General features: G+C 40.3%; 2 protein-coding genes and 1 long non-coding RNA gene across 7 annotated transcripts; 1 reads left to right on the top strand and 2 right to left on the bottom strand.

The window, feature by feature from the left end:
* Positions 1-44,985: 44,985 nt before the first annotated feature.
* LOC128803481 (uncharacterized) lies at positions 44,986-53,956 on the bottom strand. The gene is made up of 3 exons (XR_008435731.1): positions 53,893-53,956; positions 48,972-49,121; positions 44,986-45,647 (listed from the first exon to the last, which is right to left on the bottom strand). It is a non-coding gene; the product is annotated as an uncharacterized LOC128803481 (long non-coding RNA).
* A 473-nt stretch (positions 53,957-54,429) lies between these two features.
* On the top strand, positions 54,430-108,904 carry UBE3A (ubiquitin protein ligase E3A). Of its 5 annotated transcripts, XM_053969971.1 has the most exons (16): positions 54,430-54,622; positions 58,346-58,435; positions 64,102-64,169; positions 71,683-71,829; positions 72,423-72,541; positions 73,180-73,261; positions 75,899-75,943; positions 85,694-86,004; positions 89,089-90,344; positions 98,539-98,683; positions 102,266-102,471; positions 104,616-104,780; positions 105,168-105,323; positions 105,419-105,492; positions 105,982-106,125; positions 106,337-108,904. In XM_053969971.1, coding segments are annotated over exons 7-16 (2,580 nt in total). In that variant the 5' UTR covers positions 54,430-54,622; positions 58,346-58,435; positions 64,102-64,169; positions 71,683-71,829; positions 72,423-72,541; positions 73,180-73,261; positions 75,899-75,941; the 3' UTR covers positions 106,458-108,904. The 5 variants fall into 5 exon arrangements, with proteins under 5 accessions (XP_053825946.1, XP_053825941.1, XP_053825944.1 ...); XM_053969966.1 differs by lacking the exon at positions 73,180-73,261; XM_053969969.1 differs by lacking the exons at positions 58,346-58,435; positions 73,180-73,261.
* Positions 108,905-116,056: 7,152 nt separating this feature from the next.
* Positions 116,057-137,322, bottom strand: CNGA3 (cyclic nucleotide gated channel subunit alpha 3). Its single transcript, XM_053971862.1, has 6 exons — positions 137,222-137,322; positions 133,450-133,566; positions 131,823-132,002; positions 124,197-124,304; positions 123,195-123,301; positions 116,057-119,979 (listed from the first exon to the last, which is right to left on the bottom strand). Exons 1-6 carry the CDS (start codon positions 137,320-137,322, stop codon positions 118,574-118,576), a joined length of 2,019 nt encoding a protein of 672 aa, XP_053827837.1. The 3' UTR covers positions 116,057-118,573.
* Positions 137,323-144,179: the final 6,857 nt, after the last annotated feature.

Raw genomic sequence — 144,179 nt, 5'->3', positions numbered from 1 at the left:
TTTCCCACAGAGATAGTGTTGGGATGCACCCAGGGCTAGGGACTGGAGGCAGGAGGTAGCACTGCATCTGCTGAGACATCTGTCATCCCCTTGCCTTTAAACCTTGCACACCTGGGGAAAGGCACGTCCAACTGCACAGCCCAAAAGCAGGTGTATTCTCATTGCTTTACTCATCTGGAACATGGATAATGGTGTCACCTAGCACATGGGGCTGTGCCTTGAAAAGGAAGAGAGTTTGTTTGGCCACATGTGTTAACATAACCATCGGTTAGCATATTTTTTCATTTGTCATTTAATTTAAAAATTTGAGGGCTGTCCCTCATTATTTTTAATTGGTCCCTATTCCACAAAAATGCTCTATTTTACTATTGAAATTAGGAAATTAGGAGCACACTTTTATGGGCAACAAAGCCAGCAGACCAGGGGAGGGAGCGGTATAGAGATGACAATCAGAGCTCTGTCCCATCAGGTTGCAGAAGAGTATTCATGAAACAGGCCCTCTATAAAAGCTTCTCAGTTCTTTGCACTTTATTTTTCCTTTACAAATGTAACTCAAAATTAATTTTGATTTGCAGAATGAGGTCCATGAAGGAGTTGGTTTCACAGCTTTCCAGGCACATCTTGTAACATTATCACTCAAGTAAGAAAATGTACAGGGAAACCATGAGGCAGGTGAGCAGTGTCGGTGTGTGCTCTGACAATGAGTCTCTCTGTGATGCTGCATGATAAGTACTAATTACTAAATTTCTATTTCCATGTTACACGTTATGTCCTTCTGTTTTAGAGGGAGTCAAATCCAGGCTAATCATTCTGTTTATTTAGCAATGTTATAAACAATATCAAATACATTACAGATCAAAAGTGGCCAAACTCAAGACTATTTGTTGATGGAGAGAACTTTCATCTGCCAAGTGAGTCCATAAAAGAGCAAGGAAAGAGCAGCAAGACCATCTCCTTCAAAGGTGCTGAAGGCTGCAGTTATTTGTATTCTGAAACACAAAAAGCACAAACTCAAACGAATACATTTAACAGCCCTCTCTCTGTTGCAACCTTCTAGCTAGAAACAATACATCTAAAAATACATCTGCTGATGAGGTCAGTAGGTTTATCCCTGGTAAGAGGCGGAAGGGCAGGAACTATGCAAAATCAGGAAAAAAAGGCTACAGCAGTGGGAAAAGATCAATCTCTTTGTTTGTATTTTCAGCTTTCCTGACCAGCTCCAATGTGAGATCCCTTTCATGCTGTTGAAACTTTAAATTCAAATTATCACTGCTAAGAGTGCAGCATAATTTTTTTTTTAAGTGTTAAAAACTAATACAAACAACTACTTAATAAAAACCAACTTGCAGTACAATATTCCCCCATTCCACAACCCTGAGTAAAGGCATATATTTAGTGGTTTTGTGGCTGATGGTGGCTAATTTACTCATCACTAGACAGCAGTGTCCACTAGACTCTATGTGTATAGCTGAAGATGGTCAAACTGTACTCATAGAATCCTCTTCTCATTCTGTTAGGGGTTTTCTGAGAGTCTGATTCATATGTGGCACATAAGGTATTTCCCTGCTCTCACAGAACACTAGTGTGAAGAAGAAAATGAGGTAGCTTTTAATCCTGTGAGCACACTCTTCAAGCCAGAAGAACCACAACCAAGCTGCCAGGAACTTCCAGAAATAGCAAGAGGTGGCAGAGCTTTAAGGCAGTCAAGGATTATCCCAATGAGTGAATAAAAGACAAAAGTTTAAAACTGCAACTTTGAGGATAAGCAAAAGAGTTTCATGAAGAGCCTGACACAGGACTGCTAGGGCTACTGCAGAGGTGGAAAAAAGCTTTGGTCAGCCCAGTAGTTACAGACATTCACAGTGTAATGCCTTCCTGTGAAGAAGCACAAACCATTTTGAGCTTAAAAGCAATAGACAATTTTAAAAGACTCATGGGAAGAAGAAGGAAACAAAAGACAGAGAAAAAAATTTAAAATAAAAACCTTGGCTTTATACTAGTGCCACAGTCTGCTTGCTGCTAAGGCACAGCCTGCAAATGTGTGCCAGGCTTGCAAATCACACTAAAGCATCTGTGCCCAGGAACCAGTCCTGCTCCTAAGTCAGCATTTGCTCAGCTGATGTCCCAGAACAACAAGAGCTGACCTTACTGACACTGTGTGGTAGTCTGTTATTTTACAGTTTGTTCTTCTGTAGTAGGTTTTTAATATTCCTTGTTATAAGTTTGTAATGGTTCAGTCTATGTACCCCATTTGGCTTCCCTAATGGTTCAGTCCTGAATAGTTTACCCCCGGATTTTCCCGCCAAGCGTATGTCAATACACCTGTCAGTCTCCTTGTACCTCCCTTGTTCCCTTCTGGAATGTTCCCTGTTCTTCATCCCCTCCTCGAAGCAAGATTGGGGTGTAGGGCTTGCCCCTTCCCCTTGGTGGCTTCTATTGGATAGCCCTTACCCTGCACTCCTCCCCTAATGCCTTCCTATTGGTAAAAGGTTGTGTCCTCCCCTTATTCCTGCCCCTCCTTAAAAGCAGCTGTTTGGTTTCAGCTGCTGTCGCTTGTTCCTGGCTCCTGTGGGGGATGAAACTTCCTTGGTACTCAAACAAGTGACCTTTCTCTCATTCTTTTGCCTGGTTTCTCGTCCTGTGCTGCTGCTGTGTTCCCCACGCCACAGCCGTCTGCGGCAGGGAGCTGCGAGTCCCTGCACGCGTCGCCACCCGGGGAGCTCAGCAGAGATCCGGGGGCGGCCGCTCTCGTCACTGCGCACCGGGGTCGGGGAGTGAGCTGGCTGGGGAGCACCTTCCCTGTGACCGCAGCGCGCAGGTACAGCACTGCTGCTCTAAAAGAAATACAAGGGATCATTTGTGTCTCTAAAGCAACTCCACCAAATAAAAGAACCACAGCAGCCAAGGTGAGCCCTGCTGAATTCTGGGGTCCCCAGACAGAACCCTCTGCAACTTTGCGTCTGCTCCGTTGCAATGAGTGCTGAAGATGCCCTTGACTTCAGCTACAGCAGGATCAGGTTCTCTCTCGTGGGAAAAACAGAGGCATCCTAACAGAGAAAATCAGAGCTCATCAAATAGAATAAGGAATGCTTTAGAAGGATGATTTTTTGGGGGAAAACCCTATATTTCTATTATTGCTACTGGAATGCTTCGATGAGACATGGGTGGCTATGAAATTGCAACTCTTTCTCTGTAAGGACGGGGCTGGCAGGTTAAGATCCAGGTACTTTATAGTCAGAGTGGTTGCTCTGGTTTTTAAGCTCTCTGAATTTCTTTGGACGGCTGAGAAAAACTGACAAGGTTTATAAAATCCAGGTAGTTAAGAGGTAGTTCTGACATTGCTATTTGTGGGGAGTCAAACCAAGAGGTCACTCACACTGATTTCAGCCACGTTGCACTTGGGATAAATGGGACCCATGAGAATTTTGATCCAGTCACAACTGCAAAAACATTAAAAGCTCAGGGTCTCTTAGCCTTGGTACCTTCCCCATGTGAACACACTACTGTACTGCTTTCAATCCTGCACCTGTGCTTTGAGGCCCAGCAACATCTGGGCACTGCCTCAAGCTTGTCTTTCCAGGCTCACCCAGGGGTGCACTGGGCTGTGTCATATCCTGGCAAAGGGCTTCAGCAGCACTGCCCAGGTTCCAGGCACATCCTGCCAACCTCCACCACACCTTAGGGCCATCTCTTCCCGTAACATAGCCTTTGTAGGATTGGCTCAGAGATTATCCCTCCCGGTACCTTGTACATGCACCCCATACAATTAACACACCCCATACCCCATAACACACAACTCCTGCCAGAGCAAGGCTTTTGGCCTTTCTTTTTTTTTTCTTTTTTTTTTTCTTTTTTTCTTTTTTTTTTTTTTTTTTTTTTTTTGGAGTTATTCTCTTTACACCACACTAGAAATGCACAGATCCAACTCAAAGAAGAACTCCTTATATGCTGTGCCATCCTTGCTTTGCCTCACCACCCTGTTTCCTTGAAACAGAGGGAAATTCATCTCAGGAGAGAAGTGTGTTCGTTCTCCAGGTATTAGGAGCACGGCTGACCTTTGTAGGATGGAGGCTCTCTGATTTTGCTGTCTGTGTCTTTGAAATGGGCCCATGAGACATTTATATTCTTTTTCTTTCTACTATGAGATAACTGTGTCTGCTTTTGTCAAGTGATCAAGTTCCCTCACAGCACAAGCCAATTCTTAGGGAATAAAATCCCTTTTCCAAATAATCACATACGACATCAACAAAATAAAGCTTATTTAAAGCACACACTAGCAAATTGCTATTTACCCTTGGAATTGTTTTCACAGGCAGAAAGTAAATTTTATTTGAAGCAATCTTTATGGTAGATCAGGGGTACAAGGCTGTATTTGATAGAGGGAAAAAATCACACTGTGGAGCTATAAATGGTAAATGGAAGCCATGAACACAGAGGAAATCTTCTGCTTGATAAAACCAAAATTAAATAAGCAGTTTTAAAATATTTTTGGCATGTGTCTTATTCTAATCTTAATAGTTGGGTGTGTGTAATATATGGTATTATGGTTTAAGCCTAAGTATTATCAGCTGTTTAAAATAAACTGCAAAGTTCACCTCCCACAGATAGACCACCCTTTGTAGAGCAAAGAGTAAATGTGTACCAGGTTCTGCAAATTCCTTGTTAGATACAAAAACTCTCATCAAGGGTACATCATTAATCATACACAAAAGTATTTGCAGAACAGAGACCCCATTTGCTCCAGCTGCACTGCCCAAGATAGGTGGTGTTACAGCCAGGAAACAAATCACAAAGTCAGGGCATCCTCTTTCAGCTGGATCTGCTCAGTAAAAAGCTCTGCTTGGAAATGGCTGTAGTCCTGCCTAATTAGGCAGATTGGACCAGCTATGACATCCAGTGAGTCTTTTCAGGGAAAATGGATCTGGGGAGGAGTCGTGATTACACATTTCTGACATTGGCTGCTGCTGGAGGGAGAACAGCAGATGAGATGTACTGCTCCAGCAAGTGCTAAGTTCTTAATTTAGGCATTTTGGGGAAATTGTTGAAAAACATTCTAATTGGAAGGAACTTCTGCTTTTCCAGCATATAATTTTCCACATTTTTTAGCACTGAGACATTTGCATGAAAACAAGCTCTTTGTTTTTAAAATTCCACTGCACTTGTTGTTTATTCCCCACTGGAATTCATAATCCTGTGTTTGCACAAAGCACTATAATTGGTTGCTGTGGAAGTGTTTCTATCAAAAGGAAATGCTTATTAATAATCAAGAATGAGCAGTTGCATAATAGAGATTAGTAAAATAAGCACCATTCTAATAATGATGCTAATCTCCATGAAACCAATCTCTTCAAATGCTTTGAAATAAACATATGCCAATGATAAAAATCATCTTTAAACATGAACAGTAGCAAGAATCCCAGGAACAAGTACAGGTGGAGGTTGACTCTATCAATAAGAGTGGTGCATTTTGCAGCTGGCAAGTACAAAATTCCACCATGAACTGTATTGGGTTTGCATGGCCAGGTTTTGGTGTGGGGGTCTACTGGGGTGACTTCTGTCAGAAGCTGCTGAAAGCTTCCCCCATGTCCAGAAGAGCCAGTGGCAGCCAGCTCCAGGATGGACCCACCATTGGCTGAGGCTGAGCCCATCAGGAAGGATAGTAATGCCTATTTGATAATGCATTTAAAAAGGAAAAAAAAATATTGTGCAAATATAATTGGGACCAGAAGAGAGCAGAGTGAGAACATGTGAGGGGAGCAACTCTGCAGATACAAGGTCAGTGGAGAATGAGGGGAGGAGGTGCTCCAGGTGCCAGAGCTGAGATTCCTCTACAGGCCATGGTGCAGACCATGGTGAAGCAGCTGTGCCCCTGCAGCCTGTGAGATCCATGGGGGATGAAGAGACCCACATGCAGCCCATGGAGGGGACCTACCCTGGAGCAGGAGGATGCCTGAAAGAAGGCTGTGAACCCATAGGAAACCCATGCTGGAGCAGAGTTCTGGCAGGGACCTGTAAATCTGTGAAGAGAGGAGCCCATGCTGGGGGTTTCCTAGCAGGACTTGTGACCAGTCCTGTGGGGGACCCAGGCTGGAGCAGGCTGATCTTGAAGGACTGCACTGTGTGGAATAAACACGCACTGGAACAGTTTGGGGAGAACTGTTGTCTGTGGGATGGATTCACATTGGAGAAGTTCGTGAAGAGCTGTCTCCCATGGGAGGGAACCCACACTGGAGCAGGAGAAAGACTCCTCTCCCTGAGCAGTGGAAGAAACAACATGTGATGAACTGTCTGTAACCTCCACTTCCCATCTCCCTGCACTGCTGCGGGGGAGGAGGTAGAGCCTGGGAAGGAGGGATGGGTAGGAGGAAGATGTTTTTAAGATTTGTTTTACTTCTTATTATCCTCTTCTGATTTTGTTAGTAATAAATTTAATAAATATCCTCAAGCTGAGGTTGTTCTGGCCATGACAGTATTTGGTGAGTGATCTCTCATGGTCCTTGTTGGGGAAGATGAAACAGGAAAGCCTTATAAATATGATTGCCTGGCAAAATATTTTGAGACTATGGAAACTATAAGCGAGATTGGAATGAAAGCAAGCTTTGAGATATCAAGCCTTAGTTACTGAACAATTGGAAAACAATAGTATGGCCAGCTGAAGATGATCCCCTTCTGATTAAACAATACCCTCTGCTTGCAGACAGGTCCAAGGGTCAGAGCAGACCCTACTAGCTTGGCAGAAGGGGTCCAAAGAGTAGCTTTTAGGGTTTAAAATGTAACACAGTATGGTAATGTAATGATTCTTACAGGCTGTATCTTGGATTTGTATCTTGTACTAGATTGGTTAGTGAAAATTAGAATATTCAGCACAGAAGATGATTTATTGTATTGTAACAGGAACTTCCACCCTCTCGCTCTTTCTGGTCTCTCTTTCGAGCCTGCTCCGAGCTGTGGCTGGCAGCTCCAAACAGGGCCCCTGCACCCACGCCCTTTGCAATAAACTGCAAGTTCCAAGACGTGGCTTCAGCGATCTCTCGTCTCAGTCTGTCCCGACCGTCCTGCCCACCGTCATTCCTACAGTCCTTATCTCAACTCCTGATCCTTTTATTAATATTTTCTCTTCTCTGTCCAGTCATGGAGAGAATGAGAGAGCAGTTTTGGTGAGTGCCTGGAATTCAGCCAAGGGTCAACCCACTACACTGCCCCAGACTAAAATTATAACTCAGCTGGCAGTTAATTACTTCATATTGCCAATGCCTATATGAAGTATATATGCCTATATAAAATATATGCCTATATTTTGTTGGCCCAAAATACATGTAATAGTGAACTAATATAAACAACAATTTTCTCCATTATTAAAATTCTCAAGAGCAGGAGAGGTTTGCTGGTACTTTACATTATTTTTTATATTCTTACTGCAGATATAGAAGATTTTTTTATTCTTGTTCTTGAAACTCAGAAATCTGCCATGGGTATTCTGTTTTTAAATGTTCTGGAAATGAGTATGCAAAAGGCTTTTGACCAGGTGACAATCTTGAAGTCCATGAGATTCTGCTGTTATATTAATAATTCCCTGTTGGGTTGAAGCATCTTCCTTCTTAGCACAGGACTTCATAGTTTGCCCTTGTAAGACACATTCTTTCTTTCTCCAGCTCACCAATTTCATCTTTTCACCCAGACCCATTCTACTTCAATGGCAGTAGGAACAATCTTTGTTTTGGAGCAATGCACAAAGGTCTGAATGGTTATTTAGGGCTCCTGGTCCCTGGGTTTGCCTGCATTAGACCTCCAGAGGAGACATCTGCTGCCAGCCAAGTCACTTAAAATCAGGTTTAACACAAATCAGGATTTGAGAATAAAATGTTTACTTTAAATTGATAGGCAGTCATAGAATGACATTCTAAAGCCTAAAATAAGTTTCCTGAACAAGGGCATGTTTAACAATAGAGATCCACCTCCACAGCAGCTGGTGTCTACCCTTTTTTTTGTTCTAGGTCAAACAATAATCATGTTCGTTTTTTGCAGAGATTATTTCTGATTCCTCTTGCTCAATCATCCACCTGCCCTCTCTCTGGAAACATGGAGATCATTCCTTCATGCCAGCCCCAGCCAAGATGTTCAAAGCTTTCTTGTATTTTCCCTGTGAAACATCCCTTGTTGTTGCCTGTGTCTGGCACTAGACACCAGTTGGTGCTCCATGTCCAGTAAAGAGATGAAAAAGTCACTTTTTTTCCTTTCTTTTACTTCTACAGGTATCTTTACAAACTTCAACAGCCAAAGTCAAATCTCATGTTTTTTCCTTCAGACTGTGTGTCTGTTACAACATCTTGAGGAAACAATTATGAAACTTATGCATTATATTATGATAAGTATTAATAATTTGTCTTCTTCCTCTTTTCATAACTAGCTTTATTATGTGAGTTTTTATAATAGCAGTCATCCACAATTGCCATCATGGCTGGCTCTTGTCAGACCGAAGGTTATTTGTGTTTTATAGGTAAGGCACAGAGGTACTTCCACAGCAAACATCATTCTAAGACATGGAGATTAAAATATAGTCCTTAATGTGGACTCTAAATGACTTTATGCATGCATGACAAAGACAAAACTGAAATATTTATACAATTGCCTTTTGTTACAAGGTTTGCCAAAGCCTGCAATCTGCCCTTTTATAAAAAGATAGAACTGTGTCTTGTCTGCTGATAATGGCATCTTTGGCATGGACTGGACGTGATTATTTTTCTAGTTTGACAGATGGAGAGTTCAAGGTCTAGGTACCACTTCTCTGGGTGCAGTCTTTGTCACTAAATGAATTGCTCAGCGGTAATATGACCTGGACGGATTGGAAATATCCTTGGCCTGATCTCTTCATCAAACACATGTTATCAAACAATGAAGAAGTGTCTCTCTCAGTCAAATAAACTGCAATGATATAACCAACTAAATTCAAAGCCAGCTGATGTGAGTTAACTTAAACTTATTCAGTAAACAGACATGTAGCTGCAGCTACTCTTTGCCAATGATCTTCTCTGGCATTTATACACGAGTAACAGTCCTCAAACCCTGTGCAGACATGCAGGAAAATCATTTTAGCGTTCACATGAAATGAGAAATACTCACTTCAAACCAAAGAAATAAGACATTAGTATGCAAGCAAATGGATGGTATCTTGGAGGTGTACACGTTTTGATTTTTAAAAGGCTTTGAATAAGCTCCTCGCCAAAGACTGTTAAGCATCTGAGTTGTCAGGATACATGTGAGAACACACTCTTCTGAATCAGTGACTAGTGAGAAGATAGAACACAATGGACGCAGATGTGGTCCAAGTTCACATTGAAGCAAATTTCACAGCAGGATCTGGTGAGGATTTGAGAGACCTGTATTAAATAGCATATCCTTGTATGAACTGGAAAGGAAAAGGGGGATAAGTGAAGTGACAAGTTCACAGGGAGTGCAGAGTGATTCAGAGCAACCAGGCCCATCTGTGGGGAAAAGCTGGAGACAAGCTGATGCTGCAGAGCTGCAGAGGGATTACACAACATGGAGATAATGGCAGGCAAATTTCAATATATGCAACTGTAAAAAAATGCCCATGGGGAAAAAAACTCAAAACCTTAAACTATATCTAATGGAGTCTGAAAAAGGTATAATCAATCAGGAAAGAAATATTGAAACCATGTTACTTTTATGGGAGCAACTCCATGTTCAGCAGTGGTTAAAAAGGCACTGAAGGAATTACTAGTAAAAAAAAAAACTAGGCAATACTATCATGCCATTGTAAAAATCCCCAGAGTATATACTCATGGAATACTGAGTATCACTCTGGTCATGCCATTTCAAAAGGAATACAATATAGTTGGAAGCAGTGCTTTTGGGCAGCAGGATGGTATGTCTTCCAAATGAAACAATGATTAAAGAGACTAGGAGTTCACTTTGGAAATTATATGATTGAAAGGGTACATAGCACAGGGCTCCAAAGTCAACACACTGTTGCTAAAACAAATAGGGAAAGTTGTTCCCTACTTGCTGCTTTTCTGGGAAGAGTGGCATGGTCTGGTAGCAAGTATAAAACAAAGACTAGGAAGAACTTTTTCACCCAGCACATAATTGTATCACTGAACTCAGTGGCACAGGATAATGCAAAGTGAAGAATTTGTAATAATTTCAAAAGGGTATTAGAACAGTTCATGAAACACCACCAAAGACTATTAACATGATGGTCTGTCTGCAGCTACTTACTGAGGAAAACCCCTGAGCCAGAGTGAATCTGTAAAAGTCTGCCAGGTAATACCATATACATCCTCTCTACAGGAGTTTCATAGGAATACTGCACACCACATTTTGCTGAAAAAATATATAAAGGACAAAGCAATCCCAGGTCTGTTTCTCTCCAGCACCCACAGCCCTTGTACTACCCAAGCTGCCTTTGTGTGCTGTTCCCCAGAGCCTGCAGCACAGACACCAATTTCACACTCCCAAAGCATCACTCTGGTGGGTGGGCTTTAGCATGGCTTCTGCTTCCCTGGAAACTGCAAAAGGAAGATGGACTCTCACACCCCCACATAAGCAGAGCCACAGGAGTTCCCCAAGTGACTCAAGGAAAACCCAAGGCCGAGTACTACATAACGAGAACAGAAGGAGCCTGCTTTCACAGAGGGGATCAGCACTGAGCTGGGTTGGCACACACTGGTTTTGCACTGCTGGCAAATTGATCCTGAGGTCTCTCAGTTGAAAGCTGGGGAACCCAAGGGAACAAAATGAAAGCGTTTGTGATGAGAAGGATGCTGAGAAACAGAGAGGTGAAGGCTTTAGGCCATCCTGTGGGATGCTCTGCCTATGGGAAGTTCAGTTAAAGGCTGTGAAACTTTGGAAAAGTTCAGGGAGCTTTGGGGCCAGAGAAATCACTACCAGCAACTCCCCTCACCAGAAGTTTCTCTGCAAACCCTCTGTGTCTCTGATCACCAAATGAAGGATTTCTGCTTTGCTGCTTCAGCTTATCTGGGAGTCCTTGTCCCAGCCAATGCACTTACATTATTTTTAGCATACACAGTAAAATTCCATTTTGTTTCTGAAACATCCAGTTCTCCCAGACTTCACTACTGTGCTTTTGCTGAGGCCACACTGTTTTACAGGCTTCTAACCTCTGCAGTTTAGCAGAGTCAGATTTATCAGATACAATGATGGGTAAAACTGCAGAGTCCAAAAGAAATTATGAAAATCTCAGTTGAAATAAGATACTGCAGTTAACATAGGAATTCTTTTTTCCCAGCTTAAGCAATCCAGATAAGCACCTGAGCATTTAGGCTTTAGAGGCTGTAGAAGCCCGGCTTACCTTTAAGTCTGACAGTGCATAATCAAACTGAAAGAGGCAGATTTAGATTAGATATTAGAAAGAAATCCTTCACTTCAAGGATGGTGAGGCACTGGAACAGATTGCCCAGACAACTTGTGGTTGTCCCATCCCTGGAAGCATTAAATGTAGGCTGGATGGTGGGCTGAGCAGCCTGGTCTAGTGGAAGGTGTCCCTGCCCATGGCACGGGGTTGCAACAATATGATCTTTAAGGTTCCTTCCAAACAAACCATTCTACAGTTCTATGGTTCTGTGATCATTATGACTATGGGAGTAACTGAGTTACTGTAAGCCACACCTTCTACCTACGTGACACTACTGCAGAACTGTATGTGTGTGTTTTAGACACTCGTTGCTTAAAAGCTTAAAATGCATAAAGTTCATTAAAATAAAGAGAGCAGAAGTGCCTTGCCTTGCATTGCACTGAATCCCTTGCCCTAAGCTGTGCAGCCAGTCTGGGTTTATGGTGGATGTTTGAGGCAGGCAGGACCCCCAAACCTACAGCACTGAAATAAGGACACAGCAAAACACAGGTCCCCTGCTAAGGGCAGGGCCTCCAACCCACACTGCTCTCAGCCAGCTGCCTGGATGTGTGGCTTCTGCCTGCAGTGCTGAACAGCCTCACGTTCCAGCCAGGTGCTGCTCTCAGCTAAGCAGTGATGGTTGTCAGCTCCTCTGGCTCCCCTGGATCCTGTAGGACCCACTCCTGAGTGCAGCCCATTGAAGCAGTGGTCTGGATGTAGGGCACCTATGATCTCATCCTGTTCAGGAGCTTTAATAAATCCCAAAAGGCACCTGAGGGTATCTTGAGATGCCTAAACAATGTTGTTAGATCAATGAGTAAGGCTGGCTTGCTGTCTGTACAAGTAAGATAAAAGAATGTTGTCTATTACCATGCTAAACATTACCGATTGTTCTTTGTCCTAACATCTGAAATGCCCAACAGGAAAACCTGACAAATACAGGTTCACCCACCCGATTCCAGCTACCTCTGGTCTTGTCCTGGAAAATCAGCTTTCTGATGTCAGACACAAGTGATGTTGGAGGAGGAAAATTTTCAGGTGAGTCACTGAGATTCTGTGAAAACTAAGAAAGGAAAAAAAAAAAAAGTAACAGCAAATCCCTGCAAGAATAGGTTCAATGATCTTGTTTCTCAGGCTATTCATGGATGGTCATTAAAATCCCAGCTTGAGGCTCTGTTCCTCAGCCCCCTCCTGGAGGATCTCCTCTGATTTCTGGTTTTTGTGTAAGGAGTGTATATTTTGGTCAAGTATAGTGCTGACACAGTGGCACCCACCAGCTGCCCAAATTCTGGCATGGGCAGCTGGGCAAGCCAAGAGCCCTCGAGCTCTGCAGCTTCAGCTGGGGGTCTGGCACAGGTATGAAGAGTACCTAATATTGGTTAAAAAGAGAAAAAGTTATTCTGAATTGGTTCCCTGTTGTTTTTAATCACAAACAGCATATACCTTTCTTTTTGCTTTCCCTGCCTTATACTATTTTAAGGCCTATCCTACTTTAACTGTCACGATGGTCCCCTCTCTGGCTCAGCACAGTTCACAGCAAAACTCAAACTTTCAGTTTGTCACTGGAAATACAGAAATTAAAATCTCAAACATCCAACTGTGAAGTCACACAAAGGCTGGAGGCTTATGAAGTTTTTGGCAGAATGCTGTGCTGGCAGGATGTGGTGGGTTCACCTTGGCTGGCTGCCAGACACCCACCCAGACACTCTCACTCCCTCTCCTCAGCAAAATGGGGGGAGAAAATAAGATGGAAAAGCTCATGGGTTGAGTAAAAAGACCAAAAGCTGTGCAGGGAAGCAAAACAAAAAAATAAATGTATTCCCTATTTCCCCTCAGCAGGCACTTCCTAGGAAGCAGGGCCTCATTACATATAGCAATTGCTTGGGAATACAAACATCACAACCATGATGTCTCCTCATTCTTCCCTTTATCTCTGCTTTTATCACTGAGTACAACATCATGTAGTACTCAGTGATAAAAGGATATTCCTTTGGACATACCTCTCTCTCCGCCTCCTGCCCACTCCCAGCCTGGTCTTTTTTGGGGTGAGAGGATTGGCAAGACAGCCTTGATGCTGTGCAGTCACTGCTCAGCAGCAGGTAGAACACTGGTGTCTTCTCAGGACTGTTTTAGCCACAAATGCAAAGCCCAGCACCACAGAGGCTGGTGTGAAGAAAGCTAACTGCATCCCAGCCAGACCCTAAAAGACTCTAAATGTCTCTATAATGAAAGAAAAAGGGGAAAAAAACCCACCCAACAAAACAACCAAACAAACCAAAACCTGCCTCTTCTATAGACAAGCCTACTACAGACAGCTATAGTTTTACAACTGATACAACTTCTACACTTCCAGCACCAGGTAGTTCACTTGCAGCAAAGAAGAACAAGCTCCATAACTTGGATTTATACATCCTCTTTCAGGCATGCATGGAAGTTCAAAAAGATCTTTTATTTGTCTCTGGAATGATGGTTCTTCTAGGCTCATGTAACACATTCAAATCACAGGTGGATTATTTTCATGCAATTTCCGTATGCAACAAGAATTATGAGATGATGATTCTTTCATTTTGCAAAGGATGTTCAACTGGAGAAAGGATATGAAAAGGCTTAAACCCTACAGATTGTCTCTGATTCCTTTTTCACTCTGGAACCACGAGTCCCTGCAGAGCTGGATGAGCTTTAAAGGCCATTGGATGCTGGGCATTGGCTCTCAATGAGACCTCAGGAGCACTAACTCTGCTCTGCATGCTCAGACGTGATTTTGTACGGGGAAGCTGTAGGTGGGACAAAAGCCAGTAGCTTTCCATGGAAAGAGGGAAAAAGAAAATCTCTTTTTAGGTGAAGTAAGCACTGGGGAGTTTGGTCTTAGTGTAAACTTAGCAAAGTGTGGCTCTAGTTTCTAAATAGCAATGTCTAGCTGAAGCCAGGTGTGGTACCAACAAGAAGGGGGAAAAAAGGATGAACAGCGTGAGCAAGGCATGGTTTCACCTCACTTAGCACCATCATGCTGAGGCACAGCATGCCCAGGTCCCACTGCAGCCACCAGAGAGGCACTTCTGAAAGCCATTCAAATTTCATGTTGGCTGATTTCCCTTTGGGTTTGCCTGTCACTCTCCATCGATGATGGAAATGGTCCAGCAGGACAGCAGAGCTGCCCATGGAGTCTGTCTCACTCTGGCACTCTTAATTTTATGGGATGCATAGCTGGAGCCAATCCTCTGAGCATTTTTTCTCTTGGACCTAATTTTGTCTTGATGACTAACAAGTAAAAGCATAAGAGTCATAAATTATCGCTACTCTCCTTTGAACTTGGCTAATACTGGGCTCTGTGTGGAGCAAAGAAATTAAACATGGATAGGCAGAGGCAAAACAGTCACTCAAATTGAGGGCACTGCACCGAGGGCACACTGCATTGCTACAACATTCACACACACTGGAAGCTAATAATTAAAATTTGTCCTAATCATGTATCTTTTGTGGTCCTCTCAAAGCTGAATAAATGTTCATTCACTGCCTGGTAATAGCTGACAAAGTCTTGGATACTGGAACAAAGCACTCAGCCCTATGCAGTTGTATTCTGGAAAGCCATCTTCTTTTTTTTTTCCCTAATTATTATTAACACTGAACCATTAAGAATCATCATCATCATTTGCAAACTAAAGAAGTGGTAAATGTCTAGGTGCAAAATTTATTAGTCAAAAGCTATTGGCTGATGTGAGAGTGCTGTAATTCCTAATTTTTCACACAAAACCTCACTTCCAATAGGGAATTGTTGAAAATTGTTGATAAATCACTGCTATGATATATTTAAAGGCTGCTGGTGAACACTGCAAGACATAAATCACAGAAGGTGGCATTTTAAACTAGTAAATAAAAAGTAAATGAAAATATCATTACATAGATTTATAGAGTGCTTGACAACAAGGACCTCTGAGTGGTTTGGGTTTTTGCTTGATTTTTGGGGGGGGTTTTGGGTGGTTTTTTTTGTTTGTTTTTTTGAGAGCTCTAAATGGGAAACAACAAATACTTGAAGTCCACATTATGATCTTGTATTTGTAAGGCAGCATCCTGTCACCAAAACTTGACTTATCACCATCTCCAACTGAGAAGAATGGCATAATCTGGACCACAATGTGTATCAACAACCACCCTGCTCAATTGTAAAAGAGTCTGGACAACAAAATGCAAAGTGGTTTGGAGGGATGGGATCAGGCAGACCCATTCAGAAAGCTTAGAGTCTTGTCCTAAGCAAAGGAAAAATCTTACCCTTGTGTGGACAAAAGAAAATCCAAAAGCCAGTGAAAACCAAGCTGGAGATACTCTGTCTGGAAAGCACCGGGCTCAAGCTGTGGACACAAAAAACAAGCTGCAATTTGCCACTCTCACTGAGTAATGCCTCCATTATTTTTGGGTGTGCAGGGTGAGAATTACCTAATGTGGAATTTCCCCTCCTACCAGTAGAATGCAGATAGCACTCCACATACGCAGCGCTCAGGATGAGCTGTGCCTTTTTTGCACGTGCTGCAAACTGATGTAACAGCCCAAGGACCAGGTGCCCAAAGGCCACCATCTGGAACCTCCATTTCTGTTGCTGGTGTTAAATGCTGGAGAGACTCCCCTCTGCAGGCCCTCTCTGACACAACTCCTCCTAGGGCACGGGACTGTTGGGAGAGGAAGACACAAACCACATTTCCTTACCATCCCTCCATCTGCACACGTGACTGCAGGAGGAGTGCTTTCAGTCAGTGTGCAGTCAAAACCTAGCAAGGAAGACAGAAATTTCTGCTCTCTAAAGAGATGCAGGGCAGCTTTTTTGGATCATGTGCAATATTTACAGTTTCTTACACATCACAGAGTTCTGCTGGGGTTTATCCAAGCTGCAGAAGTAATTTCATGAACATCTTTGCCATATGAACTATTTAAGATGTTAAGAAATTAATTTGGAAAATTAAGTTTTTCTCTCTTAAAATTTGTTCTCAGGTCTGGTACTTCCCACATAAGGAAGATGATTCTCACAAGCAGGACCATCAGTAAGCCTCTTATGGAAGAGGAGTTACCTAGAACAGCTTAGCCTTTTGGTTCAGTAGTCCCATAAGCATTAGCCTAAGCCTAGGTTTTCTGCCATAAACATTCTTATCTGAGATATATGTGCATCTTGATACGTGTATTATGTTCTAGAGCCCAGAGTGACAGGGAAGGTTTTCCCCACTCTGTGGAAGAAGGTGGATTCCAGGCAAATTTGTTGCACTTGTGAAAGGGTCATACTCCCACTTTTTCTAATGCCATGCATTGAATTTAGCAGCTTTTGTGTTTCAAAATCAAATTCTTCACATGGAGTGGTGAATAACTGTATATGAGTGTGGATTCTCCTGGATGGGAGAACTAATGAATCCCACATTTTCAGTAAATCAACCCAGATTTTTACTGCACAGTCCTTTAACAGCATCAAGGAAGGATATAAGGCAGTAGAGCTCTGTCTTCAGTTCCATTTTCTTCATTTGGTTGAAATTATGCTGACAACATCTCCCTTTTCTTTAAATAAACACAGATAGGCCTTTTTATTAGCACCAAGTTTCTAGCTGAGGGAAAGGATGGGGGAAGTTAAATTGAGCTTAGAGAACGTTGTTTGCATAATTACTGAGATTATGCAGCTGTTACTATCTGCAGGTGTTAAGTGTTGGGCAAGACTTTTGTGTCACTTTGAAAAATTAAAACAAGTTTTTAGTAACAACCCTGTGCATTCTGAAGTATTTTAGGTAAGCTTCTGTTTCTGATTCTTTTGGTCCAGTTATGGATTCACATGTTTGTGAAACTGCGTATCACACACCAAAAATACTTCTTATACTGTGATGCCATGGTCACAGCAGGAGAGCAAGAGAGATTAACTCCCTCAGTCTGCCCATGAACAATGCATGACCTTTCTCTGCCTCTCCACATTTCTTTGTAAAATAGACTTTTAAACTATCACCTTGAGAAGCTGTGACCTTGTTGGACTTCTTAGCATGGACCACACAAGTTGTGGTCCATCCAAGTCCAGTGGGAGGCTCAGCAGGGCCATCAATTCATGTGTACATTACAGGTTTGCTATTAGCCTGGGCATTGAAGGAAACAAGCCTAATGTGATCAGAGGGTTTTCTTGTATGTCCATTTTTTTCTCAGCAGCTTCTGAACACTTTGGCCTGGACCAAATTTCCCTGAATTGTTCCCTGGCCTGAACAATTTCCCCTGGACCAAGCAGTAGCAGTCTCTGCTGCGCTTCATAGATATTTCATCAAGAAGGGTGGTAAAAAACAGGAGATAAGTCCTATTAATGAGCCTACAGAGGATAGCAGGAGGAGTACAGCCGGTTTTTGATTCACCTAGTAGCTTTGCCTTGATTTTTCTCAGTCTCCTTCACATCTCTAGCTTTTAAAGAAATGTGTGTATTGTGGAAGAAAGTTTCTTTGTGAACCCTGTAATTCACTTTTCCAAGCCTCTCTCTCAAAGGCATTTCTCCCATCATTAGTATGTTTTAGCTCTGCTTAGAGCCACCTATTAAAAGATGCTATCTTGTCTGCCCTGTGAGAGCAATCTCTGGGCTTCCCCTTCTGCCTGGTGTTTATAAACTCCTCCTGCAACTCCAGGTTAGATGTTGATGACTGCTGCCATCTGAAACACACTGCTGTTTCTGCCTTCTGTCTTGCTGAACACCCCTCAGTGGGAGTCCTTGGCTCTCCCAGAATGGTCCTCCCTAGGGATGGTCAGAAAGAAAACTGTTTTCACAACCAAAATGTAAATAACTGAAGAGATTTTATGGATATTTCCATGGAAATTACCAACTTTCAGACAAAATATGAGCTTTCCTCTGAAAGTTTGGCTGTATCACTGTGTTTCACAACAGCACTGATTCAGGAGCCTCATTTTCCTGCTACTGCTATGGTGTGAGCAGCTAGCTAAGATGATCCATCCCACAAGACAACCCAGCATCCCACATGAAGAAATCCTTGTTCCCTGACTCTGTGCTCTTTTTCTATAACCTACCTTTTGACAACAAAAATCTGCATCTTACTGTGAGGAGGTGGCATTTTTCATGAAATAGTATACTTCAGCAAAGCACAAACTTTCCATCAAGAACAGCTTATATACACATTTTTTACGCAGTTTGCTAGTCCAAAAACCTTTTCCTGGGGTCATCCTCAGGATGCACAGGAGCCTCAGGCCAGGCATGTGCTGACAGATTGTTTCCAGCTTAACCCACCAACAGAGGCTGCAGCAGGTCAGCCCACCTCCACTTGCTTTAACTGAGTTGGTATCTACAAAGTGGGGTTTTTTTTAAGATGCAGCAGTGGCCTTTTTTCATTGTATTTTGATTACGTTGTGAGTGAGATTCTTCCACCCAGGTGCCTAAATATGAGTTAGGGGTTAGTGCTACTGCCAGCCAGGGCCACTTGAGATGTCTTCAGCTGCCACTCCAGAAGGACTTGGGTTTCCCACTGGTTCCACTACCTGTGTTGAGAGGCCTGAATCAAGCCCTTGGACTGAGCAGAAGAAGAGCTGGATACCTGGTTTACAGCTGGGAGTCCATGTGCACACATCTAACTACATACTGCTGAGCTCTAGAACTGAGGCCCATACTATGTCTTTAGTCTGCTATTTAGACCAAATCTGCTCATGCCCATGCTTGCATTGCTCTATTTTGGGTGAACCAAACTCTTCCTGGTGCTGTCAGAGGAGCACACACTGCACCAGCATGATGTGGAGACACTGAGCTTCCCTTCTTCACTGACTCCAAGTCTGCGCTGCATTTAATTTACACCTCCGACACTGATAAATTCCTCTCCCAAACAAGGTGCTCTCCAGGGTCTTATCCATTCACTGCAGTGTTATTCAGTCACAGCAAAATCCAAGAAATGGAATATGTCTTCTCTAGCTCTGCCAGACAAGCATTTTGCATTTCATGAGGGCCAATTTATAATGGTTCTTGGCTGAGCCGAGAGCTGGCAAGTGAGGCAATCTGATTTCAGGCAGGGTAAGACTCAGATGATGAGGGAGTGCCTTATCACTCTACAGCCTTAGCAAAATACTCACCCACTGTCTGAGAAAAAGAGCTTTGAAGTGGTTCACCCAGGCAGCTGACTTGGCCTCCTCGCTCCCAGACACCGCTGGTCCCGCAATCCAGACAGGCACATGCAGGAGAGGAGTCACCCTGAACCCCAAAAGCACCTGAGGCATGATCTGCTCCTTCTGCCACATTGCAGAGACCCAGCTCTGGCCTCCTGCCTTGCTTTGGCTTCTTCCTTTTCATCAGTATCTCACAGGCATCTCCTCCTTGACCCCAAAATGATCTGCCTCCAACGTTTTCTGTAACAAACTCTTCCCAGTCCTGCCAAAGTTGATGGAAACTCCTCATGAGTTAGAGGGGAGGTCAGAGACCATGTCAGGAACCCGGCCCCATGGGTGAACACATTCATTACAGGGTCTGGGTACTCAAATTACCCTTTTGCTTAAACCAATTGAGGCTTAAACTATTGAGGCTTCATGAACAATGAAAACAGCAGCAGTGGTAGAGCCCACCCATGGCATGTTCTGCATATCTCATCTTCCATACAGAGTCACCTTCACCGCTGTTTCATAATGCTGGAAATCGGGTTTACTGTCAGGACATGCCAAGCAGATGAAGAACTATTTGGAGATGAAACTGAAGCAGCCCCATATGGAGAACTTTTGAACTAACAGGAAATCACTGGTAAGGCTCCTCAAGGAAATCACGTTTGGAGCAACCTCAGGGAGTGCCTTAGCAATAGCTTTCACTCAGAATACAGACACTTGCTTTCAGACATTGCTGACAGCTCAAACTTTTCCATCATGAGCTCTTTAAAGAAATGAAAAATGCCTGGTAAAGAAAATTTATAGGGCACAAGTGGGGCTCACACAGCACAACAGTCCACTTCTGCTCACCCCCCTCACAAGGAGGAACATTAAATGCCCAGACCCCATGTGGGCCTGCTAGGAGGGCCAGTACTGTGCAGCCAGTCCAATAAGCAGAGACCCAGAGAGCCCGGGTTGTTTATCCTGCAGAGGAGAGACAGAGAGGGATGCAATTGCTTTCCTAGAAATGCCTGCTGGGGGGCAGAGGAGCTCCTCACCTCAAAAGACAATGCTGGCACAAGTTTAAATGATTATGAATAATTCATTTTGGAAATTCAGATGAGAGGCAGGATCCAGCATCAGATTTTGTGTAGGACAGTGGGGAAAAGAGTCTAAACTTCTTCCTGACTGGAGTCTGCTGTGCTTATGAAAGCACAAGTGTGTCAGTGGGGTGAGCAGACAAGGGAGCTTAGTCTGGCAGGAAAATAAAGGATTTTGAAATGAAAAAAAATGAACACATTTTCAGGTGGAGAAGCACTTCTTCCAGGGATTTAGTAGCACCAGGAGTGCTCTGCACACAGGGGCCCTGAGATAAGCAGTGTGTAGCACGCAGTTTTGCCCTTTGCTGCTCTGTGCTGCATGCCCCTATCAGTGTCAGCATGCTCCAGGCTAACGATGTCCCAGCAGTAAGATGATTGCTTTTCTCTTGATGCACGCCTTCTCTCCTGTTTTAAAATGCAAAATCACCGATGATGAGATTTGCAACTATACCATTGTGGACATCTCTGATGTCCCACGTTGAACGCGCCCATTATCCCATTTACAGCCCCTTCATTAGGCCAGCAAGATCCCAGCTTCCCTCATCTCATCTGTGCAGTGCAGCATTTCTGCTCGTCTGTCACCCGGGTGTCTGAGCTTCCTTATCGTTGTATCTGCATATCTCTGCAGTGATACTTTGCTTGCGTGCCAGGAACAGCTCTGTCATACCGCATGGAAAACAAAGCCCTCCTAGAGCCTCTCTCCTGAAAAGTACTGAAGAGTAGCCCTAAAAATCTTTAAAAGAGAATTAGAATGTAAGTTGCTTCTAGTGTAAAATGCCTAGTTTCAAATTGCTCATGGCTAATTTATGTACTGAGGGAAAGATAGTTCAGCTCTTCCAATATTGAATATGAATTTTGTATCTATATAACATCATAAGGACATACATATTGAATAAATAAAGCGTGGGTAGGGCTAGTCATGATTTAATACCACAAAATTATGTCATGATTAAATCACTAAATTGTTAGTCATGATTAAATCCTACTAAACCCTGCAGTGCAGGAACATTAGTGAGAGCAGCTAAAGCTTTCCTCCTCCACCCTCAGAGGTTCCCATCCACCCCACGTTGCCCACCTTAAAGCTGTGTGCCAGGTAGGGCAGTGCCGGGCCAGGGGGCTGCTGCAGGCACAGCTCTCCTCCAGGTTTACAGCAAATTTCCATCCCATGCCATCTTTATAAAAATAAACTGCTCTCACTCTCATCCCTGAGTGGAAATGTTCCTCTGAGGCAGTGTATTTCATTTTTAAGTAATAGCCTGCAGTGGCTTTTTCCAAAGGCCCTTTACTGCCTGGAAGTGTTTTTATTTGGTAGGTGAACAGTGACATCTGCTGGGAAAAATCCCTGAGAGGTGGACTCTATTCTCGGGGCATCCAGCATCCCTGCACATCTCCATCCCCTATACCTCCTGCATCCCTCCCTCCCCTCCTTCCCTCCACCAGCAGGGGCAGACAGGGCTTTTCCACTGCCCACAGGGCTCATTACCATTCATTCCAGATAGGAACAATTAAGCCTATACAACAATTACCTGTCCGACTGTATTAAGGAGCAGTTGATAAAATTCACAAGGATTGAATCTATTTTCTTACTGCTTTTTCAAGTGCTGGAGGTTGGACATGTGTGTGGAGCATGGGGTCATGGCACACAGTGGCTGAGTGGCAGGAGCTTCTATCCACAAGTCTCTCTGGGCCCTGTGGTCCTTCATGTCTCTTCCACCTGTGCTTCTCTGACTCCCCCACTGCCTCTCCTTTTATTATATTATATTTACAACAGGACTTATCTAAAAGTGAAATTCCATGGCAGAATCGCCAGCAAAAACTGACAGTGAGGACTGAGTTACTCCAGGCACTGGGGTGTCTTTTCAGCCAGAGTGCAGCACATCTCTGACATCCTGTATAAATGGTACAATATTACCCTTTGCCTCCCATTAAAAAAAAAAAAAAATCTTTACATTATGAAAAATACAATCCAACACTCTGAGTGAAGCACTGGGTCTGCCATGCAGCAAGCTGTGCACTTTCCTGGCTTCTTTGAGGCATTAGAAATATACTTCTCAAAAACATTGAGACATCAAAATGCATAAAAGCAGGATTCAGACACCATATAGGGCCTTCATTGGGGCCAGCAGCCCTCTGAGTGTAAGGTGGTGGTTAAGTGATTTTGCAAGAGCTCTGTTTTCTAGTTTCCCCTTTAATTTCCCAAGGGCCCAAGGAAAGAGGTATGTGGCTACAAGCCCATCCAGAATGATGCTCCATCTCCATGCTGGTGTCCAGCTCCTTCCCATGCTGCTTGCCATAGGGTGTTGCTTGTGAGGCTCTGGCCTTGGGGAGGATGCAAGCAAAGCCCAAATTTTAAGTAGGAGTTTTCTGAGGAAGGTAGCTCTGAATGACTGCCCACTGCAGCCCAAATGCCTTCTGATTTGAAGATATCATCACATAACCTAATTTCTTGCTTTGTTCATCACAACCTGACCTATAGAAAGACACAGAAATGTCTCAAGAAAGGTGAGAAATATCCTCAGAGAAGCTACTGAGAAACATCTGCAGTGAGGAAAACACCACAAGGTGGGGTGAAGTGTTCAGAGCCAGGAGGAAACAGATGAGATGCAAGGGGAGAATTTGGGAGACTCTCTCCTCACCTTTGGGAGAGACAGAAAGATGAAGGGGAGAGACACTGGGGAAGAGAGATTGCGAAGGAAAGAAATACTGAAGCAGGGGCCAGTCTCAAAGCTCTTTTTCTATTTTCTTAATGTGGCAGGGGGATTTTTACCTGAAATTACACATGAAACTATAATTTTTAAGCTAGGGAAAAATAATAAACACATCTGACTTTCTGTTTGTGATCTGAAGAAGGAAGAAAAAATATTTTCAAAAGTAAAATCTTGCAAAAGATTCTTTGGAAAAAGAAACCTTCATTTCCATATTACTGCTCTGTGACTCTTCCCACATAGCTGAGCATTTTCATATGAATCACCAGTTTACTCAGAAGAGTCAACACTCAGCTCACAGCACTGAGAAGGAAAGCTGGGACAGCCAGAGCCACAGCCTTGCTTGATTTAGACCACAGAGCTGGAGATGACACAGCGGGTGTCAGGAAGCCCTTTCAGACTCATGCACTGATACAGGGGGAGATCTGATGGGAACCCACAAACAAAAGACAACAAAGCACTAAAGACAGCACCAGAAAATGCCTTTCTGCATAGGCAGGACTAACTTCTCTTGATGTGAGGCAATCAACATGCATCTGCTAGGCAAAAGCTGGAGTTTAAAGCAGGCAGAATGATTGCTAAACAAACCTCTACCAAGAAGGAGGCTGAGTAACTGAGCCCCAAAGAGCTGCACATATATGCATGTGTTTGGGTGTGCATTCAAATTTAGCATATTGGCAACAGCACTTCTGCAAAGCAGTCAAATTCTTGAAGTTAGCACCAAAAGAGTGAGGTTCAAAAAATAGGCTGAGGAGTCCTTCTTCTCTTTATGCCAATACAGTTTATACCTTCTTCATGGTTCCAAGCTTTTCCCATCAAGCTAGACAGGGTCAACTCTCCTGTTTCCTTTGATTCTATCAGCTTTATGAAGACTGAGAACTGTAAGCTGGTGACCAGAGAGTAAGAAATGGCAGGCCTTTACTCCTTCTTAATGCACTTAAGTTACTTAAGGAACTTCAGCAAAGGACCAGAGGGACACAAAAGCAATAAACAGCCTCCTCTGATCAGGGACAAGAGGCAAACCCAAAGCAACATCATGAGGAAAGTGAAGTTGAAGGGTAAAATGCTGCACCTCTGAAACATGGTGTGAAACAGGGATTAAATGTCTCTCCACTCTTCTGTCTTAATTAGCAGCTCCTGCTGAGGACACCCTGGCCAGCCTTTCCAGGCTGTGTTGTGAAAGAAAAAAACCTCTAAGGATTTATGTGAGGCAGCTATGCTATCTGCAGAATCCCAATTACATCTAACTTCCAGTACTGCTTCAGTATGTTTGAAGTCCAGAAAGTAGGACTAGAAGTAAATGTGCTGGGGTTGTAACAGACTTGCTCTCTACTCAAAATTTCAGAGCTACCTTACTGTTAGCAGGCACTCAGGAGACTGCCTGGTTGAAATGAGGCTCAAAACTCGTTTTAAATTTGTGAGCACTATCTGCATTGACTCCAAGTCTTCTTAGTTCACTGCACTAAGAATACCTTGTCCCTTGAGTATTGTCCCTAATAGTGGCTTAAATGTGAGTCCTGCCATGACACCTTCATTGTTCCCAAGGCATTGCATTCTCCCAGATCGCCAAAATAAACAATGCAAAAAAAGCCTTGAAAGTAGCAAAAAAAAAAAAAAAAAAAAAAAAAAGCTTCCCAGCAAACCCTTTCAGCTATCACAGACAGAGCATAGGCATGGTGCTTCTGCAATCTACCTCAGCACTGCCTCTCGGTGTACTGCACTCGGCACTGCAGTCTTTTTAAATACAGGCATGTAATCCTTCCCACAAGGAGAGGTTAGAAAATGAGATGAACTCTTACAGTGACTTACTCCTACTACAACAACTGCTGTTAGGAATGGTAAGCCTGCCTGAGAGACTGGAAAAAGTGAAAGAAGGCATGGTAAGGCATGAAGTCAAGCCTGGCTTTTGCACTAACAAATTAATTTTCTCCCTCTCCTCTCTTCTGCAGCCTCCCTTCATAAGGGAATAGTCTGACTGGGCCAGCTTTCTTCTCTTCTTCAAAGGGAAGTTCTTCTGCTTTCATCATCCAAGATTCTTTTTATTCCCCTTAAACTATAGCAACTTCAAAGAAGACTAAACATTTTTTATAAAAACAACCAACAAAAGACTGACTCCTGTTTTCTTTAGGCCAGGAGGATGGCATGGTTTCACCAGAGGACCAGGAAGAAGCAAAAGCATGGAGCAGTCCTCTCTGATCATGTTTCTGCATCGTGTTTCAGCTGCCTCCAAACAGTTCAACTGGTGGGTTTGACTTCCAGCGCTCGTGAGCAGATGGTGCTTAGGTGGAGAAGCATTCCTGTTGTAACAGCCTATAGGCTTTTCAACAGCTTTCATGCTGTGTGATGCAGCGTGGCGCAGAGCTGCACGGGGAAAACCACTACCAAGCTAAAGGCAAGAGCATATGTGTAAGTGTGAGTTGTGGCTATCTGTGTGCAATGAAACAACATGGGCTGTTAGCCTCTCTCTTCCTTCTCTCCCACTCGTGTCCGAGCACAGCCACATATGCTGTGTGTTCTCATGGCTTTCCAGCTCTGGAGGTATCATACCTGGATATAATTTAATACATATCCTTACCACAGCTGGGAAAGGAGTGAGAAACAACCAGCAGACATTCCTTAAGAATACTGTTCTTTTTTTTCACACTCAAGTAATGAAATACAAAATCACAATAACTAGAAATATACACGCTAAGAGCTTGCTACTTGTTAGCCGTGAGTGATTACTTCTAAAAAAAAACCTGCAAAAATCAAAAGGCAGGAAGATTATACTTCAAGTGCACTTTCAATGGGATAGAAATGGAAAATTCAGTCTATTTATTATATCATGCTTTTTGGTAATTAAGTCAACTACTTCACCTTCAGTAAAGCAATTCCTGTTTCTTTGACTACAGCTGATTCTGGGATAAACCCTTTAAAAAACTCTTAACCACGCACTGACAGTAGAAAAATAAATCCCATCTTTGAGTAAAATATAACAAATATATGTCACCTGTCATTCCCTTTTTCACCCTGGAGTTCCATAAGAGGAGTTACCTTGATAGGTCTATTCCTGTTTGGATATAACTCATTGCAAGCTCCATGACTTCTTATCAGTTTTGCAACTAATATGTCCCTTTTAATGACAGCGGGGGTGTTTTTACCGTGTCTTTCAAGAAATATTATTTTTATGAATCACAAAAGAAGTTATTGTCCATTTAAAAACCAAGAAAAACTTTTAAGATCTTTAAAAAATATATTGGCATTACAATACTTAGAGCCTGATCTTTTCTTGAGGAAGTAACACCAGACTCCGAGCCAACCAATTAACCTGACACTATGTTCAGGTATTTCTGCCTGGTGTAAACATTAAAACTTCTTTGCTAACATATTCAACATGTTTTAAAAACACATCTTTATCCTTTTTTAGACAATCCAGAAGAACAAGTGTATCACTTAAGCAGCAAAGAATACCAGGACATTCAGCAATGTTATTCATAATTGGCTCCCATGAGCTCCAGTTCTTCAAATGTGGAAATGAAGCTAGCCATGATACAGTTCATGGGTTTGGCTCAAGTAGAAACATGAGGGGTGTGACTTGTAGAAGTACATGTTGCTGACTCCTTCTATGCTCAGAGGATGCATTAGCACAGGTATAAAACAGAGGATATATGTGGAATCACAATGGCAAGGAAGAAGCAGCTGTTCTAATCATGCTTTTTTATTGTAAATTGTAATTATATCAGAGTGATAACAATATCCTAGGAAGCAGTGCAGCATTTTCAGGCCTGAATTCCTTTTTCACCTTAAGGCCTAGTCATTCAGCGTGGCACCAACTGGAAAGTATTGATGTGTGAAACACAAGAACTGTCTTTGCCATTAATTAAAAGAAGATTAGCAAGGATTATTGTAAAATGCAGGTGAACCCAATGGGAAGAAATGATGATGTTTAACATCAGTTCTGAAGGTTGAATGGTTTCTTTATTATAACTATACTATAATACGTTAATATACTATATAAAGGAAGGTACTAAAACTACATACCTACTTTTCTAACTACTATACCTAACTCACAACTTGTGACCTTGTTCTCGAGAGTCCAGACACAGGTGGATCTGATTGGCCCTCAGGCTCAAACAATCCTCACCAGAATCCAATCACACAATCACCCCAGGTAAACAATTCTCCAAGCACATTCCACATAGGAAAAACAAATAGCAGAAATAGAAATTGTTTTCTCTTTCTTTCTCTCTGTGCACCTCTATGAAAAATCCTACGAGAGAGAAATGTGCTTACCACAAAGGATGTTGCACTTAAGATTCACAGTGGAAAGGTTTATCCCTCTTCTGAATGGATCAGTTATTGAAGCTTAAGGAGAACTATTTCAGATTTTGTTTTGCAAGCTCCCAGAATAGTTTTTATTCAAGATGCATGTAACATGTTCTGAAAACTCCTTGGTTTTAATTAAAAGGAGACATTCCACCAGGACTGTAAAACTAGTCATCCTAAAATAACATCTCTGAAGTTTTGGTTCACTGAACCCAGACTCTGTTATATTCCCAAACTTTGTTTCTTCATCCCTTAAAGTAAAATAAATAATTTCTTTATATTTTCAAATTTGAAAACTGTTATGTTCTTTTGGGGAAAAGGAATTTTCACGTTTCCTGCACAGTGAATTAGAAGGACTCACTGTGAGCTTTCACAAATGCTGCTGGGCAGCAGCCTGCCATTTTTGACATGCTGCAGGAAGAGAAAATACTCAGATACACAACACTCCTCAGTCGAGGGGTGGAAACTAGGAAACATCTGCTTGCTGCTGTCCCTGATTACTGATACTGAGAGGAGCCGCTGAAAGGCATGTCAGGGCAGCTATCAGTCTTTGAGGGACACTTGGAACACTTGAGACAAGTGCTGGGGACAGCACAGTGATGCGCTCCTGGGTGGCAGCCCATAAGAAGTTGCACAGCTGGGGCTTCATAATTACTAGTTCAAACTATTATGGTATGTCTGTTCTCAAATAACACAAAGTTCCTTGTTAAGCCCTGGCCTTTGATGATCTTCTTCTCTGAGTAAGTAGCTTTTGCCCTCAGCTTTGGGTGACAGCAGGCTCCAGGAGCAGGTCCCACCGGGCAGTGTGAAAGTGGTGACACCAGCTTTGCATTTGTCTGCCCATCACCACCATCCAGCATGACCCCAGTCCATCCTTTACCTCCAAGTGCTCCTGCAGGCTTTTATGCCCCAGCTCAAGGCATGAATCTTGCACCTGCAATTTCCTGGCATTAAAGTGTTGTTGTCGTAGGTTAGAGAAGAGCCTTCAAATCACTTTAAAGGTAGGAAGCCCAGAAAGTCTCACTTCATCATTCTCATCACAGTATCAATGGCAGTAATAGCAGCAGCAACAACAGTCACAGAGGCAGAGGGCAGCACATGATGCCCAGCTGTGCCAAGGGCTGGCTCCAGCCTTGGCTGACTGTTTTATACAGCCCTTCATACTGCTGTGCCCTGGAGTAGCCAGGACACAATTAATCTCTCAGCAGTCACCTACTGGTAGAACTCAGCTCTGCTACTCAGTGTGTAGCAAACTCCTCTCCTCCCAAAATCAGGGTCACCGTGTTCAGAGTGCTTGGCAGGAAGGGTCCTTGGCATATGCTGCTCTCCTCACGGTTCCCAGTATCTGCAGCTGGTAATCAGTACTAAAAAACCCATGGCAGCAGGCAGGATAACCCAGCCAAGCAGTGTGGGAAAGCACAGAGCAGTTCTCAAACACATGCCCCGACCCTTATGAACCACAGGTGTAGCTCAGATGCCCAGTTAATGGTCACAACCTGCAGAGTCCTCTGATCCAATTCCTGCCAGGGAGCCTTAGACACACTTTTTGACTTTATAAGAATATACAAATCAAAAGCTATCAGAAAGGCGGGGCTGCCTCTGGACCACTGGCCAGAAGTCTGAGCTTGTGGGCTGGTAGGAAACTAAGCAGATTTTCTCTGGAACTACGCTTTCTAGCAGTCTAATGGTCCAGGAATTGCAAGCATTTGGCATTGCTAAAGTATATATCAAAAATAGCCAGGCATTGCCTATACCTCTCCACAGAACTGTATGTTCCAATGGAGAGAGTGCTCCAGAAGGGAATGCTCCAGAAGGAAAGGAAATAATCTGACATCTGTGGGAAGGAAAATAGATTTGAATTTGAAGGTCCAGAGAGGTAAGAGAAGCAGCACAGAAAGTTTTTCAGATATTCTGAACTGAACACCTTAAATTGTTAGGATGAAGTGCTGCGACAGTGCTCTTGATGTAAAATCTGTCAGCCTGTTCCCATATCAGTACAGTGCAGGAGGCTCAGAGGGAACAGCTTGAGCACCAACAAAGAAGAAAGGTTGAATATGCTGCTTGTGAAAAGCACCAGGACTGACACCTCAAAAAGTGAAAGGGCTTTACCTCTCTTTTCCACTACCACTGGTTACCACTGGTAACGCTGGGAGATATGTTGCACAGCTCACCCACCCTCATAAATAAAGAGAACTCTGTGGAACCCGTATACTGATAAGTCTGGAACCTAATAGCAGTAAGATTTTAAAAAGTCAGAGAAAAAGGTCTGAGAAAAAAGCAGTCCCTGCTGGTCTTTGAAGCTGCTAATTCCAATACGTGAGAATAATGAAGCTGGGCACAAATTTTCCAAAAACTGTTACATTCATCCCAAGACTCTCAAAGGCCAAACTACTCTTAAACATCACCCTAGAAAATGTTATTCATGTTGTCCCAAAGGAATGCCCAAAAAGCCAAACCAAACAGCTATCAAGCTAAAGGGAAGCACATGGACCAGTGCCATCTGCTGTCCAGTTACTCCCAGTTCCTCCATTGGTATTCTCATCTAAAAAGCCCAAATGTGATGGTTTGATGGCTTTCTTTTGTCACTCTTCAATCTTATGTATATCCTCCAACAATACACACATAAGTTAGTTTTAAATAATGTGTTGTATACTCATCCCATTATGACCCCATTATAACTGGCACTGAATCGTTGTTCTACAAACAGGTAAGCGCAGGAAGAAGCAGAAGCTCAAACAGTCCTTGGCACCCCATGACTTTTAAAAGTCCTAAAGTCTGAGTCACTACTACACCATGGCTTACCAGAGGAGCAAAAATGGAATGTCCAAGAGATGTCTGCTTTACCTGACACACTCTTAAAGTACCTAGCATCATTATAGCATAGAACTTCAGCTAGAGACTGAAAAAAAAGCTGCTGTTTAAAGGTTTTGTCTGGTCTCAAGAATTAATTCCAGAAGCAACCACCAAAGCCTACATCTTCTGTTGAAAGCTGGCAGGTTTTGAGCACCAAACACAACCAGCTCCTGGCTAAGGTGAAGCAGAGCAATGTCCTCATGGCCTCAAAGGGCAACTGAATTCTGGCACAAATTCTGTGCTGGAGAAATGTGGCTTAACAATGTAGGAAATAGAGCTGCTCCACCAAGAGGTGGTTATTTAATTATAGCGCTTTAAAAGAGATGCTTTATCTTTAATAAACAAAGCATGTACATGCAATTTCATCATTTAAAACATCAACTACCTGTGCAGTGCAAAAATATTGCTCTCAATTGCTTTTTTCAAACACAGCTCAGCTCCATGCATGTGGTTTGTCTGCTCTCCAGTGCATGAAACTACTCCCTGAATACCAAGATAAATATGCACAGGAGACAGGACCAAATTGCCTCAGGTCTTTCAGAGCAAAAGTTCCCAACAAGCTGTATTGTAACCAGCTGATATATGTACATAAATATACTGGCATTCTCCAACACTAAGTGAAATCTCTTAAGAGCTTCCTGGTGAATTTGTTGAGCTCCATGTGGAATTGCTTTCCCAATCCTCTATCAGTAACCACATCTCTAAACCAGAGATAGTGGAGACAGTAGGAAAGCATTGCTCACCCGTAAAAAGCAGAATATCTTTAAGCTATGACAAAACATATTACATTTATCCATTACTGGTGTTTCTACTTACCAGAGAGGTGCAGAGAGGCTGAGGCACAGAGGTTCAGTGAGTTACCAGGGTTTACCTACAGCTACAATTTCTAAGTAGTGATGTGGTGAGTGTTCAGAGGTGAGGAACAAACACATTTTACCTGAACCATAGCCCAGTGCCCAAGCTAGCACTCCCACCAGTCCTGTGTGTGCTCCACAAGGACTTATTGGGCACAGAGACATGGCTATGAAAACTGGAAGTCACTGCTCCATGGACCTGGAAGTCATTGTATCAGAAGACCTTAAGTCTAAAGGGATTATTTTGGTTTTAAAAACCCCCATAATTTATTTACCACATTAAAATCATACAGGTGTTTGAAAAAAGTTAGAATCTGAAGTCAGTTCGATTTTTTTTTCCACAACTCAAAATCTTCTCTCTTTTGACACTACAGCAAGGCACAGTGTGTGTTATGCTATTTTGGATCTACACATTTCAAGAAATGTTCATGTATTTTGACCAGACAACCCTCACTTAAAAGTATGAATAATAGTCCATTTCTCTCCTGTACTATTTTTGGATTTTCTTCCCTTCCCTACTGTAAAACAACAGACTGATTGACAAACAGACTTTTCCCTGGGAAATCAGATTAGAAAATATTTCACCAACTCTGTGCAGTTTAAAAATCCAAAGCAACCTTGGGGCTACCGTGCAAAATTTTCTGAATATCTGACAGCTGGGGCCAATCATAGCCCAAAATTAGGGAAAAGAACAGAAATTAGCAAGCAAAGAGCTGTCTTGGACACCCAAAGGGAAATACCAACTAGACACAGGCTGCCGAACCCTTATCCCAAAAAGTATTTGAACCCCTCAGTCTGATCAGCATTCCCAGCCACGATTTTCCTGCTGGAGTTATGCTTATAAGCCAGGTCAGACTTTTCCCATGAAAAAACAGGGAAGAAAAAAGACTGTTCTCAACCCTGCTTGGCAAAGATATAAGTGACTTTTCTTCTAATCAATTTAGTTTTGAGTGTCTGATAACACAAAGGATGAAATCTATGAAATCTTCATTAGAAGAAGGGCTCAAAACTGGTTGGCACAGCCCCAAGGTTTGCGCTGCAATCCAAAGGCAGAGGTAGACTGACCTCTCTTTGCTCACCTCCCTCTCTCCCTTCCTCCCTCACCTGGGAGCACAACAGAGGCAGAATTTATCCCATGTTAATCTCCTGGTTCTCACCAAAAGAATCAGTAGGCACAAGTATTTTGAATTAAGCAAATGAAGCAGAACACAGATTTGAAAACAAAGAAGTCAAGAAGCCCTGACTGCTCACGGGTGCAAGAAGGTACTTGGGTAAGTCAATCCTTGCCCTTTCACGGCTCTTTTTTTTTTTTTTTTTTTTTTTTTTTTTTTTTTTTTTTTTTTCTTCTTCTTTGAGAACTGATGTGGCAGATGTTAGGGAGACCCACAAACTGGAGTGACTTGGTTTGCAGGAATGTCTACTCTGAGAATCCCCTGGGGCTTGGAGAGGTAGGAGCCCAATTAGTTCAGAAGGCTCTCCATGCTTTACCTAATCCTGAAGTAGCTCCAGGCAACTGTGGGATATTATGGGCAGGTACAGACAAACCTGGACTTGTTCTACCTGCCAGAGTGCTGGGACAGGAAGGACAGGAGCATGGCATGGATGGCAGCTGCCAGATCACTGCATTGACCCCGTTGAACCCGAGCTCTGCTCCAAAAATACTTGGCTTTGCTCAGTACTAACACAGGTTTACAGCTTTCCAGAGCTAAGCCTGTAAATCCATATGGGGAGGGACACTTCATAGATTGACAAACTCAGGTCTCTGGCAGTTTGGGAATCCTTTTGCTGTCTTCTGTCTCACACTGCAGGTGCCTAGAAACTGAAATGGGTTTTGCACAATGCCTCAATTGTGAAGGTAGCCCCAGAAAATTATCAGCTGAGTAACAACAATACAGCACAACCAACATTTCACAGGAGTGTTTGTAGGGAACAGAGGTTTTAAGGCAAGTCCAAAAGAGCAGCTGTTTTCATCCTGTTACTGCTCAACTGTGGGGCTGTTGCGCATTTTCTATAGCATTATCTGAGCAGGGGCCAGGATATCCAGCAAGATTAATATAGCTTGTTTCTTGGCTTTTCTGAGCCACAGCTTAATGAAATAAATTGGAAGAGATTGAGCAGAGTTGGCTAAATGCCCAATACAAGCCTCATCGCCACTTGGGGAAGAGTAACAGGCATCAGTATGAGAGGCTACAGGTTTTTGCTGCCAAGGGTTTTATTATATTTCTCCTGATTTACAGGGTCAGGCTTGGGAGGTGCCTTACTCTGCAGCTCCATCTCTCGGCAAATATCAGGTACAAAACAGACTCCACAGGCTCTGCGTACTTCAGGCAGAGAGATGCATGATAAGTACTTTTCAATGCAAAATACTCCTCATTTCCTTAGCAATAACGGAGGGACATAACTCTCACCTAAAATAGAAGAGGGAATTCTCTCGTGCACTTCCTTCAGTGTTTGTTATGTTGCCCTGGAAACAGTCCTCAAGTCAGAAAATGGCACTTGAGAAAGAAGAAACAGGCATTTGTGGGAGGTTTTTTAGATTCTTCTTAAAATACATAATGACATTTTTTGAACCAATACTATTTTACAGTAATGAGAAAATATTTATCAATTCCTGAGTAAGCATTTTTATTTAAAAATAAAGTTTGTCATCTTCTTTTTTCACCTGCCAATATGCCTCTCTCATACCTGATGTAATAATGAAATATCCAGCTACACTGTTCTCCTTTTTTTTAGGTCAGTATGTCTCAGGGAGAAAAACAAAAAGCCCACAAATTTGCCATTAATTATTACTCTTTGCTGCCCCATGGCCTTCTGCAGCCTGTTTGACTGATGAGCTGATGGGCATCTGTGCTTCTGAGTGAACTTGAGTGATTTATCCTCCTTGATGAAGTGGTTTTGCCATAAGTACAGAATAGACAAACTAAGCTTTTTTAGACCCACTAATAAACCATGGTAATGCCTTGATCTGACCTGGATTAAAAGTATTTTAAATATGTACAATATTAGATGTAGAAGATTACTCAAGTTATCTTGTTATAAACTCAGGCTCTGGGAATGGAGAGGAATAAAATGTGTATACAAAGCAGTCTTGGACAGCCAAGTGCAAAAGATTTTTTGCTGAGGAAGTTTGAAAACGAGCAAAGAAATGGGAGAGTGAAGATGGTAGAAGGCAAAAAAATTAAGTAAATCAAGAGAGGAACTTGGGTGAGATACCAGTAAAGCAAGATGCCATCACAGATGAATGCAGCATTTTCAAACAGAAGATGGTGCTTTTTGAGAGGAAGAATATAAACTACATCTTCTGGATTCTAAATTTAACTGTGAAGAGTAAGAAAAACATTTGGGTGTCACTGGCATTTTGTCAGAGATGTCTCGTAGTGCTGAAAAGAGGAATAGTTAGGAAGGGAAAAGAATGGAACAGAGAAGCAATACTGAAAATACTTTTTATTACCCAAACTGAGCACATCATGATCAGTTCTGGACACCTTGAGAAGGACAAAAGAGACATGAAATGAGTTTAGAAATGACAATGAAAACAATTAGAGATATGAAAAGCTTCTAGATGAATAATAAAATCAAACCTGTTCACTTCTGAGAAGGAAAAAGATAAAGGTGTTCAAAATTAATGAATGGCACCAAAGAAAGTGGGTTCTGCTCATCATTTCCCAAAAATAAAGGAGCAGAAGGGCATCTGCTGAAAATGAAAGACAAAGGATGAAGAAAATCCTTTCCCACAGCAACTGTCTGATGCTATTCCTTTCCACCAGAGACAACTGAGACCAGGAGTTAATTTTTGCAAATTAAAAAGGAATGGAAATTTTCATCAGGAAAAAAAAAAAAGAGAATATGTCAAGTGCTAAAAGTAAAGATTGTAATTTTATTTTAATGGAGGCTATCTTCCAGTGTAGGCTGCAGGACATAAAGTGATCTTTGAGGGTGGCAAGAGCAAACTTTTTCCCGTCCAAGGAAATTCTGTTTAGCTATCATGCTCTAGAATTTCTCAGACCTTTCACTACCAAACCTGGCACTTTCCACTATCCCAGATAGGATGCTGGAGCAGATGCACAAGTTGTTGGTTATGGAGCAACAGGTCCTGTTCTACTGTACCAGCAAACAGGAAAAATCTGGAAGACACTAAATGTGGCCACAGGGAGACAAAAAGAGACAGAGTTTGCAGGAGTACAAAAATTAAAACCAGACCCACAGTTCAGTTCAGTTCCCAAACATCCAGACTTTGAGAGAATAATGCTCACACTTGGAACAGCAGGGGAAAACAGAGACAAGCTCTGGGCAAAATGGTCTTCAGGAGTGCCTTGATTTAGGGCAAATTTGGGAGGAAACTTCCAAAAGGGGCCCCTCTAGAAAGCAAATTTAAGCAGCCCTTTCCCTCATTGGTTTGGGAGATATAAACTTTTTTCAAGAGAAGTGGAAAAAACTGTTTATTTAACAAGCAAAGTACTCACAAACAGGAAAAAAAAAAAGAATAATATTAAATAATGGAACTTTTTGTTGTTCTGAAGGGATGGTCAATTCAGAGAGAGGGTCTTTCTTGTGGGATGAAGCTTGGCTCGCTCAGTTTTTCCAGGGCTCGAGTCTTTCTTTCTGGGGTTTGGGTCTGGTGTCCCAGCCGCAGTGCAGCTTGTGGGGCCCCCAGACCATAGTCCTGGTGTTCCCAGACTGAACAATAGTTGAACAGTTCCAAAAAACTTCTGGCCTCAGCTAACTAAAAAAAAAAAACTAACTAAGAGCAAAGGAGAGCTCTGTCCTGCTGTCCGTGCTGCAGACACCACATGAGAAGGAATGCAGGAGAGCCAAGTGCAGTTTCTGAACAAACTGCACGCTTCTCCTCCCGCCTTACCTCTCAGAACCAGTCCCAAAGGTGCAGAACTTAACATCCAGCATAAACAGAACACACAATTGGGATACAAGCATCATAAAGTCACCCTAAGACAAGGAGAGCTTAATAAACTGACACAAGCCGCTGTGTCAAGTGAAGACTGGAGGTGGTGTCTTTGCTCTAGAGAGGAACAAAGATACGCTGTGTTTTGCTAACTAGTCTCCCTTTGACCCCTGGCACTCACACATACTAACTTACACTCAATTAATTGACAGCTTTCCTGTGGTTTTGCTATAGTTGAAACAGACTGTAAGAACAGATACATTAATTTCTTTTTTTTTCTTAGTGACTTAGTGACTTGGCTAAAACTAAATGTTTTTGGTTTTGTTTTTTTTTTTTGGTTTTGTCTTTTTTATTTTTTTTTTTTTTAAGATATGAAATAGAAAAATAGGACCAATTTTGGCATAGCTGCCATATTCCACTTCTTTCAGCTCCGTGTTAAAATTTTCAGTAAGGCCCACTGTGCTGCTCTCAGGGATTACATGAACAAACAGGGATGTTTCACCACTTTTGGAGATTCTACCCAGGAGTCCCTCTCTCTCTGCTGCCTGTTCAGGAACTCAGGGTGGGCCAAACACCTAGCCTACAAACAAAGATTTGTGAGCAGAAAGAGATGGTGTAACACATACACAATACCCAGTATTTCAGAAATGTGCCACCCTCTTCCTTGTTTCAGCATGTTTTCAGAGATGTTCTATTTCTTCACAAGCAGAAGAGGTTCTGAAATGCAACTGCTACTACTTTGTGTATGTCAATGGCTGTTTCAAGCATCAGTTCTGCTCCACGGTTTTTATTGTTGTACTATTTTAACTTCACTTCTCTCACATGAACTTCTAATGCAGCAGCCTCCCCAGGTAGCATGGTGAATTATGCAGCCACCCTGCTATAAGAGGTGAACATAACATAAGCTTTTACATAACCAATGGGTAGCATTTTCCAAAAGTCCAGATGAAAAGACTCCCTTGACACCTCTATCCATGCATGTGCTTCTTTTGGCTTAGTGACTTGAAATTCCATGACATATAAAATCAGTTATTTGCAAGTAGTATTCCTTCCCCTTAAAGAGGGGACTAGAACATTACTTGCTAGAAGTTCTTCCTTCTATAAAGGACAAGCTGCTTTTTTTGAGGGCTGTGCACTCGCTCTGAGATTTTCCCCATTTCTGCATGAGAGTTCATCCTCCACTCTCAGCCAGAGGGGAGAGCCAGGCAGAGTAGCAAGGAAAACCAGCCAAGAACAGCCTGGGGAAATTCAGACACCCCTTTCCTTCAGTCCCTAGACACACACTGAAAGAAAGAAATAGGACTGAGAACACCATCAATCTGATCTGCTCTTTGATTTTTAATTTTTGTACAGAGGGACTGTTCCAGTACACAGATAATGATCAGAAAGATGATGAGGTTTTGCCATAATCAATATAAGCTTTGAACCAGTGCTTAGAATGGCTAGCATTTTAATACAGACAGAGATATTTTGCTCTCCAGCATCAGGCCAGAATATTAACCAGTAGAAATACTTGCTCACAGACCTTTCAGAATCAGGTTCTCAGTCTGCATAAAACTTCTCAAGTCAGAGATAGGTACAAGGATTTCAGTGTGGGGAAAAAAAATTGAAGCCAAAAGACTTTAAGCAGCTTAGAATGTATAAAAATTTTTGAACAGATGATGAACAACAATGAGACAGAAAATGCAATCTTGTCTACACAATTATCTACAGCTCAAACTCTTCTGAAGACTACAGCAGGGTAAAGTATAAATAGAAAACCAAAAAACTTAGTAAGTCTGGTACCTTCAGCCTCTTCACTGGCATCAGGTGCTCTCATATCGCCTGCTTCTGCATCCCTCTCCCTGTAAACCGATAATGTGCTTTCCTAGCTTTACTGAAGTCCAGTTGAGACAGGCAGCTTGAGTTAAAAACTTAACCCAGTGAAGAGCAAAGTGATTGTGGCAGAGAATGAGCATGTGTATGAAACCTGAAACAAAAAGCAAAGATCCCTTCTGCTGCTGCTCATCCTTAGGCCTGCCCTGCAGGCACTGCACCCATTGGACCTGGCCGTGGATGTACAGGTTACATAGGGCAGGGAGTGGGGTCAGGGGGGGAAGGGAACAACTTTCCTTCCTACTCAAACCTTTACAAGTAGCAACAGCTGGACAACTTTGCATCTGTGTCAATAAATCCAGCTTGGCAATTAGGAAACTGTGCATCTTGTTAACCAATACCTGAGTGAAACCCCTCTCATATGAAGGAAAGTAATTTACTTTGCCAAGTCAACTCAATTTGACTTTTCTAAAATAGAAAAATAGGCTAGCTAAGCCAGAATGTAAATTTACAGAGTGATTTGGAGAAATTAAATACTACTTTTGACAATCAGAAGGAAAATAAGAACAGGGAATTATAATGTACCAAGTAGAGCAGAATGTGAGCCACCCATGCTAATGCAGAATTCTTTCTCGTTTGTTTTCCAGAAGTGTCTTCAAAGATATTGAAATTTAGCCTTTACACCTCAGACTGGCAGCAAGAATGACAACAATAATAATAAATCACCATATTTCAAAATTAAGTGAAAAACTAGGTCTTTTAGGTTTTATTCACTATCTTAATAACTTTTACTTATTAAAACTCATAGAAATTTCAGAGAGATCACAGCGAGATTCACTGAACTTTTGAAAATCAGCAACCAGTCAACTCCTGTGACAATGCTTCAGCTTCATGAAAAAGTCTGACAAAAATAAAAAAATGTTCTTGCATTTTTTTTCAGTGTTAGTTGCTATCAATTCCACTTCTGAATCCAAACAAGCATGTGTGCACACATTCATGCATGGATATACAACTTACAACTTTTTCATAATGGTTTCCTTCCTCCCACAACAACAACAAAAAAATTGTGTTGTTTTACCAATGCAAAATATTAGTAAATGAATTGGTTCATTCCTGGTAAAGTGAAAATCATGAAAATCCTGTGGCCTCTCGCTCCTTCACCTTGCTGCACTTTTCAGACCCACTGTAGCAAGCCAGCCCCCAACAAAAGTTCAGAGCTTTATCACATCCCTAAACCAGGAAAAATCATCAGCCCTGTGGCTTTGAATGAGTGGGGCAGCCAGGGGAGATGGAGGGAACAGAGGAGAAACTGCTGTATCACTGTGGAACGCTTGGCACCCCATTGCAGGAAATGAGACAGCAAAGTCAGCTGCAGTCAAGCCTAATCCTCACTGGCAAGGGGGAGAGAAGCAAAGGGACAGATGAGGAGAAAACAGCAGGGATTTCCTCTTAGCAACAATGATATTTGAAAGCATACAGATATAAATTATTTTTGGGCTGTCTGGACACTTAGCAGGAGCTGGGGATTATGTGTGTGCAGGAGTTCAGAAGACTCCGCAAGAGCTTTGGGAGGATCCTAAACTGAGTGCAAAATGCGTAAATCTCTGGTGAGCTGTGAGAGAGAAGCTGCAGTGGTTTATTTTAGCTGAAACAGGCTTCCTGAGACCTCTGCTTACCACAGTGACCATCACCGTGGCAATGTTCAAGGCACCTGCTGTCTTTACCTCCTGCTTCTCTCCACAAAGGGTATAGCACAGGCACTTTTATTGTCAATGCTCATGATTATTTTGTCTGTAAACTCAATGCAAGGGTACCTAAATCCTCTTTTGTAAGTCTCTCAGCTCAAAAGAAATACAAATGATAGCAAAATACCCCAATTTAAGTTATCAGAAAGTCCTCTATCATTTCTACCTGTACTTTCTGGGGATCCAAGGCCCATTGGACCAAATGCGTGTGATCGATAGGACAGCCCAGCTCCGAAGTCTGTCAGCAAGCAGAACTGACAGGTTCTAACAGAGGAACCTAGAGCAGGGACCCTAAAACATCCACATATCACCTATTATACTGCAAAGATGTCTGACAGACACCACCAGCAGGAACTCTGCCCAGATGTGTTAAATAACTCCCTACTGATAAGGATTGCATCAGCTCTCCAGATACAGCTTATTCATGCCAGTGATTTTTTCCTGTCCTTGAAATTCTAAAATACACAGTGAAAGTGTTTTCCCTATTTTTTTTTTAAGCATTGTTAAAAATCAGATTGCCCCATATGTTTTACATTTTCAGATCATTTGCTGAATGGAGAATACCTTTGGGCAAAGTCTTTGTTTCCCTAAACTCAACTCAGCTGTGCTACCCATACAGATGAACAGTTTTCAGAAGTAAGGTACAGATAAGTCCAGCAGTAAGTACAGACCACTCTGCATTCTGTGGAATCTGTGGATTCTTTGCCATGTGGATGATGTCTTGCCTTGTGTCATTTTTCAGTTTCAGTATTCTTTGTCCTCAGTTTATGCACCATTTCCCTATTTTTCCAGCCCTTCTTGAACAATCTCAAAATTGGGATTAGGCAGCAGCTAAACTGGAAGACTGCTCTGACCACCCCTGCACACCTTGCTGCAAATAATCTCCTCTGTTGAAAAATCTCTCCCCATTGTGGGGGCAGATCACTTCTAGCAGTAGTTCCTGCAATGGGATTTTGTGAAGGGTCAGAGTATCCTTTGCTCTTCCACACAAAATCCTAGCTGGATCATGCCACTGTGCATCAAAAAAAAAAGGAGCAGGGTCAAAAGAGCACCCATCTCACGCTGCCCTCCTGGCTGAGAGAGGAGGCAGCCCTGTGTGTGGAGGGTGCTGGTCAGACAGAGTGAAGGAGGCAGGGATGGATCAGGCAGGCCTGCCAAAGGTGTCAGCCATGTCCAGCTGCCTCCCTTTATGTTAACTCTTGCTGCCTCAGAGGGCAGGGGAAAAACAAACCCCAGAAAGGAGCTGGCAATAACAAGGCTGTCCAAAAGGCCACCTTGGAGGAATGGGGCACTCTCCACCTCAGGCCCCTGCCTGCCACCCATACCCCTTCCCTACTACACTCTGCTCCTCACATTCTCCCCAGACCTGCCAAATGATCCTGTTTTACACATCTTCCTTGTCCATGAGCAGCCTTTCTGATGTCCACAGCCTCTCTGGCCTCAGAAAGGTCTCCTCAAAGTGACTGATGGTGTTGTCACATGCTCAATTTGCTCCCTTGCACCTGGAGCTCCCTTGTACCTTCTATGACTCTGGGACACTTCAGACTGAGCAGTGGCTGAAACTGAATAGCAATATTCCATCCAAGCACCATGTAAATGACACCTGAATTCAGACCTGGAGTGGATGGAGATCATCAGTCTGCAGGGTTTGATGGAGGCAGGGGGCAGATGAGGACCAGCAACTGCACCAGAATAAAGCAAAGATGATCAGGAGGATAAAATGGGGAACACGGGTTTGGATCCGTGTCTTGTCTTCCAGTCAAGACAATGAGGAAAACAACATTCAGAGGAGTGGAACTGGAAAACTGGGACTGGCTGAGTAGTGAAAGCGTGAAAGGGCAAAGCAGGGGCTGGTGTTCAGCAAGGCAGTAGGAAGAGTGATGCATAAATAAAACATGGTACAAGAAGCACAGAAGGCTGGGGAGAAGCAGGGATGCAGAGAAAGGCAAGCATGTGGCATCAGAAGAGAGCAAGAGGTGCAAAGCAGCATGCAAGGAAAAAGTAGAAAGATTAAAGACAAAGCTTTGGGAGCTAAGAGGCATCAAGGGTCTCCTTTTTTAAATTTTCTGTCCAGAAATGCCTATGAAAGTTTCTGACAAAGCATCTCAGATCTCCCAAAAGCCCCCAGGCAACCCACAAAGGGCAGCTGGCAGCTACTGTCTCCCAACTTCTTCATTGCATACCTACCACAGGGAAATTGTTCTGCAGGAAAATTGACATTTTTGTCCTGGCTGTTAGCATGACAACACATCAACAGTATGATCAATCTACATGTTTTCTTTGCTTTTTAGAAACCCAGGTTCACAATTGTGTTTCCATCTGCTGCAGCACATAGCATCATGTAACCCCTGTACAGAGACTCTGCATTAGGAGACATAATCTGCCAAGGACTCTGCTCCACTCTGCTCCGAGTTCACTTTGTTTTAGGAGAAGAGATTTAAAATGAAATATTTGGAGCCAGTGCAACACAAACGTGTTCCTGTCAAATGCAAGCACATGGAAGGAAAATATTTTGATTTCATTCTTCTGGAGGAAAAAAAATCATCACACTTCCAGAGTCACACTTCCAATCCCACTTCCCAGAGTGGCTTCTAGCTAAAAACAAAACTCATCAATGGACAATTTAATTTTCTTGAAATGGTACTTTCCCTCTATAAATTAATAAACTTACTTCATTTTTTTACCTCAAACTTTCTGTTGTTAATCTGTAAAGTACAGTAATGCTACCGCCTCAACATTTTGAGCTGTTATGAAAATAAAGCCATGGGAAGCACGCAGTTGCTACAGTAATTAGCATCATAGGAAAAAGCCAATAAGGAAACAAAGGACTTTGTCTCCAGAACAAGGTTTAAATCACACATGAACTGCGTGTTAACCATAAAATCCACATGAAACAATGAGGAGAAAATAAAAAATACTGAGGCAAAAAGCCTGCAAGAATAAATATAATATGCATTGGCATAATTAAAGGCTCTATGGCTCACACATATATTCCTCCTTTCTGACATTTCCTGAGAGATTTTTAAGTGACTTGGCAACCAGAAGAATGTTTTTATTAGTTAATGGTTTGTGTGTCAAACTCTATTTGATTTGCTTTAAATGAGTAATTTTGTCTCTTGCCTGCATACTTGAGGAAATTATGAAATTTTAAGTTATTTTTCCATTACAGTAGGTACCTCATAAATATATCTAAACTGTACTATGTACATATATTTTAAAAACACTTAGGATAAAACCTTTCCATTTTTGTTTCAACCTTTGTTCACAATCTATTTCTGTTGCTCTGAAAGGCTTTCTTTTTGCCACCTTTTCGTTCCACTCTATCTTCAAAAAGGAAGAAATGCTTCCTAATCCCAAGACATGATGGGTCTTGCTACGTTTGCAAACCGTCTTATGCTTGGGTGCTTAAGAGCATTTGGCTTTGTGCTTTGCATCTAACCAACAGCGCACCCAGGTGAGCTTCTATTGGGCAGGGACTTAATCCCTGTCATGTTTAATCACTACATTAAAAGATTTAAAGACTAATGTTAAAGGCCATTCAGTTTGGGCACCACAGACCTACAGGATGCAGTTGGGAAAAGCCACTTGGTTTATCCTGACAAAACCTGTTATAAATCTTTGAGAACAAAAGCCAGGAGAGCTGAGAAGGGAACTCCTTTTCTGTGACACCCCCTCAGTGTGTCTCAGACATCCACCTAGACACCCTGGGACTTCCTGCAAGTTTCACACATGAGGTGTTACTTGCACCATTTACTTAAATAGCTGTACTAAAAGGTTAGCTTTGGCCCACTTCTGTTCTGCATAACACCAATGAGAAAGTTATTAGGTCAGTACTGAAAAATTCCATCCCTAGTCAGTGCATAATTCTGCAGAGAGGATGATTCATCTGTTACCCAGTACAGAAAATGTGAGGGGGCCATTTTGCACTCCCTCAGGAGTCTGAACCCCAAATGTAAAATCTCCGGCTTGGATCCCACATTGTTGCAATGCAATTGCTAGCAGCAGTAGTCAGGGATGTTTCTTCCTGTCCAGTTGGCTGAGGTATTAGAAGCCCTCTTGGAGGTGTGGATTTTGCTACAATTCCCCAAGTGCTGTTACTCTGTGCTTAACTCAGATCTCAGGCAGCTGCACATTCAGGTTTGTCCCCTGGGGCCACATTATTCCAATGCTGCATAAACTCCACTGGCTTCCAAATCCAGTTCTCTGATCCAAATCCAGTACAAGGCATTTTCAGCCTAGTCATTCATCAGCTTGTGAACCCATGCTTACAGATCAACAGAGGCTGTCCAAAGCCTCTCACATTATTTTCCCAAATGGGTAAAAAATAGTATTGTAATAGCAGTACATACAGTACCTTTATAATTGCTTTATCTGCAGATAAAAATTTAGTTCTTCACAGACAGCCCTACAGCAATCACCACTATTTTCAGCTGCCAGAACCTGGCACAAATGTCCAGGGAACAACTCTCTTTCAATAATCAACTTCTGTCAGCACCCGCAGAGCAAAGACATCCCTCCCTGATGCTTTCCCTGCTGCCCTTTTATCTATGCTGCCTTGACTGAAAACATTTTCACAGCCACAAAGCTAACAATAACATACATCTTTTCAAACACCAAGTCATCCCCAAATGGTGAAAAAAAAAAAAAAAAAGAAATTGTAAAACAGTAGACTAGACAATGATGACCACTGATGTAGAATCTACATGATATAATGGTCTTATCAGTCAAGTCATTCCTTTTAAATACTCATTTAGATTGACAATGTGTCTATATGAACAATTAGCAATTTATTCCAATTATCCCCATTTCACTTTAACAGTATATGGATTCATTCAGACCCTTTGTTTAAAAAAAAAAAAAAAAATAAGCATCAGGATAAAAATAAAAATTTTCTTTCCCATAGATGTATGATATCCCAATACAGCTATGTTCTAATACTCCAAAGCAACCTTTTCAAATGTTAGCCTTTATCATACATTTTCCTTTTTTTTCCTGTATCAGGTTCCCCCCCATCCCCCACCAGATACAAAAATACAAGCAGAAAAGCTAGGGAAAACAAAATACTTTCTAGACCAACTACTACCAGCAAAAGACATTTGAAAATGAGACAAGTCATGATCTCTGTGCACAAGAGAATTATTTGCTCAAGTAGGGCAGGAAAGACCTTGTTTAATGTAAATGTAATATAAAAGACCTTGCAGTTCAAATACTTCATAATTCACATGACTTACATGTAGTCTGTGACATAAACACCATGAAAGGAGGTCTTCTCTTGTGCTAGATTTATATTTATTTATAATTTAAGGGAGTGGAAACTGAAATATGAGCACAAAGGAATTGTTAATGAGTGTCAGTCTGTGAGGTGGCCTCTCCAGTTCTCACTCACCATAAACGTGTGTCTGTGCAAGGAAGATAAGGCACACATGCCCTCTGCGTCTCTGATGACATCTCATGACGTCTTCTGTGGAGCAGCATGACAGGTCTTTTCTTCTTCTAAGGTGTCTTGGTTTAACCCCAGCCAGCAGCCAAACCCTACACAGCTACTCGCTCATTCCCCCACCAGCAGGACTGGGGAGAGAATCAGAAGTGTAAAAGCCAGAAACCTCACAGGCTGAGATAAAGACAGTTTAATAGGGAAAGCAAAAGCCATGCATGGAAACAAAACAAAAGGAGAAACTAGTTCAGTGCTTCCCACAGGCAGGCAGGTGTTCAGCAATCTCCAGGACAGCAGGGGTCCATCATGCACAATGGTGAATTGGGAAGACATGTGCCATCAATCCAAATGTCTTTCTGTTCCTTCTTCTTCCCTCCACTTCACATAGAGGGAAGGATGTTGTATGGTGTGGAATATGCCTTTGGTCAGTTTGGGTCATCTGTCACAACTATGTTTTTCCTAAATTTTCCATGGCCTCCCAGTCTTCACACCAGCCTGGCAGTAGGAAAAGCAGAAAAGACCTTGTGTAAGCTCTGCTCACCAATAACAAAAACATCTTAACATATTATAAAAAACGTATAACAAAAAACATATTAACAACTCTGTGTTTAGCACCAATTGAAAACATAGCCCCATATCAGCCACTGTGAAGAAAATTAACTCTACCCCAGACAAAACCAGTACATAAGGAAAGTTCAACGTGAAGAAGAAAGCCATTGTTCTATATGTATCCCATATTTGATGTATCCCATGTATTGTATTATAATGTTCTGTGAATCAGAACTTCACTTAGTGTTAAACTTCAGAGCTCATATCTAATCCCAAGTGTTTTGACACTAATTTTGATATTATTTTCATCTACTTTTAGTTCACAGATTTGGCATAATTTTTCTGAAAGACAATAAAAAAGGGAAAAAAAGAAAGATTACTTAGGCATGATAGCTAGTTATATCTTAATTAGTAACGAAGCATTATGACATGCTGTATGAAAATACTACTTCCAGCATTACAAGCATTATAGTAGTAGAAATAACACTACAACTTTAATTCCAGTTCATATATTATTGCAAGCACTTACTGTGCTATATAACTCTTAGCTGAGGACCCTACAGACAAGCTTTTGAAAAATCTGCAGCTTTGACAGGGAAATCAAGCCAGTATCCACTCTCAGGGAAAATATTTTCTTGCTTTTGAGTTCAGTAGAAGTATTTTTATGGATAAGAAAAAAAAAAAAAAGTAGTGAGGTGCTTCTTACTACATTTAGGGGCTCATTAATTTTGTTTAAGAGTGAAGAGCATAACATACTTGTAAGCATGGAATTAACCAAAATTGGAAACTGAAGGATATTCCTTCTGGAATGTAACATGCAAGTCTTAGTAACACCAGTTCAGTGTGGGTATATTAATAAAAGATAACCTTCCCATCCTACAGAATGCATCTTGCCACATTTCCATTCATTCTGAGGGACAGATTCTTTAGCAATTTTCAGCTGTTCACTCCAAGCTAGAGAGGGTCATCTGTGCTTTGAAGGAAATTTTTCCATTCCAACACAGGAGTTTGTGACTGAGTTTCAAAGATGCAATTCTAAGTGCTTTGCATCCAACAGCACACTAGTTGAAAATTAACTTTTCATTTTCGCCTCCTTTATGGTCAGTACAGGTAAGAAACCCTAAACAACAGATAAACATCCAGTCTTGTTCATACAGCAAATGAAAGGAACTGCAACCCAGCAGACCATGCTGAGATGTCCACTGTTATAGAACCTATATTTTTTAAGGGTTTTACCCCACCTTGCCTTGTGAGTGCTCATCCAGCTTTATTATGACTTTTAGTCTGCAATAACATCAATTTTGATAAATTTAGAAACATGAGATTATATTAATTGTCAATATCCTCTCTGCAATGGTGAGGGATACTTCTTAAATCAGATGTTGCTTGTGAAGAATCATAGAAGCATTCCTCCATTGCTTCCTTCTGCAAAAGTGGTGTCAGTTCAGCCTTTCAGGGCACAGAATCACATCTGCTCTGTGACTTTTAAAAATATTGCAAGGCTGTCACGGAACTTTTAGGCTTACAAAGGAAAACATGACAAGAAGTCACAATTAACATTCATTGTATCTCTTTGAATCTGATTCCCTTGTGCATAAAGAGCTCTATATTTCTTCTTCAATGTCTCCAAACAAAGTGAAGTAGCTGGTTTTATTTTTAAGTATCTGCAATAAATGACTACTGAAGGTTAGGAAAGAACTAGTACTAAAAAGCTTATCAGATCTTTAGTAACACAATAATTTACTCACAAGCTTGGTCTTTTCCATGTAAGTAAAATAAAGTCAGCATTTCATAGTTTACACAGATTAAAAACCAGCCTAGAAAATCAGCACCAAAAACTATATCATATCTTAGCAGACTTTCTGAGAGACCAGAGAAAGAGGATCCTGTTTTAAAGATATTTCTTTTTAGTTCAAATGAGTCCTGCATCCACACAGCTCCAGTCATCATATTTGAAAGAGAAAAGCAGTGGGAGCAGGGATTTCTGAAGCACCTTGGTAAAACTCCAAGGTCTATGTCCATCCCAAGGGTGAAACATTTCAGTGCTTATTCAGGGAAAAACTCACGCATATTTCAAACTGACTTTCATCTGTCACATAGGATTTTACCTTCTCAGTGAAAATAGTTGTATTTCTTTAGCATGCTAGAGAGAAGGTTTTATTTTCTAATCTTACAGAATTCAAAATTAAGAAAGCAAAACTGAAAGCAAAAGAATAAATGCAAACAAGACCCCTTACCATATATCTATGTTTGGGCAGTTGTTAGATCAATATGAATGGGATAAATGTTCAATGCTCTGCCAGGTCAAACACTTATTGAATGCTTTTGCTCTGTACAAAATAGCCTGGGTGATCTCTTCTGCAATATGGGTATTACCAGTCTAGACTAAGTTCCAGTTCTGGGGTTAGGAGGTGTGACAGGGTCACATGCCAAGTTCACATGGGTCAGATTCAGCCTCCAACACACTCTAGTGTGCTGGAGGAATAAAACTTTATCTGTATGGTGTCTCTCAATCCTATGCTTCTGTGGAGAGCTCAGCACTGGGGATACTGGTTGTCTCAGGACACGCTACTTTTAACCTTGGGGTTCAAACATAGTTCATGCCCTCTTTGATAATAAATTAACATTTTCATCCTCTTCTCCCCAGCTACACTCTTCAATGATCAATGCCTCCTAGATCCTTGTTCTTCTTCCTCCTCTTCTGATGTTCCTTGGAAGTAAGACAGGGAGCAAGACACAAAATACAGGAATTAAACTTCCACCTCATACTAAACCCAGGCAATTCACTGTGACAAGGCACATGAAGCAGCTTCAGCTCTCCATCTTCTTCCCCATCCCTCTTGTTTTCCTGAAAGGGGCAGCCACCCAAGCATCTGATGTTTATACACTGATGAAGAAATGCTGTGAGCTGTATATTCTACCTTTAGAGTAAGGTCATACTGCAGGGTAGGTCGTTATAGCCACAGGAGGTTGAACTTGGTGTGAGGCTATAGCTACTGTGATCTGCAGTGGCAACATCTAGAGTAAAATGAGTACTGCTGCTGAAGAAAGGAGGGGAGAGGCTTGTCTTTTAACATCCTCTTGCACCTAAGACAAGATATGTTGGAGCTGTGGCTGATGCTATTTCTTCTCAAGCTAAAGAAGGTTTCATCTTCATGCAGACACCCCTTGTGAATGCCCTTTTCAAATTAAAGCCTCCCGAGACAACAGTAATAGTAAAGCAGCTTATAAAATACTGGGTGGAAAAAGCTGAATATTGATGCTAATTACCTGAGCCTTCAGCTTTTCAATTATGTCATGATGACCTTTTAAAAATCATTTATTGACTGGAAAAAATATGGAGAGCTGGTTGAACCTGATTTCACCAAGGTGCCACTGCAGTGCTAATAACCAAACCATACTCTGTATTCAAGGAATGAGCTGTTTAAAGGGGAAAGTAATAATGACATTAAAATTCCAAAGAAGAAAAAAAAGTCATAAATTGAATTTGTCTGTGTAGGATAACCCAAGGATAAAGTGAGTTTCTGGCATGACACAAGTTCTCTTGGAAAAATAGAGTGCTTTGTCTCAAAAGCAACATTACAACTAGGCACTACATGGTCCCTTTTTTAGAGAAACACATGTTTGCACTGGGATTGCTTGTCAGATTTTTCTTTCTTTTTTTTTTTTTTTAGCCATGGCATGTTTATAAATGCAGTTGCCTGCATCCTTCCAAGCATTATTATTAAGCACATCACATTAATTGCACAAAGCCATTTTGCCCTGCTCAGCAAATCAGACTTCTATATATATATCTTGAGAAAAAAAATGCAGGCATGTGGTCAGAAAAACAGCTGTCAGTCAGGCTCCTCTTCTACAACCAAAACAATGCCTAGCCCAAACCTGCACAGCTATGTAATGTAAGGCAGCTTCAGCTGTGTTGAGTGCTGCAAAATATATCAAGGTGTCCCCACAAAATCTCTGAGTAAACAAAAGCATTGCTCCTAAGCACAGCTACTACTGCTCAAGACTTCTTTCTGAAAACAGGTATGTCAGGAACCAGGGCCAGACTGTGAATGCAGAAAACTATGTAATACAGCACAGCAACAAAGGCATAAAAACCCCACCAAAAACTGCAGAATGGCCAGAAAAGGAGCATTTCCAGTTCATATGCACAGGTGACCAATGGAAATTCAAAACCTGCAGCAAACCACAAACCTCTCACCCCCTGAAAAAGAATTGAAATGCCTGTGTTCTGTTCTGTCTACAAGAAGACTAGAGGACCTAAGTGCAAGGCTTGCAGAAAAATGGCACTTGGAGAAAAAGAGGTGCATGTGAGCTACTTCTCCTTTCACCCTATTTCCTTCCAGAGGCCACTGGGCTGGGCAAAGCATTCAGGGAAACAAGACTCTCCCTGACAAGCTTATTTCAGCAAATGAATTATGAAACCTCAGCTTACAGGGAGGAACTGAAACAACCTCACTTGATTGAGATAAGTCTTCAGAAACAGGAGCCACTTCAAGATGACATGAACCTTCACATCACAGCTTAACCAAATCATGTATTTGTGTGGAGAAGAGGGAGAACAAGCGTGCTTTTCAGGACTCAGAAGTATACATAGCCCTTCAGAAACGCCTGCATAAAAGGGATTTCTTGAATCTTCCAGTTGCCCAGACTAAGCCCTAACTCAAAACTTCAGTATTTCATTCCATCACTGATGACTTTTTCCTGTCCCATATCTTTTTATCTGCAAAGGGATGCTGAAGCATTTGGCTTGACTCGCAAAGTCTCTGTTCGCTTCAGTGCATCCCTGTCTCCTAAGGGGTTACACTTACAGAGCTTCACTATCTAATTTTCACTCACATAACTATTTGAAATGAATGCCAAAAAAAGTATTATCAAACCATTTATATTGGGGTTCTCAAATTAAATGAGAAACAGAACACACACAGCACTCTGTGTGTGTTTACAAAGACAGGAAACTGCTACAAAGTTCTGAAGTGAGATATCAACATTACTAAAATTAATATGCAGCAGACTTGGTTCACAATGGCATTTCTCCAGCATCATAAGTAAATTGTGGATGAGGCTTGGGATTCTATTTTTAAAGCCTTTTTCCTCCTGCTGGGAACCACTGCCTATTCCATACAACTTCTCTATAAGACATCATTCTTCACCTGTTCACTGCCAATGTGATTTGTCCCACATCTCAAAAGAGAAGGTGAGTCTTTCCACACCTGCATCCTTTTCAGAAAAGTCTCCTTCCCCTACCTCTGCATCTAGCCAGTGCAATAAATAACCACCAGCATCCACAGCAGCTCTGTGTTTCCATCCTGCACATTTCCTCCATCCGTTATCATCTGCCCCTTCCTCATAATTGCATTGGTTTCTTCAGAAGAAAACATGTGACACATCTAAACTATATTACCTCAAAGCAGAGATGGGTTATGAACTGCTCATTTCTAACATGGGACAAGATCTCAGGATTGGAATCCATGGAAAATATGCAACTGATGGTCTCCAATGGCCAAAAAATCCAAACAAGTGTCAGCTACTCTTTGGAAACACTGAGGGTTTAAAAACACCATCATTATATAAATCAGTTGTGTCCTATCTTGGATACTGGTCTTTTCTGCTATAAGGATACAAGAAGATGATCCAATGTCTGGATAAAAGTTATGGAGACAGCTCCCATGCAAGATCGACTGCCATAAATTCCAGGAAGGTCTTTAGGGCTATCACCTCAGTATGCAGGGATAAAATTGTGAAGGCCAGAGTTAAACTGGAGTTGAAACAGGTGAGGGATATGAAGGACATATTAAGAGCACCAGTAGGTACATCAGCAGCAAAAAGAGGACTAAGGAAATTGTGGTACTGCACCTAAATGGAACAAAGCACCAGCAGCATGGTATACAGAAAAGAGTACATCAGTGCCATCACTGCTGGCATGGTGTAATCTTGGAGCTCCCAGATCCTTATGGAGAGTAGCAAAGCTTAAGGTAGAAAGATGCCGTTCTTGGATGAGGAGCATGAAGTTAGAGACTACTTAGGTAAACTGGACATATGTAAGCTCATGGGATCAGATGGCAAGTGATGACACAGACCTGGCCAATGTCACTGTGAGGCCACCTTCTACTATCTCTCAATAATCACAGTGTCTGTGAGAGGTCCCCAGGGGCTGCAGGCAAGGAGATCTGAGGTACGGAAATCAAGGAGGATACAGCTGAGCAGCTTCACCTGACAGTCTGGAAGATTATTTCCAGACACAGTAAGATCAAGAACTTCCAGTCTGGGAACAGCCAGCATGGATATACCAAAAGCATATAATGCCTGACCAGCCTGATCTGAGAAGAGAAGGTTCTGTAGGTAAGAAGAGAGCAGAAGTTTACTTGGACTCAGCTTGTGACATGCTGCCCCACAGCATCCTTACAGCTAAGCAGGAGATAAGGAGTGGATACGTGGGCTCTGCAACAGAGCAAGGGAAAAGTAGCAAGACAGTGCATTTTCCAGATGCAGTTTTTTCAGTATTACCACTTCTGAAGTAACAGGAAAGATCATGGCACAATAAATTTTGGTGAAATTTTAATACATGAAAGTTGGCAGGTTTTGCTACTATGTGGGAGAGAGCCTCCAGATGCAGAAAGCTGTGTTCATGCCAGTGATTATTTTTAGATGATTACCAATGTCCATCTGAACACAGCAATGTACCCTGCTTTCAGACCACACTGAAGAATAAGAATACTTCATTCTGTCTTAATATTTCAATGATACATCTGCCTACCTTGTCCTCTGCAAGCCCCAGGACTCTCTGCACTGGTTTGTAATAATGCCATTTGAGTGCACTGGTCTTACCAGCTATTACCCTGCAACAAACACAATACGTCTTGCAAAATTGTGCCCAAGAAGACATGTCCTCTTAAACACCTATTTCCTAGCCCAGAATCTGACTTTAGTATCATATTTTTGAGAATTTGTGTTTATGGTTTTAACAGCTTATTCTAACATTTGAGAACTACTCATATTTCTAGTCTATGCTTTTCAAAACAAAAGAAAACAAAAAAGCATAATCTCTACCAGGATAGAAGCATATCTATTTAATTACTTTCATTAAGGGATAATGTAGAAAAGAGTCTATTTTCCTTTTATTTTCTACTTAGTCCTTCCCCCTTTCTATGCTTGTAGCTCCATATATTTAAAGCTTTAAAAAGTCAATGCCCAAAAAAGTAAAATTTTGCATGCATTGTCCAGTTTTAAAATTATTTTATCAAACTGCTTTTAACATTCACCTTCCAAAACACAACTTTTACTCGTGCTTTTAACATCACACAAAAAGTGTACTTGCAACGCATAGGTCTGGGTGTATGTAGGGGAAGGAACAGAATGACCCAAGAGGACATGGAAAAATTATGCCTGGGGCAGAGGGGAGAGGTGTCAGGCAGGGCTGCACAGGACCAGGGGGTGTGTTGCCCACCCTTCAGGCTGCATCCCCGGGTCCCAGTCCCTGACCCTTCCAGCCCCACCAGCCAGCTCTGCCCTCTGTGCCCCGCAGGGTGCTAGGTTTGAGTAACACCAGGCATTTGATGACCTAAATTTACACCGCGGTGGCTCTCTGCCCAGCGCGGCAGGCTGGGACAGCAAGGCTGTCCCTATGCTTTGCCACCTATGGGTCACCCAGCTCTCGGTCTCCCCGTCCTCCCCTCCTTTGCCTGGGAGGGGCCAACACGGCAGGGCTGGCCAGGCCTGGCACTGCCTGTTCTCTCCTGCTTTGCCTGAGTCACGGCTCCAGCATGGGCTCCCCTCCAGAGGTCACCCACCGGCCGCTCCCCTTCCACTGCTCCCTTCTGCCAACCGGCCAGGGCTCGCTGCCCAGATTAAACCCGATAAACCCTGGGCGGGCTGCCATGGGGCCTGCTGGACAGGCTGGACTCCGGTGGGACTCGGTGGGGACCTGCCGAGGGACTCAGAGCTGGTGGCGGCCACTGTCCTTGCCCACGGCAGCGATGATCCCTCGCTGTGCCACCAGTCCCTTGACTGCCCGCCGGCCTCTAGGGCTGCGTGTGCGGCTGGGCACCCGTGTGTGTCTGTGTGCCTGTGCGTGGGTCAGTGCGTGTGCGGTTTATATTTCTATATTTCCGGGTGTACGCGTTTATATTTCTAGATGTTTGTGTACACGTACACGTACGCGCGTCTGTGTATATGTGTGTGTACGTACATGTGTACGGACAGCCGCGCCCGACACGCACTGCCCTGTTCCCTCACGCCGCCCCACCCGCGGCTCACCCCGCGCACCCTGCGCGAGCGCACGCGCAGCCCCCAACCCCGCCCCGCCCCGCCCCGCCCCGCCCCGCGCGCCCGCCCGGCCGGCGCCCCCACCCCGCGGCCCCGCGCTGCCCACTTCCAACATGGCGGCCCCCGCCTCGCGCGCGCGGGCGCGCAAGCGCCGCCGCGGCCCCGCTCTTCCGCCGGGCGCCGCCGCGAGTGCACACGGCCGGAAGGCGCGGCCCGGCAGCTCTCTATGGTTGCCCGCGGTGGGTAGCGCGCCGCCGCCGCCGCCTCGCCTCGCCCCCGCCCGCGCTGCACGCCGGGACGCGGCCGGTCCTCCCTCCTTCTCTCCCTCCCTCCTTCCCGCGCGCCCCCCCCGCGCGCCCCGAGCCTGCGCCGCGCCGACATCCGCGTTGTCCCAAGATGGAGGTGCGGGGCTCGCGCTGAGCGCGGCCCAGCCGACACAGGAGCAGGAGGAGCAGACGCGCCCGCCAGACCCGGCCCGTCCGCCCGCCTCGTCTTCCCCGCCCCGCCAGGCCGCGGCTCCGGCGGCACCGGCAGCAGCAGCGGCGGCGCCTCCTTCACGACCGCGGCCCGGCCCCGAGTGCGGCGCGGCCCCCGCATGAGCCCAGGCGGCAGTGACGGCGGGAGCGCCCGGGAGCAGCAGCCGAGGTACCCAGGTCGGTGTGAGCGCTGCGCAGGGCCGGGAGCGGGAATGGCGCCCGGCTCACGCTGGCCCTGAAGGGGAGGGAGGCGGCCCTGCCAGCTCCCCCGCGCCGGGGAGGGGAAGGCGGCAGCCCCGGGGCTCCTCTCCTTCCGCGCCGTGAGACACATGGGTGCGGGGCCGCCCCGGGAAGGCCGGGCAGGCGGGTGGCTCCGAGCTTCTCCCGCCCCCCCGGGAGACCGGGGTCGCTGGGCGACCTTGGGTGAACCCAGCCTACCCCTGCCTCAGTTTCCCGGTTCGGTGACTACTCTTCGGGGCTGCTATGGGCATGGGACTGCTCGGTGCTGTCGGCGCGGCTGGCTGTCGGAATGGAAAGTACTGCGAGGGTCTCTTAACTAGTGGCCAATACCTGCTTGACAAAGTGGGTCTGATCACTTTGCTCGTGTTACCTTCTGTCCAGTCTGAAGAGTTGGATCTGAACCTGTGAGCAGACTGCCTTGTTCATGCATGTGATCTGTCGTTTCCTGACTGCAGGACTTTCTGGGCTTCAGTTTTTAAGCATACCTACATTATTTCTGTTGAGGGATGTTACACTTCACTATTGATTTGTAAATCAGATGTCTAAGGTGATACGTTATGGTCATTCAGAAATTGCTGCTGCTTAAGAAACGAAACATGTATCACAATTCTCCTTTAAGTTACAAGAACCTGTAATTTATAGACATGTAGTTATTCCTTTTCTTTTTTTCTCCAGTTAATGGAAATACTTGCTTATGTTTCCTTCTGTGTAATGTGTTGGTCTAATTCTGGTACTAAGCCTGTGTCTTAAACATCACTTCAGGGATGGCCCCTCTGTATGGAAACTTACCTGCTTCAGTAAGAGTCTGCAAACCTGAAGCCCTGTGGGAAATTGGCTTCTCAGAGTGGTTTTACCATTCTTCTTGCAAGTCTAGCAGAAAGTTTCTCAGTGGAAAATTATACCAGATTTTAGCTTTGATTTCTTAACAAAGTAAGGCCTGTGTGATTGTACTGTCAATTTATCTTCTTTTTTTTTTTTTGACTAGCTGACTGGTTTGAAAGGGAGAGGTCTAAAAGATAAGATTAAGTTCCTAATTCATGCAAATAGCATCCAGTTAGAGAGATTACCTGCTAAGGAAGAAGCCACGCTCTGAGTTGTACCTTGTTGTTGGACACTTATGACGGGGGGGAGAGGGAAGTGTCAGAGATAGTGAGAGGTGTACCACTTGATAAGAATGAAAACTGTTGGAAATAGGCTTACAGTTCTCACAAACTGCTTGGTTTAGATGTTGGCTCTGAATAGCTGTGCCCTTTCATTGTGGAAACTGTTGAAAGTACTTTTTAGAAATTTGAAAATACAGCAAAACTCAGTTTAACTGAGTGTATTGAATTGAAAGTAGGAAATCTGTATTGCTAAATTGCTATGGATGTGCGGAGAAAGCTATCACACATGTTTCTTTTAAAAGAGATGCAGCTTGTAGTGCAGTATCATTCTGTCAACTCAGTACAGAAAAATAGTGAAAGAAAACCTAGTCCACTAGTTACATTTACAGAGCTGATACTTTTAATTGAAATTATTTTTGTACAATGTTACAGATGCTTCATCTCTCTTTTGCAAATACCTTCCATTCCACTCTTAAGTGTTTGCTATGTAATGTAGCATCTTTCCTGCTGGAATTAAGTAGTTCATTTTGTTTACCAGAGGTGTTTGCTATTTCTCCTCACTTGAGTGTCCTGAGCATCTCCCAAGAATATAGAAACAAAAGCACCAAGTTAGATACGAAAATGAGTGTTTGATTTGTTCGGGTTTATTTCAGGGTATGGTTCTGTGACTTGGTAAAAAAAGTCAGGCTTGAACAGCAGTGTGTTTTAAAGCCTGAGATTTCTCAGTCCAAGTCCTCTTCAGAACTCTAAAGCTGTGTGGGTTTGATCCTTTTTTTTAAATAACAAACAAGACTTCTGGTCTTTTCCTTTTTTTTATTGCTGCTGCTGTTTAAAAACATGGGAACGATGATTCTTTTGTGAATGGAATTGAAAACTGTGTGTATATTTTGAATACATCTAGGGATGTTCTCAGCCTGTTGGAGTCTGTGTTAGAGCACCTGGAAATTGTCCCAATAGTTTTAATCAACGTGAGAAAATAAACCTGGGTCTTGTTCATATCATTTAACTTCTCTTTTGAAAGTATAAAATGTCACATGTACCACCAGGACCCAGCATATACAGTATAAAATCATGCTTGTTTCACTATGATTATGTCCTTTGTTGACATATTCTTCACTAGTTCTCAGAATTCACAGGTTCTGCTTAATCAGAGTTGAGTTTTAAGTTATAAACATGTTTAATTGTGAACATGTTTAAAAATATAACATTTTCTATAAACACTAATTAGCATAGTACATGATATGGCACTTACCATGGAATCAATTCAGTTTTTATGTTTTTGTAAATATGCATCATCCTAATTTTTGCTGCGCAGGAAAGATTTTTTTTTTCCCCCTCTGTTACTTTTTGTTTTCGTTTACTTAATGAATGTCCAGAGAGAATTCATCTTCTTTTAAACGCAGGAAATGTCTTTCTCCCTCCCCACACCAGTGTACTCATACACCTGAAGATGAAAGCCACCGATTTTTAAAAATAGAACATGCAGTTGAGGGAAAAAGGAATATAATTCATAAAGTATGTAGGCATAGATCTCATTTCCAGCATCAATCTTCCTTTCTGGTAGTGTGGGCCAAGTCTTCACTCTAATTAATTAATTTATATTGATTTTTAAACAAAGGAGGTGTGTTTTACAATTTTTCTGAAGTATCCAGTGTATTTAAGGCAGCTGTGAATTTTTTTGAGAAGTGGTGTTAAAAGGTTTTCTGTCACTAATCAAATTCTGATTTGTACCTGGAAAGAGGGGAGTAATACATTTGCTATCAGGGTCTGTAATGAAAAAATCTAGAGTATGTTTTTTACTTTCTAAAAAAAAAAAAATTACCCCCCCTCTCAGAAGTTCTATAAGTTCTGCTAAATAGCTGGTTCCCAGAGACAACAGCAGAGAGCAGATCTCATGTTTGAAGTTAATTTTATCACCTTAAATGCTTTGACCTTAACATTTACTGCTTTAACTTCTTGTATTAGCAGGCAGTGCCTGATAGCCTCATAAAGCTGTGCTGCCCATGAATTAAAGTTTGAAAAAAAAGCTGGTTCATAGGTATAGTAATGTGTGTAACATATCTGGTTGGTTAGCAGAAAGTCAGCAAATACAGTCTAAAGGTAACATTTTGCAACGAAGCAACACTTCAGTAACTACAGCAGCTGGTGACACATTTCTTCAGGAAAATAACCTCATAGGAAGAATATGAAAATCAAATAATGTTGAGATTCAGGACTCAGGTTTGGCAATGTAACACCTGACTAAATAGCACTTTAAATTGCTATTTTTGAATAGCAGCACCTTCCTGTGGTTAGGAGGGATAAAGCTTATTGACAAAATAACTTGCTGGGTGCAAAATTACATTATGAATTAAATATTATCATAGTTCTGTCTAACAAATACTCTTATGAATGAATCTCTTAAAGGAAGCATTAACTACTTCTTACTTACTTTAATAGGTTGAGCCTGCTTCCCTGTATTATGCAAACTGCTGAATGGAGGAAGGGGGTGGAAGTCAGTCTTTACCGATACTCTTTCCGTTACCGTCCTGCATGGTTCTTTACCCATGTTTTACAGAGTGGTGAAGAATTAGGAGAAGCTGAAGTTGTTCTGCTGAGTGGAACTAAATGGGTGGCTTCCTTCTGGACCCTCACTTCACTGTCTTAGGTAAGAGGGGTGATCTGCTTCTTTTGAAGCTACTTGCATATCCTTGGAACAGCGCTATATATGGGGTTTTTTAGAGAAACTTCTAGTTAGCAAAGCAGAGCTTTGAATTCTTTTTTTTTTTTTTTTTTTTTTTTTGATCTAGTGGCTTGAAAAGGGCATTCACAGTATGTAGCTGTCCCAGTACTTTTCATTGAAAAGCATTGCTGTTTGCATCCATTCAAATAACTTTAAAAACATGCTCTGTATACTAACATAACTTGCTTCTGAGAATCATATTTATCTTATGTAGTATGACAGAAGTGGGACTGTCACTCAGAGGTGGATTACAGTGTTGGTGGATATAGGACAACTTTAACTGATGTACTACTTGACTGCTTGATATGGAGTGCATTACTTTTTTTTCCACAGACTTGGAATAGTTTGGATTGGAAGGGACCTTTAAATGTCATCTAGTCCAAATTCCTCTGCAATAAGCAGGGACATTTTCAAATAGATCAGGTTGCTCAGAGCCCCGTCCAGCTTAACTGTGTATATTTCCAGGGATGGGGCATCTCCTATCCCTGGGCAATCTGTTCCAGTATTTTACCACCCTCGTTGTAAAAAATTACTTTCTGATACCATCTTAATCTACTCTCTCTTAGTTAAAAGCCATTACCTCTTATCCTGTCAAGCAGGCCCTTGTAAAAAGTTTGTCCTCCTCTGTCTTGTAAGCTCCTCTTCAGTATTAAACAAAAGCAAACAGGTCTCTCTCCTTCTCTTCTCCAGACTTTCTTCATAGGAGAGTTGCTCCAGCCCTCTGATAATTTTTGTGGCCCTGCTCTGGACTTTCTCCAACAGGTCTGTGCCTGTCATGTGCTTGAGGAATCCAGAGCTGGATGCAGCACTGCAGGTGGGGTCTCAGAAGAGTAAAAGGACAGACTGATCTCCCTTGGCCTGCTGGCCATGCTGCTCTAGATGCAGCCAAGAATATATTCTGGACTGAAAGCACACATTGCTGGGACAGGCCTGGCCTTCCAACAGCCAGGATCTCCAAGTTCTTCTGTAATTACTTCTGTTGCCAATTCCCTCATCCCCTGACCTGTATTGATACCAAGTGTTGTCAGCCCAGGTTCAGGACCTTGCACTTGGACTCATTGGGTGAGGTTCTCATGAGCCCACTTTTCAGTCTTGTCCAGGTCTGGATGGCATTCCATTCCTCAGGCATATCAGTCACACCACATAGATTAGTATTGTTTGCAGGTTTTCTGAGGGTACATTAGGTCCCACTGTCTGTCGTTGATGAACTGGTCTCAGTATGGACCCCTGAGGGACACTTCTTGTCATTGATGTCCATCTGAACATTAAATCATTAAGACCATTACCCTCTGTATGCAACCATCCGACCAATGAGTCCATCCACCAAAGAGTCCATCCATTATCTCTCCAATTTAGGATAAAGGGTGTTGTGGGGGACCGTGTCAAAGGCCTCAGAAGTCCAAATAGATGACATCAGTAGCTGTTCCCTTGTCCATTGATGCAGTCACTCTGTCATAGGAGGCCATTAGGTTGGTCCACAAGACTTGCCCTTGATGGAGCCATGCTGGCTGTCTCAAATCTCCCTGTCCTCCATGTGCCTTCATGTTCCTTCCTTGTGTGACAGAATGTCAAAGCTGTGACCTAAACAACTAAAGACAAAATTCAATTATCAAAAACTAAAGAGTGGTTTGAAACCCAAAGGAAATTTGATCTTGGTGGCCTGTCGATTGGTAGGATCACAAGCAGAAAATTTCAGAACCTCTGTTTGGGTTTGTTGCATAATGGTCTGGCAATGATTAGTCCACATAGTTTGCATTTCATTCTGGTGTTGTTTGAGGACTGTGACAGGACTTCTGACCGAGCTAGAGTTCTAGGTGTGAAGCTAGCTCATCTCTCCATAGAGAAGACCGTGCTCTTTGCTTCCTTTGGCAGACTGCTTTTAGGACTTTTTAATACTTCCTTGATAATCATTACACCTAAGAAAGCGATAAAATGAGGAGATCTGGATGACAGACACCCTCTCCCTTGCCCTTAGGAGCTTTGTGCCAGGGCGGCACAAGAGTGATCTATCTTGTGTTGCCAAGCTTGCAAGGCACTGAGAGATGCCAGGCTTGTCCAGGCAGCCAGGCTCTGGCACTACTTGTGTACTCCTGCTCTGCCATGCTCTGTGGGACCCAGGCTGGAGCAGCTGCAGTTCAGCAGGCTTGGGCTGTTAGCGGGTGGTGGAGTGGCTCTTAAAGGAACTCAACTTCTCAAATGGTACGTAGGTCAAAATACTTCAAGAATGGCTATCATAGTTGTAGATGAGTTTTGCTTTTGCTTTATGGTTAGTTGTATATTTGAGCTAACTAATACTTTAAATATTTTTATTTTACAATGTGGTATTTGCCATTTTCTTAAAAGGAATCAAAAACTTCTGCAAAGCTAGATAATACTGAGGAGGTCTTGTCACTACCTCGGAATTTCTGTTTCCAATACAATCTTTCATTTTCTTTATTTATATAGCTATATTCAGATAATGATTGCTTATTTTTTCATAGTGAAATCTCATGTCCAAAGTCTTGGTGATGAATATTGTGTTTTACTATGTGTGCACACCCAGGTTTATTTTTAGAAAGTCCAAGGTATACTAGTGTAGGCTGGCTGAGTAGCAACACATTGTGTTTCAGCTGGTGTAGCAAAATTTGCTTATTGTAGCCAATATAAATACATAGTTAAGAGTCCACACAACCTGCAAATCCCATCAGATTTCAAGGACAAGGGAGCTCCTGAGTGTATCACTTCTGTGAAACACTGGTATTATTTGCTTGCAAAGATTGAGTCCTTTCCATAGTAAGGTTGTGAAAAATACTCCATTTGCATGATTCCTATTACTTGAATATCTGATTGAAAGAAGGATGTTTGTGAATACTTGTTTTTTACTTGGCTAGTGTGATTTTGTTTACTCTTAAGAATGTTAGTTGTGGAAGAAAATTATTCTTAATTTAACTTAAATATTTGAAATTGTGTCAGAAAATTTGTAATACTAGGTATTATTTCTTTAGGATAGTGCTCTCAGAATTTTTTCTTCTATTCCTGTTACAGTTATTGGATAAAACCAGCCAAACACAACAACTCAAAACCACAAGTGGAAAGCATAATCTAAGCACCTGACAGAGATGATTTCATGATATTTTTTATCGGGCCAGACATAAGAGTTGCAAAATATTTTTTGTATTTTACAATTAATTTCTTAAATATTTTGCAGTTCCTTATGTGACAGTGTGGTTAATTCAGTGCTTTACTGTCTGTGTTAATTTAATTCAGTGTGCCTTGAAGTCCCCTTATTGAAAATGTATGATGTGGTTGTAAACAAGCAATTTTTTTGGCTCTGGTCACATGATCAATCGAGATTTTTTTTTTTTTTTTTTTACTGTGGAGTGGAAGCAGTAATATTGGCCTAGCTTTTAGTCATATTGTCATTTGCATTTTTTTAGGCAGATGTGGCTTAGTGCTAATTAAGTATACTGAAGGTGAATGTTGAAATACATCTGACTTCATCAAATAATTTTCATACCTTTTAGACAAGCATTACAGAGCCTTATTTCCTTTTGTGTTGTCATGTAGCCTTTGAGCGAATGTAGACTTTAGACTTAGTAGACTGCTGAACTCTGTTCTGCCTTAGTGGTAGCTGTTGGGGAGAGACTGAAGGAGAAGAACTGGAAGTCCAGGAACTTCAGTTTTGTGTTGTTGGATTTGCTCTTCTGTTGCTGTGTATTATTATGCAAATAACCTGTCTACATCTCCTCTGTTGTGGTCTTGTTTCCTCTGTAAGTTGTACCGTCCTACGCTACTCCATAGCTTCAGTTCTTTTGGGAACCATTTTTTTTTGTCTCTGTTGCCGGGCAATAATCATAGGAACCCTGGTAGATGTATTTGCAATACTTTTTCAAGCTGTACTTGGTGCTCTCCTCCTACTCTGTGCATACTGAAAATTTGTGCTTCTTTACCTTAGAGAAGAATGAGAGAATTTTATACAGATGACACTGCTCTATGTCTTTACAGGAACAAATGTATACATTGAATCTGGAAGTCCTGCGACACAAAGTGTGAAAATATTGGTTGCATTTGTCAGAATACCTCTAACTGAATTTGTCTAATGACACCACAGTGAATGAAGAATTATTCTTTAGTAGAATATAAAGTATTTTGGATTTCTGCTGTGGATATGGAGTGGAAGTGCTACTTGCAAATAGGAAAATCATCAGTTACTGTCTCATGTTGTTCAGATGAATTTTTCTTCTGTTTTTTTCTGAATGGTAGCAAAGTTTTATTGACACAGTTACATATCATTAGCACAGTAATCCTAACTGTACCGAAAACTACATAATTAGTAGAATTGTTTGTTGAAATAGCAGTCCTTTTTCACAAAAAAGGCTCCCTATGTAACTTAATTTTTTTTAAATACAAAAGAATGTACTCAGATTGATAGTGCTTGGAGCTTTAGAGACAAAACTGGTCCAGGATCACACAGTTACAGTTCTCTAATAACAAATTCAGCCCCTGACACCAAATGATTTCTCACTGGTTTGACATCTTCTAAAATAAAACTGAATGTATTATTAAGGTAACCAGATCGAGGTTTCCTATGTGGGAACCCTGATCTATATTGGAGATCAGCCTAAATCAGCTGCATTGGATTTGTTTGTTCTTAATAGAGTTTTAAGCCAAGAAATTATATATTAAATCTTCACAGTGCTGAAAAAGTGATATTCTGTGCCAAATTACTAACTTTTTTGAAAAATAATTAGTAGATTTCATAGAATCAGGGAATAGTTTGGGTTGGTAGGGAACCTTAAAGAAAAAAAATAAACTACAAGCCTCATCCATGGGCAGGGACACCTTTCACTAGACCAGGTTACTGAGAGCCCCATCCAGCTTGGTTTTGAACACCTTCAGTAATGGGGAATCCACAACCCCTATCTTTCTGTAGTTATGTCTGTTTCTGTCACCTTTTCCCTCGAGGTTGGTTGTGCTTTTAGATGTTTGTTGAAAATATTTCAAGTATGTTTTAGTCCCTTGTTAATTATGACTTCTCAGAAAATGAATTTATAGAAAAGCATACTGAACTCCAGCAGTTCTATGCACAGAGAACAAAGATTTCATTCTATCTGTGACTTCTTCTGAGTGTTTTTTTTTTTTTTTTCTTATTATAAATGCCAGTTCTTAAAGAAAAGGAAAAAAAAAAGGACAAAATAAGGGGTGGGAAGGAGAAAGGAAATTGGTATTTGTAATGAACTGGATGAATGGAATTGTAAAACTCTATTGCATCACTACAGGGGAAAGAATAGGGAACACTATGTGTATGAACTTCATGCTTTTGTAGCTCATATAACATAATAATTATTTTCTGTTGTGCTTTTCTGTTAGAGGTGTGATTTAGTTTTATAGGTTTAGTTTTAGGTAGTCCTGTGAAGAGTGGGGAGTTTGATATGATGATCCCTGTAGGTCTCTTCTGACTAGACATATTCTCTGATTCTGTGTTTCCTTTAGTTGCAGATTTGTGACTAATTAAATAGACACTTTTGAATGTATTTTTTTGAAGTTGTATTGAGCTTCAGATTAGTACGGAGCATAGTGCAAGAACTGAATTCAAATGTTTTGCGTTATAGGTACAAGAACTGTAGAAGTCCATTTTAGAATTTGAAAGAACAAGATTCTGCAGCTCTGGAAAGATATGGTATGTTTATGTTTCTACTTACATTGTTTGTATGCTAATAATTGTAATAGCAAATAATTATACTTTTCTTCACTGATATTTAAAAAAATGTTGAAAATTAATTCAGGAAGAAGCACACATTATTCTTTCCCTTTTTAAACTATGATATCTATTATTTAGTCATAATTCTCAAGAAAATAACTTATTTGATTTTTCTTGGGGAAAATAAATACTGATGATATAACACTGGTGAATTCCCTTTTGATTTAACAAGCTCATCATCATGCTGCTACCATCCATTTATTTCTCCATGGATTGGATAAGAACTGGTGTGTTTCTGAAAGCTGTATGGTTTTTTTTTTAATTCGCTACTGAACATATTTATAGTGAGGCTATGACTTGAAAAATAAGTTTAGAACTTGCAGAAAAATTATGCAATCATTATTGTAAGTCAAGTTGACAAATAGGAATGCTGGGAAATAGAGAAATACAATCTTTATTAGCAGTGTTAACATAAACCCATGGCACGTGGTATCTCTTTTTTGTCTAGGCTCTTAAATGTCCAGCCAGCTTAAAAGTATGTACGTGTATTGTGGCAAGGTTGGAACTTGAACTTGTAGGTTTTTGAATTGCCATTTCCTAACTTAATTCTGGTGTAATTCTCTAGTAATACCTGGTATTACTGCACTACTTTGTAGTGTCTTTTTAAAAAGTTCTGTAGTTCTGCAGCTTGGTACATTGAGAATTTTTGGAACTTTTAGCATCACTACATTGAGAAAAACAACAATTAAGTTAATTTTTCTGCCATATTAAGTAGGTCTCTTAATGCATATACAAGATTGTATGTAGTTATTTCAATAACAGTTTCTAAGTCATGTGTGTACTTTCTCTTTTAACCACTTAAATTGTGAAGAAGCTGATCCGAGTTTTCTGTGCCATGGGTTTATGTCTGGATTTTTCTTTCCAAGATAATTAACTTAGAAATATACTTAAAGTTTAGAAATCTCAAATTTGCAGAACAGTTGTTTGATGTCTTTTAAAGTTCTGTTTTGCAGGAAGCTGTAGACAGGCTCTAATAAAACTGTTAATTCTAAGCTGAAACTTTAGCTGTAGTGTGTACTAATTAAAAAATTTAAGTCTCTCAAAAAGCTACAATGTTACATTGTCACAATCCAGATGTTCCTGAGAGAATTGTATAGATTGGTCCTTTACTCTAGCAGGCATCTGGAAGGTAGTGTATATTCATTTTTGCACCCACAGCACCACTGGGACCACCCACCTGCTTCTTGCTCTCCAGTGTCAGTACCAGTTCTGTGTATGATGGCTCTTCTTCAAACCTAAGCCATTATTTCTTTATTGCCATTATGCCTGCTGGCTGCTTCTCTTCTGGATGTTTAACTGCTTGCCACTGTATGTATGCATAGTGTCTTTGTAATGGTATGTGCTTCATAAATTGATGAAGAATTCCCCTCTAATCCCCCACAAATTGTGAGTAATAAATACTAAAGGAACATCAGAAAAGCTTAATGTCCTACTACAGAATTGCATGGTTGCTTCGTTTTAGTATCAATTATATTTAAACAAACATGCTGAAGAACTTGGTGAACAGAAAGATGGGTGGCAAAAGAAATCAAAATTGAGAATAAGCAAAAGGACAGATGGAATAAAAGTTTAAGTAGTAAAGCTGAAGTGAAGCTGTAAAACTTACCTGACTGCAAAATAACTTAACATGATGAGTAGCCAATAAAAGAGTTAGTAAGACATTTAAATAGGTGATTGGATTTCACCCACTGGTGTAGAAAGGGCTTTTTGTTCATGGCTGTGTGTCATTTTGGAGAGAGCCTGAAGTAACAGGTATAATATAACAGAAATAGAAACACATGGTTCTGCAAAAAAAAAAAAAAAAAAAAAAATCATGTGTGTATGTGTAGTGGAAGAAAAAAATCAACTGTGGTCTAAGTGTAAAACACAGAAGCTAAAGATAGTTTTGGATCTTTCCTGCTTTTACAAAGGTGAACAAAATATGTATATGATCTCGCTGAAATATTAAACCAAAACCATATATGAAGGCGAAATCTGGAGTCCAAAGTTGCAGGAGCAGCTGTAGAAAATGGGAATAACATGCAGGCTTCTAGCTTTTGGCCTGAGGGGAGGGAATGGGAGCAAACATTAGATATTTTTCTGTTACTCTGTGATTTATGGATATCATAGTTTAACCCCAGCTGGCAACTAAACACCAAACAGCTACTCTCTCACCTACCCACTCAGTGGGATGTGGAAGAGAATTGGAGGAGTAAAAGTGAGAAAACTCGTGGGTTGAGATAAAGCTAATTTAATAGGTAAAGCAAAAGCTGTGCATGAAGCAAAGCGAAACAAGGAATTCATTCACCACTTCTTGTGGACAGGCACATGTTCTGTCCTCTCCAGAAAAGCAGGGCTCCATATATGTAACAGTGACTTGGGAAGACAAATGCTATAACTCCAAACATTCCCCCTTTTTCCTTCTTCCCCCAGCTTTATACACTGAGCATGATGCCTTATAATATGGAATGGGCTCTATGATCAGCTGGGGTCACCTGTCCTATCTGTGAACCTTCCTCACTCCCTGTGCACCCCCAGCCTCCTCCTGGTGGGGTGAGGAGCAAAAAAAGCCTTGACTCTATGAAAGCTGTAATAAAAACAGCAATAACAAAAACATACCTGTTTTAACACAAATTCAAAATACAGCCCCACACTAGCTACTATGAAGAAAATTAACTATTCCAGCCAAAACATGTACAGTGGGGAGTATTGACATCAAGACAAAATAAGTGTACAGATATTATAGGATGGGGCATTTATGTAAATCTACCTTTGATCTCTTTGTATTAAGATACACAAAATTCTACCTTTATGAAACTCAGTAACTTGTGATTTTACTGAAGTAGCACTAACTTTAATTTGAAGATAGTAACAAATTCAGATTCCCATTCCAAATAATTTATTCAAGTGTTAATTGCTCTCATCTTGCATGCTTGTGTTCCTGTTCTGATTTGAATTTATGGGCCTTCAGTTTCTATTAATGGGGATTTTATATGCATTCTTACAGTGCAAAGATCTTTATGTATTCTTTTTGTGCTGTGAGAAGACTTCGTTTCTTCCAGTATCTATATTGATAGGTTTGAATAACTTTGAACTCTTTTCATTGTCTAATCACAAGACACTTTCTTCTATCTTCATTATGTCTTTGTGGCTCTTTTCTACTACTTCTGGAACACTTTTGAAGAATATTGAATAATTGGAGAACTGGCTTTAAGTTTGGAAGACGTGTGAAGTACTTTGTGCAGATGAACAGACACTCTTCCAGGGACCCTTCATGAGCCATATCTGTCATTCTTTTTGTAATACATGGGAGCATGTGTACATTTGTACGTCAGTTGTGACTGCTTTAGTCACTTTAGGTTGGCATTTTCCAGGATACAACCCAATTCTTTTGGTTTACTAACTAATATGATTTTGCATTTGCTGTTACTAGTTGAATTACTTCGTTTACCAGGCAGTAGGAAAAAAAATCATAAAGAGGCCTTATCAGTGTTTGGTTGGGGCTTTTTTTTGGTCCATTAGGATTTATATGATCAGGTTGTATTAGTGGCTGTTCTATTTCACTATAGAATCAGTAATAATTTTGCCTACTAATTAGATGAAAAAAATGTACCTTTTTATGTTGTGCATTGGAAGCAGTATACAGGCAAGAAACATAATTTGTAGTTCCAACTTTATGAAGAAATATAGGCTCAAACATGCCTATTACGTTATCTTTTTTTTTTTTTTCCTGCATATGACAATTAAGGTTGAATTTAGGGGTTTGGTGAAAATTCTCCAGGACATTTGCCTCAATCTCAAGTTATAAAAGGTCAGCTTTCCTATTAGGTGCCAATTTCTTACTGTAATAGATTGTTTCGTTGTACTCGAAGTCATTCTGGAAATATATAAAATTCATTCTTGTGGCATTCAGAGGGACTCTTCAGAAGACCTTGAAAAGCTGTCTTCAGTGGTATGTTCTTGAGAGAGATGGTTATATTTAATTAAGCAACTAAAATTCTGGTACTGAAAGGTAAGGTAGATCATGGCTCTTCATTGTACAGTGAATCCCCCCTATTTTCATAATAGATCAAAAAGAGAATCTTAAATTTGGATCAAAGACTACTTGGGTTCATAGTTAAAATTCCTTTGTAAAGGAAACTTAAATTCTTACAAGTGCCACTCTTTCAATAAGTCAATCAGAAGTTATAGTTTAAATAAGGAAAGTGTTCATTCTCTAGGGGATCTTCTAGGCCTCAGATATTGCGTGTCAACTGCCAGATTAAATTGCTGTCACAGAAGGTGACCATCAAATAACTCAGGGATAATAAATAGCAGGTTTAGGGAATCCATGTAGGTAACAATGTTCAAATAGATGATTCCTGCCTGGAAGTTATTTGCCTTTTTTTTTTTTTTTTTTTTTTGGTTGCTGAAAAATAAGTACTTACAATCTCCAGGGTGTGTCTTTAGGTTCTGTATGTTGAAGTTGGGGACCTCTTCTTGCCTCATGCTTGTAGACTTTCAAGGTTTAAGGAAATGTGCTGAGATCTTTGATCAAACTATGCAACAAAGTTGCTTTTAGCCCCTTTTGATGCTTCTGAACTTGCTTTCTGAAATCTTGTTCTTTCACTCATTGTTTAAGTCCTTGAGTTGATAGGAACATTCTTTTAAGAAAATACTGACCTGTGCCATCTTGGAGAAATAGATGTCGTTTCAAATCCCTGTATAAACATTATTTATCCCGTTCCTTTTTGATGAGGGCTAGTTCAAGTCACAAAGTTTTTCAGAGAGATGGTTTGAAGACATGTCTTCATGTCTTGCTGACTGTAAGAGGTGTAGTGGCAGCCCTAGTTGATTCCATGATTCCACCCCTAGTAAATAGTCACTAGGCAGACACAGATGTGCTTGTACTGGAGCCTGCCAGTCCCAAAGAGCCTGGCAGCCATCTTGAGTTTTTTGGACATACTCCATAGGCACAAACTTCCTTTCATATCTTCTGCTGCTCAGTGTGTCTGTAAAAGCCTAAACTGTAAGCCATGCTGATCATAACAGTGAGGACCAGAAAAATTTGAGTAATGTGAATAAATATTTGTTCTGAGGCTGCTCTTTCTGTCTTCTTTAAGGTAGTTACAAACAGAGGAGATTTTTTGTAGAGAAATTCCTGTGACAGAAAAGCAGTTGATTTAGACCAGTTCATAATACTTTTTTCCAGGATCTTAGTATATTCATCAGTATGGTTCTCCTTTCCTAATCAAGTTTCCTTTCAACTCTCTTAACCAGGTTGGAGGGTTTTGTGCCTTGTTTGTATCAAGCATTCAGAATGTCCTTTGAAATATATTCAGAATAAATCTTTGATGGCTGTCTCCTTCACCACCCACCTTGTGTTTCAATGTGCTGGTCTCTTTGCCATCAGACACTACTCTGCTGATGCATTAATGAGTAAGGTTTTAGAAAAATTAATTCCTTCATCTGTGCTAGGGAATCTTTGCCAATCATATTCTGTCCCACAGGAGTGGCAGCAAGGATAGGTGGGGAAGGTAGGATGAGAAGGAGATAAAAGAGAAAAATTATTCATTAAGGTTTTTTGCATCTAGACTGCTGAAAAGAAGCATGAGAATTTTAGACCACAGTACAGTAAGTCTGGTTTTAAGGTATGGTGCAACAAATCAGAAATGCTGAAACTACCTGACTCAAAGCTCTGACCCATGACAAATTCAGTTTGTAAATACAAGTTTCACAACAAAACTTAGATGAGTTAACTTCAGGTCAGTGAGATTTGTGGCAGTTCAGACACTGTCTCCCATCACAGAACTGCTGTAGATACTATGTTCGGTGGTGTGGTAAATGAGACTAACAGATTTGGTTCTGTATCAGGCCTTAGCACAAGCTTGTCTTCATTATGACTGTGGAGCTGCCAACTTAAAGTATATCTTTTGACATTCCAAAATCTAGTGGTGTTTGAATCCAGCACCAGCACTTCATGTGCTCCTTCACTGTTGTCGTGTTCATGACTTCTCCCATATGCAACAGCCTCAGGAAAACTTTGTTTTACTAAGGTTGATGGCAACCTGGTGTTCCAGCATGCTTCCATTTGAATGGAAGACTGCTGTAATAACTTTTTGTCAATAGTCTGGGTGATATAGGACCAAGTCTAGGTAGAGAAGTCATTGGTCAGACACTCCAGAACATGAGCTGATACTTCCAGTAGTCAGACAGAATGCAGATTTCCCAACCAATGAGGCTTTAGAGATGATACCACTGTCCTCTGACCAGAGTACTAAAAGCTACTTGGGCAAAGTACTAGAAGCAGTGTTAGAATAGGCATCTGTTTTCTCAAAACTAAGGCTTGCCTGAAAGTGGACGTTTTCAGGTCTTAATCAGAATGTCATAAGCAGAGCAGTGTTTTACAACTCCTTAGTTTTGCATCAGCATCTTGGGTTTTTGCCTTTCTGTACAGCTGATGGTCAGTAAACATTAAATGGAAAGTCTTCACCCTGTTCTGTAATGTTGACAGATGAGGAACCTTTCCAACTGACTTCTAATCAATATTCTGTGTTCCTAGCATTGACTCAGTTAAACTTTGACAATTTATACCTATGGAACATAAGTACTGGAGAACCTCTGTTTTGTTGTGGAGATTTTTGGTAGCCTACTTCTTTACTTTCCTTGTGTCAACTGCACTTGTGTTATTTGAGAACACTCAAATATTACTGATGTTAAAATCAACAGGCAGCATTTACCTATCTCAATGAATGATAAAACCAATGAGCATCATTCTGAAACTAAGACAAATTTTATTCTGTGCAGAGTTTGTGGCAGAATGGCGAATTCTAGTAGATTGGCAAAACTTGGCAGCTTTTCTGACAAACTTCAGAAAATAATGAGCCTTGCTAAGATCCTACTGCAATACTCTTCTAATAGGTTGGGCTGAAGCACAAAAGAAGGTGCAGTAAAGAAATAAATAAATACTAAATATTTAAAGCTGTTTGATGTGCTCTCTTAGTATTCGCACCAGATTGTTATGTCTGTAGGTGTTGCAGAGAGCTTCGGTTGTGCCCTCAATAGCTTTGTGCACCTTCATTCTGTGTGAGGCTTTTGCTGCATGGCAACCTGCAAGTGGGGGTTTCATCTGGGTTACCACAGGAATAAACTTCTCAGGATACTATACAGAGGTCTGTCTTCATAGCTACTGCTTTAAGAGAAAGTAAGATGACTTTTTATTTACTAAATACGATATTAACATTGCAATTTTTATCAAAACTTTATATTAGCAGAAAGTGGATGCTATTTGTCATCTGATTCTCCTTCAGAGGCCTTTTTGTTTTCTGACTTTCTCCAGAGCACTTAGGAGCTTGGGCGGGAGAGAGATGGGATGAATTGAGTGTTGAGGATTATGTTTGGATATATTTTATCCGTTAACTTAGTTTAGAGTAGATAACAGCAGTAGGTAAGAGACTAACTGGTTCCTTTTCAGCCATGGAAGTAATCAGCTGGGGTGGTCCCAGGGCGCTCTGGGCACGAGTATTGCTGAGTGATCATTGGCTGCCACCTGCGTGACAAAGTAAAGGACCAACCCTTCAATTTATACCAGTGGAGCCAGATCACGGGAAACAATTGACAGGTAAAATATACTTTTGAAAATTTAAGGGAGAGGAGAGAGGACACATAATATAAATGGAGCAAAGAACCTAAAAGATTTGCCATAGAGAGCAAAGGTTGCTCCTCTGAAACTTTGACATATCTGTAGCTTACTTCTTTTTGGGGAGAGGCACACAACAAAGTTCTGGTTACTTGTTGCTCCCCTGGGAACAGAGCCTTGCTAAGAAACAATGTTAATCGAGTTGTAGCAGCAACACATCTACCAGAATTTTATTGTAGTTAGAAATTACAGTTCATATTTATGCACGCACTTCCAGATCCTTGTCTTGACATTGGGTGTTTTGCACTAGTCCAAGAGATGGGTATGGCTTTTGGTTTTTTAGAAAGACTAAAAATAAGCTGCTGAATTTTCAAGTTTACCAGTTGATTGTACTGTAGCGAGTTACTCTAGAAGCTAAAATGCCATGCAAAAAATGAATGTAAGTAAATCTTAATCTCGCTGAAAAAACAATGCTTAGCATCAATATTTTTCTTCCTTTTTATATTTTTTTTTTATTTAGAGAATTGGCTGAAATTTTTTAAGAACTTTTAACTACATTATTTTTACTTGTTTAGAATTGTTAAGCTTATGCTTAGCCCATCGTGATACAGGACTGGTGCGACAACTTGGTTTAGATCAGTGACTCAAGATTGTGATCACCCTGATGTCACCGAATGGCCACAGCTTGTAAAAGGTAAGCATAAAGCATATCAGGTTGTTTCTCAGGAGTTTTTCTTCTGTAATGTTTATTTTAAGGTATTTAATTTGTATGGCTTGAAGTTAGTTTTATAAATAATATTAAGTTACATTGTTTGTTTAAGTCAGCTGGCAAAGTTGACTTACACTTTTGCTGACAGTGATTTTAAAGCTCGCTTAGTTTGTCCTTGCCTACTTTTTAAAATACAAGCAAGCACTGTGGTGCTCCATGATATTCCTCTTAAGAACAATACTATCACTTAAAAGTACCTGGTAGTTTTTACTGTCATACTGAATTTGTGTATAAATTGTTTAGCATACTTATCCAAGCATGTGTTCAGTTTTTGTTTTGAAGTATTTATCTGGGAAGCTTGATGATGTTAAAAGTGTGTGTAAGCTTGCATACATTACTTTTCTCATCTAGAGAGGTACACTGGAGGTAAAAGGAGTGGCTTGTAGAATGGAGAAGTTGTTCCCTGTGTTATTGGAAATGAGCCACCATTTGAATTTGCGAGCTCATATTGCAGTATTCAGATTAGTTGGTGTCTTGTGATCAGTATCTACAATCTAATTCAAAGCTGAAATTTTTAAGAGCATTTGCTCTGAGATTTTCTCTGAACAGAACTCTTGTTTCAGATTTTAAGCATGATGAAAGGACGTCTTGCCGTACTATATAGTTGTTTTTCAATACTGTTGCCTGCTCACAGGAAATAACAAGGTATCTTGTTTGTAAACAATTGGGTATTGCAAAATAAATAACTTCACAGCAAACAAGTACAATTCCTGTAATTAGATTGATCTTCCACTTCATTTTACTGAGTATTGAAAACTCATTTTATTAGGTGCTTATGTTGTCATTTGAAACCTTTTAAAATCGAGTTAAAATGTCCATTAATAGTTCTGCAAATCATAATGATAGTAGGTCTCTTCATGTTTTAGAAAATAATAAGCTGAGGGAATTTTCACCCTTTGTTCTGCAGAACCACTTACCTTAGAGGACCAAACCTTTTTTGACCCAGCTAGATGGTATTTTTTCTTACATTGTTTTATCTTATAGACGCAACCTTATTTTTCCTGAGTAACATATACTGAACTGTATTGTCTCTTTATAGCCCTAATAATATTCTCACAAATAGTGAGGATAGGAAAAGATTTTGGATATACTGCTAGCTGTTTTCATGTCTGTACTGCAGATCACTAGACTGATTTTTTTACATGCAGAGTTTAGATGCCAGTCTGCTCTTTTTCTGTAATTCTTCATATTGCTATTTATTTTAAAGGCTGAAAGGCTTTAGGTATTCTTGATGTTTTTCTTTTAACACCACTATTTCCTTTGCATTTTCATAGCAACTAAAAGCACTACTCTTTCCCAAAGCCTCAATGTGTTGTATGTCCCAATACTAGAATTAAGAAAGCAAACCCTTAAATGTCCAGACATTCTGCTACCATTTTCTGAAGTCCTGGAAGTAAATAGAGGAGCTAACCAGTGTGAATATAAACATGTCTTTCTACTATTCCAGCTTCTAACACTTACATGCTCAGGTGAATGAATAGGGGAAAAAAAATGAGATTCTTTTCACTAAGCATTTAGAGGCTTGCTTTGGTCACCAGAGTTAAAGGGAAATTCTTATTTGTTTTGCTGCTGACCATTATTTTTGTCAGCAACTATCTTGTCAGTCCTGAATTTAATGAGTAAGGGAAATGTAATTTGGAGGTAGTAAATAGAGGCCAAATTTTGAGATTGGGCAGTTTTTATGTCATTTTCCAGTTAAAGGCTTTACATTTTAAGCATGAGTATAATGTTAGTTGGATAGGAAGTTCAGAATTCTGTCCCTAGTGTCTGTTAAATTTTATAAGTTAGTGAAGTACAAACAAATAATTTCCTGTTCTGCATCATCTGTCACCACACAGTATCCATCTAACCTAGGAATTATAAGTTATTTGCCAGAAATGCCTTCTAGGCACTGGGTCTGTTTAGTAGAATCCAAAAGTTGTTAAGATCTGGTATTTCAGAAAAGGAACTAAAATTTTAGTAGAGAGTTTGGAAAGCAGTCCAAGCTTTAATAGCAGAGACCATCCAGTAAAATAGCACAATGAAACAGGAAAAAAGGAATGTATCAGGTTACATGTGGCGATTTCCAATATCATTTAGACTATTATAGATAGCTATATAATAAATAAATTTAGAAATTGCATTCCTATAAATATTTTTTTTTTCCCTGTAAAGCAATGGGAAAGTCTGCTTAGCTGTCCTAACTGAAGTCTCCCAGCAGACTCTGGTGAAACCTAAAAAGTTAGTTCTGTTTGCAGATTTTAGCTCACTTCTGTTTTTAGAGAGCTGTCATGAAAGACATTTTTGTTCATCTAAGCTGCAGAGTTTTACTGTAATGGCTGTGCTTTGTTTCCACTCCTTGCACAGTATTTCCAGCATGGCAGTTCTGGTCAACTGTAAAGGTTGTTCCCAAGCAAATGTTCCATAAGGTTTGATTTCAAGGCATCCTAAGATGATGGGAATCAACACTGCTTCATTTGTACTGCCTTGTCTTCTGGCTTGTTTGGCTACAAACACACTGGCTAGGGGGAAGTTCTACCTCAAAGAGAGAAAAAAAATACTGTCTGAAAAAAAAAGTTAACAGTTGAATCAGTGCTCTCTTAAGGAAGATGGGGATAAGGAGGAGCTAAATAACTATGATTTAGTCTACTTTAAGTTAGTATGGAGCTATACCCCTTCAATTAGTCTGTAAATTAAGTCAATGGGGTTGCCAAGCTAAACACAGGTGCTGCTTATGATAGGCAATAACACTTAATTCTGAATATTACTGGCTGATCTCTTGGCTGGATTGAAGAAAACACAAAGCTGTCTGTGAGATTAGGTCCATGAATTCAGGTGGAGAGAGATACAAGATTTGTTTTTATATCCTTTTGGACCTTGTTTCTGAGCTGCTACTTCTTAAGAGTTCAGCTCTGTAGAGAATTTGTTGGTTGCAGTTGATCACTGATAATCTTTGAGTACACATTTTGGTTACAGAAGTGGTTATGAAGAATTAGCCGAGAATTGGAGCACTGTGCAGCCTGAATGCGGAAGTACTGCCAGCAGATCTCTTCTCTAATGGCTCCTGTTGCGTAAGCGTGGGGAAAAAGTGCTCTCCTTCTTAGGGAAATTTGGCTTAATTATACTATCATGTTTTATGTAATAAACTGTATTCTAGGGTTTGATAAATTAAATCTGCAAGTATCAAAAAGTTGATGCTTTTAGTGGCAATAATACACTTATCACATTCCATCTTTCATAACTTCATATTGTAATGACTAAAAAGAACAAGCAGTGCTTAAGGTTTTCTATCTGGTTTTGCAGATCACCAGGAGAACCGCACTCTGAGAACATTGAAACTAGCCGAATGTAAGTAAATGAGTGGATGACTTTGGTTTATCTTGATTAAAATCGTTCTGAACATATATAACAGTCACTCTTGCATCTGCTTAGTAAAAAGAAAACAAAAGCTGTGTAGAACTGTGAAATTAGCTTAAAATTTTTCAAATTAATATTTTGCAATTTTAAGCCTCTGTAGAAACTGAATCTTTTTTTTTTGTAGGGTGAGTGAGTTGGAGGGAAAGTTCAGAGGTTTAATTTTACGTGAACCAGTAGATGGTAGCATAATACAGTGTCAGAAATCTTACAGCCTATATTCAGACTTGACAGAAGGGATATAGTTTCTACCTGTCATTCACTAACATCTTGCATGGGTTTGAAGACGCTTCAGTACTAAGGCACAATACCTGCTGGTATCTCTTGTGACAGACGGGTTGTTGAACTATGAAAAAGAAATTTTGACTTAATTTGGTGAATTTATATGCCAGTTACTTCCAGAAACAGAAAACTATCTCTCTTTCACTAAACAGTATTCACAGAACATCTTGATGACGGGTCTGAACCTTTTTGTCTGTCTTCATTAGGTTAGAAGCCAAGATGAACTAAAATCAAGATTGTGGTGGACTGAAACTTTCATTTCAATTCAAAATTCAAAGGGGTTGCAGGAATTTAGAGGACCATTTAAAAACAAAAAAGTTTTTTGAGACTTTATTCTTCTGTGAGTTAGCAAACAAAATTCTTTTCTAGCTATTCAAACTGTCCTGTCATAGTACTCAAACAGGGAAACCACAAACTGCTCTTCTGGATAACAGCACAAGTTCCAAAATAATAGAGGGAATGTAGCCCAGTAGTTGGTGTGCTGTCTGAGGCTTCAAAGGATCTGGGTTCATTTCTCTTCTGCCACAAACTTCTTCTCTGACCTTAAACTGTCTCCTTCACGCCTTCCCCCCAGGTGGTCTAGCATTGTACATGCCATGGGCTGGATGCCATTTTCAGGATGTTTTGCAGGCTAGTGGCATAGTGTGAATTGCTCAAGGACTTCTCTGCTGTAGCTGCATGACTTGAGGAGCAAAACTGTGGTGAGCCCACCTGTACGCTGGGCTGTGTACCTAAAAAAGGAGGAGGAGGAAACAGTGAGAGCTTTTCTGATGTGTTATTAGCAATTCACTGCAGTGAAGCCTTTTCTTGCACTAGGAGAAGCAATTCTCCTGGTATGACAGATTTCTTTTCCCTCACTCATACCATCTGCTACAGAAGTGCTGTCCAGCTGCTTTCTTAGGAATGCAGTGAAGGTTGCAGGGACCCTGACCTGAAAGGTGACTCTGCCTTTTGGTGCATGGATTCTGAGTGTTGCTGCACTAGGTCACAGGGCAAAAGTTCTGCCATGGTCTCTTATTCCTGCTCCAGTAGTGGCCCATGCTGCATTGCGATTTATTGTTCCTGCAGCAAGTTGAGTTGTGTCCTTTAGTTCCCTGGTCTAGCCAAACAGAGGAAATAATGCTGCAGGCTGGCTATAGTCCACTCTGGATGTTACCAGTTGGATTACTGTTTTTTATGCATTTTAAGCAAAGATGTATCAGCAGCACTCACCTAAACTGGTGTGAAACAAAGACTTTAAGAACCTAGCATAAATCAGAAGGAAAAAGCAGTAAAGCTTTTTTCCTTCTAGAAGTTTGACAATTCTTCTCCTTACAACCGAACATAAAATTTACGGAAGTAAGCTTTTCTGTGTTATAGCTGAATACTTTTTATTTTTGATGTAGACTGGTGATCTGAGTGGCCCTGACTTTATAAATTTTAGCTATCTGTCTAAAGATAGCCATTGAGCTCTAAATTGAGCCAGTCAAGCAGTAGGAATTCACATATTTGACTAGTAGTTATACAGTATATTTGTAAAACTAAATGTTTTTTAAACTGTATCACAATGTGATGTGTGCTACACCTGTTACAGAGAATTTTTGCAATCCTGCGTAGCTGCTCTTGCCACATAAGGTGGAATGGTAGGTTGAGTGGTAGAGTTGTGACCTGCAAGGCTGCTGTGTTGCTAAAATAGTTACTGTGTTATTTACATGCCTAAAATTCATTAGTAAATGCAGGGACTAAAGCAAGTGATTTTTTGTTTGTACAATGAATGATTGGTTTTGCTCTGGTTGGCTGATACAATTGCTTTGTTTATTTCCATGTTTTGAATTGCAAAGCTTCATACCAAAAGCATAGTCATGTATGTTTCACATGTGTGAATGAAAAGATATTTAAAGAAAATATTCAGATTCTTACACAGCAAAATCTTCTATATGTAAGTCTTGCTTATCCTAGGCTTTTGAAATTCTGGGTCTCCATGTGATTAACATCTTGGTGCTAGCTCAAAGTTAGGAGTCTTTTATCTTATTAACCTTATTTATCTTTCATCTTATTAACCTTATTGTTAAGGTTAGCATTTTCTGACTGCTCCTATCACACATCTCCATTGACTTTCAGCTTTGATTAGTATTGCTTTCTTAAAACCTCTTTAGCACTAAATCACATAACTTGATTGTTTAACAATAACTTCTTATATGTTCATGTGTTTTCACTCTCTGTTTTTCTTTCCTTTTTTATCAAGGCAAAGGTATGGCTGTCTTCATACGGCTTTCTGTGCATTCATCTTTCCTTCTCTCTGCTTTTGAGGATGGGATTCTTTGCAATTTTGAAATTCTTCTCTGTTTTTTTAATATGACTGTAGCAAGGCAATTTTTCCAAGACAAGATTGCAAGATAGATGCTGTGTTCTTTGCTCCCTTTCTCTGTCTTCCTGCGTTGCTCCATATAGCTAGGACAGACCTTCTGTTCTCAGGGTTGCCCTTTCTGAGGAAGTGCTATGCTTTTGTCAGCACATGATGTTCCCAGAGGCATGCTGGATCTAGAATACACAGTGGGAAGGGAGGTCCCTTGGGTTAAGTATGGTCCAAGCAGAGCTCACAATCCACCCCTGCTATTGGGGTCCACCACACTGGAAAGAATGGAGTTTGGAAAATGTGAGCTCCATGCACATGCACGTTTGACAGATGCACGTTTGCTGTGATGCCAGAGGCTGAGGCAGGCAAAAGGTGTTACAGCACTGCTGGAACAAAGGGCTGGGCTCCAGCTGTGGGTGGACTGTTTGGCAGTTTGGTGTGCAGGGCTCTTTAAAAGGCTCTGTGTGGGCACTGCTATTACTGGAAGCCTGTCTTTTCTGTCACTGCTCTTCTTACTCTTAACTAAACAGAGGCAAGGAAAACCAGCGTGCAAGGTTTGAAGCTGAAACTTGCACAAAGCAATATTTAACATCCAAAGGTGACTATCTGCAACACCTTCTTTAACAGTTTTTGATAGGCTGGTCGTCTTGTTTCCAAAGTGTAGTATTATAACTGCTGCAGTTATAATAACCTGTAACCACATACATTGAAAGTTGTTTTGCTATTAGTACTAAAAAAACTGTTTCCTGGGTTGCCATACATACTATTGCTCTTTTTTTTTTTTTTTGTCTGTTAAGAAAATTGCTTATGAACATTTAGGCATTTCTAAGTTCCTAATAGCCGTTGTAAAACAGGCTGTTGTAGATTTCCATTTAATAAAAATAGCCATCTTGGAGCAATCATAGAATCATCAAGGCTGAAAAAGAACTTCAAGATCATGGAGTCCAACTCTTGGCCAATCACCACCTTATCAACTACACCATCGCACTAAGTGCCATGTCCAGTTGTTTCTTGAACAATTCCAGGCAGCGATGGTGACTCCGCCACCTCTATGGGCTGCCCATTTCAAAGCTTGACAGCCCTTTCAGTGAAGAAATTTTTTCTGATGTCCAGCCTGAACTTCCGTACAGCTTGATGCTATTTTCCTCTTGTCCTGTCACTGGTTGCCTGGGAAAAGAGACCAAACTTCACCTGGCTACACCCTCCTTTCAGGTGGTTGTAGAGAGTGATTAGGTCACTTTTCACCCTCCTTTTGTCCAGGCTAAAGACCCCTAGCTCCCTCAGCTGGTCTTCCTAAGACTTGTGCTCCAGACTCTTCACCAGCTTCATTGCCCTATTCTGGACACACTCCAGCACCTCAATGTCTTCTTTGCAGTGAATGGCCCAAAACTGGAGATGGGATTCAAGGTCCAAGAACAAGGAGATCACAGCCTTGTCCTGCTGGCCACACTATTTCTGATACAGGCCAGGTCACCACTGACCTTCTTGGCCACCTGATCATGTTCAGCTACTGTGGACCAGCACGCCCAGGTCCTTTCCACTGGGCAGCTATCTAGCCACTCTGCTCCAGCCTGTAGCACTGCACAGGGCTGTTGTAACCCAAGTGCGGGACCTGACACTTCACCTTGTTAAACTTCATGCTGTTGGCCTTGGCCCTATTAGTCCATCCTGTCCAGATCCCTTCCTGCCCTCCAGCACTCCTGTCCAATGTGAGATTTATCTGTAAAAATAGTATTAACAGTTACTGTGTCCTAAACAAAAACCGTTCAGAAGCGTGTTATTTTGTGCTGGTATTTCCAGACAAGTATGAAACATCCATGTGTATTTCTAAAATTTAGGTAAACTTACAAGCAAAAATGATGCAGTTATGCAGATATTTTAAACTTCAGGCACGTTTTGAATGTAAATGTAAACTTGAATGTAAATGCTTTGTAGGTGAACTTTAAATTATTACATGAATGTAAATGCTTTGTAGGTGAACTTTAAATTATTACATGCTTCAAATCTTTTAAAAATTCCTTTAATGTTTAAACTTCTGATTTTCTCTGTGGCAAGAGATTCCTTTACATGGTAGTTCTCCTGTATTTAGTTTAAGGTATTTGAGAAATGCAAATTATGTTCTGTTTCATAGGAACTTTTGAACCAGTACACTCAATCCCTGTTTTTTACAGGTTTTAGTCATTCAAAAATCACTATAGAAAATGCAGCCCAGTTCACCTTTGGCTTGGTCGTACATGTTTCTCGTGATACTCCACAATTTTAGCCCCATTTAAACTACACATGCAAAGTACTTATCATCTGACTTTTTATTAGCTAAAGAACATACAGAAAGCCTAAAAGCAATTATTTTTCTGTAACTACTACAAACTAAGTCAGTGAATGCTAATTTCATTTTAAACAGAAAAGCGTGCTTGCAAAATGGTTGGACTTCAAGAAAGGAAGTTGGGTGTCTATTTTAGGTGCCTCTCTTCCTCACTGAAGCAGTGCATATTGCTTGAGGAGGTTATACAAGGCCCACTGAGTGGGAAGTTATCCTTCATTCATAAGAATATGCCTGTGAAATGTTTACAACTTCAGCCGCACCGGTGTACTTTCGTAGTTGGATGTGCTACAATAATGAGTATTTGGAAATGTATATGCAAGTCAGTCACTACAGCCTGAGCTACAGTAGTAACTGTGTGTGCTCATGGATGTGAACTAGGCCTTGAGTTTTCTAAGGGACCAGTTGCTCTTGACCAGATCCCTTTATAGGAACTTAAAGAGAGCTGCGGTCTTCACGGGTGTAGCATGAGCTAAGAATAGAGAGTGGTTTTATGTTACTTTGCTTGATGAACCTGTTTTAATGCCTCAGGCCAAGAACTTTAGTTTTCAGCATACTAAATGAGCAGGGGAATGTAGAAAGAGAGTTTCACTTTTGGACAATACATAGGGTATGCTACAAGTTCTTTTGCTGAATAATGTAGAAATAGGAAATGTGAGCTTTTGGCAATGAACAGTGACAATACCTGAAGTACACCAGTGCGAATGTGGTATGGAGTGTCTGAAAATCACACACTGACTTACTCAGAACTGCATTTTCTGTAAGTCCTTTTATTGATGAACCTCAGTAAGGGTAGCTCTTGTGAAGGCTTGGTAAAATCTCTTCTACCTTCTGAGGTCTGTATCCTCACTTAAATTTGTATTATTTATTTACCTAAATTATTTGTGTGAGGTAATGTGTAAAGTCTGTGGAGTAGCTGCCAGGAAGAGGAGGGAAGATCCATCTGGATCCCTGTAAGTTTATGGGGACTTATGGAACTCTTACAAGAATACTCAAAGAGATGGCTGATGTCATTGCAAGGCCTCTCTCAAGGATTTTTCAATGATCTTGGGAATCTGGAGCCATCTCAGTCAACTGGACACTGGTTGATGTTGGCCCAGTATTCAAGAAGGGCAGGAAGAATGACCCTGAAAACTACAGGACTGTCAGTCTCACATCAGTGCCTGGTAAAATTACATACAAGATTATTCTGGGAGTTACTGAAAAACACCTGAAGGACACCACAGACATCAGTCATAGCCAGTTGGTTCATGTCAAACCTAATTTCTTTTTATGACAAGGTAACCCTTCTAGTTGAGCAAGGGAAGCCAGTTGATGTAATCTTTTTGGATTTCCATAAAGCTTTCAATACTGTCTCTCACAGTATCCTTTTGAATAAAATGTCCAGAACACAGCTGGATAAATACATCATCTGAGGGGTGAGCAACTGGCTCACAGGTCAGGCACACAGGGTTTCTGTAAATGGGATGACATCAGACTGGTGACCTGTCACTGGTGGCTTTCCACAGGGTTCCATCCTTGCCCCTCCTCAACATCTTCATAAATTACATGGACGCAGGTCTCAAAGGTATACAGAGTAGGTTTGCCAGTGATACTAAATTGAGAGGTGCTTTGACTCCCTGGAAGGCAGCTAGGTTGTGCAGAGAGACCTCATCAAATTAGAGGGTTGGGCAACCACCAACCACATGAAGTTCAACAAATACAAGTGCTCCTAGGACCTGCATCACAGAAAGGCCCCTGGGGAGTCCTGGTCAGTGGCAAGTTGAACATGAGCCAGCAGTGCCGTGGCAGCCAGGAGGGCCAGCCATGCCCTGGAATGCATTAGGCATGGCATCACCAGCTGGGCAAGGGAGGGGATTGTCCTACTGTGTTCTGCACTGGGGCAGCCTCACCTTGAATACTGTGTGCAGTTTTGGATATTGCAATATGAGAAAGATACAAAGCTGTTAGAGAGCATCTGAAGGAGGGCTACAGAAATGGTGAAGGGCCTTGAGGAGAAGCTGTATGAGGAGTGGCTCAGTCCACTTGGGCTGTTCAGTCTGGAGAGGGACACTGAGGGGAGACCTCATAATGGTCTACAGCTTCCTGATGAGGGGAAGCAGGGGGCAGACACTGATCTCTTCTCTGTGGTGACAGGACCTGAGGGAACGGCAAGAAACTGTGTCAGGGAAGGTTTAGGTTAGATACTAGGAAAAAAGTTCTTCACTCAGAGGGTGGTTGGGCACTGGAGCAGGCTCCCCAGGGAAGTGGTCACAGCACCAGGCCCAAGTTCCAAAAGTGTTTGTTAGGCACATGGTGTGATTCTTGGTGATGATTCTGTGCAGGGCCAGAAGTTCAACTTTGATGATTCTTGTGGATCACTTCCAACTAAGGATATTCTATGAAATTCTAATACTGCTGTATTCTAGTACTGTTGTATACCATATTGTTTGCTTCCATACTTGATTAAAAAAAATTAAAAATACAGCCTTCAGTCCTTCTGTTTCTAATGGAGTTTCAGAGAATTTGAGTCAGTGAGTCTCCAGCCACAAGTCAAAATAAGTGTTTGTACAAACAACCATGTTGTAGGCATGGCAAAGTTTGAGAAGTAATTGGTAGCTAAAAACTAAGAGCAAAAAAAATTTGAGTCCTTCAGAAGTTAATTGTTAGAGGCAAGTCTAAGCTTAGCTTTATCTACTGACATCTCAGACATGCCCTGATTAAAGTGGAGTGTTTTTTTAAGATGATAAAATGTGTTGTTAATGTATTGGTGTTTATACATTGATATAACTATTCAAACTAGATGTGTGAGCTGGAAAGGTGTGCATGTTGGTGGCCACAGCTCAGGTGTAAAAATTCAACTTTTACATATATAAATACTTAACCTGCTTACAAATTACAATATTTCACACTCTAAATCTGAAGGTCTGGAATGACTGAAGGTCAGGAATGGTCAAAGCATGAATTTTTGTGTTCAGAAAAATAGTTGTCTCTGAAATAATTTACTGTTCCAAGTTGTATTAAAACGCTGTTGCTTTGAGGGGATTTGGGTGATTTTTCTTAAAGCCTCTGTACTATGAATTATGAAATACAAGATTAAAAAAACCCACTTATTTTTAGATGTGCATGGAGAGAGGCAGATTTTTGTAAGTCTACATACAAAAATGTGAGAGACCAACACTTCCCTTAGCTTAGTATATAACTATTCCCTGTTACACAGTAATGGTTTAGTGGTATTGATCATGCTGCTTTTTCTTTCTACATCCATCTCAAAGTGCCATGGAAACCTTTCTCCTCAGTTTGTTTTTTGTTTTCTTTTCCTTGAAACATACTGGAGCATTTGAAAGCTCAGGCAGACATCAAAGTAATTGTTTTCCTTTTAAGATGTATTTTCTTCTCCAGGATGAGATCTTGAAGGATGAAAAGAAAGAAGCAGAGGTCTTACTGCTGAGTAATATAGACCTCAGTAGTCACTCTCAGAACATTTTCCCTTTTGAAGTAACTGCATTGAAACTGCTATTTAACCAGCCATTATTAACAGCGAGGTGCAGCAAGTGCTGAGTAGTACCAGTGGGGTCTAGCACTTCAGTTCTGAAGTACTTGTTCTATGCAGAATCTGTGCATACATTGACATCAGGAAAGGCAATTTTAAGTTAATATCACAATTTTTGATGTTCTAATCTTAGCAGTACTGTTCACTAAAGTTCCATAAAAAGCCTGTTTGTTAAACCTAGTCAGAATGTTTGAAATCTTTCATAACTGGTAGTTTTCATTAATAACTTCTTATCTTAAATGCAGTCAAGGTTTGGGGGTTTCTTTCTGAAATGTGCTCAAACATGGTGCTCTTGGTGCTGCATGCAGCTGCTTCTGTCCTGGTTACCTGCAGCTTTCCAGTGATTTCTTTATTATTTGCATGTTTCTGTAGAAGTCTGTGACCTTATTAATAAGGCAGTTACATTTTCTTTTGTGCATATATATAGTACTGAGCATTAGATTTGTACAGCGATACATCTGTGATTTTTCAGAATGCATACTTGGCACCTATAATGACAGGAGAAACAGAAGGATTTGGCAGATAGCACTTTTTGGGGTGATTTTTTTTTATTTTATTTAGACAATCATATGATTTATTTAGGCTGAGGAGAAATATATCCAGCCTTGAGGTCATCTGTAATTGTGGTTTTAGCATCAGTTTAATTAATCAAGGAATATTTTTTGGTACAGATTTAAATAGAAATATGATAATTTAGTCATCTGGGATCTTGTTAAAATGGGTAAAATAGTATAGTATTGATAGTATTCCTAAATAAATGTCTGAATTGTTTGTGTTTCATGCCTCTTTCATCTGTCAGTGGCAACCATGCCTCAGTACTATATATTAGATTCAACACCTGTACAACATCCAGTTTTGTTTCAGTTGCAGCCTTATTTTGCATCCAAACTGCTCTCTTTTTTAGCAACAGTTGAGATTGTTCAGAACTGTACAAGATTGTCTCCACTGTAGCATTACCATGTAAAGCTGAAAACTGCATAAACAGGATTTATCTTTTACTTACATATAACCCACAAATTAAATTGTGTGTTAAATATATTTGCATTTGTCAAGATGAGAATCCTGCACTTAAAAAAATCTTCTGATGTGTTCTCTCTGACAGAAATCTTGTGTTTCAGTGCCTGACTAATCTCTGCCTTGCTGATGCTATTGAATGAGCTTTGTATGTGAAAGCTCCACTAATACTTGTACTTACTGTTTGAATGTTTGCTACAGGAAGCGAGCAGCTGCAAAGCATCTAATAGAGCGCTACTACCACCAGTTAACCGAGGGCTGTGGAAATGAAGCCTGCACGAATGAATTTTGTGCTTCCTGTCCAACTTTTCTCCGTATGGATAACAATGCAGCAGCCATTAAGGCCCTCGAGCTTTATAAGATTAATGCAAAACTCTGTGATCCTCATCCCTCCAAGAAAGGAACGAGCTCAGCTTACCTAGAAAACAATTCCAAAGGTGCCCATAACAATTCCTGCACTGACAGAAAAATGAACAAGAAGGAAATGCAAGGCCCAAGAGATGACTTTAAAGGTAAGATGTATACAATTTTCCTAAAATCAAACACGTTTCATATGCAGGAGTACAAGCCAACATAATTCACTCTGGTGGTGTTCTGCTGACTTCAGTAAAATACAGTATTACAACAATTGAGTGTTTTACTATGGATTCAGAAAAATTGATGGATTAATGCTGAGCACCGATTTCCAAATCTGGATTTTGACCACATTTCTGTTGATTTTAAAATCAACATGCATTTGTTGTCTTTCAAGAATAATGATTTTTGCAAATATGGAAAATCTTTAAGTGCTGTTGTATGACTGTTTTAGTTTTGCTAGTGTTGTAATTATTCACAGCTAATAAATTATAAAAGTTATACTTTAACTAATTTCAGATTCTATGTTAAGAAACTTAACAGGTGAAAAAATTATACAGTGAGTGATAGGCAATATATTCACCAAGCTAAAAAAATGTTTGAGCACAGTTATTTTTAAGCCAGTGTAAAATGAAGTACTGTTCTGTATACATGTTTTCTAACTTCTGTTTAGCTTTTCAAACAATCTGTAATAGTAAATACATACTAATAGAATAATGTTAGTCGTCACCTTAACCCATGATGCAAACACATCCAGAAACCAGGCCAAGTGGTTTTTAAAGCCATTAACCTTTGAGCAGACCACCTTTAAGTATTGTGGCAAAAAGTGGTATAAATACAAGTCCAGATTCATTTATTTTAGCTAAAGAAGGTGAAATTGTTTACAGCAAAGATTTAAAAAACCCTACAGAATTAGTAATAAAATATAGTACTGTGTTATAAGCAACCCAAGATGTTCCAGTCACTAGCAGCATCAGTTTCTTTCTTATCTGATGCAAGGATAAATTTGTACCCAAATTAGTTATGATCTGAATAAGCAGAGAGGCAAACACTAGGAAGGGGAAGGGGAAAGGGAAGGAAATGTAGTATTAGATGAACAAGAGGCACATTAAGTCTGTTATGAGTTTTTTCTCTTGGTTTTTTTTTTGTATTATTAATGGAGCTTTTCAAATACAGAATTTTCCTTATTCTGTCTAACCATCTCCTCTCCTCAAGGCAGGTACCTAAGGGTCTTTTGAACCTCACTCCAGAGACAGTCTGTTGGCAGTGACTCAGACTTCCTCTCTTGGAGCATCACAAGTATTGACCTTTCTTTGTAGCTATATAGACAGAGGGTTTTAATGCATTCTTAAACCTCATCTGAGGTTTAGTTACCTTTGGAATTGGGTGATGAGTAAGGAATCTAGCACTCTGAATTTTTTTAAGGTTAATCTGCTAAAACAGTTACTGGAAAATCTGCAGCAAAGTTTAGCAAAGCCAACGAAAAGCATGTGTAGCTTGCTTGTATGCTTGACATAGGATTGAAAGTTCTAAATAAACTGAAAGAAATGTCCTTCAGAAACAATTTAATTACTTTTCTGGAGTTCCTGAAATACTAAAACCTTTAAAAGAGTGAATGAGGAATTCCTGTTTAAGTATGGAAATCTGAAATTCATTATATTCTTAAATTGTCAATGTGTGATGATAATTTTTATGCTATGAATAATGTCTGTGGTCCAGAGTCAATGAACTTGAGACTGCGGTCCTCATTTTAAGGACTTCTTTTAAGACAAGTTTTCCTTCCTGTGCATGCACTGCAGCAGATAAAAATAGATGTTGTGCTAAGCTTGAATCTTTTCAAAATGTTTTCAGTAGAGCTGTTTTTTTAACAGGACAGATTTTAGTTTTGAGATTTTTCAGTATCTTCAGACTGGAACTCAATAAAAGTTTAGACATAAGCCTAACCTTTTCTCTGTTATATGTGCTCTAAGAATGGCTTGGGGTTCTGTGAAAGTCAATAGGTTGTCTGTCTTTGCATCATCTAGTATGTATTTTTATTTTAATGACTTCTTGGAATGAGTATCAGTGTAGGTAATCACATTTCAAAATATTTTCATGTACAGCATCTTTATTAAATGTCTTTATTAAAATGCTACACTTCTTTCCGCAGAGGTGGGTAGTTCTAGCATGGTTGGTGAATACAGTTTTGAGATGTTTTCCATAGAGATGCTATTAAACAGATTCTATTTTAGTTCTAAATTATGTGTCAGTTCAGAAGAATCTGCTTAAACTAGAATATCTTTTTAGGATCTGATCATGTTTACAGTAATCCTACTGTAAATCATCACCTAATGTGAAAGCATCTGTGGGTTCTGTTTGAGAAGTAACATAGAAAGCTATAAATAATGTTTTCTTTCTTTTTTCTAAAGAGAAAGGAAGATTTCAAAGAACAAACGGACCCTTCAAATGACTTATTTTGTATCAGGAGTTTGGGGAGAGGGAGAACAGACAGGTATTTGGAGCAGATGATGTGTATAAACCATCTCGTTCCTCTGAATAACATGTTGATTAGTATACCCAAGTTGCTTATCTTAGTGGGGCTTAATGTACAAAGAGATAAACTACATGCCATGCTGTATGTGTAATTTAGAAGGCAGCATAAATTTCAGAGCATATATTGAGGGGTTTGGGAGGGGTTTCAGGCATCAATTTAGTCTAAAAACAGTTGCAGAAAGCATTAAAAAGAGAAATAAGAAATCTTATATTTCCATTAACATACAACAAAAGTGTTGAGTCTTTTCTTCAAGGTCTGGCTTGAAAAAAAGAGGTTGATACAGTCTAGTTTGTTTAGTTTAATGACTTGCACATTAACTATGCAGATTTACCAGAAGACTGTATTGTCATAGCCTTATTCATTAAGTCTTTTAAAAAAGTTTAAACCTCTTACTGATTGCACTTGTTTAGACAATACAGTACTGTTAACTACCTAATGTAGTTAATTGGCTGCAAAACAGTTTCAGTATTGTGCGCATTCTCTGATTGACATCCATGAATAAAATATTTTACTAAGTCAGTGAATGAAATTGTGATTTTTCATGCTAATGAGATTATAAAGTATCTGTCTTGAATTTATGCAGCACTGACACTGTTTTTGCAGTTTTAATGATGATATGACACACAGGTTTCTTAGGTAGGGCAAACCAGAGGTATATTATCTTTTTCATTTATATCTTAATAAAACTAATATCTTTATCTTTTTATAGATGTGACTTTCCTAACAGAAGACAAGATATATGAAATTCTTGAACTATGTCGAGAAAAAGAGGATTATTCCCCTTTAATCCGAGTGATTGGGAGAGTGTTTTCTAGTGCTGAAGCACTGGTGCAGAGTTTCCGAAAAACCAAGCAGCACACCAAGGAGGAGCTCAAGTCTCTTCAAGGAAAGGATGAAGACAAAGATGAAGATGAAAAGGAAAAAGCTGCCTGTTCAGCTGCTGCTATGGAAGAGGATTCTGGTGCATCATCATCTTCGTCATCAAGAATAGGTGATAACACACAGGGAGATAATAACCTCCAAAAACTAGGCCCAGATGAAGTGTCTGTAGATATTGAAGCAGTCAGACGGGTCTATGATAGGTTACTTTCTAATGAAAAAATAGAAACTGCCTTTTTAAATGCACTTGTGTACTTGTCACCTAATGTGGAATGTGACTTGACTTACCATAATGTGTACTCTCGGGATCCTAACTATCTGAATTTGTTTATTATCGTTATGGAGAATGGCAATCTTCATAGCCCAGAATATCTGGAAATGGCCCTACCGTTGTTTTGCAAAGCAATGAGCAAACTACCCCTTGCAGCTCAAGCAAAACTGGTCAGATTGTGGTCTAAGTACAGAGCAGATCAAATTCGGAGAATGATGGAAACATTTCAGCAGCTTATTACTTACAAAGTCATAAGCAACGAGTTCAATAGTCGTAACCTAGTGAATGATGATGATGCTGTTGTCGCTGCTTCAAAGTGCTTGAAAATGGTTTACTATGCAAATGTAGTAGGAGGGGATGTGGATACAGATCATAACGAAGAGGAAGATGAAGAACCCATCCCAGAATCAAGTGAACTAACTCTTCAAGAGCTGTTGGGTGAGGAAAGAAGAAATAAAAAAGGTCCTCGAGTAGACCCACTGGAAACTGAACTTGGTGTTAAAACTATAGATTGCAGAAAACCACTTATCCCTTTTGAAGAATTTATTAATGAACCACTGAATGATGTTCTAGAAATGGACAAAGACTACACTTTCTTCAAAGTAGAAACAGAGAATAAATTCTCATTTATGACCTGTCCCTTCATATTGAATGCTGTTACCAAGAACCTGGGATTGTATTATGACAATAGGATCCGGATGTACAGTGAAAGACGCATAACTGTGCTCTACAGCTTAGTTCAAGGGCAGCAGCTCAACCCCTATTTGCGGCTGAAAGTGAGGCGTGATCACATCATCGATGATGCACTTGTCCGGGTAAGTCCCACAGCAACATGGCCTGTGGGTTTGTTGGCTCTGACTCGTGCAAACTACATGGGCTTGGAGTAACTGAAAAGAACTCTGTGTGAGTGCACATGTACTAGATGTCCTCTAGAAGAATCTCAAATAGCATTATTGTTTGAATTCTAAGCATGGTGCTGAAGACTTCTATGTTCAGCAGAACTATTTCTGCTCAGAGTGGTAGCAGATTTAGATGTTTTGAAGTGTTAAATAGCTCTTATTCCCCATTATCAGATCCTGCACAGATCTTGATGGTGAGAGAGTAACCAACTTCTGTTTCTTTGTCCTCTGCCCTGTCCTGGATCATCTTCTGATGGTAGGGATTTTCAAGTGGAAGTTAGAATTAAAACATTTTAGTTGTGTACTCTTCTTGTGGACATACAACTTCCTAGAAATAAAGCATTATTTTAATTTGGTGTAAATACTAATATGACTGAGAAAGGAAGACAGACCTGTTAATAGCAGAGAAGTGTGAGAGCAGCCTGTTTCTGAATATGCTGACTTTTTAAATTAAAACTTAATGCCATTTCTTCATGCATTTTTGGAAGAGGGGAATCATACAGGATACAAACTATTTTACAGTAAATAGGTCCATATAGGAACCTTAATATGTTCTTTAATTTTAGGTGGTTTTTGTTTTGTTTTGGTTTGGGGTTTTTTTTGGTGTGGTTTTTTTTGGTTTTTTTTTGTTTTTTTGTTTTTTGTTTTTTTTTTTGTTTTGTTTTTTTTTTTGTTTTTTTGTTAAAACTGGTAATTTTCAAAAACTCATTTTCCTATATTCTGTTATTAAAGCACAAGGTTTGCAAATTTTAAATTTACCCATGGCTTTAAAACTTGTCACTGAAGACCTAGAGAGGTTTTGGGGAAATTTTTTGCCTCTCAGCCCCGCTGTTACTTGTAGTTAAATTTGATGACTGTAACTGTCAGTGAAAGTCAATTGTGAGAACCCTAAATGACCACCTACCTTGATTTTTTTGTATGCCTAGGAACTTCCTGCTGGGTTAGCTGCTTCATGGGAATTGCTGATATTATTACTTGTCAGGGAAACATTTGTCCTCAGTACCAAAAGAAAAGGTGAAATTGCAGTGCAGAAATGACTTTTGTGTGTTAACTTTATATTAGGTGAATAAATATAAAAATACTGTGTACCAGTTTTTTTATTTAAGAATAGTCTTTGTGATTTCACTACCTATCAGACTTACAGTTGTGTCCAGTTACGTTTTGTCATATTACTGTTAATGGAGTTTATTCCTTGAATGTTCAGTGTTGGGCACATAAATACTGGGAAAAAGGGAGGGATAATTCTTTCCCTTAGGAAAGGAAGAGGTAAAAGAGCATAAAAGCTAGTTTTAGGATGTTCTTTTCAATGTCAATTCCAGCAAAGCAAAAGCAAACCTTCCTCTTTATCCGATAATAAGAAGGAAAATCCATAAATAGGAGAAAAGGCATTCTTTTGCATGCTGCTTGTTGTAGAAGTTGAAATCTTTGAGGACAAAAAAGAATATGTTTAAGTTAAGCATCAGGTTGCAGCAGGGCCACAGCAGTCACTGCTGTGCACATTCTTGGCCCGTAGGAAGTTTAGGAAATTTAAATTAGATTAAGCTCAAACATACTAATCTAAATTATGATGCACTTGCTCAGCCTAGCAGCCTGTGTTACATGCCTGGGCAGTTGCCATGGATCCTCCTATGGCTGTTAATTTAAGCTGTCAGAGCATGCTAAATTAAGATGACCTGACTGTCAGAGCCACAAGGAAAGTATGGATTTTAAACTGTTTATTTGGGGACAGAAAATAAAGGGAAAAGATAAAATTGTTCTAAATTCAGATAGTGTGAACTAAACTGTAGTAGTAGCCAGAAAGAACAAGTGCAGCCCAGGCATTTCTCAGAAGTGGAAAATAGATTATATTCAGTAAAATGGAGATGAACACAGACATGCTATCCAAAGTGGAGAAAGGGAGTATGTGCTGTTTCAAAGAGATGTTACAAGGTAGCTGTTGTGGAATGATGTAGATTTAGGGAAAATTTTATTGTAGTGTATGAAGTGGATACAGAATCCACCTTTTAACTACTGATATGTCTTAACTGATGATACTAAGTGTCATTGCTCAGTGAATATATTTTAAATATTCCCCAGGAAGTATTAGTGATAGGAATGCTCTAATGTCACTATTGGCCACAGCATGCCTGTTCTCTTTCATTTGTTTCTTCTCATTTTAATATCAGAAAGGATGCAGTAGAAATACAGTTGGAAAGCTCAGAGTCTCTTTGAAGAAACTATAAAGTCCCCTTAAGGGTAAAAACGATGATGGAGAGGACATAAACGATGGATGGAGAAGCTGAATGAGAAATACTGTTTTTTTCAACTGGTAGCCCCTAGTTTTATTATCAAGAATCAGGCTTAACATATGCAAAATAACATTTTGTTTTCCACACTGTGTACCTTGAGTTGGTGGGTGTCTTTGCCCGGGACCTATAACTCTTCATGAAAGAGAGATCCATCAAAAGCTAATGGACATAACAGGCATTTTGGTGTGAGCCATGCACAAACCTCAGGAAATCTGTAAGCTGCAATTGTGCTGGTAGCTGGGAGGTTATTCCAGGGGAGATACTGTTCCACGCTGTTGTCTTTGTCAGAGAGTGCCTGATCTGTTCAAGAATTGCGTGCTGTTGTTACTGGTACTCTTTGTAACTGGTTGGGAAGCAACTTTAGTAATTTTCACAATTATTTCCTAATTGGTCTGAAATAGCTCTGGAGGAAGCTTTTCAGTCTCATGTCCTAAGCCTTAAAACAGTTTGCTCTGTCTCTCATGGGAATCTTAGATGGGTACCATGAGCTTCTGTAGCAGTACTGACAGCATCAAATCTAAGTGAAAGCTGCACTGGATGACTTTGCATCAGGGATGACTGCAGATTTGGATGTACAGTATTGAACTTAGGAAGAGTCTCACTGAAAAATACCAGAAAGATCTTTCAAAGATAATAATCTTCATTAGTAAAAGCATGTTCTTAGATCTGTTAAGTGACAAAATGTTTCTGAACATGTTTAATATACAGGTAATTAATTATGAGTACCAACATATTTACCCTCAAATTTAATATTTTTAACTTCAGAGGTTTGAATATTTGCAGACTTTTAAAAATTGTAGCTACTACTTATGTCACTAGACTTGTATCTTCATAGAAAAGTCAGTGAAGACTTTTTTGAGTGTCTATGGAATAACTGATAACTTCCTGATAAAAGCATTTTCAAAAATATTGACTAAAATAAGGTTGGGATAATCTTTCTCATATTTTCCTTATTGATACTGAATATTTTTCAAACAAATACATTGATCAGCCTTTGCAATTTCTTGCAAACACACTAAATACTGGCTTTCTGCTAATCAGTTGAGCTGTTAAAGTCATCAAGCTGTTTATCTCCTATCAATACTTAATATTTTAGCTTTTTTAATTCAATATGTATATATTTTTACTTTTTAGACTTCAATAAAGCAAATATGAACACTGGTAAGTGATTTTTTTTGTTGCTATTAACAACATAGGACTTTTTTTCCTTTTACTGAGAATTTGAGGCAATACTTTTTGAATACCTTTAAGGCATTATCTTGTTTAAAGCTGCATATTGAGAGAATCTTAGTTCCCTAAAACACATACATCTAAGGAAAAAAATTATTTACAAATTCCTTTTAAATTCCTTCATTCTTTGCACATATGAAACTTGCCTCAGAGATTTATTTTTCCTTTTTTATTGGAAATGATTTAATGAAACATCTTTCTTTTTAGTATATACTTGTTGTATACTTATTTGTATGTATGTTAGTCTGAAAAGTCACCTGGGGAACAAGGGTAGAATGTTAGAATTTTTAACTCTTTAGTCCCCACTTCTTTTAAGGAATTCTTGTGTTTTGGAGTTGGTAGCTCAGTTTGCAGTTCCTGAAGGCAACTAACATGCTTTTTTTTCGGTTAAATAGGTTAGCTGTACTGCTGAGTCATGTTGTGTGAGTGTAGTAGTAATGAAAGGAAAAATATCCTTAAATCCTCTCTTCTGCCTTTTCATTCCCTAAGAGCTATTTCTTTCATCCCCTTCTTCTGAATTTACTCTTCCCCCACCCCCATGGCCCAGGTTAAATGTGGCTTTCTTCTCAGGTAGCAGTAATTTAAAGGGTGTGAGTTATGACACACAACTTCTGCAAGTGAAAACGTCGTGGATTCCTTCAGCAGAATCAGGCTTGTACTTGGCTTGCAAATTAGAAACTCACTTTGACAAATTTCACATGGAATGCAGACAGCTAGTGGGCAGCAACCCTCTCCTGCTTGCAAGTCTCTGCTGAGTGTATTGATGACCAAAACTCTTCTGTGACACCTGAACCCAGCAGGCAAATTCTCTCCTATATTAGCAGCAAAGTACTTCAGGAGATTTGACATTGTTTCAGACCACACTGAAGTTTGTGTGTTCAGGTGAAAATGTCAGCTCTGTTAGGCATTGGTTGGATGCAGAGCATGTGACTGTTGATGTGTGCAAGCTCCAAATGCATGAACGGTAAAGTACAGCTGGAGCAAAGGCTGCTTTGTCACTGTAACTATTATTTTCCATGCTGGTTTTTAGAAAAACATGTTGATCGACTTATGTCATGATGTGTCACTGGTACTTTCAAGCTTAAATTAGCTGTGTTCTGTCATTTTTGCTGTGTGGAAAGTATTCCTGTCTCTGCCTTAAAGAGAACTTCTACGTTATTATAAGAACTGAAGGTGGTTTGTGATCATTTTTAACTGAATAGAAATTAGTTCAGTTGCCATCAATTTTAGGCAGTTCGCCAAACTCTGGTGTTACATTAAGCATTTAAATGTTGTCCTATTTCTGTCATTCAGTGAACATTCCTGTCTTTCAGGAAAGCAGTGTTATTCTGTAAACAAAGTAAAATCACCCAATCTCTTAAATTGTGGTAAATAGTTGTGTTTCAGCAAACAAAATACAGATATTCTTTATGACGTCATCTCTCAGCTTTCAGCTTTTCAATTCATGCAATCTTCTTCTGCTTTAGACATTTTTAGGAATTTCAGGAAGTCCCTGCGTTTTAGGAAGTCCCTGGAAAACGTAATGATTGTTTCAATGACGTGGCCAGTCAAACCATCGTGACAGAAAACAACCTATAAAACTTTGTAAACTCACACAGCTGGGTTGTGTTTATCTAGCAGCATCTAAGTTGACACAGTTGAGGTAGCTGTGATTATTATAAACAAACAAAGAAAGGCCCAAAAAAACCCAAGAACCAGACAGCAATAACTGAAGTTCATACTTCCCTTCTATAGAAACACTGCTGCAGTTCTGCTTAAACTCAGTGCCTCCTTACAGTTGTGTTTGCTGCTGTTGCCTGCTGCATTCAGTTTTTATTGTGAAGCATCAGTGTTGACACAGATATTCAAAGGAGCAGCTAAACCCACAACTTTGAGTTGAGCAGCTTAGCGGCATTTTCCTGCTTATAGAATCTACTTCAAGGAGCATCAGGCTTTGCTCAAAATACTGGATTTTGGGTAATCCTTTATCTTTCAACTAAGTCTGTTTCCTTCCCTTTTTTTTAGGTTGTTTTTGTCAGCCAAAAAATAATTTTGAAATTTCTTTAACTGCTCTATATGTATAAATATGAACACCTTCCTTAGTGCACTTCCATGACACAATAGAGTCTTCACACTATGACATAGGGTTGCTGTCCCAGAAGAAATGCAGAGACAACATATGCTTTCTCAGAACTCATGAAGATTCATAAATCATGCAATATATTAAATTACTGGTGGTAAAGACTACAAAGCAAACAAAGTCATGACTGGGGAGGAAAAAACCACAGCTTTATTACTGTTGGTTATAAGTGGAAGGGATCCAAATAAGAGAATTTCTGTTTGTCCACCTTGAACATTTAACCTGTATTTACAGTTTTAAAATAAATGCTAGTTCTCTGTTTTTCAAAAGTTGCAAATTTTACTTGGAACATGGATTAAGCTCCATTGTTGTCCTAGGAAAATAATTTTTTATACAAATGGCTTAGGTGGTACATAACTAAGTTTTTCTGAAAATGTTGTGGTTTGCTGATTGAAATATAGACTAATCTCACTTGCTGTCATTATTGGGGTCTTCATGGCTTGCCTTTGTGTTTTTTAACTTAGATTTATATGCTATGAAGTTACATTCCCTCTCTTCCCAAATGTAGTTTTCAATACCAGGTAGTGCAATTTTTTTCTCCACGTGCTCCTTTTGCATGGGGTACTTCAAAGTCTTCAAACCCATTATGATAACCCCCCTAAATCTGTAACATCCTGCCCTGCTGTACTGCTTGGATCTTGTCTGGCTGGCTTGGCAGTTAGCAGAAGAAAATGTGTCTTGCCAGTGGTGTGATTTTGTGAGTTGATAGTGTCATTGATGCTACCTTTATGCTCTCTGTTCTGTTCCTTTTTTACTTTACACTTCTGTAGTAAAATTCTGGGCTGTAAAGAGTGTTGGCATGTGTGGATAAGGTAGGGGAGTGAAATAAAAAGTAAGGTTTAGCATGTTAAGGACATCTGCTGGTAAGTACAATTTGCAGTAACCCACATCAGAGGCAAATCTCACAAGTAATATGGTCTTGGTAGAGGAGTATACAGGTCCATCTGTGCTTTAATTTACTGCTGTTGAGTTTTCTTTGCTACATAGGTATGTTTAATCTAATTGTGCTGCATATGTATAACCAGTGTGTTTATGCTTTTAAGTAGCATATTTCTTACCAGCTGCAAAATATCCTTGCTTAACTTTTGATTTACATAAAGGGTACATTTTTGGTGTAAGCAAGTGAAGGACCTGGCAATGTGCACTCACAGCCCAGAAATCCAACCATACCCTGGGCTGCATCAAAAGCAGCATGGCCAGCAGCAGGTCAAGGAAGGTGACTGTCCCCTTCTACTCTACCCCTGGAGTGCTGCATCCAGCTCTGGGTCCCCAGCATAAAAAGGATGTAGACCTGTTGGGTTGAGGCAAGAGGAGGGATGCAAAAATGATCAGAGAGCTGGAGCACTTCTCCTATAAAGACAGGCTGGGAGAGTTGGGGTTGCTCAGCCAAAGAGAAGCTCCTGCAAGACCTTATAGAAACTTCCAGCACCTAATGTGGGCTGATGAGAACTGGAGAGGAAGTTTTTACAAGGGCATGTAGTAATGGGACAATGGCAAATGACCTGATATGATAGAGGAGAGGTTTAGATTAGATATTCAGAAGAAACTCTTTGCTGCGAAGGTGGTGAGGCACTGCAGTAGGTTGCCCAGGAAAGCTGGCAATGTCCCATCCCTGGAACTATTTAAGGCCATGCTAGATGAGGCTTTGAGCAAGCTGGTTTACTGGAATGTGTCCCAGCCCATGGCAAAAGGGTTGGAACTAGATGATCTGTCCAGGTCCCTCCCAACCCAAACTATTTTGTGATTCTGTGGCCTCTAATGGCCTTTATATAGTCTTGAAACCCTTGTAAAATGTCAGACTTTCTATTTGGTCTTAACTGAATTTTGACTTTCATAGCAGCAGTGCACTAGATCTGTTTAAAGGCACTGAAGAAATAAGAGCAAGAGAGTTTTGAGACTTCATTAGGATCAAGAAGAGGGAGTTGATTTGACTGTAATACTAGTGTCTTTTTTGTTTTTAGGTTTTTTTCCCCAGCTCTTTGTTTGAGAGATGCAACTACTCATCAAAGGCTTGTTTTCTGTCTCCCCCTCTGAAAACATATCTGTGTAATCCCTTCACAAAGCCGTTTATTGTCAAGGATGTAGATCATATTGCAGAATCTTCATTGTCAGATGAATTTAATTATCCCAGTAATACATCTTGTTTTCTTCCTTTTTCTGTGAATTGTGTGCAACACAATCATAACTTGTTTTAAATAAATGCTTAAAAGAATAGAAATGGAGAATGCTAACAGCCAGTGAGCTTTAATGGGCTGACAGATCAGTTCTGTGGTAAGTTTCTTGCTGTTAATCCCCAGATTGTAAAACATGTTTAGAGTGGTTTAGAGTTACTATTGACTTCTCTTATTTTACTGTTGTGATTTGTGCTTGCTTTCTTCTTAAATTTGGAGGGTGCTTTTGGTTTCATTATTTGATACTAAACTATGCTAGTAAACGGATTTACTAATGAAATATTTCTCTCTTCACTCAATAGCTAGAGATGATTGCCATGGAAAATCCTGCAGACTTGAAGAAGCAATTGTATGTTGAATTTGAAGGAGAGCAAGGGGTAGATGAAGGAGGTGTTTCCAAAGAATTTTTTCAACTGGTTGTGGAAGAAATCTTCAATCCAGATATCGGTATGTGTTCTAATAATTTACTGATTAACAGATTTTTCTCACAAAAGGTTGGCCTGGATGTTCTTCCAGACTGGATTTTTCTATGCTTATGCTTTCTATATCCACTGCTGCTTCTCTCTGAAGCTCTCCAGATTCACTGATGGTCAGGAGAGTATTTGCTGCACATTGAGGCTCACTATGTTGTCAGCAGTCATCCTCCTAAAGGCGAAATGATGGAAGGAGTAACTGTGTATAGTTAATGAGACCCATCCTTATTTGTTTGGATATAAATCAGGGTTTCTTTGCAGGGTTCCTTTGTCTGTTCTCTCACATTTCTCCTCACTTTGCTTTGTGATTAGCTTCTGGAATTAGTAATCAAACCAAAGGGGAAGAGCTTCTGCAATAAAGCAAGAGTAGGATTATGGGAGTTTTTTAGTTACTTCCTCGACTTCCTCCAGCTTAATAAATCTGATAGTCTCAGTTCTGCAGATCCAAAGTGTCACAGCAGTGTCAAATTTGATTGTAGTTAAAGAACCAAAAGTAATTTGATATATTAGAGCCAAAATTTTACATTTGTGTTTCAGCAGTCATACTTCCATCATATTCTTTTTTCCCTTGCTCCCTGCACCAATCATTTATGCAAGGACATGCCTCTTTTAGTGTGCAGCTTGTCTGCTACTCTGAAAAGATGAAAATGTTATAAAATTATAAGAATACTTCATGTTAGAATAGAAATGAGACCTGCCAGGTTCCTGTACTAATTTTGCCTTTTATGTGAAATAGGATGTTACATTGTATTTCCTGTAATAACTCCCATTAAAGAAGCCTAATAGCTCATGGCTGTTAATTTGGTTTCACTGGACTGTTTTAAAAGATAAAGCTGATGTTCTTAGTTTTGTAGTGTAGAAAATTGATGAAAATACATAGAAATCTATTTTGACTGGACTAGAAAGGAGGTATCAGTATCAAGTACCCAGAATCAGTAGCAAAAATCTGAACCTTGGCACTTGCTCTTCACCATATGCAAGCCAGTTCTTATAACAAGGGGTACAGAACCATAGACAAGTCTTACTCACTCTGAAAAATGCTATTAACTTAGAGAGATTTGGAATCTGAATTAGCTTACTTTGAAGTATGGCAAAATAAATAACTCTTAGTACTTAGATTGATGAAATTTTATTTTCAATGCAAAGTAAATACATTTTCAACCTGAGTTGATCCAAACAGAAGTTGAGTGGGTGTATTGAAATACTCTTTATTTAATAATGCTAAAGTGTGCCTAAGCTAAGATCCAAGCAGTGTGTATATACTCCCTGCATTTAAAGATAGGTAATATATTAGATGTGCAGGCATGTTTTAAGTTTTACTTCTGTATTAAAAATGTAAAAAAGTATGTACACATTGTACACATTTTGTATTCATAGTAATTCTGAGGGGGAGGCTTTTTAGTGGCTTTTGGCATTAATGTGTAATAGCAGAAAATGTAGCTTGCATTCAGTGTGTGTGTATGCATATGTGTACATATATGCATTGCAGTATAGCATTTCATGTATGCACCAGATATACCACATGTGACTTTTGTTGATTTATAAATGCATTCTTTACCTGAGAAAACAAAGGACATCCTTTAAGTGGAATTTAAAATGTCTGTCTTCCATAGATATATTTGGAGAGAGGTATATTGTTATTATAGTTTCTTTGACTTTTTGAGTATTTTGATATTCAACTACCTTAAAGTTTTACTCAAATGAAGGAATAACTCAGAAAAAATACTGGTAAAGGTATTCCATGGTAATGGGGAAGAAGTGATAACTTCATATAACTTCAAGGACAATTGTTTTCCCCTTCTTGCAGATTCCAGCTTCTTCTGGTGTTTCATTATGATTTTAATGTATTGTAGTCTTAATTTTGGTAAGGGAGTAAAATACTGTATTACACCTTAAAGTGTTTCCAGATGTGGATCTGCATAAACTGTTGATGGTTCATTATTAGACGTTTGCTGGCATTTTTTGTTTTGACAGTTCACTTTTCCATCATATTCCAATTACATACCAGCAATCCAGAAGTTACTTCAATCAGTTCAGAAAATGGCATACAGGATTCTATATAATGTTATCCTATATATGCCTGAGTTGCTCATCCATTTTTGATTTCCTGATGGGTCAGTCTGTTATTTGTGTTCTCCCCTAATGGCTGACCCATCCGTAGTCACTTACTGAGATACATAATCCATTCTGGGGAATAGCCACGGTCTGAATGAACTTGCAGTTTATTGCCTTACATGGAATCAGGAAAGAGTCTTTACCTCTTGACTGAAGATGGTATTTTCAGTCTTTAGAGTAATTTTGTGTTCATGTGGCTTTGAAATCAGTTTGTACATCTGCATAGGTTGTAAGCAAGCATATTTTTTAAGAACTGACAAGATAAATACTTGTGGCTAATGTAGTTGATACTCTTCACATGGATCTCACATGGTATGTTGAGAATAAGGAGCCTGGGGCAGTTTTTCTTAGGCTCTGCCAGAAAATCTTGACAGCTATACAAGCAACAAGTGATTGGAACTGGATTACCTGTCCAGGGTGATCTCTATCTCACCTTAAGTCTATGGGGTTTGCATTTATCTTGCTTCAGTATCTAGTCAGGTAAGCAATGTATTTTATTGTGGATTTAATTTATATATAAATAATATTATAATATAATAAATAATATATAAATCATTTATAGCCTGTACACTCCAGTTTCATAAGCAAGAGCTATCTTGTATCTTGCTACAGCTAAAAGGGTAAGGACTCTGCCTGTCTCTTGTCTTCACCTTCACATTTTCTCCCTGCGGCTTCTGACATGTGCCAGTTCAGCTGTTTTTTGAACATGCTCATGAGCTGGGCAGGAAATTGGTCTCCTGAAATAGTGAACTGAATGAGAGAAGCAAAACCCTTTAGATAGTGACAAGCTGTTAAAATTGCAACCCCTTCTGTGAGGCCATAGTCCATTTTTCTCTCAAGTTAAGATGTGTTTAATAGCTGCACTAACAATGGTCCTTGAAACAAGCAAACAAATCTGTTGGGCATCTAACTCTAAAATCATGGGTGATGGTCAATCCCTGCTGCATCATCACAGCTTCTAATTAAGTAGTAGGGATGCGTCTAGCCCTGTTCCTTTGCAGGAACTGGCCTTTGAGGAAAGGCTGTCACTTTTTGTAATTAGAGTCCTGCAGGATTGTTTCATCCACATGTTTTTGACTGTGTTGTTTTCTTGTACTGAGGTATTTATCAAAGTCACAATCACTGTTATCAGTGTGCTGATGGTTGCTCAGTAGAGGAGGGGATGAAAGCTTGTGTGCATGCAGCTTCAGTGAGTGTTGCAGGATATTGTATCACAGTTCTCTTGCACACTTTTAGTGGTTATGTAACAGTGTTTAGAGCAGCTCCAGACACCCTAAGGTAAGTAGTTTCTCTTTGCCATTCAATTCAGTATAATGTTAAGTTAAACATGTCTTAAAGGCTAGTGCAAATGGGTTTATAATGGTATGTTTTATGTGCCATTTTTATTGAATTGTAACCATAATTGTTCAATTTTTTTTTTTTAAATTTTTTTTTTTAACAGGGATGTTCACATATGATGAGTCTACAAAACTGTTCTGGTTTAATCCGTCCTCTTTTGAAACTGAGGGTCAGTTTACCCTGATTGGCATAGTACTGGGACTGGCTATTTACAACAATTGTATCCTGGATGTACATTTCCCCATGGTTGTCTACAGGAAGCTAATGGGCAAAAAAGGAACTTTCCGTGATCTGGCAGACTCTCATCCTGTAAGTTCCTTGTGCTTCAAATTAAATAGTGCATTTTCCGTGCAATAATTTAATCTATATTTCGATTAAACACAAGATCACTGTCATAAATTAAAGTGAAATAATCAGTGACTTGTGTTAAGAGTCTGTATTTGTTAAAATAAATTCATAAGTAAGAAAACTTCTTGCTACATTTGGTTTGGAGGAGGCAAAATTGTAACATCAATGAATAGGGCTCAGTATCAATAAAGCTTTTTTTTTTTTTTTTTTTTTGCGCTACATAAACTCCCAAATGTTACTGAGAATTATTAATCATAAACAAGCATGTCTCTTCCCAAAGAGACTTCAAAAATGGGCTGTTTATAGCTATTTGTAGAAGTAAATTTCTACCAAAAACAAGTGCAAGTAAGAGTAAACATGCAAAGGTGTTGATGTTCTTCCCGGTTTTTGTCTAAAGCAAGAGACAGATGAGGCAGTTTATGAATATCCCTATAGTTCATGAATATCCTATCAGAGCAGTGATCAGGGTCCATCTTCACACACCCATTTCCAGCCAGTGGCTGTACACAAGCACTGAGCTGTACATGTGCTTTATTAGATACAGCACACAAGTGTGCAGGATGTCTTGGCCCTGCTCCACTTGCAATCACAGATCACCACTGGCTTCCCCTCATGTTGCTGGTAGGAGTTGTTAGCAAGCTTCATTTTGTTTCAAACGATGGGACATTTCTCTTTTATAAGCAGTTATACAAAATCTTCATCTTTTCAAAAAAGATAAGTAAAATGATACTGTCTATTGGCTTTCATGTTTGAAAATGAGGTATTTTTAATCAAAAAATACATTATCTGGTCTGTTTTGGATGGCTATGTACAACAATATGCCAGATTCGACCAGTTTCTCTGTATAATGTTGAGAAATAGTGCCCTGAGTTTCCTCTAACTTTATTACATACTCAAATCTTTTTGTGACCAGAAAAGCATGAATGTATATCTATGGAACAGGGCATTTCCTAATTTTTCTTCCCTGCTGTTATGTTTCTCCGCTAACACCGATGCTGATTTCTTTTAAAAAAATCCTTTCTTAACCCTTTGTATTCTCATATGACTTAAACACTTCAGAGCTTCTGAAACCCCAGATGAAGTTCACAGTAGTCAAGCCTTCTAATGCTGTATAGCATGAAGAATAGGATGTTCACCAGCCCTCACCACCAATGGTTCCAAGTCCAGTGATTTTTCAGTGTAAGGTCCTTTTTCAAGGTTCTGTGGAAGAATCAAAAACACACAGATAGTGAGATGTTGAGGCTTACATGTTTACTTTCATATTTCAGCTTAAACACTGGGGGAAATTTATTTTTTGTACTTCACTATAAAAATACAGTTGCACACAGTTGTCACTTCCACCTTCACTTTGTATTATTTAGCCTCTATGCCTCTATTGCAGCCAAGTAATTATCCCTTTGCTGCATAGGCTTTGGTTACCAGGAGAGTATTGGGCTTTTCCTAAGGCATAGCAGGAAGGAAAGCTGGTTGCCTCTTTGAATAGAGCAAACTCTTACAGGTAATTTCAGATTCCACTTGGTAAATTCTGATCAAATTTGTGATTTTTTATTTTTGATTCATAAATATCTTCTTATGTTAAAGATTGCCCCATCTGTGTTGCTTCAGGATTGCTTCTTAGTTGGCTTCAATTTTAAACAATAAGTAGAAGATAAAAGCCTACTGTCTGAATTTTATCTGACATAAAATACAGGGGTTTCTTTGATTTTTAACTCATAAATGTTCCCCTTACTAGTGTAACATATGCTGGATGCCTAAGGTAAAGACAGAATCAAAAAACTTAAGAAGATATTACTAAAAGCTGTTAAACTGCAGGTTTGACCATTGCATTTTGGAAGACTGGTAGGTACTAAAAGGCTCTTTTAAGGAAGGTATCACTGATTGCCATGTTTCTTTTTATCTTAATATCTTCTGTTGATTCTGTTTACAGATCCTGAGCTTAATAAATAATTGTTTGGACTGCTATGGGAGATTTTTAGGTGACTTGTGTCATAGAATATAACAACCCTCAGTATCACCTGAGGCGGGTGGTTTCCTGTCTTCTTGTATTACTCAGTGGAGTCTATCAAAGCTTATTTTTGACAGATATGTATTTCTTATTCTTTTAGGTTCTGTATCAGAGTTTGAGAGACTTACTGGAGTATGAAGGAAGCGTGGAAGATGATATGATGATAACGTTTCAAATATCTCACACGGACCTCTTTGGCAATCCAATGATGCATGATTTAAAGGAAAACGGTGATAAAATTCCTATTACAAATGAAAACAGAAAGGTACACTCAGCTTTTTAAACAGACTCTGGAGTTCTTTGATATACTGTATGTAGAATTGTGTAGAACCCTACAAAGGTTCGGTCTCACTTATAATTTTTAAGTTTAAAAGGCTTTTAAAATTCCCATAGCACACAGTGTGGTTGTGAACAGAAAAGGCTTCTGTTAAAGAATGCATTGATGCATGGATATGTAGCTTCTGGGTGGGATGTTAGATCTGTTTGAGCAGTATTTGAGACTTGTTCTTTTGTGTTGCTGAATAAAAGCTGAGCTCAGATAATCTGCATAGAATTACAGAATGATATGTATTTTGGGGTCTTGTGTTTTTGGGAGGTACTTCAAGTGGCATGTGTTGAAGCACTAAGCTTTTTGGGGTTTATTTCCTTGCAGGAATTTGTCAATCTGTATGCTGACTATATACTCAATAAATCAGTAGAAAAGCAGTTCAAAGCCTTTCGGAGAGGATTCCACATGGTGACCAATGAATCTCCTTTGAAATATTTATTTAGACCAGAGGAAATTGAATTGCTTATTTGTGGAAGTAGGGTAAGAATTTCGAATATACACTAGACAGTGGAGCTTTTTTTTTGATCCTGAGTATATAATTAGTGGTCATCTTTAAAAATATCATCTTCTTACAGAATTTAGATTTTCAAGCACTAGAAGAAACTACAGAATATGATGGTGGCTATACAAGAGACTCTCTTATTATTAGGTAATTTTTTCTAATTTTGTAAAGATAAAAACACATCATCTGCTTGTTTCCTTCCTAATGATTTTAATATTTATTATTAAGATTATAAATAAGTTTTATTATTTTTGTAGTACTAGAGATGCAAATGTCTTATGTGTAATTTCACTTTCCTCAAGTATTGTCATTAGAGAAGAGGACATGGTATAAGCGTTGTTGAATAAGTATATTTCCTTAGGAAATAGGAATAATAAAATAGCTGCAGAACACAGCCAATTTAATGTTTAAAGACAGTTAAACTGCAGTGTTTAGTAATATTTCTGATTTCAATTTCTGAATCTCATTTATTGGTAAATACATTCTGAGAGTTTTGGTTTATGAATGCAACTTGTAAACTTGATGTTAAGACTGATTAGAATTCTTACACCTGAAAAACTCAATTACTTTTGAAATTCTTATTTATACCAAAGAAAGTTTACAGTTTGTTTACTTTTTAAATTTCTTCTTTGATAGGGAATTCTGGGAAATAGTCCATTCATTTACAGATGAACAGAAAAGACTATTCTTACAGTTTACAACAGGCACAGACAGAGCCCCTGTGGGAGGACTTGGAAAGTTAAAGATGATCATAGCCAAAAATGGCCCAGATACAGAGAGGTAAAAAAAATGTATATATATGTTTTGCTTGTTGTTTTTATAAATGGAAGTGAATTCTGTGCCTTTAAATTATTAACCTAGTTAAATCTGAAAGTTGAATCTATAAGAAAAGTTTATTTTCTTCAGATTCATTATTTTTGGACTTGTAAAATAGAGAAGTATTTCTTTTGCACGTTCCAAGATCTGAATTCTTGTATTTTTTGTCCCACAGGTTACCTACATCTCACACATGCTTTAATGTACTTTTGCTTCCGGAGTACTCAAGCAAAGAAAAGCTTAAAGAAAGATTATTGAAGGCCATCACATATGCCAAAGGATTTGGCATGCTGTAATAAGTATAACAAAAGGGATTAAAAAATGATGGTGATGATGTCCCTGTCCAAAAAGGCCATAAGATAGTGAGCTACAGTAGTCACCTGTGTTTGTGCCTCCCTTCTTTACTGGGGACATTGGGCTGGAACAGCAGATTTCAGCTGCTTATATGAACAAAATCTTTATTTTTTCTTTTAGCGTGAAAGTGTTACATATTCTTTCACTTGTATGTACAGAGAGGTTTTCCTGAATATTTATTTTAAGGGTTAAATCACTTTTGCTTGTGTTTATTACTGCTTGAAGTTGAGCCTTTTTGAGTATTTACAAGAAAACAAACTGTACTCTCCCAAGGAAAATATTGCCATCATTTGTAGACCATGTAACCTTCAAGTATGTGCTATATTTTTGTCCCTGTATCTAATCAAATCAAGAACTGTACTTTTTGAAGAGTTTGCTTTTGAAACTTGAAGTCTTGAAAAACAGTGTGATGCAATTACTGCTGTTCTAGCCCCCAAAGAGTTTCTGTGCAAAATCTTAAGAATCAATAAAGATGGAAGGGAGAACTTGGAATGTTAAATTGCAGCCTTGAGAACTTTACTTTAGTCACAGCACAACAATTAAAATTCATTTCACTATATGTTGTCTTCACATGTCTTGTAATAAACTGTGTTTTTAATTAGGAAACATTTCTTAGCATATGAAAGGGTAGAAATTTTAGTTACTTTTTTAAAAAAATAAGTTTACTGGGGAAAGTGCATTTTCAACTGAACAGCTTTAGAGTAGGGAGTGAAGTGTCTGGAAAAAAGATAGGAAGTTTTTGCTATATTATAAACAAAGCATGTGGAAGTGCACTTAAAATGAAGTTCTATTCTTAATTGCCTATCATGTTGACATTTAAAATAGACAATCCAAAGTCTTCCCTACATGTTATGTCATCATCATTTAATGAATCATTTTTCCTACCTATCAAGGCACATGATCAGTGTTGCACCATAGTCTAAAGGGATGGCTACTGTGTTTTAATCTCATCTAACAATAAGAAAATTGAACAATATTAAACGTGAGGCCTACTTCATGTTGTACACTTCCAACCATTAAATGAACTGTTAGAAAGTAAGTACTAAGGTTATGTTCATCTACTACATAAAGTATTCAGTAGGTTTTTAATTTAACTCTACAGATCATATCAGAAATAAATCCTTTACCTTTCTTAGTCTGTGTTTAATGTTAATTTCTCCTGTTGCAATATACAATGAAGGGATTCTGCATTTATAAGTGCAGATGTAACTGGCATATCTCTTTTCCAATACAAGCTGCAGCAGGTGTGCAGAGCTGAGCTTGTGCCTTGACAATTGCTATAACTGGCTACTACCGATCAAACCCGTGACTGTGTGGAATTGGCATTAAAAGGCTTAGTTTTGAAATCATTGGAAAAAGAAAAGATGTCTTTCAGGACTATTTTAATAAATTCTTTCTAGTAATAGAAACAGACAACTGTTATGTAACTATGATGCTGAATAAAACAATGACCTTTTTTCACCATGGTTCAGTGAAAAAGAAAACAAGTTTCTTACTTTGATAAATTAGATATTAAATGGTTTGATTAGACATTGTTGTAGTACTGCATAATTTGAGGGTTGCAAGTACGGAAAGCTCTCCACAAGTGAACTGTAGTGATGTTCTCCTCTCAAATTCAAGGCAATGACAGATGGCCTGGACACATGGGACTGAAATTTACAGGGGAGGGATAGATGCTGTCTTCTGGCTTTTGATCTCAGAGGTGGCCCTTAGGGTCTACCCTCTTGTATGTCCACCTTGTTGTATGTCCCAGAGGAGGAAAACACAAGATACCCTGCCTCTCAGTGTAGTGGTTGACAACAGTGCCTGCTGAGCCCTTCAAGTTTGGAGCAACTCTTACTGTAGGTGGTAAGAACACTTGCTGAGTGCCTTAAGGTTATTCACTACAAGCACGAACACATCATGATACTGCTGTGTGGTATGTACTGTGTTCACAGTCTAATGTGTTAAGCTCTATCCCTGTAACTCTTACACTAATTCAGCTGTGGTTTGTGGTTGCACTCAGCTGACAGGTATATGTGATTCATGTTGGGGTTTTTTATATAGGTCTAAAAGCTGTGCAGACAGCATAAATGGATAGCAATACAAACTTCTCTTAACTCAGTTGTTGACATTGTAAATATGCTCTTTCTGTTTTCCTTTAGCATTAAGATTAAAATAATACATAATGGCATTGGCCTTCAAAAGCATAAGTTGTTTTTCAAGGAATCATTTTCAGGTAAGATATAAGTACTTAATATTTGACTGATTTGTTATGTAAATATATACTGCCTCCCCCCCAGTTACCACTGTATTGAAACCTTATCTCCTTAGGGCTAGTGTAAGTGCACTAGTTGTTCAGCAGCACCAGTTGATAAGGTTTAAAATAAAAATAAATCTTGAAGTCTTATATGCAGGCTGCATTCCTGTCCTACAGAAGTTTCAGTCAGTGTTCTGTTTGAAGGAGAAAATGTCATTTTAAGTTGGGTTTGGTTTGGAGGTTTTTTCTGGGCTCCTGGCACACCTGAAATGTCTTTCACAGTGTCTAGCAAAGTTAAGGTCTACAAAACTTGGAGACTTAAGTGTACTTATGTGTCATGGAAATATTTCTCTTCAATGAGACAGAAGATTCCTCTTCCAAGGCAGTAGTCTGATGCCAGTGTGGTGGTGTTCTCTCCACAGGGTGTCTTCAATATGTTGACAAGAAAATGTTTCGGACATCTCAGCACTGCCTCATTTGACAAATGAAAAATATCTCTTCCAGTATCTCCTTCTGTACCCTAATAGACTGCCTGAATGTTTCCAGCCTCAGTGCAAAGGCAGTGCATCAGGCTTCTGTGTATTGTACCATCACATGCTTCAAAATTATAATAGTGCAAGAGAAGTAATGCCCTGAAAAGAATCATCTTAATGTGGCACTGTTTCAGATTTAATTAGCAGTGAAGAAATTGTTTTGTTTAGCTCTAGAGGTATGTTAGCACATAATGCTGCATAAACAGAGCATCCATCACCTTTTACGATCAAAGCTTTTGCTTCTTGCTAAAAAGATTTCAGGAACGGCTGTCAGCAAGTGAGCATAGTTCATTTAACTAAGGAATTGTGTTTTGTGCTTCTCACTGGGCTTGTCTTCCATTTGGCAGGCAGCAGCCTGAGACAGGATGGTGACAGCCCCCTCCAACCCTGCATTCTGAGGAAAGCTGATGATGATATGAGCCCTGGGCTCCAAGGAATTCCATGTTAGTCAGTCCATGCCTCTCATCCACCAGTGGCTTCACTCCTGAAGCAGGAGCTTCCTGTCCCATCTGACACCACACAGGTGTGATGGACCTAGTGGGCTTAGCCTCCAGGGAGCTGCAGTGTGAGCTGCCCAGGTGCCTGCCTGGGCTTCTGCTCTGTGAAGCAGAGAATTGGACACAGTTTCCATGCTGCTGATGTTCTGGAAGAGGACAATCCCCACGTCATCAGCTTTAAGGTGTTTCTGTCATAACTGTTGTAACCAGTTACCTCCAGGTAAATTTTTATTCTCACAAGAGGATTAAGAATTTCCTGGTTGCCTCAAGAGTTTTTATGATGAATATGAATTGGGTGGAATGTTTGAGCTGTGCTTTATTTATTATGCAGAAAATCATTTCAGCATGCAAGATGGAGCAGGAATTTCTTTCAAGTTAAGCTATTCAAAATCAAGCCTTTCCTAACAAGAGTTGAGTTTATTATGCTTAGTCTGAGTCACAAGGGTTTGTAATAAGTTACTTACAGTTCTTGTTCATAGTTGAAAGTTTAATTAAAGTATCATAAAATTCATAAGACCATTGGGGACTTAATAAAATCAATTTTTAAAAATTCAGATTTATACTGAATCATGGAAGGGATGTTGCTTTGGAAATGAGTTGATACTGGCATTAGTCTTTAAACAGGTCATTTCTTACCCAGATGAATTCATTTGGAAAACTCATGAAATGTCATAGTATTTTTCTCTAGTGCTCCATCTGAAGATGTCTTCAGCTGTTGATTTTTATTGTTTTTCTTCATTAAACCAATTTAAAAGTGTGTGTGGGAAGGTGGTTTTAATTGCAGATATACAAGTCTAGTTTTGTTCTGTTCCTCTGTACTTGTAGGATACATCAAGAGAGCAAATCTGATAAATAGCTGAAGTTTGTCTAGTATGCTTGTGTTCATGGATGTCTTGCTCAGTATAGATCCTGTTGGGATTTCTGTGTGGGGAAATGTCTTTAGAGACAAAGACATTGGAGATGCAAGTGGAGGATGGGAATCATTATTCTATTTTAGGACAATAAGATTGCATTAGGAACTCCTACATTATTTTTGGTAGGTTTGTGCATAGTTTGAGACTTAAAAAATGAGACCAGAGCTGACTGTGAAAGAGCCAGTTGCTGGAGTTAAGACTTCTGCCCTTCAAAGGACAGGAAGCACAGCTCAACTGCAAGCAACTGCATGTGCAGGGATCCTGCTGCTCCTGTGGCCTTGGCTCACAGCTTGGACTGACCAATGTCAAGTGAAGATAAAAAATGCCAAGATTTGTGGCTCAACTGCTACATGCAAAGCTGACATGAAGCCTTCCTTAAAATCGCCAAAGGCTCTGGTGTATCTGCTGTGCCACTGGGGTCATGTACAGAGAAAATCTTTTAAAACTGTCTTCCCACCGCAACCTTCTGCTTCCAGACCTGTACAGGACAGCAGAGGGAGTAACAGTGCTCAGGAGCAAGTGGCCATGAAATGGCAACTAGCTGAACTTCCCTGTTCCAGGTTAAGCTGCTATGCATCATGTGTTGCTCCCTTTGATTTAATATTTCCCTTTGCAAGCACTCTGTGTTTGAGCAGCAAGGGATAAAGATCAGGTAAGCCAATATGTTACAATTGAAGGGGTTTTGTTTCCTAATATAACTGATTTTAATAAAAATTGGAAACTCGGCACAAGAATGTTTTCTAGATGAAAGGGTGTTCTCAAAAATCTCTCTTGTGCCATGCACACTGATTTTTAATTTTTGTCATCTATGCGTGAAGAATACTATGAATTTTGTAGCAAGCCACCTGAAATAAATGATATTTTGGTTTCTCCAATATGGGTACTTTCCTTTAAAAGCACAACACAGACCTCTTTGTGAGCATCTGATGAGGGTTGCTCTTGCACTGTTTTTTTTTACACCTTGAATCTGTCTGGAGAGTGTCTCATTCCCAAACTAAAATCCCCAAGAGTATATCCTTTCTAACAAAATTCTTGTCTGGCTCATTTGGTGTAAGGGCTGGAGCCCAGCCTCTGCTTTCTGCCTGAGCTGTAGTAACCAGCAGCCAGCCTGGATGAGAGCATTGCTCCTGTGCCAGGAGTTGTTCCAGACAACATCCTCAGGCCTTTCAGAAGCAATCCTGCTCCAGACCTGCAGCAGTTTGGACAAGAAGTTTTGTCATCCCAAACAGTTTGTGTGCTAGCTTTGATTTTGGAGAAGAGGATTTCTCAGTGTTTAAGGCTTAGGAAAGGTTTCCTGGGTTTGGGACTCTCTTTCTGGGACCACCCCTGCCCTCTGTTGCCACCTTCAGAGGATGGATTAGTCCTTTCTTTCTCTTGTGCTCTTGGCTTCTGCAAAACAAGTGCTGGCCTGGAGCCAGCGCTTACGTTTTGGACACCATGTCCTGCTGCAGCCCAGCAGTGACCCTTGGGGCATTTGGTGGCAATGATTTGCCTGCTGCCTCTAAGCCTCACTGCTGCAGGGCTGTGGGTGGTAAAAAGAGGCTCTTCCAGCAGTTTCTTCCCAGCATCTGCAAAGTGGGAGCCTCCAGCAGCCATACTCTGTTGTTTTTTAACCTTTCCTCTAGGAATCTTGGATCCTGAGGATTGATTACAGCCTCTGAGGTCTCCTAGTGGCTAATGGTAGCATTAATTGGTTTCAGCACCTCCTGAGTTTGCTCTGAAATTTTCCCTTTGCCCTGCCCAGTGAAGCTGTGTAGGACTAAACCCTGTATGGAGTAGGCAGCTCTGCTATGCTGCGCAACAGGTTTGTCCTCAGCACTGGCAGTGGCTGGGGAGGGGGAACATGCCCTTCTGGAGTCATTCCTGTCACCCATTAGTCTGGCTTGGGCCCCTTCTGGCCACCAAAGTGTAAATCAGTTTAGAAAACTCTACAGGGGCTCCCCTGTCTGCTTTCTTTCTCTGGCTCCAGATTGCAGCATCCCTTCTGTACCAACCTCCCTTCCCTGGTGGCAGGAAACTGAGCAGCTTGGGGTGTCTCCCTTGCCCAGCACATCTGTCACCCCTGCTCAGGGGTAGCTGTGGTTTCGAACTGCCACCAGCTGCCTGGAGGTGCTGCATAGCTCTTTTCTTGCTCCTCTTCTTCCTCACCACATTCACCCTTCTTGGGCTGCCAGTGCTCACAGTTGGTGCAGTCAGGTTATGGCAATGAAACTGCCAGCCTTGAAGCCCTGAATTGAAAGTGTTTATGCTTGGGACAGCTCCTTTGTCAATCTGCTTTAAGCCATGAGCCTTCCCTGTGCTGTCAGTGCTCAGGCCAAATCATGCACCGAGAAGCCTGTCTGTGGCTGACAGGCTAAATGAGCTGTGGAGGCAACCAATGTGTTTGGAAAGGCATGAGGTGCTTTGCTAGAAAAGCTCTGCAGCTTTGTCCTGCTAGACATAAGCTTTTTTCCTAACCTTGATGCAAGTGTGGTTAGAGGCAGCTTTTATCGCAAGGAGATGAGGCATTGGGTTTTCAATAGTCAAAATTCCCACCTCTGGATCATTTCCTTCACTGATAGTACCCAAAGCTGCTGCTGTAAGAGAGGCTTTCCTGTGCCGAGCATTGGACCTGTGACGACTTGCTTTAAACAGCCTAAATCTACAAGTAATCTGAAAACAGAAGGAATCCCACTGCAGGAAGCTGGATTAATTATCTGCACTATTCTGCAAGTAAAATATTTGTACTTTGATGAGGAACTGGCAATTGGTTCTCCTAAAAAGAGTAGATCTTTACAGCATGGTTGGTTTGATTTATCAGACCTGGCGGCAGGCTGCACAAAAAAAACCATGGTTTTGTGCTTCTCTGTCTCCTTCTCAGGAAAGGCAAGTAGTGCCCATGGGTTCTTGCCATGCTACTCACCTGAAGGGGCTGCTTGGGCGTGACCACTTTGCTGTGGTTCCCCTTCCAGAGCAATGAGGGGATGTAACTGTTGGCACTAAGAACAGAATGGTGTGGGGTTTTTTCCGTGTTAGAAAGCTGAAGAAATTACGTATTAAAACAAACAAAAAGCTAAGAAATTAATAGTTATTCATCAAGCTGCCCATCACTCTAGAATACAGCCATGCTTTCCCTGATTTTCTGTTAGTGTTCTTCAGTTGCCCTCTTACAGAAAGGCTGGTACCAGGCACCAGAAATGCTAAGGAAAGAAAAATGGAATAGCATCCATTAGTAAATTCCTTCCATGTTTCTGCACTTCTGGTTTTAGTACTCTACCCCTGATTTACCTGTACAAATAAGAGGTCTCTGTTAGAGCTGGCTAGTGTCCTCAGCCTCTTGGGAAGACAGCCCATGGAAGCTGAGCCATTGGCACTGCATCCTGCAGTCTCCTTGCAGGGGCCCAGGTGATCTCCCAGCTTCTGATAAAGGAAATCTGTGAGAACTGGTGTTGCTTCTAGAATAAAGCTAATGTTTGTATTCATCCTTAAATAACTGCTTAAAGAGTGCAAGCCTTTCCTCCTCCCTTTGCTCCTAGGGTGTGGAAGGAAGAGGGAGGATTGCGAACACAGAACAGCAGAACTGTATTTGCCGCAGTGAAGCTGCAAGAGCAGCTGGCAGCAGCAAACCACAGCCCTCGTGAGCTGGAAATGATTGCAAAATCTGAATTTCAGAAACAAAAGGCCTGACCATCTTCAGCCCTAGAGCTTGTTCCTCAGAGCTTGTGTGGTTTTCCCCTCTCAAGCACCCTTCTCATGCTCTGGGCTATGAATAGGATTGGGGAGTAGAGGGGAGTCCCAGATTGATGGCTTCCCTCAGGAAAGCTGCCACAACCGAAACCTTGCACTTTAACTGTCTGTACAGTTGCCAGATCCATTTAGTGCTTATAATTAGTTTTGCTCTCAGGGATACATGAGGTGTTTTTGCAAATGCTGAATTACATAGACAAGGGTTTGATTAATTCTCTTTGTTCCAGGTTGGAAACATTAATACAAGAGCAGGGGGACCTTGAAGCCAAGTGCAAATGCTGTCATCTTGCAAATCTTGAGGGTGAAGAGTAGCTCTCCTTTAGTGTCTGTGTCACCTCACTGGATAGCCTGGCCTAGGTTTGGCCTGTGAATGTCTCATCCTTGGTGTCAGCAGTGATACAGACACAAGTGTGTCTTCCAAAACCACCGACACACGGACCAGCTCAAGAGAAAGCACTAATGCTTTTGTGGGGGCAAGGACAATGAGGGGTTTGATTTCTAATGTAAAGTAGAGCCCTCATATTGTACATTAATAAATATTTGGCAGGAATGAAACTCTAAAGCTGATGCCTTGGTGAAAAGAGTTTTAAAAGCATGACTGTACCTTCCCTGGGCTGTTTCTGAAGAAAGAGCTGCACTGTAAGGAAAACCCCAACCCTTGGCTGTACAAATACATGAGCTGTTTTGCTGTCAATGCTGCTTCTGAAGTCCAGTTCATTGAATTTGCCAGGGCAGTTTTCTGCTGTAAATCTGTAAAGTAAAATAACAGGGGATGAGGGTAAAAGGATGGGGAGAGCACTGAGGGAACTTCAGAGAGGAGCAAGGCTGAAATAATTTGTTGTCAGGGTACAGAGTCTGAGAAGGCTTGAGGCCCTTTCCCTGGAAAAGCTCACTCTGAGCAGTAGCTGGAGCATGGTGTGCCACTCCGCCACCTCTCCTCTCCTTCTGCATGTGGAGCAGATGTTCAAACCTCTCAGACTTTGCCCATCTGGTGTCTCACTCAGCACAGGCAGTTTGGAGCAGCAGTGCCAGCCCATGTGAAGTGAGCGCTGTGGCCATTAAACCTATTTCTAGAGTCAGGGCTTATGGTCAAATGCTCTGTAAGCACTGCCCTGTGCTTTGCTTTCTCTTGTGGTAGGGTTGAAGAACCAGCCCAGCCCAGTCTGTGCCAGGCAGTTTTTGGTAGGTGACCTGTGTGCGAGTAGCAGAAAGCTGCACACGTTTATTTCTGCTAGACAAGCCACTGTCCCTGCTGTGTCACCCTGCCTGGAGCTGGGAAGACAGGAGACAGGTGGCAGCAGCATTGAAAAACCTGGCAGGCCCTGTGCCCCATGGGACCTGGCACCCCTTGGGCAGTGCCATAATGGTCAGGTTCTTGTGCCTGTGTGGTATCTGCAAACACAGGGATGATGTCAAAACTCAGCCCAGGACCAAACTGTGTGCCAGCTGCCCTGTAGTGATGGGAGACCACCATTCCCACTTAGTTTTCTGTCACTTCAGGTCTCTGTTCCAGCTAACAATTTTCCAGGCCATGTGGACATGATCAATGGTGACATGATCAAAGTCTGTCATGAAACACTAAAATCTAGAGGGATATGGGTAAGAGAAAACACAGAGTTGCTTGAACATTACTCAAAATATTTTAATGTACATGCTGTAGCCACATTAAAGAAGAGGAAAAAACATCTTACAGAGATGAAAGATGCCAAAGGATGTGATTTCATCATGCCAGAAGCTTTATGTTTCAAAGTGACTGAAGCCAGTAGCAGCAAAATGCTCTTTTTCTGGCATATGAAAACCAGATCAAGAAGCATGGAAAGGGAAGAGCAAACATGTATTTAACTGATAGATTAGGCTGTTCTGATCCATCAGGTAAAGATGCAGTCCCATGTTTTTTAGGGTTTTAAACAGGTATAAATTTGGTATAAAGAGTACTTTAAACAGTTTTACTCATATATACTTAGTGGGCTGGAACAACTGTGCTATGTTGGGTAGATAGTAAGGTATTTACAGAGAATGATGACTGATGGAGAACATGTCAATATGCATGAAACCCCTATCAGATACAGTGGGTTTGAGTCACACCAGTGAATGTCAGCCAAGGCGAGTGTGGTACCCAGCTCTGTCACAAGGTGTAAGTTGCAAGTTGAGCAGCCTGTGATGGCACTGTCTGTGCTCACAGGGGTACCCTGCACTGAACCCAGCTCCACCTCAGCCCTGCCTGCCTCTGGGTGGGACCAAGGGCACTACACCCCTGCCAAAACCAGCCTCTCAGAGCTCCCCCATTTCTCTCAAACCCTTAAAGAAAATAAGGACAAGATTCAGCTGATGGAGCAATAGTCCTGAGTGCCACTGGCCACAAACAGATCTTGACTACTTTCCAAACCACTTAATTACAATCAGTGGATATTTTGATAATAGAGGTTAAGCCCAATCTAGGGAAGATCCGTAAGGATAGCTGGCTTCTACGCTGACAATAACAGGAGTTTAGACAAGGGCCATGTGTGGACATTACTACCCAGTTGTCCCTTTGCCAGTATTGCTGGCAAAGCTCCATTCCTTAATCACTGACAGATTTGTCTCCCTCACCAGACTCAGAAGTGTCAATAGAAGGGAACAGCTGCTTGCCTGGAGACAAGGACTTACTATTAGCAGTTGTACTCAGTTTAGCAAAACTGTCTCTTGATTCCACTGTCACCCAGTTAAACCACCCCCTTCTCAGTGGGTTTCTCACCAATTTTCCAATAGGGCATCACTCCCAGATGCTGTCATAAGTCAGGCCTGAGGACAACTAAAGTCAGAACACTGCCCATAGTAATACCTAATGCCACTGGAGGATCCCATGCCATACATGCTGAACAGCCTCTGCTACTCCATACTTTTCAAAAGCCAGTGAGATACAGGAGGATGAAAGTAACATAGGGAAAGTTGCATGACAGCAAAATACTGTACAGCAAAAAATGAAAGCTAGTATCTTCTGCATTGTCCCTAACTAGTAGAAACAAGGTAGTGTGACAACTACTTTGGAGAAAAGATGGCTGTAAACAGCAAAGGGAAATGGAGTAGACATCCTTAGAAGAAATAAAAAGGAAGAAAACATAGGCATAAGTGACCAGAATGACTTTGGAACACAGGGCTTGTTATCCCTGCCTTGCAGAAAACCTCTTATGGGAGCAAGCTGCCTGGCAGGAAGTGACAGCCTGCCCTGCCAGCCCATGGGATTTCTCAGTAGCCTCCCTCAGGACTGCCCACTTGCAAGGGAGTTCACTCAGCACCCTACATAGGGGAGCTGCACATACTAGGACCCTCTTTTCTCTTCCCAGGTTCAGTGAAACCATATTACCCTTCCACCAGTGAGCTTTAGGGGGACTCCTTTCCAAGTGAGGGTTTTACCAGTGCAGATGGAACTGGGCCAAAAAAACATGAAGGGAGGATATCAAACTCTCTCCCCTGGTGAAGCAGTTGCAGAGCAGCAAAGGCTGTCACAGACCCTGCCAGAAGGGACATGAATGAGCACTGCTACTCTGTCAGCATGGTCCTTTGTGCAGAGCCCAGTTCATTAGAGAGAGTCAGACTAAAGTATCTGAACCCACAGCTATTTTAGACACATGCAGGGTGCACTGCAATGGCCAGGTACCTGACACTGCTTAGCTGTCGTCCAACTGTTTGCACAGACTGTGAAAGAACAAGAATTTTGAGAAACCCAGACATCCATCCACACATTTAATCGGCTACTAAGGTAGCAAGTTAGAGCAGGGTACCCTATAAATATTTTTTAAGCTCTTAAAAAGGAAAAAAATTAATCTCTTCTACTTCAAGTACAATGCCTTCTTAACGCATGATGTGCAGGAAGAGACAATGTGTCAAGACCTACAGGTACCAAACACAACAGACATTCTGAGCATGACTTGTAAGAAGCCCACTCTCAGTACAAAAAAGTACCATGTGCTGGACCAAATCTCTCCCCAAGAAAAAGGTGACAATGTTCTATTTACAAGAAAATACTGCTTCAATTAAAAATGCTAAAAACCATTCTCTTGAGTTCATATAAAAATAATTATGTCTATGTATGCACACACATATTTACATACATTTATGGCTTTCAGTGCTTCAACTTTCTCCAATAAATGCAGAAATATAAATACTCCATTACTGCTTTTTCTCCTCAGGTTTTTCAGCCTCTGCTTCTGCAACTGATAAGCTGCCACTACCATATTTTTTCACTCGGGTTTCTACTCTGGCAAGTCTCTGTTTCACCTTTTGTTGAGATGCAGTGTATTCTGCCATGAGCCTCGCAAACCTAGTCTGCAATGTATCCAGAGCTACTTCAAGTCGTCCTATTTTTTCTTCCAAGTCTTTTGGGTCAGCTCCCGCTTTTGCTGCCTCCTCATCTATTAAATTGTCTTTCATCAGAATTTGACGTCCTTTCTCTTCCAGAGCCTTTTTGGCTTCTGGATATTCTGTGAGAGCTTCCATTAAATCATCCTTAGACAAGCAGAACAAATCAGAATAACCAATACTCCTAATGTTGGCTGTCCTCCTGTTGCCAGATTTGCTACCTTTGATGTTTAGGATGCTGATTTCACCAAAGTAGCTGCCATCGCTTAGGACTACAAATTGGGTTATGCCATCATCTGCCACCACAGCCAATTTTCCCTCTTTAATAATGTACATTTCTCTTCCAATATCTCCTTTTTTGCAAATGTAGTCACCAGGACTGAAGACTGTAGGTTTCAGTTTCAGCACCAGCTCAATGAGAAGTCCAGCTTCACAATCCTGGAATATACGCACTTTCCTCAGCGTGTCCAAATGAACATTGATGGCAATTTCAGCCTTCAACTTGTCAGGCAGATTTTTGAGAACTTCCTTCTCATCTACTGTTTTCTTGTTGGTCCAGAGGTAATCAAACCACTTAATAACCCTGGCTTCCAAATCCTTAGTCACTTTTCGGAATTGCATGTACTGTTTAATGGAATCCACTTTGGCCTGGAACTCTGCCCTGGAAGCATTCATGTTGGAAATCATGGAGCCGACATTACCAACAATGGTGGCAAAGATGAGCACGCCCACCAGGAAGTCGATGACGACGAAGAGATACTCCTCGTCCTTCACTGGGGGTGGTGTTTCTCCGATGGTCGTCAGCGTGAGCGTCGACCAGTACAGACTGTAAATGTACTTCCTGGACAGGCGCGCATACTCCGGAACGGACACGTTGGGATACACCCAGGTGTCGGTTCCAAACCCGATCACCTTCGATATCGCAAAGTATATGCACGCGTTCCAGTGGATGATGATAAGAATGTATAACACCAGATTGCCAATACGGAACATGTTTGGATAATTTGTCCTGGTCTCAGTACGGTCAAAAAACTCAAAGAGCCGAGAGATCCTCAGCAAGCGGTTAAATCGGAGCTCGGGGTAGTTCAAACCAAGCTTGAAATATGCCAGGTCTGTTGGCACAAGAGACAGCACATCTAGTTTGAACTGCACAGTTTTGGTGTAATGTTCTCGTAATTTCTTCTCATCCTGAACTAGCAAGCCTTGTTCAAGGAAGCCTTCAGAGAATAAAAAGATTTTCATTGTTAGAATAAAACTACTATCAACAGTAGTGAGTAACTTACATTTCAGGCCTAAGAATGTTAAAATTTGTACTGTTATGCTTACAGATATTGAGGTCATTTAATTGCATATTTAAATATTTTAATCAAGTTTCAAAGCTGATATATAATGACTAAGAACTCTATTATCACCACAGTGCTCCCGGAGGCTTTCCACTCTTTTCTGCGACAGCTGTATCTTTTTCTTTTAAGTATCTTTGCGAAAAAAGAGGGATATTCAAGTGTCTAATTTTTCATGAATCATTGGCGTGAGTCATAACTGAAGTTAAGCAAGTGTGTATAAAATAGGAGTAGAATATTTTAAAATAAATACCAAGAATAAGTAGGTATAATAGATTGTTGGAAATTTTTCCAAACAATATAGATATCCTTGAGATAAAGAAATGCAGTTACCCCCCTCCCTAAGTCATGTTTTTCCTCTTGTGTCCAATGTTAAAACTGACATGATTTTCCTTGGTTTGCACTTTGTGTTTCTAGTGAGAGAACTGCTAAGCAGCCTTTCACACATCAATAGTTCTTCATTCCAAAAACTTTGAAAAGTATTAGATTTTTAAAATTTACAAGTAGATATAAACTGCAGTGAGAGACCTTTGCTGCAAACAGTACAGCCACAGTGCTCTTTTGTGCCTCTGAGGGCATTAAAAATGTTCCACAAGGAACAACTTACGCACTGCAAAATATTTGCTGCAATTGCAATGGAAATATCCAACTGTCAGCCCCCTGGGCCACTCAGGAGAAAATGTCCACTGAGAAAAAACCAAAACATTCCCGGTGTATCACGGATTATCACATTTTACTCACCCCTTAGCAATCTACAAGGCCCTTATGGCTTTCTCAGGGAAGCCTCTGCTGAGGAACGCCAAGCTGCATTTCTTTGTGCCCTACAGAGCATGGTATTTCTGGAATGTGTGGTTCATCTGTAAATGCCACATCTATTTGTGTGTATCTGGCTTTGGATCTGCAAACTGACACGACTACAAATGGAAGTAGTTCCTGTGCCATGCGTGTGTTGCCTCCCAGAACACTGCTGATAAAGCTGGTCAAATATGCCCTTTAGTTGTACAACTAAACAGAAAAGCTGGCCAGACTGATCAATTTCTGATACACACTTATGAAAAATAACTTTGAAAACCTCTTCCTCCTGAAAGGAAATAAAATCTCTTGGCTTTTTGTTCCCTTATGGAACTAAAGTCTTACAGTAAAATCTTTTGAAAGCATTAGAGCACAGGGTATGCTAAACACAACCAGCTGCTGAGACATGAATCTTTTCTGTTTCATGGTGCACAGTCACCAAATAGGTGAAATGCAGTCCAACTGGCCCTGCAGCTAGACAGAAATGCACCATGGAGAAGCTGCTGATAGAGTAGTCATGGGGCTACCCAGATCTCAGTTCAAAGGCACACCCTGCCCTCAGATAGCAGAAAGTCTCACTCTTCTCCACAGGCTTCCAGGACCTCTGTCCTCAGGACAGATGGACCTTGCGGACTCACATGAAAAGGCAGCAGGCAAAGGCAGAGCCAGGAGGAACTGTTAAGGGAGTTGAAAAAGATTCTGCCACCTAAAAGAAGCGACTTCTTTCTTGGAGTGCCTGGAACTACAGCAGACACCTGCACTGAAGCATTCGGGAGACAGCTCCAGCAATTCTGCAGCTGCAAGCCAGGCCTGAAAATTCAAATTCCAGTCAGGCTTTAACAGCCATATAATCATTATCAGGACAGCCCATGGAAATTTATAACTTGCTTTGCCCGGACATGCCTAATTTCTGCTGTGTTCTTTCCCATTACATTAACAGATGTAACTGCAGAAGGTAAATTTAGTTGGCACAGCTGACATTTCAACTACACAAAGAGGATGAACACCCCTCCCCATCCTGCCCCAAATACAGCACTCTTGTGATTTCAGCTGGTACCTGAAACTGATTTTCCTGTTGAACAAGGTACTTGCTAAGTTTAAGAATTTGGCTTGCCATGGGTTGTGTGCTTCCCACATGACAGCATTTTTAGCCCATCTTGTAATTATGTTTACAACTTGTCACAGGCCATAATTAACATCAAGCTGTCAGCACAACTTTTAATAAACAAATAGATAAAAATGGGTAAGATGTTAAAATGAAAGATCTAAAATTACTCTCATTTTTAAATCAGTGTTGTTTTGGACCCTTTCAAGGGACTTTTTGAAGCTGTGTCTGTACCAGTGAAGAGAATGAGACAGAAGATATTTTCTGGCCCAAGACCAGCTACTATGACAGCTTCTATTCACTTGTAAGTTCTTCAAGGCCCCTCCAAAAACACCACCACGAACAACACCCAACCTCTGCTGTCCTCCTAGCTGTCCCCACACACTGGGTGCTCTCTGGCATGGGCCAAAGTGCAAGCACCAAAGTGCATCAAGGACTGTTCAGTAACTTGGTGACACAGATCTGTATGTCATTGCTTAGGCCCATACTATGACCTTGCTCAGTTTAAAACAGATACCACTTTAAGGTTGGAATCTCAGCCTGCCTGGATTACAGAACCAGGGACAAGAAGCTGAAGAGAACCACTTCATACATAGCATGGCACAGCCCTCACAGATCCTCTGGGCTCACATTTCCTCCAGGAAGGCAGGGCCTAAGCAGAGGTTCCTAGGTTAACCCTATCCCATCACCAGGCAGTGCAAAACCCTGCCAGGACCTTGTAGAGGCTGCAGGAAGCACAGATGGTGGCAGAGGGGTCACACTGCCGTTCCAGGCATAGGACCACAGACTGAAGGCTGAGACGGGTGCCAGGTCTAGCACTTGACCAACTCAATAACCACTTCTGACCAGGATGCTGCACAGCTTGGTTAAGAAAACAGCACTTGTGGGGTGCATTTGGTTTCCTGCCCCAAGTGCCCTATTGTCCCTTCCCCACACAGCCTGTTACAGTGGCTATGCACTCAGCATCTGGTATGCCTATTACTGACAGAACTGAATTTAGAGACAAGTGAAGAGCAAGTGTTGGAATGTATGGCCTTAAAAAATCCAAGCTGATCAGATGCTTCATCTTCTGAAAACCCCCACTGTTGTACTCTGACAGGCTATTACAGTGGTCATACCCCACAGGGGAATTTTTGTTTCCATCCTTTATATATATGTAGTATTTGAAACACTGTAAAATCCCAGAAAGACTCACCTGTTCTGAACCTGACAAACATGTCAATAACATAGATAATATCAGAGAGATAATCCAAGAACAGCCACATTTTAACATGGTCCATTTGTAGCTCATCAAAGCAGGCTCTAAAGAAAGAAAGTTTAAAAAAAAATAAATTAGGCCAACTGCATAAGCAGAGTACTTGCATTACATGCTCTAGCAGCATGTTAATGCACATTTCTGGAACAGAAATATTACAGCATATCTCCATGTCCAGACATCTGCACACTAGAGCTATGTCCAAACAGACACCAGGATCTTTCAGAATTCAAACGTGTTCTGGACAGAAATAAAACTCAAACACATAAATGACACATGAGTGCACTTATGGAGGATTACACATATCCCTACAATTGAAAGTGCATCAGATTTCACAGGATACACATCTCCATGAAGATAATTCCCAAATAAAAGATCTGTTTCTCAGTGGCAAGCCATCCTCATCTCTCCCTACCATCTTACACAGTGTAAGGAAATAATTTCTACAGCTCTCCATCACTTTCACTGAAACTGATTTCTATGTTCTACCATGGAAAAGAAATACTTGAGTTCTTCCTGCCCTTTGAGCATCCAAAAGATGCATTATATGAATTTAAGAGGTTACACTACTGCCCACATGCCTTCTTTCTGCTCTCTCCTGGGTGGTGGGAAGCCCTCATCCCAGGCAGTGCTTAGGGATGCAGTGGCCAGGACACAGCTCAGCTGCCAGCCGGCAGGTGGCACACAAAGGCTACACCAGCTCATGAGGACACACTGCAAGTTACATCCACCTGCTTTTAGACAAAAAGGAAAAGAAAAAAAAAAAAAAGAAACACTGGCAATCTATTCCCAGTGGTACAAATATCATACATCCCTAAGGGCGTATGAACTGTAAACCTTCTAGGTAAGTCACTCAAAAGATACTGCAGGGAGATAAGAGGGTGATTTACATGGGAAACATAATGATTGAAATGTGAAATTGTTATTAACTTAAATCCATACCTGCACACTAGCATACACCAGTTATAGAACACGGGTGCTGCAATTACAGTCAGCCAGTTGTAGTACAGATTGCTTGAAGGATCTATCACAAAGACCTCCTTTTTCTGCCTGGAAAGTAAAATATGCAGATTTGCATTGGAAATCTAAGCAAGCAACCTGCTGGATTTCCCTCTTCTTGAGGCTGCTCATTTCACCATGAACTCACAGCTGCCTGAGAAGAGAAAGAATCCATGCAGACAGTGCAGATGAGATACCAGGCATCCCATCGGACAAGCTCTATTTCTTTGTTGACCCAACTTTGGAAAAAGTAAGTAAGAGTGGAAAGGAAAACACAGACATTCGTATCTCCCAGGCTGAAACCCACAGCATTCTGTATTAAGCCCCACACTGAAAAAAAAATTTACTTGTTAAATGTTTCTTATTATCGCTCCAATTAGAAGGTTACCTTTCTTTGCTAGAGAAAGAGCCTTCCTTTGCAGGCTAATTATTGATTTTTAGCAAATTCTATTATGGAAATGACTGTATAAGCATGCATTTGAACAAGTAAAACATGTCTGTACAAGTAAGAAACTCTGTGTGCATATGCACATACAGTGTGTGTGACTAGAGCTGAAACATGGCAAATTTCACACATCCACATTCCTGGCTCCTTAGGCCTCACAACAAGGAAGTGATGCTAAAGGAAGCTAAAGGCCTGAAATGCAAAGATTTGAAGAACAGCATGGCTAATGGCACAGGGTATGCTCAGAAATGCCCATCTCCAGCATGAGAAAGGTTGATATGGAATAGAGAGCAATTAGGTTTGTAATTAGAGGAAATATACATCAGTGGATTTGAGGTCCACAGCTGCAAAATTATTTCAACAGTAAAACTGATCTGTGGACTGTATAATAGTGTGCAGAATATGTGACCAGGCAATGCTTGAATATGTATTTGTGGGACTTTTCCTAATCTCAAAGAAAGCAAATATATTAAAATGTAATGATAATTTATTTCAAATCTGTGTGTATTTCTGGCATTGCCATTGCTGTCAGCTGAATATCCAGGCAATGTGAGTAAAGGAAGCAGCTTTAATCTGAAAAGTATTTACTTTACCATCTTCATTACTGGTTTTAAACCATTTTTTCTAAAAAACTGGTCACCACCTCAAAACTGGTGACCATGAGATATTGTCATTATATGTCAGAGTAGACATTAAAACACTAATTTTCTTTGACAAGATGTTTTAAAACACTCTAGGCTACTGCAAAGTTCACACTTTCACTACCTAGTAATTAAAGCCAAAAGAGAGTGCTTAGAAAAAGGCTTTGTAACTGGAAAAAAAAAATTAAAAGCTTTCATTAATAAAGATCTTGAGATCAATCAGATTCCATTTGGAATGCCCTCATGTCTATATAGCATGTGCCACCATATACATACATATAAACCTACAGTATATTACTGTAACATATTCTTCAACTGTGAAATGCATTCAAGAGCATTCTCTTTTTGTCTGCCATCATTGTTACTTTTAATCACTGGTAATAGTAAATTGTGCTATATTTGGGTCAGCTTTAGGGAAACAAAGCAAGAAAAGGATCAATTTCCGTCAAAAGCATTCAAATTACCTCATTTTGTTGGAGAAATACACCATCCCCTGACCAAAAGAAGCAAATTTTAGTGATCACGAGCAAGGAACTGCACCATACTAAGTAATTAAATAACTAGTCAGTGAAATAAGTAAACTTATTAGCAAACCTTTAATTTTCTTCATGTAAGATATTTCTACATGGTAAGATGAACCAAACTTTTGGTTCATTTGCTCTGAATCTTTATGGAAATTCTGGAACAATGAAAAAAAAGTCCGTGCAGCTCTGCAAAGCAGGCTGCTGTCCTAAAGTGTTGTCATAATTGAAAAGTGATCTTCAACTCAAAGCGACCAGAGGTAGCTCAATTCCCTTTTACTGACATAGGAAGGTGATTCTGAAAGACCTAAACACAGGTCTTCAAGACACAACAACTTTGCTGAGCAGGTGAATACTTCTCAAAGGGGAAAATGTATTAAAGATTTGACAGGCTAAGAATCTGCAGTCTACAGAACAACTGTACAAGTGTTACAATGAAATGCTATACCATGTTTTGTAGTGTAGGAGACATGTTACAATCACACATTCATTCTTTATACTTACTCTTCCTTTTTTTTATCATCTTTTTTGTCATCTTTTTTGTCATCTTTCTTTTCCTCTTTCTTTTCCTCTTTCTTTTCCTCTTTTTTCTCCTCTTTAACCTCTTTCTTTTCTTCCTTTTTGCTGTACAACATAATACAAGGCTTAGCAGTATTACCAATACTGAGTAGTTAAGGAAGAGGGTGGAGGTTTGGGAAACTATTCTAAACTCTGGACAGAGTAGGGCAGGGATCCAACTGGAAAAAAGGGTTCTCAGGCTGAGACCTCTCACCCTGACACCACCACACTATCACATCAGGTAAACAGCTGGCTGATTCTCTGCATTAGTCACCCATACCTTCTTGACCTTTTCAGACATCAGTGTACCAGGTTGATTTTAAGTAAATGCTTTCAGTTTGATTGACTCTTAAGAACCTAGACACTTAAAAAGAAACCTATCAAATGATGACAGAATGTGAAATGGCTTAACAAACTGTCAACGTTCTTTGCACAGCCAAAACCTCAACATGACTGTCTGAAGCTTTCATAGTAATTATAAAAAATGAGGATGAATCTCCACTCATTGTTCTTTAAAACTAGCAAAATTTTAATTAATTAATCACCTCTGGATCTGAATTGCCCCATTCTTCGGTTTGTCTGAACAGAAGAATCTTGAAATATGTTCACTTAGGCAGACAGGCCCACAAACACTTTTCAAAACTACAGGAAGTTAACATCTTTCTGTAAATTCTGACAATACTTAATCTTAAAGCTAGATTTGCTACATGCCTTGATCAAGAATAATATAATGTGTTGTGAAGAATGGTGTTCACTTGCACAAGCAGAAAATCCATCATCTGAGATCTCCTTCTTTTTTATTTGAACATTTCTAGTCCTTGAAGCAGAAAATGTCCCCCTCAGACAGAAAAGCCTAAGAGTGTTCCTTACACCACAGCGTGTAGGTAACAACACTCCCCACACATAACGTCTGCTTGGAATGAAAGCCATGGATTCCTGCTCCCATGGGAGCTCTGCTTTCTCCTCTGAACTGCCAAGACTGGGTCTGAGTCTCCCTTCGCACTGGTGTCAAGAAAGGACAAATGAGTTTAATGACAGCAACATCCCACAGCAAGGACAGAGTATGTAATAGTGCTGCTTACAGGACTTGTGCTTCCCGCACACACCTGCTCATATTGCTCAGGCCAGAAAGGGCTGTGCTGTGAATGGCAATCACATCTAGGAAAGTGCTTGATACAGGGAGAAAGAAGCGCTCCAAAGGAGATGACAGCCACCAATTTTAAGATAGTAGCAACTTTCACCAATCAGCAATGAGCACCTGTTGCAGTTCCTACACTTAGACATTTCCACAGTGATGCACCACCAGAGTGTACTTTGGAAAAGCCAAGACTCATTTGCTAAAAAACACCGAGATCCCACACTCTGCCACATCCGAGGAAATACCTACCAAGCTGACCAACACCACTGACACCTTCAAAATTGCACAGTACAAGGGAGGAGAAATGGAGGAGAAAAAAAACCTTTGGCTTGACTGATCTTCTATTTCTACTTGCATCTCAAATGCAAGAAAGAGATTTTCATTTACCATGGCTGATTCCTACACAGCAGTGACTGCTTCTCAAGAATTTATTTCTCTGGACTGACTGTCCAGAACTTTACTGCTTCATTTTCAAATCTGCCCCCAAAACTCCTTCCTGTTTAAAAAATTTCAAGATTTCATTTCAGATTACCATGCATGGTGTCTGGTCTAAAGGCAAATGCACAGTTGCTATTGTTAGCATTAATGTAGCTCCTCAATACTTCAAATGCCTGGCATTCTTACCAGAATGGAAGAGCTACCAGTAAACAGAATTTTCAAAGGGGAGAGCCACCTGTACATGTGTGGATCTTATTATGCAGGGAAAAATAGGCTGAGATCGAAAATCAGTCAAAAAGTCTCAGTGGTGGTGAACCTTGGAGGCAGTATTTTGACAATTCCAACTCCCTCCTATGTTTGTGTTTTATTTGTTAAAAAGTGAAAAGAAATTATTTCACAGATCATCTAATGCCAACACTTATTTTTCTCTGGCCTGAGATCTCCTATGAACTCATCTGTCAACTACAGGTACCTTTCGTAAATGAGTTTCTTCCATTCATGTTGCCTCTGTTTATTTTTCTGTTGTGGTAACTCCCAATTTATCATACTCACATCTACCTGCATTCTGATTGGAAGTCACTCAGAGGAAAATGGTGGCCATAATCAAAGACCTGAAAGCATCATGTGCAGTTCCCCAAGACATGGCACACTTAGGTCTTTAACATAATGAAAAGTCCACATTTCTTTTTCTTCACCAGTAACACTGAGTAAACTGGAATCCAGTAACTAATAAAAGAGCTTGTGTCTGTCCTCTTTGACCCCAGCACAGCAGCATCCATGCTGTTTCTAAGCTGTGTGCAGCTGTAGACTTAGAAATCTATTTCATCAGCCCTTATAAAAACACTGTCATAGTCTTTGAATGACTCAAATATTTGCATTTCTCATCTGTCAAGTACTTTGCAACTCAAGTATGTTTCAGACTGTCGGGCAGGTAGACAGACAGGTCTTGTCTTCATTTAAAAATAATGAAACACTGAAAGGATGAAAGTTTTGCCCAAGGTACCTGAGTCATTGTCAGAAACAGAGTAAGGCAGAAGTATTTCTGTCCTAACCAGTCCTTTGGGTTCCATCTAGCAGGCTCGGCTCCAAGCTTATAGCACTTCTTTTATATCAGTCCAAATAAAAGTCTGCATATTTCTGTCACTGTTCACTGCACACACATTTTCCTTTTGAATAAAAGTTACACAAACCAAACCAAAAAGTTGCTTTAGGAGCAGGAAGATCTCTTGTTCAGCTATGTGCACAAAGGTTTTGCAGCATCATTTAAAAAGTACAGTTTAAACTATTCTATGATAGAATTATCTGGAGGGAAAAAAAAAAAAAACAAGAGTTTTCTAGAAGTATTTCTGACACAATCAGAAGATGTACTGATTACTTTTAATTTTTTTGTTTTCGTCTGGAAAGCAATGAAAAGAACCTACTATCATTATGCATGAGAACAGATCTGCTGCTGGATCACTAAAGAGCAGATATGTCTTCAGATTGCTGTGGTCTAAGACAAGCAACAAACATTGATGTTGGGTGATTTTAAATTACAGGAGCTCTTCACATTGTTTAATACATTTCTCTTTGGTGTAACACTGTGAAATAGCTTGTCAATTATATAAAATAAACTCAAAAGGACAGCTTCTGTCAGACATTCTGTGGCAACCAGCCTTATTATGGTGCCTGTCACTCTCTCTAAAACAACAGTACCTGCTGAAACTGAAACACACACTTTTAAAAGATGGACATATAAATGGGTTTTGGTGCCCTCATCAGTATCCACTTCTCATTTGACAACCTGAAATTTTTGGGGCACTTGGTTTGCAAAAAGGGACCAGTGTGTTAAAAGAGGAAAACCACTACTAGAAAATTTACACATGAATCTCATTTAAAAACTGAAAAATGAATGCATCAGTTGGTAATGCAGTAAAATCAGCCAGCTGAACTACAGAAGGTAGGGACTAGGTAGGTAGTCAAATTCACTCCTCAAGAGGAAGGGGTAACTTCAGACAAGAAGAAGTTCACGGGGAGCACAAAGGATGTTTTTCATACTAAGAAAACTAGACCTTTCTCTGTAATAAAACTATACTCTTAGGAAAGGCTTAACAAGAACTAAGGAGTTTATACTACAAATGTTACTAGGCTGGATAGGGAAAAAGAGAAGGCGCTGGTAGTAGAAAGGTCTTTGGAAGTTAACAGTACTTACTCTTCATTGGTGTTGTTGCTAAAGTTGACATTGAACCTGGCCAAGGGCCAGTGACTGCAAGCAAGTTAAATAAAACACATTAAAGAGTGTAAGTAAAGGCTGCTGGCGTTTCACGCACGTGTTTACCGACATGACAGACGGACTCACGAGCTTCTCACATATGTACTGATAAGATTAGCAAGGTCAATTTTGACTGTTGTGATAAGCCCCTTTGCATAACTGCTTCCAGGCACCAGTTCCTTTCTGTCATGTGCCTGGCATACACATTTGTGACCACATCTGATGTCTGAAGCCTGTTCTTAGGCGTATTAGTGCATGGCAAGACGCACCTCACTATTTTTAGCCCTGTACTCACTGGGCTACTATTTTAAGCTTTCTTCAATCCTTTCAAGTCCTCTTCACAGATGTAGTGTCAAGGCTTGTGGATAAGTAATAAGCATACCTACCCACTGCTGCAGAATTAAGCCTTCATGATCCAACAACTGAGAGTTACTGTCAACCAGCAGCAGCATAAAACTGAGAAGGCAAGGATGGGTGCCCTCAAATTAATTTCAAATAGCCTTATGCAGAGGTTTGTTGGCCCATGATCAATGTTGTTCTCTCTAATTATTTCCCATCTGCAGTTGCTACTGATCCAGACACCTGAGAAATCAGGCAATAGTCTGGCTAATTCAATAAAATGTGCTCTTGAGATGAATTTCTAAGAAGCAGATCAAGTGAAGATAATAAGGCTGGGCTGGACTACAACAAATCAAAGTAACCTGTGTAATGCACAGACCTTCAAAGGTTTTTGCTTTAATCTGAATTGCTTGCTGAGATTTTGGAAACTAATTACTTGCTTACCTACCAGTCTTTAATTATGAAAAAAATACAGGAGTCTCTGCTTCAAAGCCTAATGCCAAACAGAAAGTCAGCTTTTCTCTTGGTATTTCATTTTCCCATTTTAGCTGGAGTTAAATTTAAAACACCATGTATTTATAGAGTAAAAATAATTCATCACGTCAAAGAACAGTAAACACATAAAGGTTTCTCTTTAGTTTTATTGGAAAAAAATTAAGACTGAAACTGCCTTCCATACCAGAGACCACATATGTGTTAATAAGTGAAGTCAGCATCCAAATGATTTTGTCATTTCTGCATCAGAAACTTTCTGTAATGTTATCAGATGGACTTCTGAGTAGATATAACAAAGCAATTACACATTTTGCACTAGTGCTTCTTTAGAATTTCCTAACACTTGCAGATAATGCACATTAAGATCCTGAAAAGCCAAAAGTAAAAATATCTTAGATTCTTGAAACAGAAATTGCATTCTCCTCAGCAGAGAGCAGTTTAGAATATCAAGTTGCGTATGATAAAATTCCAGTTCTGAGACATCATTTTGCCTGAAGCAGCATGATCAAAATCCTTTACTTCAAGATCTTGGTCACAGTGTGTTTGAGGAGGAAAGAGAAAGTCCATTGAAAGTGCAATACTTTAGTTATGTGAAGATTCCTGGGCAGCATTAGATACTCTGTTCATCTCCCATGCTAAGCTCCTTACTCTCGTCTTAAAATACAACTTACGTCCTAAGTACCAAGAAAACTGATAACCTCAGTTAGTCATCTTCACTTGAAGTTACAAACACGTCTTCTTACCTGTTTGCTGCCCCGGGCCGCTCACGGGCAGCCAGGAAGGAGCGGATGTTGCTTTGCCTGGTGGACACCTCTACGAGCTCTGGGCCCCTGATACGTTCCAGGAAAGAATCAGGCCTTTGGTCTTCATGGTGCGAGTGTCTTGTGGCCCACGACCTTACAGATAAGACAAATCGTGACAGCCTGCATGGAATACACACACAAAATGGACTGAGCCAGAGAGAAACATGAGGTGGCTTAAAACATCCCCACAAACAGCAGCCCAGGATTTTTCTCCACATCTTCACCTATAATGAAATTAAACTTGATGGAGTAACTGTGTGAACCCAGTCACTTGCCACAATTTCGTAGATCTCCTTCTGCAGTGGATCAAGAAAATACCTCACACATCAGTTCGTATTCTACTGTATGCCCACTGCAGGAGCAACAGAAAATTCTTGCTGAGTGGGGGCCTTTACATCTCAAAGTGAGATACTCAGTGAAGTCCATCAGAAGCAGTTGTCTTAGATCCTTGGGAATTTCCATTTAAGAGTCATGTTGTCTTACCCTGATATTTAAATTGCTAGGCATTCATGTTTACATTACATCACAAACTTCCCTGTATATTCAGAGCATACATAACTGTAGCTACACACACATGTAATTCAATCTATCTGGAAAAACAGTAAAGAAATTATAAGCAAAGATTGAAAAGGAAGCTCACAGTACGAATTTATATATTCATGTGAATTATGTTTACACAAAACACACACCTATAATCTTTTCTCATCTAAACTCAACTTCTTGCAGACTTTTGTCATCTACATCTGGTGTCATTATCTGAAAACCAAAAATCTAAGTTTATTCTCCACTATCCAAAATGATGAAGTGTGAACAATACTCTTTAAATTACCCTAGTTTTACAATATTTTTTTTCTTTGCTCTTTGAAATACACTGTGCTTAAAGTGACTGTGGTCTGTGTTGCATGGAACAATGGTATCTGAATGCAGAGCCCTGAAGTCTCAGACACAAAGCAGACACAATAAAGTTTTGAAGCTCCAGTTCAGCTTATATTTAAGTCTCAGAAACAAACAACTTAAGACAATGGTTGGCTTCAATTTTGCTGACTAGAGCTCCAAATCTGTTATAAACATAACTGGATTCTAAAAACTGAGAGAAATGCTTGCACTCAAAACACAAAGACTCCCTGTCTCTTCCCTTTCCAGAGCCATGTACCAAAAGGAGACAATCATTATGTTTTATTGGATAGGAAACAAACACTGCACCAGCTATCAGCCAGAACCAAACACTTACCCATTTATTTTACAGTCTGGCCTCAATTCATGCATTTCCCTTGCACTCAACGTATTTTCAGACACAGTTATGTAAAAATAATTCTTTTTTTTATATTTGAAAAATGTCTTTGGGTTTATTCAGCCTCTCTCAGATTCTAAGACTTTCATTAGCAATAAGTGAGTGATGAATCAAGGTCAAATGCAACTTCTGTTACTTCTTATAGACATTCTTCAGCTGGACTCCATCCATTTTCTTTGGAAAGCGATGGCTCTTCTTTCTTTGCCTCCAAATTGTGACCAGTCTCTTCCAGCAAATTGAACTTAATACTGAAAATTCTATGAGTTAGTATGTTACCTTGCCATTGCTCCCCTGCCAGTGAAGGAGCTCGCCTGAGATTCAGGTACATGGCCTCCCTCCACAGAAATGACTCCCTGCAGTTCTGAAGATGCATCCTCATGCAGTGAATGGGTTCTGCAAAAACAATTTTTTTTTTTTTAAAGGAATTCCATGCAGCCTTCACCAAACTTTCCCCCATCTGGCTCTCTCCACCACTGCATCAGGAAACAGTCCAGCAAATTGTCCTCTCCCTAGTAACACCGCATATATTTGATAACCTTACTGGTAAGCCTGTGCTCCTATTCTTCTGGAGCCATCCAATATGAACTGAAGTCAGTGGAGGCTCTGCCATACATTCCAGCAAGCTCAGAAGCTAAAGATGACTTATTAGCACTTAAAAATTATCATTTGAGGAAAAAAAGATTAAATTTTAGCCTTGTCTTCCAGTAATAGAGTTTTGAAATTGATTTCACTGGAAGCTGGACTTTATGAAGGTTCACTCCAGATTTTTTTTTTTTTTAGTATTCCTTGGTTTTCTCTGTGTTTTTCAGTCTTTAGTATTCACTTTTACAAGACTTTTTTACGTCCATTAAGAATTACTTTTTCCCCCCTTTGTAATGGAAACAAGAACTCTCACATGGGTCTGTTAATCTGTATTGCTAGGAAAACACTAACTAAAATGATACTTGCAGTATCTTCATAGGAGCTGGCAGCAGCATTTTGAATGCCCACAAAAGGATAATCAACATCTCAATTTTATGTGCACTCACAGCTGAGAAACTAACAAACAAAGAATTAAAACTTTATTATTTCTACCCAAAGAACAATGCTAAAATAGATCCTGACAGTCCCAGGATTCTCAACTTGTTAACTGTTTTCTACTTCTCTTCCAATAACAAAACACCATATAGCATTGAAAAAATTTTAAAACCTAGTTTATGTTGCCAGTGCTGAGAATATTGTGGTTGACAAAGTCAGCATCCTTCTAAGGGACAATGAGCAAACTCATGGAACAGACATTCATCACAGATTACCAGGTTCACAGAGCCCACATTCAGCCCAAGAACTCTCTTGAGCTGAATGCTGAGAGAATAGTAGAGTTTGTCCACCTTTTTTAGTATTTCCTAGAGAAACTGCCTACAGACCTGCTGAAGAAAAGATACATGACTAGTTAGTGGTTTAGACACAACTACCATGGCTGGTTTAAGTATTTTATTCCTGTTTACCAAGTAATATACATTTTGTGTGATCTTAGAATAAATTCTAATATTGTTAATGGCAGTACCTAAGAAGTATCTAAATTCTCATTATAGCCAATGGCCATCTCAGGGCTTGATTCAGCTGCTTCAGAATAGAGTCTGGTACAATTTGTAACGCTTCAGAATACTTTATTGGACTTCTCCAGAGCACACAGATCTCTCCTCACATCCACTAGCGCCAGCTAAACGCTTCAAATACTCTATAGTATCTCAAATAGCATTAGATGCCTATTTCAGGCAACTAAATACCTCTCATAATCAAGAGAGCCAAAGGAGCCTGAAGAGTTACTGAATTTGAGGGTAAGCTGAGCAGTTCCCTGGGTGCTGCTGACCATCAGTACTACTACATCTCCACTCAGGACAGCAGGAATGTAGGCAACAGCTCACATAAAGACACTGAAATCCAGATGTCTACAGGGCACAACTGAATCCTACTTTCTGCTTTAGATAGCCAGCCTGTGTCTATAAGTTAATGTGCTGCCTCTCCCATTTGAGCTGTTTCTATACAGAGGCTCGATTTTAAAAATGGAGATTCTTTTGTTATTTTTTGGGGTTTTTTTTTGATTTTTGTTTTAACAAAATGAACCAACTTTATAAAACACTACAGAGTAAGAATATGGGCAGATGAATCACTGCAGCATAAATGAGTAGAACATTTTAAAGATCAGTAGCAGCTTTCTGTTAACTGTTGCAGTGAATGCTTTTTCTTGGTAACACCTCATTTCACAGCAGGAAAGTGCTTAAGCACATCCTTAGCATTAAGCATAAATTTAACACCCACTGACTTTATTAAGAACTAAGTAATGTGTTTAATTGCTCTGTTGAACTATAGCAAATAGGAGCTGGAGGAAGGTAAAGGCAAAGAAGAAATGCTGCTACTCTAGCAAATGTGCTTTTTACCCAATATCTATAGTTGCGTATTTTGATGTAAAATTGAAAAAAACCTAAAATCCTGGATGGTGTCTATCTTTTGGTACAGACATATTCTAAAACAAATATGAATTAAAAAAAAAAACAAAAAAACAAAAAAACCCCACATTTTTAATGGCATTATAAAGATACGGTATATACTTAGCAGCACTCATTTCAAAACTCAAAAAATCTTAAATATGAAATCTCTTACAGAGCAAGACTGTATCTTCCTTCTTACCCATCTACGAAGTCCTGCAATTAATGCTGATAATATCAAACTTTCCTTTAAAAAATGCTTTTTCAAGACCATCACCATGATGATAAAGTGCAATTCATGTTTCAGTCCCTCTATCTGTCAAAGTCATTGCCTCTGAAATAGCAGATGACTGCAGGGATTTAATTCTACATTTAAACCTTTATAACCCCACTCTCACATCCCAGCCATTAATTCCATTCTGTGAGCTGCCAATCACTGACATCCACTAAATAGGACATTTAAAAAAAGGAAAGGAAGAGGTTCATTTCAATCTGTGTTTTCACTTTTTCTAACACATCACTGTTAATGGAGAGAAAGGGACAGGGCTCTTAAATCTCCCTAAGGAGGCCATGGGGTAGTGCAACAACAGCAAGCAAGCTTTACTGTGCAGAATGAATCAGATCCACTTTCACTACTGTAGGTACATCTATGTGATAGAAGGTATGATGTTAAGCAAAGCAAGAAATAAAAAAGGGACAATTCAAACAGAGCATCCATAGCAGGGATGAATAGGGACAAGCAATCCAAAAATCACCATAATGCAGGGAGTTCCATCAGCCCATCAGGATTCTGGGTGCTCTAGTTTGGGTGTGCATTTGAACAGCAAGAGACAGCCTGACAAGATCCACATAGAGGAGATGGTTGGCCATAACAAACCAAAAGCAGAAAATTTTTTCCAGCCTTCAGAGATGCTATGGATCATCAGACATCTTTCTGCAGGCCCAGCAGGCTTTGCCCAGTCTAGAGGAATGACTGGTACTGTGCAATAGGTAAGTGCAAGCTCAGTGGCAGGCTTCAAACAGCCACTTTAAAACCATCAAAACTAGAGAAAGGTGAATGTAAATTTCCTCTTATTACATTTCCTCTGTACAGTGAGACACTCTGTAAATCCAGTACAAAAAAGCTGATACTCTTTATATAGTACAGATTCTCCCTATCACATGAACTAGGCAATTTGCAGAGGCTGCTTTAAAAAAAACAAACATTCCGAAGGGTTCTCACTGCATGGTGCTTGAAGGATCTTTTTCTTCACCAAATCCTACATACCCTGTTGGAAGCACAGACCCTGTGTGGTGACTTGAGAAAGAGGTTTCTCTTTAATGAGTTAGTGTAATTCCCACTGATGTGAAAATGGGCTTTTTTCCTGAGGTGTTACAGCTCCTGGTTCCAAAACTGCAAACCATGACAACGTCTCTGTGTCTGCCTCCTCTGTACTTTGAATACATGCTGTCAAGTCTGTAAAGTGCACTGGGCCAACAATATCATGACACAGTATTCCCATAATTCTTGCTCCCATTCCCAGAGCTACAGGAGTTCCACAAACTATGCAGCAATCTGCGCTCTGATGAAAGGAAAATATTACCTGATATAGCCATTTTCAATCCTTTCAATATCTTCATCAGCAGTTCTGACAGACAGGCTGTGTACACCAGGGTAGGAGTGCTGGGTGTTGATTTTTGCCATTTTGCTTTACATATCAACATCTAAATGACAGCTGAAATGGGAAAAAAATTATGAAGGCTTCAAAAGGAATGTGCTCAGTACTCAAAAATAGTTCTTTATTAAAACAGTGGAACAGCAAAAAGCAATTTCAACCATTTGAAGAACAGCCAGTGATATTTACACACACATATGACATGTGTTTCTTGATTTATTTGCAGTAGACAGAAAAAAAAGTGTTAGCCAAGATTCATCATGACTAAAGAAAAAGTGTTACATGACACCATATTCTTTTAGTCTCTAGGCTTTATGGACTACCTACACTATCATACCTATTATCCATAATGAAATTGCATTTAAAATTTCATTAAAAGAGGTTTAGTGAGAAAGTCAACCAAAAAAAGCCAGGTAATACATGTGCTAGGACAACCCATTCCACTTCATATTGATTCCCCTGTGCTAATTTTATCTATTTTATGATTAAGAATTTTATGCCAAAAATCCATATTAACTAAGCAGATAATTAATGACATTTATCCCTTAGTTTAATGTAGGCCATGTTATAATTCTATATTTTTAAAACTCTGCACTAAACACACACACTAGGGGGTTTTATTACAATGCTTCAAAACAGTCTCTGTTAAGATATTTAGCAGCTCATCTCCTACAAGTTCTAAAAATTTTGTCTGAATTCCGCTCCAGATTTGATCTTTAATGCCTTTCCAAATTCATATCACATCTACTACTTACAAAACGAGTTTTAAGACTCAAGACAAGTGTCTTACAAATGAAGGACTGAAAGACTTTCAGTGAAAGATTTGAATTTTTAAAAAAGGAAAAAAAATGGTTTAGAAACTCCATTCAGGAACCTTTTTTGTTTGAAATATGACTAGAATTAAATTCTCTCAGGATCAGTCAACTCCCTCACACTAGGTCGTGCCCATTTTTCACCTGTAATCCTCTGTCTCACTGACCACACAAGATCCACCTTTGACACAAACGAAATACAGATCTTTCAGAAACTTTGTGACCTGAATTATTCCTGAAGCAAAGCTCACAAGCCATGGTTAGAACATTATGCACCCACTTTTTTGAAAACCAGATACCTGACTTACCCTCCACTCAATTCCCAGACAATTAAAGAAAATAATATACAGCTTTTAAAATTATTTAATATATTTTAAAGTGTATTTCTTTTCATCCAGAAATAATTAAATTACTCTAGAAACAGCCTTGGGCATCACTTAATATTCAAAATTTTTGTTATTAATTTTGCCTCAGTTTAAATCAGTCAGTGTCTGTGTCTCACCTTAAACTGAACCTTGTTCATGCTGATTAACTGAAGTTTTACTGGGGAAAAAATGGGCATTTTTATTACACATTGATATTTTAAAAATTGAATTCTTTCAACCCACTCTCAGATTGGAATGTTCACTCTGAAGAATTAACTTCTGAAGTGCAGATAATTTATGTTAAAAACAAAACTCAGAGTTTTAAAAGCTTGATAGTGGGAAGAATTATTCATAAGTAACAAAGCATTAACCTTTTTTCTGAAGTTGTAATTTCAGAGCAAATTTAGCACTGAGTAAAGTTCTTGACTAGCGCTGACACTTAACAGTTGCACTCATCAGTTCTGGTGATTCACAATTGGATTGATGTCTACCTACAGCAGTTCTTAAAAACAAGGGTCACTTGGTTTATAACCTCAAACAAAGTAAGCCACACAGATAATAAAAAAAAAACTGTTAAAACAATAAAAGCATGAGATAATGAAACCCTCCTGAAGTCTTGGGGCGATGTAGATAATTTGCTACCAACACCATGGATTCCCTCACCGAAAAGACACATTGTTTCTGAAACTGGAGATGAATGAACAATGCTTTTCTATGTTTCAATTGCTGTAGGTGTGGCACATGGGTTTCCAGATGCATTTGTGCATCAGTTCCCAAAAGTTTGGTTAAAAACATGAAGTACATTATTTCTTTGCACTTAAAACTGAAATGGCTGAAATTGGATATTACTAATCTGGAATTAAACACTTTTAGTAGATATTGGATTTAGATATTCCAAACCTTCTGAAAGGCTTGAGTATGCCAGTGGAGCACTAAATACAGGAAACCTTATTCAGACTTTCAAAAGCTATGCCACTAAAAAAAGAAAGAAAAAAAAAAAGTAATAGCATATGAAGCCAAACACTATTTTGGATTAAAAAAACCCGAGAAGATAGAAAGCAAGAACAGGACTAAATAGTCATCTTCACCACTGCAAAAGTTAATAACAGTATTCCTTCAGGGCTCCATAGGAAAACCTGTTGTTAATGATGCTGACGGAAAGATGAAGTGGAGATACAGTAAGATCTCAGCATGGCAAAAAATTGTATAGGCAAGAGAAACAAAAGGAGTGCAGGGAACCTCAGGAGTGCAGGTGGCCAACATCAACTAAAGCAATTTCTCAATTTGATGGTAAGTGATGTGCAACACAGGCAAATGGAAACCCATGAATACAGGTGAAAAGCATTCAAACTACTGCCCTACATACTTCCAAATAAACCATATGCACTCAGAAAGGGAACCTGAAAGGGTAGTTTTGGAATAAATATTAGGAAGAAGTTTTTCACTATGATGGTGTTGAAACACTGGACCATGTTGCCCGGAAAAGCTGTGGATGCCCCAACCCTGCAATTGTCCAAGGCCAGGTTGGACAAGGCTTTGAGCAACCTGACCTAGTGGAAGAGGAGTTGGAACTACATGGTCCTTATGGTCCCTTCCAACTCAAACCAGTTTATGAACTTAGGACATAGGTACAGCTCAGTGAAACAGCACGCTCACTGCAGGGCAGGCTTGCTGACACAGCAACAGACAACATGTACAGGGAACATGTTAGTGACACAAAACCCACTAAAACTGCTCCATGAAACAACAGCGCAGACTTATCTGGAAGACTCCAAGTCCTTCTCTAAATCAGAAAGATAAAGCAGAATAGCAGCATGGCAAGAATGATTAAAGACCTGGAAAGGGGAGAGAAATGAAAATGGGGCCTGCTCACCCTAAGACTAAAAAGTTATAAAATAAAAATATGTAGGTAAAATTTCAGCTCATTTCAGATCCCTTACAATCATTTCAGCTGCAAAATTCACGTTTAATTTTGTGGTCTCAGTGTGGTCTGAGCTCTTATTCTGCACTATACTGGAGGAAAGGAAGGGAGAAATACAACTCTACTATTAAGCAATAAAACACATTAATATATTTTTGGAAGGAGCTAGGAAGAGTGGATGAAAGTGTGTTACATGTGCTCAGCTGTGGTAGAAAGGGACTGAACACAGGACTGATAGAAATAAACAGTGAGATAATTTGGGTACAGTGCAGGTGCTGAGACCTCCTGAAGCAACATGGTTTGGCACTGCATAAAGCCCATAAAGTTCTGACAAATTACTAACTATCTGATGAAGATGAAATATCTGTTCCTTTCAGGCCTCTAAGAATCCTAATGATAAATGTTTTTAATAGTCTAAGGAGGAGATTGGCATTTCAGCATTGGATACAAAATATGGGAACTAATTAACAAAGGAGCAGTTTAACAGGAGTCAACCAGAAGGAATGTCCTGAAGAGTCAGGAGGCTCCGCAAACACCTTCTGCAGGGCCACAGAGAGACAGCTCCAACCATCTGGGACCTGCAATCCCAAAGCTGCCACTAAACATTGGTTCTCATAAGGCAGTTTTAAGAAGTGAGTAGAGCTCAGCTTCATATTTAAAACCATGATCTTTACTGTAGAGCGGTGGGTTGGCCTTGCCTGGCTGCCAGATGCCCACACAGCTGCTACTGCACTTCCACTCCTCACCAGCCCAGTGGGAGAAAGTAAGATGAGAAAACTTATCATAGATCAAGAAAAATAACAGGAAGAAAAAGGACATTGGAAGATCAATTGTCATCACAGGCAAAATGGGCTCAAACTGGGGAAAACTCCATTTAATGCAAATTAAACTAGATTTGGATGGTGGGAAACAAAGACAAAACACTCTACAACTCATTTTCCCAGATTCAACTTTACCCCTACATTCGCAACTCCTCCACTCCTCTACCCTACCCAGCAGCACAAGGACTGGAAATGGGAGGCTGCAGTCGGTCCATGATGTTTCCTCCTTGCCACTCCTTCCTCCTCACGCTGTGCCCCTGACCCAGTGTGGGTCCTTCCTGCCGGCTGCAGTCCTTCACAAACTGCTCCAGTGTGGGTCCATTCCACAGGCTGCAGTCCTGCAGGATAAACCTGCTCCAGTGTAGGTCCTCCATGGACCACAGCTCTTGTCAGGAGAACCTGTTCCCGCACAGGCTCCTCTTCACTGGCTGCAGTCTGCTTCAGGAATGGCTCCACTGAAGGGTCCTCCACAGTGGATGTCTGCTCCATCACGGAGCCCTCCAAGACTTGCAGGGGAATCCTGCTCCAGTGCCCACAACACCATCTCTGCTCCTTCTTCTCTGACCTTGCTTTCTGCAGAGATGGTTTTCACCCTTTCTTTCCCCCTCAGTCCCCCACACACTGCCTTTGTGGCATCCTACTTTTTCTTAAGTGCTTTTTTCCCTTAAGTGCCACCATCTTGGCCACAGGGGATGAGTTGGAGCTGGTTGGAGCCGTTTGTGTCCAGCACAGGCAGCCCTGGCTGCTGCTCACATTGGCCCCACAGCCCCTGCCAGCCCCCGGGCACTGCGCCCACCCCACACTGGTACCTGTCTTTTATAAATAGCAGCGCCTACCTGGGAACTACACTCTCTGCTCTGAATATTTAATGCTAGTAATTACAGTGAGGGTAAAACTTGATTACCTAAAGGCTGACAAGTCTGGTAAGTGCATGTTAGGTACTTAGAACAGGTATTTAGCTCACAAGTCATTTAAAAAGAGAAGCAGATAGACAGACACATAGTCCTCTGAGCCTCAATCTAGTCACCCAGCAAAATAAAACTTGAATCCCTCCTAGCTCGTGGAAGATTGGCATCTTTACCAATGCCTTAAGCAGAATTTTAACATGATTTCTCACCTAGTCTTTTCTTCCTTGCTACCCAATATATTTACCTGAAAGAGATTCATAATTCCACACTCAAAAATATTGCTTTCCAGTGCCTAAATCACTGAGACTGAAACCACAGCTAAACAAGATAGATGTGTTACCCTACTAAAAATGTAATAAATTACATACATTAATGATAGCACTCCCTACTTGAAATGTAAATGGTCAAGCTCTTTTATCCTCTTCTTTTTGGATTAAATAACAACTGAGGTTTTGTGTCAAACAGCCAGTTGTTTGACAACAAATAGGAGTTCAAGTAACATATGAAAATTTCAGATTCATGTAAGTATTTCCTAATTTTGAAAATAAGGTTCTACTTGTCTCTTTAGAACTACATCATTAAAGACCTAGAACTAGAGCTACAAAGGCTGCAGTGTCTAAATTTTAGGAGCTCTGCCATCCAGTGGATTTCCTGAAGTAGGAATGCAGAAATGCAGGTAAGCAGGAACAACGCACTAAGAAGGAAGCTACATATGTGAAATGACTGAAACCAAACTGGGATATTGAGAATAACTGGACTTCTAACTCCAGGCCAAAAGGAGTGGCACCCAATTCACAGCCATAACTCCCCTCTTTCTTAAGTTGATTCACCTGTTTGCAGCAAATTGTGCATTGTGCTGAGCAGCTGCACCTCAAAAATGAGAAACCTTTTCAAGCCTGCTTCAAATTAAGCGAGAAAAAACCAATTTTCCTCCTTTTTCCAGAGCCTGCTACCAGTAGATTATGGGCTACAAATAGCTTTCTCATGGGTTTTCAGCACTTCAGAACACCTATGGCAGCAGGAGTATCTGTTTTCACCACCCACTGCAATCTGGACACAGGCAAGGCCTCCGAGCAGCTTAGTGGCCCGGGTTTCAGAAATTTTGCACCTTCTCAGCAGGAAAAAAAATCCCCAACACACATGGGGTGTTTAATATTACAGATTTAATATTTTATTATTAAATTTAAATTTAAATTATTATTTTTATTATTTAATATTACAAATTATAACAAATTTAGGAAGTTGATAGCTATCCACTAAGCCATCAAAGTGAGCTCTGCAGCCTGTCAAATATCTGTGAAGGATCTTTGAATTACTGTTGTCTCCCTCTCAAGAGCACTGAGAGTTCATGTTTGGGCTACTCTAGCAGTTCCTTTTTGGGGCAGAATATGTCAACCCAACCTAACTTAATTAAAAATTGTTAACCAACCAAGAATTAATACACCTGATACAAAGTAAATGTAGTTGTTTATCAAATAATAATGACAGATCGAGCTATTTATACCACCACTTAGTATTCTTAATCCTTATTTGTTTAGAGTAAAAGGACTACAGAAAACAGAATTCAAAAAAGAGCTGTTCAAGGTGAAATATGTATCACCACCACAAAGTAAAAGATGACTTTACATATGATTTTATAATGCATCCTATGTGCTTGTGTAATTTTTAAAACGCTGTTGCTCTTGAAGCTTTCAGCATTTTATTTATTGCTGTAGAAGTAGTGATAAGCTGCATAGGATCACTAACATCATTTTAGTTAAGACATCTTCCAAATCCTCACACAGCCTCTCAGGTTCAACCCTGATAAGTCTTTGGGATTTATTCTGGGATTTGAGCTCCACCTACATGATCCTTGTTATATCACTTGCTAATAGTTGTAGCTCAGCTGTGCATTTTGTATCTTGTGTGTGTTCTGTGTGACAGGCTGCAGCTCCAATGATGCAACCACTAATGGCAGCAAGCAGACATCAAAGACGGGACGCTGGAACTTTTAAATAACCACATGGTTTGAAGACTACAAGGCATAACCTTTGCTTCAATGATTTGGAGGTTTGCAAAT

The sequence above is a fragment of the Vidua macroura genome, chromosome 2 (assembly GCF_024509145.1).
Source record: "Vidua macroura isolate BioBank_ID:100142 chromosome 2, ASM2450914v1, whole genome shotgun sequence".
Taxonomy (NCBI): domain Eukaryota; kingdom Metazoa; phylum Chordata; class Aves; order Passeriformes; family Viduidae; genus Vidua; species Vidua macroura.
Note: the sequence above shows the minus strand (reverse complement) of the source record. Positions and strands in the feature narration are given on the sequence as shown.

Excerpts from the sequence above, each read along its gene's own strand:
- CNGA3 (XM_053971862.1), bottom strand. The coding sequence starts at position 137,322 with ATGGCAAAAATCAACACCCAGCACTCCTACCCTGGTGTACACAGCCTG. Across the intron at positions 133,567-137,221 it reads ATTGAAAATGGCTATATCAG|AACCCATTCACTGCATGAGG; the intron begins GTAATATTTTCC and ends TTGTTTTTGCAG. Across the intron at positions 123,302-124,196 it reads TGGTGTATGCTAGTGTGCAG|AGCCTGCTTTGATGAGCTAC; the intron begins GTATGGATTTAA and ends TTCTTTCTTTAG.
- UBE3A (XM_053969970.1), top strand. The coding sequence starts at position 72,522 with ATGGCCACAGCTTGTAAAAG. Across the intron at positions 72,542-75,898 it reads ATGGCCACAGCTTGTAAAAG|ATCACCAGGAGAACCGCACT; the intron begins GTAAGCATAAAG and ends CTGGTTTTGCAG. Across the intron at positions 104,781-105,167 it reads TTACAAATGAAAACAGAAAG|GAATTTGTCAATCTGTATGC; the intron begins GTACACTCAGCT and ends ATTTCCTTGCAG.